The following is a 144,179-nucleotide window of genomic DNA, read 5'->3' as shown; positions in this document are numbered from 1 at the left end:
TCTTATTGCAAAATTGATCACAACTCCCTTATGGAATCTCCTTGAAAGCAGAGAACTCTCCATTGAAAGTATGTCTTACCACTACCTTCGTTTATCAACGTATTTAGCAGATGCTAGTCAAGATTTGCCAGATTTTATAAAGGGAAAATTTCCTGCTTTCGCACCAAACAACTTGAATGGTGACAGAATATTTGAATGTTTGATAAGCGAATCTAAATATGACACAGACGTCGAGATCATATTAAGCATTATGCTACCCTCCATCAAGAATGTCGTTCTTCATGCTTACAAAGACCATTTACCAAATGGAAAGTACGAAACTTTTACCGAGGAGCTGTCATTACTAACAAAAAGTGTGGACAAGCACAATTCCTTTTCAGAAAGACTTTTTGCATATATGGACCAGATTTTAAGAAGTAAACCTAACAAATCTACTCTTGCAATTGAAGCCTACACCCTATTTTTGCTGAATAAAACATCTGACTGGTTACTAAGTAAAGAAGAAAATATAGATGTTCTCATTTCAGAAGCCAGGAAATCTGTACAAACGGAAAGATCTATCTTTGAAACACGGAGAAGAGAAATACAGCAAAAACGAGAAGAGCGACAAGAGCAAGAATTTCAACACAAAGCAGAAGTTCAGAGAAAAAGGTTGCATCGTCTTGAAAAACAGAGCGATGAAATTGTTTTCTATGGGTCATGGAAATCTCCGCAGGAATGCAAATTAAAAATAAAGGAGTCAATTGTGTCAGGGAAAAAATCAAGGCCATTAAAGCACAGATGCGGTACAGGAAAAATGTTTTGAAACAATGTGTTACAGAAAAAGAACTTTATAAATTTACTAAGAAAGGAGACAATGGTAAAATATACACACTCTCCTACAAAGAACTCTTTGCAAAGGATGACTGCACTTAACGCCTGTTTTTGGGTCCTTTTCGATTGCTTCTGTTGCTTTTATATCTAAATCTTATTTCACTTTTGTATGTTTATGAAAGAATCCTGTCAATTTGGAACCAAATTTAAATCTTAAAATGATTTTAGACTGTGATACAATAAAATGATTCAATGTTTTTTTTCCTTGCTGCTTTTCAAATATAGTGAATTTACACTTACCTGCCCTTGATTGAACATTAGATATGCAAGAGAGGTGGGGCTAACATTGTAAGAATGGGTCTAAAATTAGACTTGATAAATAACAATGACATGTTTGGAAAAAAGAACGTGATCACTCTTTCCAATCTCCCTCTCCATTCTGTGTGGCACAAATACACTTCTGACAAAGGTTTCAAAACGAAATTAACAATATGAGCACGTTAATGTGATTAAAGCAGATTTTATATCAATGCCAGATGACTTAACGTGTTCGAACACAATGTCCTAGTTAGCACATAACATGCTACCTTACAAGTCACGTGACGGAATCTAGTATTCACAAAGTTACCTGAGGTAAGAAATCACGTGGTGAATTATAATATTCAACAAGTCACAATCCTTGGTTACAACACAGAAAACGAATGTAAGAAGAAGCAGTTTTTTTCTCTTTTTAACCATGAGCGCATATTTGTCTATTAATCTCCTTTTGGCACATTGTTATTTATGCAAATATACAACTACTGTTAAACGTAGAACAATAGACAAACATGCGCTGACTATGTATAAAGTCAGTAAAAAAGTGGGCGTCCTCATTATCGAACGGAGATTCAAGAAATTGTGATGACCCCTGCCTTTGAAAACAGATTCAAACTTCGTAAATACACACTTTTATTAAACGTAATTACATAAAGTTGTAGATTGGATTTTGACCATTCTTGCAATGAAAAGAAAAATGCTTGTTTTGAAAGTTTATTTTGTCGCAAATTTCGCATGTCCTTAAGTGCAGTCATCCTTTGTTAAAAGTTCTGAAGTCAATATAATTTTCTGTTAGTAAGGATGATTTTTTCTTGGAGAAAATAAGGAAGTCAAAATATTTATGATGATATTATTTCGGTAGTAATGAACTTTTATATGCTACTTAGCAAAGTTGATATTTGGTTTATGTCATATTAAAATACATGTACATTATTTGTTTCTGAAATAGAATTTCTTTAATAATTGTTTTGTATGTTTGTTTATTAATGTTTGTGTTTTAAAACGATACAAAATAAAAAAATAAAAATGCAAATAGTAAAAACGTTGAAAAAATGTGATTTTTTATTATATTAGGCTGTGCTGTCAAAAACTAGTCAACGCAATGGAGAGTGCACCGTCTTTATACTTGTTCTACACATTACATATTTTTTCAACAAGGAATATTAATGGAAAACGTTATTTAAAAAAACATACAATATTAAATTGCAATTGTTGTAATTTTTGTTAATTTTCAATTTGTTTGATATTAACCACCGTTTTCCAGCTCTTTTCAATAAAAAAATATATTAAGTCAACCTTAAAAATTATAAAATATGACAAATATTTAACAAGATATAACCCAGTAAACTATGCTCTATTGTATGTTTTCTTCACCTGCTAAATAAGGTGTAATCCTCAACAATTGATATAATTTAGTGTTTTTACTGATTTTAAATTAATTTGCGATCATCTTCATTAATTTTATTGCTGACATTTTTTTTTTTATAAGCATAACGTTGGCGTAACGTTGCGTTTCTTTGGCGTAACTTTGCGTATCTATCGTGACAACTGATTATACAGGAAGTAGACCGTCAAAATCTAATGAATCAGGCCAATTTAGGTGTTTTATGCAATTAAACTTTAATAATCATGATTCTGGGTAACAGAAAAAAAAAGAAAGAGATTATATTTTTAATATCTTAACTTACATTTTGACATTAATGATACAAAATATTTACTTCAGAAAAGTGGTCACACACAAGAACAATACCCTTACATTTCGCAATCTATTTTTAGTAACAACGCTTGACCAGGAAATCCCAAAATGATATTTTTCTTAAATGATTTTTTATAAGCTTTATAGAGGATATTCAATTGTTTTGTTTTGAACATATTTTATTGCCAAGCAAAAGGATAAGAAACAAGTTCTAACAACTTACGAGTTCTTCTCCTTAATAAAACACATAATATTTGTCATGCAAAATAATAATGAAAACATATACAAATAAATGCAAATAGTATAGTATATCTAGCTAAACCTACAAGATTCATTTATGAATCTGTGAACAGCGGCAAAAATACCAATGTTTAACTCTAATGAAAAGTTTTCGTTGCCCCAGAGTAGTAGGTGTACATCTATGATATCTAAATCAAGTCGAAAAAGAAGGTCAAAAAGATTATTTCGAGCATTAAGATATTTTTTACAAACAAAGAAAAAATGATAGGCATCTTCTTGTTTACCTCAAGAACAATAAGGATTGTCAATAATATTACGTTTATATAAATCTTGGTTCAATACACAGTTGTGCCTTAATTTAGTATGGATTATGTTTGTAGTGCGTTTACCAAATAAAAAATAGGAAGGTGCTTTTGGAGCATTATCACTTATAATCTTACGAAAAGAATTAACTGAGTTGGCTTCTCTTGTATCGGTATCCAATAAATTTCATCTTTTAACAGCATCAGGTACAAATGATTTGTTAAATATTTCTAACCTGCCTCTTGGAATATTTAATTGATCTTTGTTTCGTGTATTGTATCTTGATATTTGTTCTCTTTTCTTTGGGACTATATCACGAATATATTCCGGTACATCACAATTGTTAATTTTAAACATTGTAATCATTTTTGCTTGGTAACGACGGTTTTTCAAAGGTACCCATCCTGTTTCAAAATAAAGTGATTCTCTTGAGGCTAGTATCGGAAGACCAGTAACTATCCTAGCGGCCATTAGTTGTACTTTTTCAAGTTTTTCTACATCAGATAAAGAGCAGCCATCCCAGACAATCGAGGCGTATTCAAATGTTGGTCTTATAAATGTTGTATACAGTAGGGAAAGATTTTTCCTACCTATTGAAAATTTTAATTTCTTTAATAGCCCCAATTTTCTATATGCATTATTTACAATACTATCAATATACTCAGACCAGCTAAGATTTTGTGACAATAAAATACCCAAGTGGCGATGCACCGATACATACTCCAGTGTATTGCCTTGGAAATACAAATTTGGTAAAACTGATCTATTTTTTTAAGGAAAAAAATACAACCTTTGTTTTGATGGATTAAATCTTAAAAGCCATTTACTCGACCATTTATCTAAAACATCAAGATCATGGTTTAACGTGTATTCTATATCTAATAAATTAAATGATGCATGTTGTAGTGAATTGTCATCAGCAAATAATCTACACATTGAAAGCATATTTTCAGCAACATCATTAATATATATCAAAAATAAAAGAGGACCTAGAACTGAACCTTGAGGCACACCTGCATATATATTGAGGTTCGATGATAGAAGATCTTTATACATAACTTTTTGTGATCTATTTCTCAAGTAACTAGTAAACCATTGTAAAAGATCGCCAGATATTCCATACGTTTGCAATTTGAAAAGAAGACCCTTGTGCCATACTCTGTCGAATGCTTTAGAGAGATCACAAAAAACCATACAACACGATTTTCCTTCATCTATGCTTTGTACAATACTATGAAAAGTTTCTAGAAGTTGGTACACAGTAGAGTGACCAGGTTAAAAGCCCGCTTGATATCGATAAAATAAACTGTTACAATGAAAATGATTATACACATGTTTGAAAATAATTCTCTCCATAATTTTGCTAACACAGCTTAACAATGATACAGGTCTATAATTAGACACTAACGAAGGATCATCTTTTTTAAAGAGAGGTAATACATGAGCTACTTTCCACATGGCTGGGAAAACATTCTCTGACAATGATTTATTAAATAACATAGCTAATGGTTTTGAAACAGTAGAAACAGTGTTTTTTAGCATTTTGTGACTGATACAGTCGGGACCTATAGCTTTATTAACAGGAAGTATAGAAATTATATCGACTACCTCTTGTTCATCAATTATGATATTACTTAGTTTGTCACTACATAAAGAGTACATTTCTGGTAGACTTTCTTTTGTATCGTTGATACAGGAGATGGATGAAAAATAACTGTTAAGCGCTTCTATCTTGTCGAGATCAGCAAAAACTAAGCTACTTTCGCCATTGCCGGTAGTAATTTGTAATGGAGGTATATCTTTGGATGATTTCACGTTAAATGCATCCTTCATTAGTTTCCAATATAATTTGTTGTTGTTTTTATTTGCATCTACTAGGTGCGTTTCTATATTGTCATAATAATTAGCTATAGCATACTTTTTCATGTTATTGAACGAGTTCCGAACTTTTTTGAATTCAGCCCAATCCGATTCTTTCTTCGTTCTTAATGCTTTGTTTCGTAGTCTATTTCTAAGTCTGAGAGTTTTACGCAGAATGGAGTCCATCCATGGTTTATCTCGTGTGCGAATAGTAATTGTTTTTTCACAGATGGATTGTCTAACACAAGAGATAAAATTATTTGAAAAATTGTCAGTAGCAACGTCGATATTATCGGCATCACTAATGTATTTACTCCAATCACAATTTTGTATTAAAGAATTTAATTTGTGAAAGTCACCATTTTTATAATCCCATACTTTTCGGTTATAAGCTCGATTGTAATTTATATTCGAGGAAAGTGCAATGTAAATTGCTTTGTGATCACTAAAAGTTGGGTCAATTTCAAGGACACCCGAATCACAGACCTGAATATCAAGGGAAGTGAAAATTGGGTCAAGAAGCGTGCGTGTATTGTTAGAAATTCTCGTCGGTACGTGGATGTTATTGACAAGATTGGAACTTGAAATTATTTCGTATATTATGTGTGTTTGAGGAGTATGTAACAAATCTACATTTATATCACCAACAATTATGATTTTACCTGAAGATTCCCCTACTTTATCAATACTCCATGAAAGTTTAGTCCAAAAACTGGATTCAGCGTTTGGAGGTCGATAAATACAACAGAGATGGTATTTACAGGTAAGATTTTCGATTTCTAACCACACTCCAAATTAACTGGTTCATAGTCTTGGCGTCTTATTGCATGGATTTGATTTGATAAATATATCATAATACCTCCCCCGAAACAATTTCTATCTTTTCTTATTATGTTACTAAAACCATCTAATAATAGATTATCATTAGTTATGGTACGATCAAGATGGGTCTCTGTAAAGCACAATATATCGAAGTCATGGACGAATGAATTCAAATACCCTAATTTGCTTCTTATACTACGAATATTTAAGTGCAAAATGTCAAGGACACTTTCGATAGTGGGCCCTGGATTGACCTCAATATCACGACAGGCTAGTAGGATAAACGTAAACAATTGCAAGTAAAAATTAATGTACACTAAGTCACTCTTAATACGTGTCGTATATCTTAAGAATGATTTGATCATGCTATAAAAAACGTGCAATAAAAATTCACAAACCGAGATATGGAATGAGTAAGACTTGCATACACCTCTACAAGACGAATAAAAAAGACCAATTGCAGCACGATATTGATCAATAGAGTCACCCATTGTCTAAAATTTGGTGAAAGTATATACAATAGGAAATGAAAAAAAGGCTGCAATGGTGTTTCTTGATAAAAGTAACATACAGAATGGGACAAGTGATACAGAGTTTGAGAAATGCAGTGAAATACGTAGAGCATGACAACTGAAATTATAAAGATTATAAAATTTAACACAAAAAAATAATACAACAAAAAAGTGAACAAAAAAATAAACATTGGAAATAATAACAAACCACTGGAACTGAAAATAGGAATATTGTGTGTAGAAAATATATACAAACACTTTGTTGTACACACAATACATTTCACAATTTATTTTAACATCGTAAAAGTTTGAGGTTGATTGGACCTCAGAATCTCGAAATGTACACGAAAGTTGAACTGCACAAAACAAAACAACTAAACAAATGTATGGAATGTCAAACGTTGCAATATTCGATCTTTTCCATTTGTATTGTATAACTTTCCATTTGTATTGTATAATTTTTATTTGTATTATATAATTTTTCATTTGTATTGTATAATTTTTCATTTGTATTGTATAATTTTCAATTTGTATTGTATAATTTTTATTTGTATTCTATAATTTTCCATTTGGATTTTATAATTTTCCATTTGGATTGTATAATGTTTATTTGTATTCTATATTTTCCATTTGTGTTGTAAAAAAATCATTTGTATTGTATAATTTTTCATTTGTATTCTATATTTTCCATTTGCATTGTATAATTTCTTATTTGTATTGTATAATTTCTTATTTGTATGCGATAATTTTTCATTTGTATTGTATCCGAGGATTGTTTATTTATTTCGTTACGAAGGATGTCATTGGTCATAAAATTTAGTCTGTAGAAAGGTCTCAGGTGCCCATCACAAACTTAGTCTGGTACCCTTCCCACAATTCCGATTGCGCACTCTCTACAAACACAAACTCGGCTCATCTATTTGCGGTTGCATGCTAAGGGACGACCATTTGATTCTCGGGGGGTGTCGAATCCGATTATTAATTTTCATTCTCTCGCAGGAGAGAATATTTATTTCCAATATGATCAGAGACAAGGAGAAAAACAAAAAGAAGAAAATCCGCCCAAACCCGAAAACTCAGTTTTTTGGGGGTGGGGGTAGTTACCACCACTCAAGGTCAATTTATTTATTTTCTCAGTCAGTATTCCTAAGGACAGATTATTTATTTGCCATCTACCAGCGCTCCCTTTTTAGAATCCAATGACCGTCTAACATGCACGCAAATACATATGCCGCCGAAATATGGCTGAAATATTGCCGACTCGGCGTTAAACAATAATCAATCAATCAAGCAAGCAAATACATATGAGCCCAGTTTGCTTTGAGCATTCGGAACATCTTCAACCCGATACAGGCTGAAACTTGACCAATGAAATCCCTCGTAACGAAACAAATAAACAGTCCGCGGATACAATACAAATGAAAAATTATCGCATACAAATAAGAAATTTTACAATACAAATAAGAAATTATACAATGCAAATGGAAAATTATACAATACAAATAAAAATTATACAATACAAATGAAAATTATACAATACAAATAGAAAATTATAGAATACAAATAAAAATTATACAATACAAATGAAAAATTATACAATACAAATAGAAAATTATACAATACAAATAACAATTATACAATGCAAATGGAAAATTATACAATGCAAATGCAAAAGATCGAATATTGCAACGTTTGACATGCCATACAAATGCAGTTCATTTTACATTTGAGTGCAAAGAAAAACTGGTGTGGAAGGAAGATTTTACAAAATTACCATATCGTGACCGAAGGGAACTAGATCTGCCTCCTCTCGAATAAAATGAACTCGATTGTTCAGATCGTATATTTTGATCTTGCCATTAGAGGTAGACACTGATTTTATCTTGTGATTTCTACAGAGTTGTCTGCCCAAGAACATTATCTTATCTCGATATTTCGTGAGATCTTCATTGATGGTAATACCAACAGTCTCTTGATTTTCTGTGAACTTTTTTGAATTTTTGACAAGATAGAATTTGAGATCCACAGACTTCAGTCTAGCAATGATTTGTCTAGGGCGTGTTCGATTGACATCACGTTTTCCGACACGATGAGATACAATAATATCCTCTCGTTGGAGAGGAATGCCAACCGCTGAAACGGCACCCATGATTTTGTCTGTAGTATTTTCATTTGTTGTTTCTGGTATTCCTGAAACGCGACCCAAGGGTCTGCGACCAAACTGTTCTAGCTCATCAACTTTTAGAAACAGATCTTTGTTTTGTTGTTCGAGATATTTAATTTTTTCTTGTAGGGGTTCTGTAGCTTTTTGCACTTCACTTTTAACAATGCTTTGGATTTCAGTGGTAAGTGACGCTAAGTCAGTGCTAAGTAAAGCTTTGACACTTTCTGCAATCTTTTGTATATCCTCACTACAGATTGTAATGGGCCCTGATACTACAAGTTGAGGGGTGGGGTAATGAGAAACATGATGTTGCTCACTTGGATCATCTGTTGTAAGTTTGGCACCTCTGATATTTTCAGGAGTAGATGTTTGAGTGGGGTTTAAGCTGGTAATAGGCTCCTGTTCATGAGTTTGCTCAGACAGTGAACCATCACGAGACTTCTTCAATGATTGAATTACGTCACTGAACGATCTTGACATATCTAATGAAACTTCACTAATACATCTTTTGTTTGATGAGTCTTTGCTACTCATTATGATATGATATGATATGATTCCAAAGTTAATAATATGGCAAAAAGCAAAATAATGGCGATATATTTATTCGATATCGGTCTACTAGTCTATTAGTATCTTTTCAATGGTGAGTTCATCTCATAAACAAAGACTTTACTTTTGATGCAAAATTTCAGTCCATTTCACCATGTAACATGCTATAAAGTTCTAATACAGTAATATATTACATCTTTGATAACTTACAACCGATAACTTCCTTCTATCCACACTCGTTTCCTAGTATATTACATTTATCAGCTCTGCTAGTGGAAAACGCTACCCACCATGACAGGGGCAGGTAATATCACATTGCTTACGAGTGGGACAGGATTTTTTGATATTTTCACGAGTGCGAAGCACGAGTGAAAATATAAAAAAAATCCTGTCTCCAGAGTGAAATAAATTCCATATTCATCTACAAAACATTGAATTTTCTGTTTATTACATTTTCTTTGATTTTCCCTTTGCCTCTGTCTTTTCTTAACACAGTGTCATAGGCTTGACGTCATAGTTGAGCGGTTGAGACGTCACAGCTTAGCAGTTCTGAGATTGAAAACATTACATAGCATGGCTTTTAGCAACATATTTGGGAAGAAATTTGCAGTTTTAGCTCTATCAAGATCGTTAGTTACTATCTCTATCTTATGACAGTCCAGAAATTATTTTTTACTTACTTTGATATCCTTTCACACTGTGAGAGAATATCATTTTGATATCCTTTCACACTGAGAGAATATCACTTTTATTCAATAAATAAATCACAGTATTTCACTGTTGAAAATGTAATAAAATTTGATATACAATACAACTGTTAAATATTATATATGAAATTTGACTTGTGGATGCTACAATGAGTCATATCCACGGGATAAAGGGGTAAACAATACTAAACATGGGAAATATATATATATATATATATATATATATATATATATATATATATATATATATATATATATATATATATATATATATATATATATATATATATATATATATATATATATACATACATATATATATATATATATATATATATATATATATATATATATATATATATATATATATATATATATATATATATATATATATATATATATTATTTAAGGAATGAATTTAATAGCTACCCATGTTATACCAGTATAACTTGGGTAGCTATTAAATTCATTCCTTATAATTTAATTTTCCATCAATAAGTGTAAAAGATATGACAATTTCTCCTTCAAAAATGCCTTCAGATTGTATGTATTTTAAATGTAACGTGAAGCGGATTGATACGTTTTTGACGTAAGTCATTGTGACGTAGGCAACCCAGGTTATACGCTATATTCTAATTTTTTTATCCAATCAAATGACGCGTTACAACCAAAATTAAATTATATATATATGAAATATGAAAATAAGATGTTGCGTTTTCTGTTCCACGGACAGCATGTACTAATGTACGAGTTTGGTTTAACAAAATTAGGGGAGGGAAAGAGAGAGAGAGGATAACATGATTCTGGCAATGATCTTTTTAATCTCAAATTATGCATGTCTTACAGGCACGTAGTATCGTTTTTGACAGGCCCGTAGAACGTGGGGAGGTGCATTTTTTCTGAGTATAGTATTTTGCTATAGTAAATATTCATTTAGATGCTGGACCCTCCCCCCCCCCCCACACACACACACACATACTTTTTGTCTGGACAGTTTAGATTTTTTTGGCTTATCAGACTTTTGGGGAGGTTGTCCTCCTACCCCCCCCCTCGACTTTTAAAACCCTTGCTCGTACAGGCCTGTTTGAGAGGGGGATGAACAACTTACCCGAAAAAATCTGACAATCTAAAGAAAAAAATTGTTCATACAACAAAATCCTATTTTATCGGTAGTCGTGGTGGTGGGGGTGGGGGTCCAACTTATTTAAGGAAGTTCCATACTTGGGTTAATTTCTGAGGGATTTTTTTCAAACTCCAAACATAATTAACTCTCTTACACAGAATGTATTTTTGGGATAAAAAGTCATCGTCATCGTATTATTATTTTTTTTTTCAGTAGTGCCACTTAAACTTTGAGGGTACAGGCCGACCCTGGTGCTTCATAATTTATATAAGGATCAGTGGCGGATTCAGGGGGGTTTGGGGGGTCGGGACCCCCCCCCCCCCGGCCCAATCAAATTTTTTTTTACAAGTGTCATTTTAACAATATATTTTATAAATGAGGCTCTGTCCAAGCCCACTGTTTTACACAAAGGAGTGAAATATACAACCACCATGAGAAATCCCTTTCCGCTTGAGCGCACACAATACACAGGTAATCAACAGTACAGAGATCATGATAGTCCGTGCAGCTAGTGATGACACAAGGGTCATAACTGCACATAGTTATTACGGTATTGTTTTTGGTATTCTTTCAAGAATTTTCTTCTTTCTTCGATAGTTGAATGTTACTTTATTGAACTATGTGAAGACGGTGAATAAACTGTGATTATTATTATTTAGAAAAAAAAATTAATACAATCGGCCCTGATACAATATTTTCATGACATAATTAGGCTGCTTTTACTACTGGGAAAATAGACCCTTCAAGTAATAACGGTTTACCAGTTGTTTACGTTGTGACCTGTACCAAAAAGCACATTGAAAGTGTTCATTTTGTAGATGGAAGTTACAATGCAATTGTAAAAAGCAAAAGATCTGCAAATATATTTTTTAAAAAAATTACAGTTCAATTATGTTTGATAAAACCCTACTAACGGTAACAACTTTGTATAATGAATTGTGGTAAAACTGATAAAGTAGAGGTCCTGTCAAAACAAGAATTGGCCACTTTTTTATTGATTGCTTTTCAAAACTTTTTTCCAAACATTGGGCTGGTAAGTTGGTAAAATAAAAAGGAATTAAAGAGTGCGTTTATGTTTGAAACTATAATCCCCCCCCCCCCCCATGCACAAACACACATGAAAGAGCAATAATTCCAACAATTTCCAAAATAATTTATGTTTATTCTTCAATATGAAATATCATTATTTGTTTTTATTGCAAATTATATATGAACAATATAGTCAAGTAGTTGAAAAGAGTAGTTGGGGTTTCTAGACTTTCTACACAGAATACAAATTTTCTAAGGTATTGGGAAACTGCATGCACATTAGTTTATTTTGGTAGTCAGAGCTTCACATGCGACACATTGGACGTGCATTTTAAAATGAAGAATTGGATATTATATATCAATTGGTGATATTTACATGATTTAAGATTTTACATTTAATTTTTTTTTTTTTTTTTTTTTAGAAAAGTCTCATTTTTCATGTTTAAATGGAAGTTAAAATAATCCCAAAATTTTAATTATTTTCAAGATCTTGAAAATTTGGGTAGGTCGGTCTTGAAAAACAACTTTAAAAAAGTGGCCAAAAACTAACTAATTCAATCCAAAATGCTGGAAAATGCACCATTTGGAGCCATTTTTTATGAAAATTTCTCGGGGGAACCCCCACCTATGGGAGTGGACACCCCCTCCCATGCCTTCCCCCTTCGGCCCTACGGGCCTCAACCCCCGGCCCCATAAACTTCTGGATCCGCCAATGAGGATATATATAAAGCAAAGAAAACAAGGATAAGGAATGAACTAGACTTAAATAATACTTAAGTATAAATAGATATTTTTTTTCAGATGACAAAATGTAAACTGAAATTGTATAGAACAGAACAGAACATTTATTTTCTAATTTAGAGCCCATAACAGACAAGTATGAAATTATTACAATAATAAAGAAAAGATATGCCAATGGATAGTATAACAATTTGTATATATACACTATACACTAATGATGCAATACACCCTACACATGTCGCTGTATATTCTTCAGTGAATGTTATTAGTCCCCTACCGGTGAAACCGGAGGGGACTATAGGTTTCCTCTGAGTCTGTCCGTCCGTCTGTCTGTCTGTCTGTCTGTCTGTCCATCTGTCCGTCTGTCCCTCTGTCTGTCTGTCAGTCTGTCCCACTTGGTTTTCCACACTTTTCTTCTAAACGCTTGCAGATATTGAGCTGATTTTTGGTTTGTGAGTGTATCATGATGAGTTACAGATCAAGTTTGCATTTCGTTCCGCTTCAATGATTTTTGACGGAATTACGATCTTTTCAATTTTGCAGGGTTTTCCGCATTTTTTTTTCTAAACGCTTTCAGATATTGAGCTGATTTTTGGTATATGTCTTTACCAGTCTGGTCGAACCCCCGAACGGGGGTAAACGGAAATGGGAAATCCATACCCCCAAACGGGGGTACGAGCATGCGCAGATGCTTAAAAATGTGCGTATTTCACGCAAAAAGTAGGGGTTTACAAAAATCGCCGGTGCAAAGTAACGGATTATTTGGCAAATGTAAAACCAATCGGAAATGATAGATTAAAGGTGTTTTTAGAGTTTGTATTTTACAAAAATACAACTTTATTGTACAAATCGGGATTTATTCACTGGCAAAGTTGGCGATCTTTTGCTCCTTGACATGCAGGTATTTAAGATAAAACATTCGATAAACAGACATAATTAAGCAACTAATACTAAATTGAAATTATATAAAAAAAGGATTATTCTACATTATATCTTTTATTTTCATAATAAAATGCAAGAAAAAATGTTGCTAATATCGAATTTTTTATGATCGTGGGTTTCAGTCCGCGTTTCCTCTGACTAGCAATCAACGGTCTTTATTATCGATAATCATGCCCAGGAAGTGGAACAAAAATACATATAAAAATAAAATTCAAATGAAATCTATCGTATTTATTGTCTTTTATATCTTATAAGAATTAAATAAAATGTTTGGCAACATGTTGTTGTAGGTTTTTTTTTTTTTTTTTTTTTTTTTTTTATATATATATATTAATAAATATGATTGTTTGAGAAAACACGATTGTATTTTATTTTATTTAAATCTAGGTTCTAAATGAATATTTTCCTCATTCTGAGAATATTTTTCCTTGTGTTTTAAATTCCACAATCTTAATTGAGACGTCCTACAAAATAATAAATAATTTCATGAAATGACGGAAAATATTTCGTTATTCCTACAGTATAAATTCAAACTATGGAAAACTTAAACTGTTAATTTTTTTCTGTTGAAATTTTACCAATTTCATAGCAGAAATAACATTATTATCGATCTTTTTCCTTAGATAAATGATATATAGGCAAGTTTGTTTATATTGGATACGGCAAGAGTTACTGTTCTTGCGCATTGCATGACGGGACGGAAAACCCTCGTTTGGGGGTATACCCCCGTTCGGGGGTTCGACTAGACTGTTTACCTTGATGAGTTATAGATCAAGTTTGCATTTCGTTCCACTTCAATGATTTTTGACGAATTTATCGCATTTTCAATTCTTAACGGGAACCAGATTACACTTGCCGGTAGGGGACTAGTATTGCTAATGCAATACTCTCAGAATGCTTGTTTTTTCATACATGTAAGTGTTTAATTTCAAATATTTTCAAAAATCTCTGAGAAAAATTCAAATCGATAGAACTAACAGTAAAACATCGTGTAAACATTTTTTTTACTATATATATACGTGTCTGTCATACTTAACCATGGCATGGGTTAATGAACAAGTTAAATAAATATCGGGATCGAAGTACTACATGTTACAAGGTCAAGTTCAACACGCAGACGTCGATTCAACGAAGATGGAATAATAATATCCAAATATTTACTGAAGAAAGAAAAAACTCTTATTTTGGGAGCTACATGTATGAATTAGTTTGTATTTAAAAACATAAGGTCATATCTTGTAATCATAAGACGCGTTTTCGTTTGTTTACGATTGTGTATGAGTAACACGAATAAGGAAGTAAAATCGGATAATGATCGTGTTTCTTGCACAGGCCTTTAGATCGCTTTTATCCGACTTACGAAAAATAAAAAAAAGATATAGATATGGAACTCCTTACATAGGGTACCCACTTTCGCCAATGAAATACTTTTAATCAAATGTTCTAAAATTTTACTTTCTGTTTATATCTCTTCACATATAAACAATCTTCATTACTACCAAAGTTCATTCCGAAATTCCGTATACTTCACGAGATATGCTGAAATAAATTCCAACATTGACCTATTTTTTTTTACTCAAAATTACCTTGGGCCCCTGGTCATTCATTTGTATACAGACGGTGTTTGAACTGCAGCCAGCAGTTGCATAGTATTTGCACAATCTATTGACATTTTAACAGGTCTGGGCGGCCTCCGTTTTTGGAGGATAGCTAGATTCAATATGGCGGCCAAATTTTTTACCATATATGGAAACCGCATTGCATTGTGGGATATTTTATCCTCCGATTTCAGAGGATAATACAGGTAATTTTCAAAGGCCTCGTGCCTACCTTTAATCAAAAAGTGCAAGCACCAGAGTACATGTAAATAAAAGTTCAAACATTAGACTATCGATTGTATGTGGCGATTTGAGATTCTATGTCTAGATATTTTGCAATTTATTTTCAAAGTTGGCACTTTTTGCGGTCCATTATTACTGAATATTTCTTGTTATTTTGTGTTATTTTATATGATTTTTCCCTATTTAGACAAATAAAAAAGGACTTTGATATTTCTTCCATATTTTCTGTTAATTCAAAAATGGAGGACAAAAGAAAACACTAAAGGAAACGTATTTTAAGCGTATTTAAAATGCAGAATATACTCTGCCTTATGATTAAAGCAAATAAAACTATAAATGGATTGAGTGAATAATTAAAAAAATAAATATATAATTTGAATAGCATAAATAAATAAAATAATAATTTAAGATGTTTACGAAGAAATTAACATATATTCATATAGCCATATGTATAGTATTACATAAACAAATAAAATACTACAAAGTAATGTGCTTAAGAATTATTAAAAGAAAGAAATAATAAATGATTAAACTTAATTTTTCAAAAAAATTGAATATCAAAATTTCTAAACTGCTTATCACATAATTACGGTACTGAAAAATCAGCTTGGTTATATTTAACCTCTGTCACAGGCAAGTAAGTGTAATATTTGTTTTCCAAGCTGTATACGGAATAACTGATTGACGGCAATTACAAAAATATAGTTATATTGAATTAATATCTAGAATTATCCGTCATCATATGAAATTATACCTTTAATTTGTTTTGATTGCGAAATCACAAATGTAAGAGTTGTGGTTATTTGTTGTGTTAAGAGTTAACTGCCCTTGGTTTTGAAAATTCCGGTAGGTGGCAAGACCGCTATCCTCTGTTTTCAGAAGATAAAATCTATCCTCCAAAAACAGAGGCCGCCTAGACCTGTTTAAAGTTGATTTTTTTACGCCAGATCGTAAAGTTAAGGCTGTAATAATTCCTTTCGTGAAAAAACATTGTAAATTGTCAGCTTCAACAGCTGTATAGCCATGTTGTTTACAAATGTAAAAAGAGTTATGATTGAATGAATTTTTCCGGGAGTGTATTATATGCTTTAGATTTTTTAAAAATTGTTGTTAACTGCATGAGTAAGACCATTTGATCAAATCACAAAGTTTTGTAGAGACTGAGTGCTAATAAGCAAATATTCAGAGAGTATATATATATATAGGATAAATTCCCGGAAAAATTTGTCTTGTGGTCCCAGCTTTACAATTAGTGTACATGATTAGAGCTAATTTCGACTGAAAAAAGGGTCAATTTTGAAATTTATATCAGTATATCTCGGGAAGTATGTATACGGAATTTCCAAATGAATTTGTAGAAAAGTAACGTAGATTGTTTATATGTAAATAGATATGAACAGTCAGGGGCATAATGGAAACAAGTTATTGTCAAAAATAACTCAAATGAGTTATTTTTTTGTCACAATGAGTTACCTCTCTTTGCTATGACCTACTTTTTCCCAGCATTAGTAACTCAAACACGTTATGATATCTTTCCAAAATAGTTTCAATAAAATAATAACTTGCCTAAGTTTTTTTGTGCCATTCCTCCCTAACTTCACACCCCGTGCACCAAAGATTTTTGCTCGTGCACCAAGACAAAAACAAATGTTTGATTAAATTTAAACCTTGCTCAATCCGGAAAAATTGTTCAAAGTCTTGGGAAAATTGGGAAAAATTTTTTATTTGATGATAAAAATTTGACATATAAACCATGTAAATAAAACCACAAAATAAGGAGTAAAATGCTGTTTATCTCCACCTGCTCACCAATTCTCCATTGGAGTCAGTGCACTCTGTCTAGTATTTACATAATGGAATCCCAAAATGCAATGCATGTTGGCAGGAAATACAAAACTCCCAAGAAATCAATGTCCAAGTAGGATATAAAAATAGCTTATTTAAGTTATTATTAAAAAACTTTTCATGTGTGTAAAATAACTAATTTAAGTTATTTTTCTGATAACCTGTTTGCATTATACCCCTGACTGATGAATAGAAAGTAAAATTTTAGATCATTTGATTTAAAAATATTTTATTAGCAAATGGGAACCATCTGTAAGGAGTACCATACCTTTATCTTTTTTTAACACCCTAAATTTTTTGTAAGTCAGATTAAAGCTATCTAAAGACCTGTGTTTAACAGTGTTTTCTTGTTAAAACTTAACAAAGTTAATTTTTTCTTGATTGAAAGGTGTTGTCATAGTTTGAGGGAAAAAGAGAGAAAATTTTGAAATTTATTTCAATATATCTTGAAATTTATTCAGTATTACAAGTATACATGTACATCTATCTTGGGAAGTATACAGACTTCGGAATGTACTTTAGTCAGGTCCATCACAATCTCTTGATTAAGCTATATAATTAGCTCACCTGAGCTAAAAGCTCAAGTGAGCTTTTCTGATCACATTTTGTCCGGCGTCCGTCTGTCTGTCCGTCCGTCTGTCTGTCTGTCTGTAAACTTTTCACATTTTCGACTTCTTCTCAAGAACCACTGGGCCAATTTCAACCAAACTTGCCACAAAGTATCCTTGGGTAAGAGGGTTTCAAGTTTGTTCAAATGAAGGGCCACGCCCTCTTTCAAGGGGAGACAATTAGGAATTAGTGAAAAAATAATGGCAACATTTAAAAATCTTCTTCTCAAGAACCATAGGGCCAGGAAAGATGAAAGTCATGTGGCAGCATCCTCAGGTAGTGTACATTCAAGTTTGTTCAAATTATGACCCCCGGGGGTAGGGCGGGGCCACAATGGAGGATCAAAGTTTTACATAGAAATATATAAGAAAAATCTTTGAAAATCTTCTTCTCAAGAACAGCAAAGCCATGATTAGTCATATTTATGTGGAAGCATCCTCAGGTAGTGTAGATTCAAGTTTGTTCAAACCATGACCCCTGGGGGTAGGGCGGGGCCACAATCAAGGATCAAAATTTTACATAGAAATATATAGGAAAAATCTTTAAAAATCTTCTTCTCAAGAACAGCAAAGTCATGATGAGTCATATTTATATGGAAGCATCTTCAGGTAGTGTAGATTCAAATTTGTTAAAATCATGACCCCAGGGGGTAGGGTGGGGCCACAATGGAGGATCAAAGTTTTACATAGAAATATATAGGAAAAATCTTTCAAAATCTTCTTCTCAAGAACAGCAAAGTCATGATGAGTCATATTTATATGGAAGCATCTTCAGGTAGTGTAGATTCAAATTTGTTAAAACCATGACCCCCGGGGGTAGGGCGGGGCCACAATGGAGGATCAAAGTTCTACATAGAAATATATAGGAAGAATCTTTAAAAATCTTCTTCTCAAGAACAGCAAGGTCATGATGAGTCATATTTATATGGAAGCATCTTCAGGTAGTGTAGATTCAAGTTTGTTAAAATCATGACCCCAGGGGGTAGGGCGGGGCCACAATGGAGGATCAAAGTTTTACATAGAAATATATAGGAAAAATCTTTAAAAATCTTCTTCTCAAGAACAGCAAAGTCATGATGAGTCATATTTATATGGAAGCATCCTCAGGTAGTGTAGATTCAAATTTGTTAAAATCATAACCCGAGGGGGTAGGGCGGGGCCACAATGGAGGATCAAAGTTTTACATAGAAATATATAGGAAAAATCTTTCAAAATCTTCTTCTCAAGAACAGCAAAGCCATGATGAGTCATATTTATATGGAAGCATCCTCAGATAGTGTACATTCAAATTTGTTCAAATGACGACCCCCGGGGGTAGGGCAGGGCCACAATGGAGGATCAAAGTTTTACATAGAAATATATAGGAAAAATCTTTAAAAATCTTCTTCTCAAGAACAGCAAAGTCATGATGAGTCATATTTATATGGAAGCATCCTCAGGTAGTGTAGATTCAAATTTGTTAAAATCATAACCCGAGGGGGTAGGGCGGGGCCACAATCGAGGATCAAAGTTTTACATAGAAATATATAGGAAAAATCTTTCAAAATCTTCTTCTCAAGAACAGCAAGGTTATGATGAGTCATATTTATATGGAAGCATCTTCAGGTAGTGTAGATTCAAATTTGTTAAAATTATGACCCCAGGGGGTAGGGTGGGGCCACAATGGAGGATCAAAGTTTTACATAGAAATATATAGGAAAAATCTTTAAAAATCTTCTTCTCAAGAACAGCAAGGTCATGATGAGTCATATTTATATGGAAGCATCTTCAGGTAGTGTAGATTCAAGTTTGTTAAAATTATGACCCCAGGGGGTAGGGCGGGGCCACAATGGAGGATCAAAGTTTTACATAGAAATATATAGGAAAAATCTTTAAAAATCTTCTTCTCAAGAACAGCAAAGTCATGATGAGTCATATTTATATGGAAGCATCCTCAGGTAGTGTAGATTCAAATTTGTTAAAATCATAACCCGAGGGGGTAGGGCGGGGCCACAATCCAGGATCAAAGTTTTACATAGAAATATATAGGAAAAATCTTTCAAAATCTTCTTCTCAAGAACAGCAAAGCCATGATGAGTCATATTTATATGGAAGCATCCTCAGATAGTGTACATTCAAATTTGTTCAAATGACGACCCCCGGGGGTAGGGCAGGGCCACAATGGAGGATCAAAGTTTTACATAGAAATATATATATGAAAATTTTTTAAAAATCTTCTTCTCAAGAACAGCAAAGCCCTGATGAGTCATATTTATATGGAAGCATCTTCAGGTAGTGTAGATTCAAGTTTGTTAAAATCATGACCCCAGGGGGTAGGGCGGGGCCACAATCAAGGATCAAAATTTTACATAGAAATATATAGGAAGAATCTTTCAAAATCTTCTTCTCAAGAACAACAAAGCCATGATGAGTAATATTTATATGGAAGCATTCTCAGATAGTGTAGATTCAAGTTTGTTCAAACCATGACCCCTGGGGGTAGGGCGGGGCCACAATGGAGGATCAAAGTTTTACATAGAAATATATAGGAAAAATCTTTAAAAATCTTCTTCTCAAGAACAGCAAAGCCATGATGAGTCATATTTATATGGGAGCATCCTCAGGTAGTGTAGATTCAAGTTTGTTCAAATCATGACCACCGGGGGTAGGGCAGGGCCGCAATGGACTATCAAAGTTGTACATAGAAATATATAGGAAAAATCTTCTTCTCAGGATTAGCAAAGCCCAGATTGTTCATATTTATATGGAAGCATCCTCAGGTAGTGTAGATTCAAATTTATTCAAATCATGACCCCCGGGGGTAGGGCGGGGCCACAATGGAGGATCAAAGTTTTACATAGAAATGTATAGGAAAAATTTTAAAAATCTTCCTCTCAGGAACAGCAAAGCTCTGATTGATCATTTATATGGGAGCATCCTCAGGTAGTGTAGATTCTATTTTGTTCAAATCATGACCCCCGTGGGTAGGATGGGCCATATGGAGGATCAAAGTCTTAAATAGAAATATATATATATTATTATAACAGTAACTTGATCCGAGGAGCCGTATCACGTCGAGTTGACAGGCGCGGATCATCAGATCAAACGAGACGCGAAGCGTCGAGTTTGATCTGATGATCCGCGCCTGTCAACGAGACCTGATGCGGCTCTTCGGATCAAGTTACTGTTATAATGATAAATTTATTATATACCCCTTTACAACTAGCAAAGTATAATAAAAGGAAAACTTTTTTGGATCAATTACATAACTTTTGTCCATTAAACAAACCATTTTGTCAAGGAACTTTTTGATGCGCCAGAATAAAAACGTCATTTATCTGTGTACTACGTCATCAGTTTCAGAGAGGGGTGATATGGATTCAGAAAACCACAGTGTGGTGATCTGGAAAGTCGGATCACACTCTGTTAAATTAACAGTAACAAAAACAAGGAAATTGATGGGTATATAATAAATAGGAAAATTTCTTCTTCTGAAGAACTGCAAACCATGATTAGTCATCACTAGCCAATGTGCTCAGGTGAGCGATGTGGCGCATGGGCCTCTTGTTTGAATTAGCTTTATTAATTAAAATATTCAGAATAGCTTGCTTAGCTATTTTATCACACTTTTTTTAGGTCACCTGAGTCACTCAGGTGACCTATTGCTATCCATTTTTGTCCATCGGCGTGCGTCGTGCGATGTGCGTTAACATTTGAACATTTTTAGCTTCTTCTCTGAAACCGCTCAACCAATTTCAACCAAATTTGGCATATAGCATCTATGGGTGAAGGGGAACAAAAATTGTGAATTTCATGGTCTCTGCCCCCCCTGGGGCCTCAGGGGTGGAGTTAAAACCACCAAAATTAATGCAATCTTTAAAAATCTTCTTCTTTACTCCTGGACATCAAGCAGTCAAACTGTTGGCATGATTGTAATAAGCACTGAGCCCTCTACCAAAATTGTGAAATTAATGGCCCCAGGGTCAGGGGTTCTGGTGCTAGGGCGGGGCTATATAGATCATATAGTGAAAGTGCATTATTTCTTTGAAAATCTTCTTCTCTGCTCCTGGGTATCAAATAAACTAACTAAGTATAGAGTTATGATGAGTAAGAGCGCCTCTTCCAAAATTGTGAAATTCATGGCCCCAGGGGCAGGGGTTCTGGTGTTAGGGCGGGGCACTATTGATTATATAGTGAAAATGCATTAATTCTTTGAAAATCTTCTTCTCTGCTCCTGGGTATTAAATAAACTAACTAAATACGTACTTAGGATGAGCAAGAGTGCCTTTTCCATAATTGTGAATTTCATGGCCCCTGGGTCAGGGGTTCTGGTGTTAGGGCGGGGCTCTATTGATTATATAGTGAAAATGCATGATTTCTTTGAAAATCTTCTTCTCTGCTCCTGGGTATTAAATACAGTAACTAAGTACATAGTTATGATGAGCAAGAGTGCCTCTTCCAAAATTGTGAATTTCATGGCCTCAGGGTCAGGGGTTCTGGTGCTGGGGGGGGGGGGGGGACTATATAGATCATACAGTGAAAGTGCATTATTTCTTTGAAAATCTTCTTCTCTGCTCCTGGATATTAAATAAACTAACTAAGTACATAGTTAGGATGAGCAAGAGTGCCTCTTCCAAAATTGTGAATTTCATGGCCCCTGGGTCAGGGGTTCTGGTGTTAGGGCGGGGCTCTATTGATTATATAGTGAAAATGCATGAATTCTTTGAAAATCTTCTTCTCTGCTCCTGGGTATTAAATACAGTAACTAAGTACATAGTTATGATGAGCAAGAGTGCCTCTTCCAAAATTATGAATTACATGGTCCCAGGGTCAGGGGTTCTGGTGCTGGGGGGGGGGGGGCTATATAGATCATATAGTGAGAGTGCATTATTTCTTTGAAAATCTTCTTCTCTGCTCCTGTGTATTAAATAAACTAACTAAGTATATAGTTATGATGAGTAAGAGTGCCTCTTCCAAAATTGTGAAATTCATGGCCCCAGGGGCAGGGGTTCTGGTGCTAGGGCGGGGCACTATTGATTATATAGTGAAAATGCATTAATTCATTGAAAATCTTCTTCTCTGCTCTTTGGTATTAAATAAACTAACTAAGTACATAGTTAGGATGAGCAAGAGTGCCTCTTCCAAAATTGTGAATTTCATGGCTCCTGGGTCAGGGGTTCTGGTGTTAGGGCGGGGCTCTATTGATTATATAGTGAAAATGCATGATTTCTTTGAAAATCTTCTTCTCTGCTCCTGGGTATTAAATACAGTAACTAAGTACATAGTTATGATGAGCAAGAGTGCCTCTTCCAAAATTGTGAATTTCATGGCCTCAGGGTCAGGGGTTCTGGTGCTGGGGGGGGGGGGGGGGTGGGGGGACTATATAGATCATATAGTGAAAGTGCATTATTTCTTTGAAAATCTTCTTCTCTGCTCCTGGATATTAAATAAACTAACTAAGTACATAGTTAGGATGAGCAAGAGTGCCTCTTCCAAAATTGTGAATTTCATGGCCCCTGGGTCAGGGGTTCTGGTGTTAGGGCGGGGCTCTATTGATTATATAGTGAAAATGCATGAATTCTTTGAAAATCTTCTTCTCTGCTCCTGGGTATTAAATACAGTAACTAAGTACATAGTTATGATGAGCAAGAGTGCCTCTTCCAAAATTATGAATTACATGGTCCCAGGGTCAGGGGTTCTGGTGCTGGGGGGGGGGGGGCTATATAGATCATATAGTGAAAGTGCATTATTTCTTTGAAAATCTTCTTCTCTGCTCCTGTGTATTAAATAAACTAACTAAGTATATAGTTATGATGAGTAAGAGTGCCTCTTCCAAAATTGTGAAATTCATGGCCCCAGGGGCAGGGGTTCTGGTGCTAGGGCGGGGCACTATTGATTATATAGTGAAAATGCATTAATTCATTGAAAATCTTCTTCTCTGCTCTTTGGTATTAAATAAACTAACTAAGTACATAGTTAGGATGAGCAAGAGTGCCTCTTCCAAAATTGTGAATTTCATGGCTCCTGGGTCAGGGGTTCTGGTGTTAGGGCAGGGCTCTATTGATTATATAGTGAAAATGCATTAATTCTTTGAAAATCTTCTTCTCTACTCCTGGGTATTATTGAAACAAATTAAATACATAAATATGATAAACAAGTATGCCTCATCCAGAATTGTGAATTTCCTGGCCCCTGGATCAGGGGTTCTGGTGCTAGGGCGGGGCTCTATTGATTATAAAGTGAAAATGTTTTAATTCTTTAAAAATCTTTTTCTGTGCACCTGGGAATTATTTAAACAAACTAAGTACATTGTTATGATAAGCAAGGATGCCTCTTCCAAAATTGTGAATTTCGTGGCCCCTGGATCAGGGGTTCTGGTGCTAGGGCGGGGCTCTATTGATTATAAAGTGAAAATGTTTTAATTCTTTAAAAATCTTCTTCTCTGCACCTGGGTATTATTTAAACAAACTAAGTACATTGTTATGATAAGCAAGGATGCCTCTTCCAAAATTCTGAATTTAATGACCCCAGGTTTAAGGGTTCTAGTGGGGAGTGGTGGTGGGTGGTAGGGGGGCTTCTATTGATTATAAAGTGAAAAAGCAAAATTTCTTTAAAAATATTCTTTTCTGCTTCTGGTTAAAAAAGCAAAGAGGCTAAGTGTATAGTTATGATGAGCAAGAGTGCTTCTTCCAGAGTAGTGAATTTCATGACCCCTGGGCTAGATGTGCTGGTGTGAGGGTGGGGCTCTTGATAATATAGTGAAAATGCATTAATTCTATTAAATAATCCTGTTTGCTCCTTAGTGTTAAGCAGATAAACAAAGTAATTAGTTATGATGAGCAAACTTATGGTCCCAGGGTCAGAAGCTCTGGTATGTAAGAGATTTCAACAAGGGATTAAAATAGTAGAAGCATTGATAATTTGTTAATATACTGTATGGTGATAGTGATAAATGGGGAACAGATTAAAACCTAATTTATGAACTGTTAATGTATATTAAGACCAATTATTTTGTTGATCATGATCACCCTATTTTTCTTGCTTTTGGGCAACAAAGCTTCACCTTTCAGTTCATTTTATACTCTGTGCATCCTTTAAATTGTTGTATCATACTCAGGTGACCGTTAAGGCCCTTGGGCCTCTTGTTTAGCTCACCTGAGCTTTTCTGATCAAAATTCGTCTGTTGTCAGTCGTTGTCATAAACTTTCACATTTTCATCTCCTTCTCAAGAAACACTGGGCCAATTTCAGCCAAACTTAAATTGCCACAAAGCATCCTTAGATGAAGGGGTTTCAAGTTCGTTCAAATGAAGGGCTATGCTCACTTTCAAGGGGAGATAATTCAGAAAAAGTGAAAATTTGGAGGCATTTTTAAAAATCATCTTCTCAAGAACCAGTGGGCCAAAAAATTTCAAACTTATAGGAAACCTTCCCTACATAGTATAGATTCAAGTTTGTTCAAATGGTGATCCCCCCGGGGGGTGGGGGTGGGTGGGGTGGGGGGTATGGGGGCCCCAATGGGGGATCAAAGTTTTACAAAGGAATGAATAGGAAAATCTTTAAAAATCTTCTTCTCAAGAACAGCAAAGCCATGATTAGTCATACTGATATGGAAGCATCCTCAGGTAGTGTAGATTCGAATTTGTTCAAATGAAGACCCCTGGGGCAGGGTGGGGCCACAATGGGGGATAAAAGTTTTACATAGGAATATATAGGAAAAATCTTTAAAAATCTTCTTCTCAAGAACAGCAAAGCCATGATTGGTCATATTTACTTGGTAGCATCCTCAGGTAGTGTAGATTCAAATTTTTTCAAATCATGACCCCTGGGGGTTGGGTATGGCCACAATGGACGATCAAAGTTTTACATAGGAATACATAGGAAAAATCTTTTTAAAAAACTGTTTTTTAAGAAGAGCAAAGCCATGATTGGTCACATTTATATGGAAGCATTCTTAGATAGTGTAGATTCAAGTTTTATCAAATCATGGGGCCACAATGGGTGAACAAAGTTTTACATAGGAATATATAGGAAAAATCTTTAAAAATCTTCTACTCAAGAACAGCAAAGCCATGATTGGTCATATTTAAATGGAAGCATCCTCAGGTAATGTAGATTCAAATTTGTTCAATTAATTCATGAAAAATCTTTAAAAATCGTCTTCTGAAGAACAACTGGGCCAGAAAAAATGAAACTTATGTGGAAGCATCCTCAAGTAGTGTAGATTGTAAATTGTTCAAATCATGACCCCCGGGGGTAGGGCGTGACCACAATAGGGATTCCAAGTTTTACATTGAAATATATGAAGAAAATCTTTAAAAATCTTCTCAAGGACCACTGGGCCAGAAAAGCTAAAACTTATGTGGAAGCATCCTGGGGTAGTGTAGACTGTAAACTGTTCAAATCATGACCCCCGGGGGTAGGGTGGGGCCACAATAGGGAATCCAAGTTTTACATTGAAATATATAGGAAAAATCTTTAAAAATCTTATTCTCAAGAACCACTGGACCAGAAAAGCTGAAACTTATGTGGAAGCATCCTGGCGTGGTGTAGATTGTAAATTGTCCAAATCATGACCCCCGGGTGTAGGGCCGGGCCACAATAGGTATTACAAGGGGGGACATCTGGTAAAGAACAGCATGGCCAAAGTTACTCAGGTGAGCGATGTGGCCCATGGGCCTCTTGTTTTGATACAGTTCACCCCAAGAGACTTTTCTTTTGTCAATTCAGAAATCCCTTGTCGAGCCTCTCTATTGAAAGCCACTCATTTATTCCCCAAAAATTATAGCCGGACACATTTTATGACTTTACGCAAGGAAATTGATGTATCTCATGTAAAGTCTTAAAATGTAAGTGTGTTGAGGTAATTTTCGAGGAATAATTTGGTTACAAAAAAAGGCTTGACGAGGGACATCTGAAATGATTTATTTCACAAGGAAAAAGTTTTGAAGCAAACTATGTCATGTTAAAGTACATGTAGGTTAATGACTGATAACTTATGATTGATTAATAAAATAAGGGTGCCTGAAATTGAGTTAGGTACCTATTAGAAAGAAAAAGAAGGGGGTGAACCCATATACAAAACAAATGCCTTTGTGTATAACTTCTTACAAGAGGACTAAATCTTGCCAGTGAAATACTAATAAGACAAATGAAATGGAACAAGTGTACGTGTTCCACACCTTTCCTTTTTTTAGGTCACCTGAGTCACTCAGGTGACCTATTGCTATCTGTTTTCGTCCATCGTCATGCGGGTGTGCGTCGTGCGTAAACTTTTCACATTTTCGACTTCTTCTCAAGAACCACTGGGCCAATTTCCATCAAACTTGCCACAAACTATCCTTGGGTAAAGATGATTCAAGTTTGTTCAAATGAAGGGCCACGCCTTCTTCCAAGGGGAGATAATTAAGCATTAATGAGAAATTAATATCTTTTAAAAATCTTCTTCTCAAGAACCACTGGACCAGGTAAGATGAAACATATGTGGAAACATCATCAGGTAGTGTAGACTCAAGTTTGTTAAAATCATGACCCCCAGGGGTAGGGTGGGGCCACAATGGACGATCAAAGTTTTACATAGAGATATATAGGAAAAATCTTTAAAAATCTTCTTCTCAGGAACAGCAAAGCCCTGATTGGTCTTATTTATATGGAAGCATCCTCAGGTAGTGAAGATTCAAGTTTGTTCAAATCATGACCCCCGGGGGTAGGGTGGGGCCACAATGGACGATCAAAGTTTACATAGAAATATATAGGAAAAGTCTTTAAAAATCTTCTTCTCAAGAACAGCAAAGTCGTGATGAGTCATATTTATATGGAAGCATCCGAAGGTAGTGTACATGTAGATTCAAGTTTGTTCAAATCATGACCCCCCAGGGTAGGGCGGGGCCACAATCTATGATCAAAGTTTTACATAGAGATACATGTATATTAGAAAAATCTTTAAAAATCTTCTTCTCAGGAACAGCTAAGCCTTGATTGATCATATTTATATGGAAGCATCCTCAGGTAGTGTAGATTCAAGTTTGTTCAAATCATGACCCCCCGGGGTAGGGTGGGGCCACAATGAATGATCAAAGTTTTACATAGGAATATATAGGAAAAATCTTTAAAAATCTTCTCAAGAACAGCAAAGTCGTGATGAGTCATATTTATATGGAAGCATCCGAAGGTAGTGTAGATTCAAGTTTGTTCAAATCATGACCCCCCGGGGGTAGGGCAGGGCCACAATGGATGATCAAAGTTTTACATAGAGATATATAGGAAAAATCTTTTAAAATCAGCAAAGCCATGATTGGTCATATTTATATGGAAGCATCCTCAGGTAGTGTAGATTCAAGTTTGTTCAAATCATGACCCCCAGGGGTACGGCTGGACCACAATGGACGATCAAAGTCTTACATAGGAATATACAGGAAAATTTCTTCTCAAGAACTGCAAAGCCATGATTAGTCATTTTGATATGATCAAAGTTTTACATAGAAATACATAGAAAAAATATTTTAAAAATTTCTTCTCCAGAATCACTGGGCCAAGAAAAATGAAACTTATCTGGAAACATCCTAAGGTAGTGTAGATTCAAGTTTGTTCAAATCATGACCCCCAGGGGTAGGGCAGGGCCACAATGGATGATCAAAGTTTTACATGGGAATACATTGGAAAAATCTTCTTCTCCAGAATCACTGGGCCAAGAAAAATGAAACTTATCTGGAAACATCTTCAGGTTGTGTAGATTCAAGTTTGTTCAAATCATGACCCCCAGGGGTAGGGCAGGGCCACAATGGATGATCAAAGTTTTACATGGGAATACATTGGAAAAATCTTCTTCTCCAGAACCACTGGGCCAAGAAGGATGAAATGTGGAAACATCTTCAGGTTGTGTAGATTCAAGTTTGTTAAAACCATGATCCCCAGGGATAGGGTGGGCCACAATGGACAATGAAAGTTTTACATTGGAATATGTAGGGAAAATCTTGAAAAAATTCTTTTCTCAAGAACAGCAAAGCCATGATTGGTTATATTTACATGGAAACATCAGGTAGTATAGATTCAAGTTTGTTCAGATCATGACTCTGGATTTTGGGGATAGGGTGGGGCCACAATGGACGATCAAAGATTTACAAAAGCTCCTTTCAGTTTATTTTATACTTCTATGGATTGTTGTATTATACTCAGGTGACCGTTAAGGCCCTTGGGCCTCTTGTTTTTATATATCTAGGTTAGTGTTTCAATCGGAACAAACTAGTGTCAGATCTGAAGGCCTGCGATATACATGTATATGTGAACAATTCCTCTTTGTTTGCATTCAACCTTTATTTGAATTTTTTACCATACAGGACTAGGGTGGGGCAAAAAGAATCAATTATCTAAAGTGCATGTGTATATTGGACAAGTACTCTTCTCCAAAACAGCAAGGTCAAGTTTGTTATGTTGGTAGTGAAACATCCCTATGTTGTGTGGATTTAAGTTTGGTTAACATGGTAACTTATGCCCTGTTCACATAGAGAGTTAAATTATGCGTAAGTTGCTGCGAATTAAATTTGAACTGCCTTCACATGGAGAATTTAATGCGAATTAGTTTAATTCAAATTAGCTTACTGCGCATTAAATTACTTCGCATTACCTCTATGTGAACGCTAAGCGAAGCTTATTCGAATCAAATTCTGATGCATGCGTAAGGGCAGAATAAAGTCACAGGCCACATGTCAGTGGTCAGATATAGTAACTTGTGCTATTTTTGTGTGAAAAACAAAGGAAAATTATATTAATCACTAAAATGTGTACAGACACTATGAAATTATTAGCTCACCTGAGCCAAAGGCTCAAGTGAGCTTTTCTGATCAAAATTTGTCCGTTGTCTGTTGGCGTCGTCTTTGGCGTCGTCGTAAACTTTTCACATTTTCATCTTCTTCTCCAGAACCACTGGGCCAATTTCAATCAAACTTGGCACAAAGTATTCTTGGGTAAAGGGGATTCAAGTTTGTTCAAATGAAGGGCCACTCCCTCCTCAAAGGGGAGATAATTACAAAATAGCAAAAAATTACTGGCATTATTGAAAAATCTTCTTCTCAAGAACCAATGGGCCAGGAAAGATAAAACTCATATGGAATTATTGTCAGGTAGTGTAGATTCAAGTTTGTTCAAATCATGACCCCTGGGGGTAGGGTGGGGCCACAATGGACGATCAAAGTTTTACATAGGAATATATAGGAAAAATCTTCAAAAATCTTCTTCTAAAGAACAGCAAAGCTATGATTGGTCATATTTATATGGAAGCATCCTCATGTGGTGTAGATTCAAGTTTGTTCAAATCATGACCCCCGGGGGTAGATTGGGGCCACAATGGACGATCAAAGTTTTACATAGGAATATATAGGAAAAATCTTCAAAAATCTTCTTTCAAGAACAGCAAAGCTATGATTGGTCATATTTATATGGAAAAATCCTCATGTGGTGTAGATTCAAGTTTGTTCATATCATGACCCCCGGGGGTAGGGTGGGGCCACAATGGACGATCAAAGTTTTACATATAGGAATATATAGGAAAAATCTTCAAAAATCTTCTTCTCAAGAACAGCAAAGCTATGATTAGTCATATTTATATGGAAGCATCCTCATGTGGTGTAGATTCAAGTTTGTTCAAATCATGACCCCCGGGGGTAGGGTGGGGCCACAATGGACGATCAAAGTTTTACATAGGAATATATAGGAAAAATCTTCAAAAATCTTCTTTCAAGAACAGCAAAGCTATGATTGATCATATTTATATGGAAGCATCCTCGGGTGGTGTAGATTCAAATTTGTTCAAATCATGACCCCCGGGGGTAGGGTGGGGCCTCAATGGACGATCAAATTTTTACATAGGAACATATAGGAAAAATCTTAAAAAGTCTTCTTCTCAAAAATAGCAAAGCTATGATTGGTCATATTTATATGGAAGCATCCTCATGTGGTGTGGGTTCAAGTTTGTTCAAATCATGACCATCAGGGGGTAGGGTTTTGCCACAATGGACAACAATTAAAGTTTAACATAGGTGAATAAAGGAAAAAATCTTCAAAAATCTTCTTCTCAAGAACAGCAAAGCCATGATTGGTCAAATTTATATAGAAGCATCTGCAGGTGGTGTAGATTCAAATTTGTTCCAATTATGACCCCTGGGGGTAGGGTGGGGCCACAATGGATAATCAAAGTTTTTATGGAGTATATAGGAAAAATCTTCAAAAATCTTCTTCTCAAGAACAGCAAAGCTATGATTTGTCATATTTATTTGGAAGCATCCTGAGGTGGTATAGATTCGAATTTATTCAAGTCCTGACCCCCAGGGGTAGGGTGGGGCCACAAAGGACGATCAAAGTTTTACATAGGAAAAATCTTCTTCTCAAGAACAGCAAAGCTATGATTGGTCATATTTATATTGGAAGCATCCTCAGGTGGTGTAGATTCAAGTTTGTTCAAATCATGACCCCCAGGGTAAGGGTGGGGCCACAATCTATGATCAAAGTTTTACATAGAGATACATGTATATTAGAAAAATCTTTAAAAATCTTCTTCTCAGGAACAGCTAAGCCCTGATTGATCATATTTATATGGAAGCATCCTCAGGTAGTGTAGATTCAAGTTTGTTCAAATCATGACCCCCGGGGGTAGGTTGGGGCCACAATGAAGGTTCAAAGTTTTTTATAGGAATATATAAGAAAAACCTTTAAAAATCTCAAGAACAGCAAAGCCATGGTTTGTAATATTTATATGGAAGCATCCTCAGATAGTGTAGATTCAAATTTGTTCAAACATGACCTCCAGAGGTAGGGTGGGGCCACAGTGAAAGTTCAAACTTATAGAGAAAAAAGTCACAGTTAGTCAAAAAATTATGTAAGCAGTGTAGATTTAATTTTGTTCAAGTCATACCCCCCCCCTCCCTTTTAGGGGTAGGTTGGGACCATTTATGCATTTAAGCTTTTCAATACTAAACTGATTTTTCCTTTTTTCCTGGCCACAGTGCTCAGGTGAGCGATGTGGCCCCTCGGCCTCTTGTGTGAAATGCAACTGCTCTGCACATTGTGACGTGATTCACAAATGACATTATAATAGCCTTTATGAATAGCCTTATTGTAGAAACATGATTTTAATTCGTACTAGTTTACTTCACATTAGCTGTTGTGAGAACGCAATTTAATTCGCATTAGTTTAATTCGCATTATTTTACTTCGCATTAATTTACTGCAAATTAAACTCTCAGTGTGAACAGGGCTTTAGTTAAGCCATAACTACTACTCGTGACCTTGGGGAAAACTTTGTTATGAGAAATAACAAAGTGGCAAAAATCTTTCCAAAATCAAAGAGACAGCAGGGCCAATGTTACTCAGGTGAGTATTGTGGTCCATGGGCATCTTGTCAAGATCTGTATTATCAACAACAAACAAAAATAAACAATACTAGGATTCTAAAACTCTTAGTAATTTAAACATTAAAAATACAGTTTTAGAAAATGTGGCGTAGATTTGACATGTTTGATTCATCAATTTTAGCAATGAACTTGAGAACAGTTTCACACTTACAAATTGAGTCTGATAAAGACAACAGTTGAGTGCTCACTAAGATACAGAAAAAAACTTGTAATACTGGGATCAGGGAAGCACATTTACTGGTACCCCCCCCCCCCCCCCCATGAAACTAAAATCTCCATAAAATTGCCATTCTGACGTGATGTGTACCATGAATTGTAACACTGTACTGTTATCTTAATTTGTTTGTTTCATTACTTTTGACAGCATCTACAGGATGTGATGTACAGAGAAGAGAAAAGTTATCATATAACAGGTTTATATAGACTACCTTTTCATAATTTGTGAAAGTTACTAATAATTAAAATATGTGTTAAATAAATCATGTAATTATATACTTGTAAGTTTAGAAGTTCTTAAGAATACTTGGCATTTTTCATGAAACAGTTCATGTCCTTGCATATTTCAAAAAACTTGCCATGCAATAACATTATGAGCTGACCTGAGCTGAAAGCTCAAGTGAGTTTTTCTGATCACATTTTGTCTTTTGTACACCTGTTAACTTTGTTAACTTTCACATTTTAGACTTCTTCTCGAGAACCACTTGGCCAATTTCGACCAAACTTGCCAGAAAGCATCCGTGGGTGAAGGGGATTCAAATTTGTTCAAATAAAGGGCCACACCCTCTTTCAAGGGGAGATAATTAAGAATTAGTGAAAATTTGGTCATCTTTCAAAAATCTTCTTCTCAAGTACCATTGGGCTAGAAAAGTTGAAACTTATCTGAAGCCTTCATTGAAAAGTGTAGATTCAAATTTGTTCAAATCATGACCCCTGGGGGTAGGGTAGGGCCACAATAGGGGATCAAAGCTTTACATAGGCATACATGTATATAGAAAAAAACCATTAATTTGTAAAAAAGATTTCTTCTCAAGAACACCAAAACCATGATTAGTCATATTAATGTGGAAGCATCCTTAGGTAGTGTAGATTCATGTTTGTATAAATGATGACCCCAAGGGCTAGGGTAGGGCCACAATGGGGGATAAAAATTTTATGTAGGAATATATAGGAAATATCTTTTAAAATCTTCTCAAGAACAACAAAGCCACATTTCGTCATATTGATATTGATATGGAAGTATCCTCAGATAGTGTAGATTCAACTTTGTTCAAATCATGACCCCCAGGGTAGGTTGGGTTCCCATTTGTGATCAAACTTTTATCAAGGAATATATAGGAAAAATCTATAAAAAAAGTTCTCAAAAACAAAGAATATGTGATTAGTCATATTGATATGAAAGCATCTTCTGGGAGTGTAGATTCAATTTTTTTTTAAATCATGATCCCTGGGGGTAGGTTGGGGCCACAATGGGGGATTAAAGCTTTACATAGGAATATATAAGAATAAAACCTTTAAAAATCTTCATCTCAAAAACACCAAAGCCATGATTAGTCATATTGATATGGAAGCATCCCCAAGATTGTAGATTCAAGTTTGTACAAGCCATTACCTCCAGTAGTAGGATGGGGCCACAATGGGGGATTAAAGTTTTACAAAGGAACATATATAGAAAAAAATCTTTAAAAATCCTCTTCTCAAGAATAACAAAGCCATGACTAGTCATACTGATATGGAAGCAACCTCAGGTAGTGTAAGATTCAATTTTGTTCAAATCATGAACCCCCCCCCCCCCCCCCCCGGGTAATGTGGCACACATCTTTAAAATATGTTCTCAAGAATAGCAAAGCCATTATTAGTCATATGATTATGGAAACATCCTCAGATAGTTTACATTCAGTTTCATTCAAAACATGACACATGGGGGTAGGGTGGGACTAGAACAGGCGATTATAGTTTTACGTGTGGATATATAGAAGAAGAAATCTGCTGATGAAGAACGACAGGGCCATATTGACTCAGGTGAGCGTTGTGGCCCATGGGCCTCTTGTTTGTACCTTACACCTATAATGTTGCTAGAAGCTCTACAGAACTAGTTACTTAATACAGAGTTTATTTTGACAGATTTCCTGGGATGTGCTGTATAACTGTATAAATGGTGGAAAAAATGAAGAAATAGCTATTTTACAGGTTTCTTAATTTCCTATTGATTAATGAACATACAGTCAAACCTTGTTATCTTGAAGTCAATGGGACCAAAGAAAAATTTCAAGATAGCCAAGGATTCCAGATATTGAAAGTAAAATTCACAGACTTTGACATATCCATGGTATTCAGGATTTCAAAGTTCAACTGTATTGTATTTTACTGTGAAAATGTAATATATGTAAAAAGAGTTTGCATTGTTAAAGAATTTTCAAAACTCAGGTCATGAAAGAAGTTTGTTAGCATCAATACACTTGTACATATATCAAAATATTCCATGGCCTTCAAAAGCATAATTTGTACGTGTACGTGTGTTAGTTATAGTGCACACTTTTTTGTTATTAATTGATCTGAATTTATTTTGACAGATTCATCAGGAGTTAAGTTGTCAACAGAATGAAGAAATCATCTCCAACCAGGTTTTCTTATCTCCCTCACACACAATTGTTTATAAACTATAAGTAAATAGATGCAATTCATTTGTAAATGCACATTTGCAGGAATTAATTTACATGGTTGTAAACAATGGCTAAAAACAACCAACAAAAAAAGTATCATTTGAATTTTGCAATTGCAAAATGAAGATTTTCTCATACTTATAAATAAAATAAGATTAAGAAATATATATGTTTTTGTAAGTATGGTAAATAATTATATTCTTTTCTTCACTCAGGACACAGGATCAAGATGAATCAAAACTGTACAGTTGTTACCAGATACAAGAAATCAGTGCGGTATACATTTCTCCATTGTTTTATATTACTGTGTCACAACACACTGTAGATCATACCTATCTATAAAGTGTGGTACATCATCACAAAAATCTACATTTAATATTGTTAAATTTTGTAACTTATGAATTATATTAAATCTTTCTAACAAAGCAATTTAAGGTTTATCATGACTATTCTTTTGTAAATTGTAAAGTTATCACACTGGACTAGAAATACAATACTATACAATGTAATATTTCAAATGAATTTATTATGATCAATAATAACTTTTAAAGTCTTACAGTATTTTACCATATAAATATGTTTTAATTTGTAAATATTGATTTTTAAACAGACTTCATTGTGAACACTTGGACCCTGCTGCTATTGATAGAAACACTGAAAGGATTTTCAGTACCCAGTGTAGAGGTATTTATGTTTATCCGTGTCTTAATTCTGTACTATTTGCTATGTCCTTAAAAACAAAACATTTGTACATGATAACATTATAAAGAGAGAGATATAGTTAAAGCACAATGTTGTAATTTACAGAGAGATCTCCCTGACTGAGGAAATCAACACGGGATTCTGTTATAAAACCACAGGATAAAGATGAAATAAATGTCTGCTGTCAATGATGTATAGATTAGTGTTACAGAAATCTGTCACAGTGACAGGTGTTAGTCGTGTATGTCACATTACCCGTGTATCATCAGACCGGGTCTGGATCAGTGATGGTGACAATCTCATCTTGACAAACACAGCAGGTGATAAACTACATCATCTGACAGATATAGATAGTTATAGTGGAGTACACACTGTGAACTGTGACGGTGATTTAATTTATATAGACAGACAAGGTAACATCAACAAACTGTCTACAGAGAACACAGTAAAGACTCCATTAATAAAGTACAACACAGCAACATGGGAACCACTGTGTGTCTACAGCTCCCCCTCCACTGGAGACCTGCTGGTCGGGATGTGTTATAGATATACAGCCAAGTTAGTGCGGTATAACTCCACAGGAGAACACATCCAGACCATACAGTACGACAACAACACAGGTCAGGAACTGTATGATTATCCTATCTACATCACAGAGAACCGCAATGGAGATGTTATTGTGTCTGACTGGTACTGTGGTGTAGTGGTGACAGATCGTGGTGGAAGTCATCACTTCTCCTACACAGGACCTCCATCAGGATCAGGACTAGATCCACATGGAATCTGTACTGACGCGCTGTCACACATCCTGGTGTGTGATCTTAACACCAACTCAGTACAGATGTTAGACAGGGACGGTCACTTCCTGTCACAGATACAGACATCATCACACGGGATAGACGAACCACGGAGCCTGAGTTATGATGATACCACACACCTACTGTGGGTAGGGTCAGTCACCAACAACACAGTCAACATATACAGAGTGGTAGATACAGACTCTCTGACTGGTAAGTAACATTGTAGTTTGTTAAGTATGTTTAATTAGTTTAATCGTTTTACAATATTGTGTGTATATAATATGATAAAGACAATTTAATATTTATTGGGGAATTCATTACTGAGTAATTATAGTGATTGTTTTAAGTTTAATAACAAAACATGTTTAGTTTGATTACAACTTGTTGCATTCAGGAACAAGAAATACTTCTAAAATGAAGTTAATTATAAAAGTATTTTAACTATATATTGTTTACATAATATTATTATTAATTAGTGTTCTTATAATGTGTACTTGGTTTAGGAACATGAAGTTTTTAACTTTTTTGTCTTTGACAAACTTCTGATTTGTTGAGGATCAGATTTTACATATTCTATTGTCATGATTGTACATCTCATTTCTCTGACTGGCTAATGATATTTTGAATAACTCTTATTGATTTTCTCTTCTGTTTGGGTTGACATTATAATTGTGGGTTAAACTTTATACATGTAGTATATGCTGCTAAAGTAAGGAAATGGAAGGGGATAGAATGTTGTGGTTTAAAGTTTGTTTAACTGTTTATAGATCAATACAAACATGACAAATGTTCAGAAATGGAGGGGCATACAACTGTTAATTGGGTGTGGTATATGTAAGATTGGGGGGTGTTGGAGATTACGGGTTTGGAGGGGGACATTTTAGTTCTTAACAGTAGTTCTTTTAATACTCAGTTAAAGCAAAATTAATTCAATCTCGACAGTATTTCAATACAGAATATTTTTAAACAGGAGACATATCATTTTGATATCAACACCAATGATATTCAGACAGTGTTGTGTATTTCTGTAGCAGGTGTTCAGTAAATCTACACTGTGTACTGAGCTGACATTGTATGTATATTACATATGATGTTCACCAACTTGAGCCGTTATATCACTTTGCACACAAGTAGACTACACTGAGATACATGATTTTATATTATTTTTTTTACAGTGTACTTTGATGAATGGTCTTGCCATGGTTTCTAAAAATATAAATATATAGTATCATTTTCGCAGAATTTTTTTCGTGTGTTTGAATCAAATACTTAAGGACATACGCAACGTACCTTACCTACTGATAATTTTTCAAGATATTCTTAATTTAAGATTATAGTGCCATCAGATGTTCGTCGACAAAAAATCAGCATACATTACCGGGGGTTTTGAAAAGATATCAATTGATGAAAATTTTTGTATAATTCAAAGAAAAATACACAAAAATTACTAAACACATATTCTAGATGTTTTGATTATCCAAACTTGTTTTAGAAGAAGTGTACAACAGCATATATAGACATACAAATGTAGCACACAATTCCTTTAAGTATTGGAACTCTTCAACTCCAGGGAAAAAGACAATAAAGTTCAAACTACGTTGCGTATGTCCTTAATCAGTACATTGCAGCAGATACCTAAATCTTAATTAAATGGTGAAAAAGGAAGGAATATGACAATGTTCTTGACAAGTGTACAGTAGTCAAATCAAAATGTTAGAATTATCAGTAAGGCCAAAAAAATAATTAATAGTTTCTCAGGCCAAAAATTTCATAATTCAATGTGGCAGGCAGATTTTACCTTTTTTCATGTCAGTCATTCAACAAAATGATGATATCAACTGATTCTTACATTTTTTTGTTCTCTTACATTAATTATAACATGTGTTCAATTTTAAATGTTATTCCAAACATTTTTTTAAAAGTTAATTCATAAAATACTATATTAACAAGAAATATAATATATTGTTTATCTAATAAAAACATCTATCTATTAGCATTATGAAAAGGGGAATAACTCAATTTTCTTTGTCAACTTGGAAAAATAGAAAATTCAGTTATTTCCCTTTTCAATATATATATATATATATATATATATATATATATATATATATATATATATATATATATATATATATATATATATATATATGTCAATAAAATTTATCAATACGGCAGTTTTTGACCTGATGTGGCGGTGCCTGAGAAACTATTGATTAATTTTTTTGGCCTAATGTGGGGAAACATTAAGACACTATGATAATGATGAAATGCTAAAGAGATATCTTTATGTATATTGTGCATTTTGTTTTTCTTGTTAAAAGGTCTCCCTCTGGAGGATTTCAAATGCAAGAAACATCCAAGTTGTCCATTAGCCCAGTTCTGCATACAGTGTGAGGTTACCTTGTGTCAGATATGCATCAAGACCTCTGATGATCATAAAAAACATGATGTTCAAGATGTTGAGAAATTGTTGCATGAAATTCACAAGAGAAAAGGTTTGTAATGATGCAGAATGTGTTTATTTGAACATGACCTTTAACAAGTTCTAAAAAAAAAAAATTATTGTGCCCTTCATTTTTAGCTCACCTGAGCTGAAAGCTCAAGTGAGCTTTTCTAATCACCTATTTTCCGTCTTTCTTACCTCCATCCGTCCGTAAACTTTTCACATTTTCAACTTCTTCTCAAGAACCACTTGGCCAATTTTAACCAAAATTGGTACAAAGCACCCTTGGACCAGATTAGTTGGACTTACTTAACCCAATCTTTGTTAGAACATTTCCTACAACCCCCCGCTTACCACCAAAAAAAATTCAAAGTCCCAATTTCCTAGCTATATAAAACCCAGTTTCCATGCCATTCCCATGCCACCGCCATCCGCCAACATATTTTGAGTACAAATCTGTCTATTACCATTATTATCACCGCCAATTAGAATACTTTTTTTTCAAAAATTGGATTGTTAGGTCTGCGTTATAAAATAAAGTTTAATGAGAAGCATATATTTACCCTCTAGAAAATTATTAAACATGTTCAAAACTCATTTATATTAATCATTAAATGATCATTATATTGTTAAGTTATATTTTTTTTATCTGACTCTACAACAGTCTGCAGTATAAATCAAATATGTAGAAAAATAAAACATGTTTATATAGCTAAGAATAATGCATGCAAAAATAATCAGACAAATTACGTTTTATGTATTAAACTGAAATTAGAAATAAACTACACAATGAAGTATCAATTTAACAGGTGACATAGAACATATCTAATCCCTGTCAGTTTCCTACCTTAGCTAAAAATTAATGAGATAATCAACTGAAGCCATCTTGTGTGTATGTACATGAACCTTGTGATTCCCAAATCATCTGTGCTGTCAGAGAGAAATATTTTCTTGTCTTTCGGTTGTTAGGGCCCCACGCTGTGGGCTCTACAGTAATCACTCTGTCTGGCTGTCTGATTTCATTTGTCTGGAGCATGTTTTCTCTCCCCTTGGCCCAGATGAGTTCAAACTTCACCCATAGAGTGCTTATGGGTAGAGGGTATGGAGTGACCCTCAGCCAATTTTCTTGAAGAAAGGTCAAGGTGGAAAAATCTATTTTTGTTAAATCCTGGAGTTTTCCCATTCCTTGGCCCAGCTGGGCACATATTTTACCCTTAGAGTGTCTATTGAAAGAGGGTGTGAAGTTACCGTAAAGCGGGTTTTTTTAGCGGGTGTAAAATTTGGCGTTTCGCTTGCTCAAAGGTATGCCAATAATTTTGGCAGAACTTTTTTTTGGCAGACACAGTTTCATGACTTTGCAAAAGAAAGGAAATTCACATTTTACATGAATTTCAGTACGTTTAATACAAGTTTGAATACAAACTCTTATACAATTATACTTAATTAAGCAAGAGTTTGAATAAAATTCAAAACCAAATGAAATATAACGTTTAACAACAGGCTGATCAAAGTTATTTTTCTTGTATTCAGTAATTTTAAGCAAGGGTGCAAATTTAGCGATTAAAATTTTAGCTGGCTACTACAAATCTGATAAAATAAGCCAAAGCTAGCACCCCGCTAAAAAATCCCATTATACAGTACCTTGAACCAATTTTCAGATGTAAGGTCAAGGTCCAAAATGTTTTATATCCTTGTCTTCAGCATTTGCCTAGTTGGACTCATACTTCACCCATTTAGCACAGGGCCTGGCCACAACAGGGTATCAAATTTATACATAGGAATATATAGGAGAGATCTTACAAATTTTCTTCCCGAGAACAGCAAGGTCATAATTATACCCCCCCCCCCCCACCCCCCCCACCCCCCGCAAACGAAGTTTGGGGGGTATATAGGAATCACCTTGTCCATCTGTCCGTCCATCTGGCTGTCTGTCTGTGCAAATGTGTCGGGTCCATATCTTTTTATGGAGGAACATTAGAATCTACTACTTCACACACAGATTGTTCATGTCCTGAGGGTGTATGATGACCTTGACCCAAGGTCATTTGGGCAAGATCAAGGTCACAAAAAGAAAAAGTTAATTATTCGTGTCCGGTCCATATCTTTTTTATTGATAAACTTGGTGAGTTCCCATTATACACAAAGTTTGCTGCTGAACTGAGGGTGTGTCATGACCTTGACCCAAAGTCATTTGGGCAAGTTGAAGGTCACTGACAGAAAAAATTCATAATTCGTGTCGGGTCCGCATCTTTCTTATGGAGAATAATGTTGGTATGTTAGGAGTTTCCACTTCACCCAAAGATTGCTTATGACCTGAGGGTCATATGATCTTGACCTATAGTCACTGTAGAAAAATTGATAAATAATGCATCCATACTTTCCAATAGAGAAATACTTGAAAAATTGTTTATTTTTTTTAATGTAATAAAACGCCTGGGCGAAGAGAAAATTTGGACTTACACATTGATCCACACGATTTTTTTTTCACAGCAACTTTTCGACCCACAATGCATCTCTTGTTTAAGCTATGTTCTCATGAGAATAACAACAAAAGTTCAATAAAAAATAAACTCGCCTTGATTTAATGGATATATGGCAGATAAGTAGTAAATAAAACATTCTTCTTTAAAGTCAGCACTGTTAAGGCTTCGGTTTGGTAATGCAACTTAAATACAACATCATGTGACATCAGAGTCTAGACGCACCAAATATCACGTGCAGTTTGACAAACCCGATCTAAATTAAAACTGATGAGTATTATCTGCGCTCGCCCTAATGGTCGCACCGTCAACCTATTAATCATATGGGAGGCGGGGGGTATCGCTTTGTGAGCTCAGTGCTCATAGTACCTCTAGCTAGTTATATTAACAAAGAAGCATCCTTGGGTAGTGTAGATTCAAATTTGTTCAAATCCTGGTAGGGCAGCCCTTACAGATATTTCCGATAAGTGACTTATAAGTGATTTATTCTTTTACTTATCAGGGGTGTGCAATTACAAAAATTAGTTACTAGCCCGTCGGGCTAGTGGCAGTAACAAAGTTACTAGCCCGAGGTTGCCAGTCACTAGCCCATTAACTACCGAAAACAATACATGTATAAGTATAACAAAAAGGTTAAAAAAAAACCATTTAAGTTGAAATAAATAAAACAAATAATGGTTTGCGCTTTGTTATTGTCAGGTACTTCTCCCTATTTTTATCGACTATAATGTCACTGAAATGACTGGCGATAGCAACACACAAAACATATAAGTTAAAACGAATCAAAGATTATGATTTTACAACAAAGTTAATTCGTACATCAATTCAGTCGACGTAAATATAGTTATTCTTTCATTTTAGATTTACTAGCCCGATGGGCTAACGCAGTATAGATTTATGATAGCCCGACCTCTAAAATTGGTGGCCCCGGGCGTCGGGCAATGGTAATTGCACACCCCTGCTTATAAGTTGTTTATTCTGGACTTATATTTCACTGATTCATTTAACTTATAAGTGACTAATAAGTGACTCATTAGGATTTTATATGCAAATGAGGTGCTTGACTTATAATTGACTTATAAGCCAAGTATTAGCCACTTTTGCTTTATGCAAGTATGGTCACTTATAAGTGACTTATAAGTCAAGTATTAGCCCTTCATGCTTTATCAAGTATGAGTCATTTATAAGTCAACTATAAGTGAAGTACAAGTGAAGATCTTAATTTAGAACAGAACTTCCAATCATGCAGGGGTTGCATGATGTTCAGATTTTTTTTTTTTTCCATATACCTATGTATCTGCACTTTAGATGAAATAATCAAGTTAACATTTTATGAACAAAAATTCCTCTCATATGACATTCTGTGATGATGGAAATTTTATATATTATTTCAGTTCACGAACAAAATGTTGGACAAAAAGTCATCAAGATTTAATGACCTTCAGGCTTTTTCAAATTGATGAAATCTGAAAGCAATTGAGTCAGTTGATTCAAAATTTCAGGCAAAGGAAGTGAAAATAAAAAGATGATGTGAATAGAACCTACTTGTTGTACCTGATGTGAAGGCATACTCAAAATAGATTTGAAATCTCCAACAACATCCTTTCACAGACACTAACTTAGTTTCAAATTCTTCCTGTTTATCTCTGCAGAGACAAAGTTTCTGATTTGTTAGCTTTGAATACCCACAATGCAACTCAAGAGAAGTCTAGTATAATGTAAAAATTCTAAGTCCACACTTATTCTGGCTAATACCAGACTAATCTTCATTTATAAGTGAAGTATGTGAAATATTCACTGATATGTGGCTAATCTTCACTTATACATGTAAGTGAAGTATTAATGAAACCTCTTCCTCCCTTATAATTACTTCGACCAATAGTACACTTATAAGTAAATTTCAAAACTTATAAGTGGATTATAAAACACTTATAAGTTTCTATTGTTTTTTTCTGTAAAGGAGGGCAACAATGGAAGATCACATGTTTAATAGAAATATATAGAAAAAGATATTTAAAAGTCTGCTAAAACCCTGATTAGTCAAAGAAATATGGAAACATCCTCAGTTAGTGTAGATGCAAGTCTGTTCAAATTCGCCCTTGGGGGGATAGGTTGGGACCCCTTGTATATTTAAACTTTTCAATACTGAACCGATTTCTGCTTTCTCTCTGGCCATAAAGCAAAAGCCAAGGTGAGCGATGTGGCCCATGGACCTCTTGTTTATTTGTAGATGGAGATGCAGTTTTGATGTGCCTTCTTCTCTGCCCTTCATACAAAATAAATCTGGAAGAAGAACACTGGATGAAGAAGTATAATGCTGTTGCTGAAGTTTTCAAATTCAAGAAGATTAAGAAGCTGTCCAATCTTAGCAACTTAAAGAAGTACAAACCAATACTGAAACAGGATAGTGTGAATGTTGAATTTTCCTGTGAATTCTTTAGAGATACCAGCTTTCTTAGATTTGCAAAGGATCAGAAATTTGTGAATATGTATCTGGATTGGGCAGAAAAAGAAAACATTGCCAAGTACTGCAGATCATCAAATTATCTGAGAAGAGAGATTGAGGAGGAAGTTTGCTGTTGGTTATTGCCAAATCAAACGGAACAATTGATAGAAAAACTTGGAGAAGACATGTTCACACATCCAACGATGATGGACCAATCAATGCATGAATTAGTGTATAGAAAGCGTATGTTTTTTAAAAGTTTTTTTTATTGATAGTTTATCCACTATTTTGGTGTAAATGATTTTGAGCTCTCCTTAGCTGAAAGCTTAGGTGATCTTTTGTCAAGTGTCCATCTGTTCATTAGTTTGCTAACTTTTAACATTTTTAGCTTTTCTGAGCCAAAGGCTCAAAGAGCTAATGCTATGGCCATGTGTGCGGTGTGCGTAAAATATGAGCCATAATCAAGAATCTCTTGGCCAATTATTGTCAAGTTTGTCACAGGGTATCCTTGGCCCAAGGGCTCCCATTTATACTCAAACTAGGTCTGTGACCCTTAAACAAGGGGAGATAATTAGGTAAATAAATTCAAAAGTAGTGGTTGCTAAAAAACCTTCTTCTCAAGAACCATTGGGCAGATTATCACCAAACTTACACAAAAGGATAAGGATATGTTGTAGATTAAAATTTGCACGGGGAATCGCCCTGCGGCAAAGAGCGTGGTCTCAAGGTTACTTCAAAGTTGACCAAAAATTACATTTTATTAAATTGTTGATATTTTGCTTACTATAAGGACTAGGAGCATTAAATCTTGTCAGTTAATGCATCTATGGATCTCATATCATGTTGACTCAAAAGTAGGTCACGGTGACATAAAATTTAAGTTTTGCGGCCATTCTTTTTCAAAATGATTTAGAGGCATATTTTGAACAATTTAGGGCCTATGATCATCAAACTTTGTCAGTTGATGCATTGTGGGTCCTCAAAGTATGTCAACTAAAATGTAGGTCACCTTGACCTACTTTTTGAATTTTATGGCTAATCTTTTTCAAAACATTTAAGGTCATTAATTGGAATACTGAGAGGTTTAGAATCATTAAATCTTGTAAGATGATGCATCTTGTGGGATAAAACATATTTATTAAAAAGTAGTTCACAGTGACCTACTTTTTTAACTTTGCAGGTATTCAATTTCAAAGCGTTTTAGAGGCATATTTTTGACATTTTAAGGCCTATGATCATAAAACTTTGTAACTTGATGCATCTTAGGTCCTAAAAAATCGTCAACTGAAAAGTAAGTCACCGTAACCTACTTTTGAAATTTTACGGCTGAATTTAAATATTTTGGGTACTAACTGGCTTAGAATCATCAAATTTTGTCAGTTGATGCATCTTGGGTCCTCAGAGTAAGTCGACTGAAAAGTACGTCACCGTGACCTACGTTTGAAATTTTATGGCTATAAATAGATATTTCGGGTACTAATTGGCTTAGAATCATGAAACTTTATCAGTTGATGCATCTTAGGTTTTCAGAGTAAGTCAACTGAAAAGTAGGTCACCGTGACCTACTTTTGGAATTGGATGGCTATTTCATTACTTATCAGGGCTCTCGTTTCTCTATATTTTGGGCCGTTCAAAGGCCCCATTCCCAACTCAAAAAAGGCACCTTTTTTCCCAATTGAATGTGTTAATTTTCCCAATCTGTCACTTCCTCAAATATCAAAGAACATTTAGTAAGACATATCATGTATATACTATATACATGTACTTACTAAACTTGTAATTCATATTTCTCTGCATAACAAAACAGAAATTTAGTTGAAAACTACCACCAGAAACTCAATATATCATGAATTTAATGTATAATGTCTAGTTCTGATTTTCCCAAAATTACCCAAAAGGTCGCTAATTTTCCCAATTTCTATGGCCCCGGCCCCAGTCCCAAAATGTGGTTTGAGAGCCCTGCTTATTGGCTTAGAATCATCAAACTTTGTCAGTTGATGCATTTTGGGTCCTCAAAGTGTGTCAGCAAAAAAGTAGGTCACCCTGACCTACTTTGGAAGTTGATGGCTTTTTCAGATACCAATTGGTTTAGAATCATCAGAACTTTGTCAGTTGATGCATCTTGAGTCTTCGGAGTTTATCAACCAAAATTAGGTCACGGTGACCTACTTTTGCAATTTCATGGCTTAATTTGAATATTTCAAGTTCTAATTGGCTTGGAATTATCAAACTTTGTCAGTTGATGCATCTTGGGTACCCGTAGTGTATCAACCAAAAAATAGGTCACCATGACCTACTTTAGGAATTTGATGGCTATTTCAATACTTATTGGCTTAGAATCATCAAACTTTGTCAGTTGATGCATCTTGAATCCTCGGAGTGTATCAACCAAAAAGTAGGTCACTGTGTCCTACATTTTCAACTTCATGGCTAAATTTAAATATTTCAGATACTATTTGGCTTGGAATTATCGAACTTTATCAATTGTTGCCATGCTGACCTACTTTTGGAATTTCAAGGCTTTATCCTTATTATATAGGTTACCAAGAGGCTTAAAACAGATGAGATTATAAGTTGTACAATTTTCAGAAGATCGATTCTAGGCCCTTGGGCGTCTTGTTGACTTCTTTTTACCAATTTCAACAAAACTTGCCACATAGCGTCCTTGGGTTGAGAGCCATACCTTCTTTCAAGGGGAGATAATCATGAGACAGGATTTTTTAAAAATATTTTCATTCGTGTCTCGCACTCGTGAAATATCAGAAAATCCTGTCCCACTCGTGAAATGAATTTCATATCTAACTACAAAACATTGAATATCCTTTTTTTCAAGAAAAACAGGGCTCTGATTAATGAAGTTAATATGTCCAAGAATAATCAGGAAGTGCAGGTTTCAATTTGTGAGAAATTGTGTCCCCATAATTTGGGGTACCGTGGGGCCACAATTAGGGAACAAATTTGTACATTAGGATATACAAGAAAAAATCAAAGAATCAAAAAAAAAAAAAAAAAAAAAAAAAGAAATGCAGGAAAATGAATTATCATATTAATAAGCAAGTACCATTAGTTTAGAAACTGCATGTTGCCCCAGGGGTAGGGGGACATAAAAGAGGATTATACATGTAAGTATAACTAAACTTCGGAATCTCGAACACCTATATTTTAAATACCTTGGATATGCTGAAGTCTCTTGAAAGTCTCAACTACTTTTTAGCTCACTTCGATGGAGTCGAGGTGAGCTTATTCTATACCACTGGTGTCAGTATCTTTGTTCAAATTTTAGGAGCAAGTCAATTTCCAAGTAATTATAAGCCCTACCTCAACCAAAGTTGCATGGATGATACATCTAGGGCTTGATACCTCCAGACTTGCTTCGGATGCTAGATCTGACCTACATTTTCTAGATGAGTGACCAGGTTAAAGTTTTTAGAGCAGGTCCATTCCCAAGGAACTATGAGCCATACCTGGCACAAACTTGTAAGGATGGTGCACCATCCAAGGATGGACACTACCCAACCTGCTTCAGATTCTTGATCTGACCTAATTTTCCAGATGAGTTACCAGGGTTAAAGTTTTTTAGCAGGTCTATTCCCAAGGAACTATAAGCACTACATGGATCAAACTTGCATGGATGATGCATCTACAGATGGACACTGCCCAGTCTGGTTTGGATGCTGGATCTAACCTATTTTATCGAGATGAGTGAATATTAACCCTCCTGAACTAAACTAGCATGGATGATATATCTAGGGATGGACACTACCAGACTTGCTTCGGATGCTGGATCTGACTTTCATTTTCTGGATGAGTGAACAGGTTAAAGTTTTTGGAGCAAATGCATTCCAAAGTAACTGCAACTAAGTCCTACTTAATCCAATCTAATTGATGTAAGCATTATGGCTCATAGGTTTTTTTATTTCTTAACTGTATAAAGATTGGTAAATAATTAGACTACATTAAGGTACATAATACGGTTAAAGCTCAACTCGACTACTAAATAGGCATACGCCTATTAGTTTTCTTATCTTCGATATCGGAACTGGGATATACCCTTCATTGTTACAAGTGTTCATTTGTACTTGTTCTACTTTCACAATTTTAAGTTCAAACAGTATCAGTGCTTCAGTCTTATAAAAGATGTTTTCTTGATTATAGTTGGCATACCAGTACAGGTTATAATGAGAGGAGACGAGTCTGTGAGGAATTTCTTGGATAACCTGAAGAAAGGGGAGACGACTATGTACCACGCCTCTGGGATGATCATTGGGTGTGCTGGTAGTGGGAAATCAACCCTACTAGAAAGACTGAAGGGCACCAACCTGAAAGAAATTCTGGAAAATTCAATGTCAACCAGAGGAATTGATGTCCAGGCTGACATATTTGATGTTACAGACAACACAATCAAATGTACGGTTTCTCATTAGATCAGATAAAGTTTTCCAGTGTATCTAAAAGCCTGATTTTATAACATGTTTATATACATGTAGGAAATGGAAATAACCAAAGATCATTTTTTATTCAGTCTGCCACTATCCAGGCTGTGATTTCGTAAAGAAATTACTAGCTAATAGGGCTGGGTATTGGCTAAAGATTTCGTATTGCGATATTTTTAACTGTATTGCTATATGTACTGCAATATTTTCAACAAAAATTTAAATGGTATTTTCTTATTATATTAACTTCCTTTTACATGTAGAATGTACATAACTATGACAAATAATCAATAAAATATATGTTGTTAATTGAATATTACAGTTATGCAACTAAATACACCCATACAAAAGCTTTTGTCTTACTGTTGGCATGATCGCAAACCTTTCTGGCAACTTTTCTTTATATTTTATTATAGATTCCTGAGTCCAAGCATTTTGCCGGTATATCGGTATTACAAAAACATATTGCAATATGATATTTTTTGTCGACATACCGCAATATACTGGAATAGCCGTATTATTGCCCAGCCTTACTAGCTAACTGCTTTTACTATACGTGGAATATAGAAATTGTAAAATTCATGTCTTATATTGTATTTGAAAAAGAAACACTGGAAGACTTAATAGCTCAAAGCTACTTCTGCTTAAAGGACTTATTGCATGTTTCTAAATTATTTGAAATTAAAAGCATATTAAAACGTTCCTTATGACCACAGTTTAAAATTTTGTGTTTTTACTGCAGATAAATCGCGGTAATTAATCAATTATTAACTCAAATGAAAACCCCTGATTTAAAAATCCAAGTTAATTAGATAGCGATCACGTGACCCTGTGACGTCAAAGGCGACAATGGCTGATCAGCTCCCCGTTAATCTTACGAAAATATACGCGATACAACCTGAATTTTCTGCGTTGTGGATGACCAAATCGCTTATTTTATCGATATGAAATTGAATATCCAACCTTATATGTTAGAATTGCAGCAAGAAAAAATCAGAAAAATCTGTTTACATTGTATTTAAATAGCATCGACGATAGCGAGGGAGACGCGGCGAAGACGAAGAAACTCGCCATCAGAATACGATTTGATTTGTCATCTTATCACACGTATTTACTTATTTGATTCACAAATTTAACACTATATAACTTTGTTGTTCTTTATTTTTAACATAATATTAATTTATGCAAGTCTTCATATGTTTTTTTTAAAGGATGGCGATCTTGAAAAATAATTTCCCGATCACGAAACATTGCCGTAATCAAAGCTACAGTTTCTAAATGTTTGGAATAAAAAACGAAAATTTCTCAGAAGCCTTATACCATAGAACTAGTTAATGTTTCTATAGTAATTGAGAAGCACGTTAGGCATTAATTTTTTCAGTATTTTTCGTAATTAAGCTGCATTTGTTGTTGATAACTCCGTAATTAGTGTGCATATTCTCATCTCTCTATCACTGAATTGTCGCCTATGACGTCAGAGCAGTATTCGCCGAAATCCGACTGAAATATGCATATTGCCATATTTGAATTTCAACTCCTAATATCTCTTAAAATATGCTTTCAACAACGTTTATTCTATTCAGTATTTTAATAAACAAGGTTGTAGATGATATTTTTCATAAAATTACGATTTTTGAAAGATCATGCAATAAGTCCTTTAATGCATGTACATGAAAGTGTGAAAGTATTCTAATGTGGCGGTCAGACGGGTTTGATCACCGGTGGTCAGATAGCTCAGTTGGTAGAGCACCTGACTCGAGATTCCGGGGGCCTGGGTTCGAATCCCGGTCTGGTCCGCTGCAATTTTCTCCTTTCCCATTACATTTGGTGCCGTGCCATGCCCTGGAAGTGACAGGTGAGAGGCCTGCCAGGAATGAGCCTGGGTTGGAGTCTTTGGGGGCCAAAGACCTTCAAGGAGGGAGGAATGTGGCGGTCAGATGGGTTCCATCGCCGGTGGCCAGATAGCTCAGTTGGTAGAGCACCTGACTGGAGATTCAGGGGGCCCGGGTACGAATCCCGGTCTGGTCCGCTGCATTTTTCTCCTTTCCCGTTACATAATAAAGGGTCATAAAGTCATGTTTAACCAAAAAATATACGCGATACAACCTGAATTTTCTGCGTTGTGGATGACCAAATCGCTTATTTTATCGATATGAAATTGAATATCCAACCTTATATGTTAGAATTGCAGCAAGAAAAAATCAGAAAAATCTGTTTACATTGTATTTAAATAGCATCGACGATAGCGAGGGAGACGCGGCGAAGACGAAGAAACTCGCCATCAGAATACGATTTGATTTGTCATCTTATCACACGTATTTACTTATTTGATTCACAAATTTAACACTATATAACTTTGTTGTTCTTTATTTTTAACATAATATTAATTTATGCAAGTCTTCATATGTTTTTTTTAAAGGATGGCGATCTTGAAAAATAATTTCCCGATCACGAAACATTGCCGTAATCAAAGCTACAGTTTCTAAATGTTTGGAATAAAAAACGAAAATTTCTCAGAAGCCTTATACCATAGAACTAGTTAATGTTTCTATAGTAATTGAGAAGCACGTTAGGCATTAATTTTTTCAGTATTTTTCGTAATTAAGCTGCATTTGTTGTTGATAACTCCGTAATTAGTGTGCATATTCTCATCTCTCTATCACTGAATTGTCGCCTATGACGTCAGAGCAGTATTCGCCGAAATCCGACTGAAATATGCATATTGCCATATTTGAATTTCAACTCCTAATATCTCTTAAAATATGCTTTCAACAACGTTTATTCTATTCAGTATTTTAATAAACAAGGTTGTAGATGATATTTTTCATAAAATTACGATTTTTGAAAGATCATGCAATAAGTCCTTTAATGCATGTACATGAAAGTGTGAAAGTATTCCAATGTGGCGGTCAGACGGGTTCCATCGCCGGTGGCCAGATAGCTCAGTTGGTAGAGCACCTGACTCGAGATTCCGGGGGCCTGGGTTCGAATCCCGGTCTGGTCCGCTGCAATTTTCTCCTTTCCCATTACATTTGGTGCCGTGCCATGCCCTGGAAGTGACAGGTGAGAGGCCTGCCAGGAATGAGCCTGGGTTGGAGTCTTTTGGGGCCAAAGACCTTCAAGGAGGGAGGAATGTGGCGGTCAGATGGGTTCCATCGCCGGTGGCCAGATAGCTCAGTTGGTAGAGCACCTGACTGGAGATTCAGGGGGCCTGGGTACGAATCCCGGTCTGGTCCGCTGCATTTTTCTCCTTTCCCGTTACATAATAAAGGGTCATAAAGTCATGTTTAACCAAAAAATATACGCGATACAACCTGAATTTTCTGCGTTGTGGATGACCAAATCGCTTATTTTATCGATATGAAATTGAATATCCAACCTTATATGTTAGAATTGCAGCAAGAAAAAATCAGAAAAATCTGTTTACATTGTATTTAAATAGCATCGACGATAGCGAGGGAGACGCGGCGAAGACGAAGAAACTCGCCATCAGAATACGATTTGATTTGTCATCTTATCACACGTATTTACTTATTTGATTCACAAATTTAACACTATATAACTTTGTTGTTCTTTATTTTTAACATAATATTAATTTATGCAAGTCTTCATATGTTTTTTTTAAAGGATGGCGATCTTGAAAAATAATTTCCCGATCACGAAACATTGCCGTAATCAAAGCTACAGTTTCTAAATGTTTGGAATAAAAAACGAAAATTTCTCAGAAGCCTTATACCATAGAACTAGTTAATGTTTCTATAGTAATTGAGAAGCACGTTAGGCATTAATTTTTTCAGTATTTTTCGTAATTAAGCTGCATTTGTTGTTGATAACTCCATAATTAGTGTGCATATTCTCATCTCTCTATCACTGAATTGTCGCCTATGACGTCAGAGCAGTATTCGCCGAAATCCGACTGAAATATGCATATTGCCATATTTGAATTTCAACTCCTAATATCTCTTAAAATATGCTTTCAACAACGTTTATTCTATTCAGTATTTTAATAAACAAGGTTGTAGATGATATTTTTCATAAAATTACGATTTTTGAAAGATCATGCAATAAGTCCTTTAATGCATGTACATGAAAGTGTGAAAGTATTCTAATGTGGCGGTCAGACGGGTTTGATCACCGGTGGTCAGATAGCTCAGTTGGTAGAGCACCTGACTCGAGATTCCGGGGGCCTGGGTTCGAATCCCGGTCTGGTCCGCTGCAATTTTCTCCTTTCCCATTACATTTGGTGCCGTGCCATGCCCTGGAAGTGACAGGTGAGAGGCCTGCCAGGAATGAGCCTGGGTTGGAGTCTTTGGGGGCCAAAGACCTTCAAGGAGGGAGGAATGTGGCGGTCAGATGGGTTCCATCGCCGGTGGCCAGATAGCTCAGTTGGTAGAGCACCTGACTGGAGATTCAGGGGGCCCGGGTACGAATCCCGGTCTGGTCCGCTGCATTTTTCTCCTTTCCCGTTACATAATAAAGGGTCATAAAGTCATGTTTAACCAAAAGACTCATTGAAGAAAGTGATAGAATCAGGGTTCTTCATCATTTCAAATTTAAATGTGGCGGAAGACTATGGCAAAGTGCTAAATTTCTCGGTCATTTCCAAATTGGCAAAGAAACCATTAAACAAATTGAAAAATACACAGCTCCTCTGAATCACTGATTAAATACACAAATGGTATTAATTATCTTAATTTTAGAGACATGGTTACCTTCTCTAAAGTAAAGCCAAGTAATTTAATACTCTAGTTTTAAACATTTCATCATGTTCACTTGCAATTACATGTACCAGCCAAAGTGTAAGAAAACAACTTGTCTCTTTTCATTCATGTGTAAAGTCCAGCTAGATCTAGAAGATAATTGGTTCTACAAGCCAAATAATGGGCCCTAATTAGAATAAATTTATGATTTACATTAGAAACTGAACAGTACATAATTTGATGGTACGATCATTTTGAGATATAGATTTATACATTTGTCTTCCTGATCGATGACGATCTTACTGTGGCACTAATATTTCATTTAGCAGAACTATGGGACTGATTTTTAACTGTGGCGCTATGGAATTTAACTGTGGCGGGGCTGCCATGTTTAAAGGCCCATGGAGAACCCTGAGAATATCCCACTCCCCCCCCCCGGTTTTGTAATTTTGTGATAAAAAACTTTAGATGCCCATTCTTGTCAAAGATTACAAATGGTCTGAATCATGACCCTTTAAATTAAACCAAGGTCATTGAAGCAAATTCATTGTCACTATTGCTAAATTTTGTATAAACTTTAATAACTTTCTAGTTCAAGTATGGTGGTGTTACATGTCAGAGAGAGAGCATGAGTCACTGAGCATTGTGACCTATGGGCCTGACTTGTTCTCTACTCTATGAAATAAACTGGATCAGCTGAGCTAGTGATGTTCAAAATGTATGTTTGGAGTAAAGGAATAAACATGATGGTTTTATTTGAAAACTTAAATATTGGTATTCTTGTTTTGTAGTAAACTCATCAAACCAAAAACAACGCTTTAAAGTTAAAATTGATGAATCAAGCCAACAAAAGAGTTTTCCAGAACAACCTGCAGAATTATCTGGTGACATGAAAAAGTTGGATATTGAAGAGACAAGGGATCAGAAGGATACAACCAGTAAAGCAAGCAATGAAGAATCGGTGAGTGATGAAGAAATGTCACATGAGAACTTGGATACAGAATCTGACTCACTTAAAGGAAATGAAGCTGCCACGTCTGTGGAAAAAGAAAAGGATATAGTTGACAGAGAAAACATTCCTGATAATTCAGAAATATCAGGCATTTTACGAGTTTCCAAAGATGTTTCGGATAATCCTGAGAAAAAAATTACCATGGTAGACTTTGCAGGACAATGTGCATATTATGCCTCACACCAGATTTTTCTGAGTCCACGAGCATTCTTCATTCTGGTGCTCAATATGGAGAAGAAGTTTGATGATAAGGTTGGAGAAGAAGTCTGTAGTCAGGAAGGCTCCATTTACAAGGGATGGACACACAGAGGTTTGTTATTGTTACATGATATTGTATGTTAGTTGTCTAGTATCTAGATTAAAGACAATGAAATATGTAAAAAATATCTGCTACATTTATATGCTCATTTTGAAGAGTGTGTACATGTACGTATAACTAGAGAATTGCAATGATAGCTTGATTAAAATCATCTCGAAATCAAATATTTGTCACTGAATTTGTCGTTTAGAATTGCTATGCAAAACATAAGGAAATAAAAATGTCATTGTTTATTAAGTTATCAGCTTTTGTAAATTGTTTGTACCATGTGACATTTGTGTGTATGTATATATGTATGACATCATACATTTGTTTTCTGGAACAAGAGTGCAGCTATTTCATTTATTAAATGAACAGAAATTTTGATTCTCTCTGATTGGTCTAGACTCCTTTTCCTGAGGTGTACCTCAGAGTGAGTTCAACTCCAAATGAAGTTCCGGGCTTTCCTCTTGACATTTTTTTTTCAAATAATCAAATTGCGTGTTTTAAAGCATGTGATGTTTGAATGTAAACATGGTATACGCTAGTACCGAAGAGACTTTACTCCTTAATAAGTAAATGGTTGAGTATTTATTGTGTTGTTTTCCACTTTTAAATGGTTGTTAAAGTGTTGGAATATAATTATAATGTTTTGTTACATTACAAAGGGGACAAGAATTAGTGTCAAAATGTTGTAAAATTCCTGATCATTTAATAAAATGGTTATTGACATTTGAGTTCAGACTACTCATGTCTATATGGACCTTGTCAGGAATTGGTTAACCTCGGCCTTGGGCCACTGTCAACCAGTACCTGACTAGGTCTGTATAGTCATGAGTAAACTGAATTCCAAAGTCAATTACAACCAAAATAGATTAAAAAAAACCATACCAATCCAAGCACCCATTTGCAGTATGTGTCAACTTTTTAGAATATAGGCCATAACTCAAGAACCCCTTGGCCAATTTTTGTCAAAATTGTCACAAAGTATCCTTGGCCCAAGGGCTCCCATTTATCCTAAAACTAGGGATGTGACCCTTAAACAAGGGGACATAATTAGGAAAAATAAAATGAAACATACTGGTTGCTAAAGAAATCTTCTTCTCAAGAACCACTGGGCAGATTATCGCCAAACTTACACAAAAGGATGAGGATATGTTGAAGATTAAAAATTGTTCAATGGGGCAAAGGTCATTCTCAAGGTCACTTTGACCAAAAATTAAGTTTTTATTAAAACATTGATATTTTGCTTACTATAAGGACTAGGATCATCAAATCTTGTCAGTTGACGCATCTTAGGATGTTATATCGTGTTGATTCAAAAGTAGGTCACGGTGACCTACTTTTTTAAAATTTTGTGTGCATTCTTTTTCAAATTGATTTAAAGGCATATTTACGGCACTTTAAGGCCTATGATCATCAAACTTTGTCAGTTGATGCATCTTGGGTCCTCAAAGTATGTCAACTGAAAAGTAGGTCACCTTGACCTATTTTTTGAATTTTATGGCTAATCTTTTCTCAAAGTATGTCAACTGAAAAGTAGGTCACCTTGACCTACTTTTTGAATTTTGCAGGCATTCGTTTTCAGATTGTTTTAGAGGCATATTTTGAACAATTTAAAGACTATGATAATTAATCTTTATCAGTTGATGCATCTTGGGTCCTCGGAGAACTTCAACTGAAAAGTAGATCATCGTGACCTACTTTTGAAATTTAATGGCTATATTTAAATATTTCTGGTACTTATTGTCTTACAGTCATCAAACTCTATCAGTTGATCCATCTTCGGTCCTCGGAGAACGTCAACTGAAAACTAGGTAACCTTGACCTACTTCTAATATTTTATGGCTATATTTAAATATTTTCTGGTACTTATTGACTTTAAATCATCAAACTTTGTCAGTTGATCCATCTTCGGTCCTCAGAAAACGTCAGCTGAAAGTAGGTCATTATTTCAGGTACTAATTTTGGCTTAGAATAATCAAACTTTGTCAGTTGATACATCTTGAGTACTTGGAGAGCTTCAACTGAAAAGTAGGTCACAATGACCTACTTCTGAAATTTAATGGCTATATTTAAATATTTCTGGTACTTAATGTCTTAGAATCATCAAACTTTTTCAGTTGATGCATCTTGGATCCTCAGAGAACGTCATCTGAAAAAGAGGTCACCATGACGTACTTTTGATATTTTATGGCTATATTTATATATTTTGGGTACTTATTGTCTTAGAATTATCAAACTTTGTCAGTTGATGCATCTTGGGTCCTCAGAGAATGTCATCTGAAAAGTAGGTCACCACGACCTACTTTTGATATTTTATGGCTATATTTAAATATTTCTGGTACTTATTGTCTTAGAATTATCAAACTTTGTCAGTTGATGCATGTTGGGTCCTCACAGAACGTCAACTGAAAAGTAGGTTAATGTGATCTACTTTTGAAATTTTATGGCTATATTTAAATATTTCAGGTATTTATTGTCTTAGAATTATCAAACTTTGTCAGTTGATGCACCTTGGGTCCTCGGAGAATTTCAACCGAACAGTAGGTCACCGTGACCTACTTTTGAAATTTTTTGGCTTTATATAAAATAATTCAGGTACTAATTGACTTACAATCATCAAACTTTGTCAGCTGATGTATTGGTTCCTCAGAGTATGTCAACTGAGAAGTAGGTCACTGTGACCTACTTTTGGAATTTTGCGAGAATATTTTATTGTTTTGAGATACTAATTGGCTAAGAATCGTCAGTTGATGCATCTGGGGTCCTCAGAGTGTGTCAACTGAAAAGTAGGTCACTATGACCTTGTTTTGAATTTTTACAGCTATATTTAAATATTTGAGGTAGTAATTGGCTTTGAATCATCAAACTTTTTCAGTTGATGTATTCTGAATTCTCAGAATATGTCTACTAGAAAGTAGGTCATAGTGATCTACTTTTGGTATTTCCAGGCAATATCTAAATATTTTAAAATATAAGAAACTTAAAATCATCAAACTTTGTCAGTTGATGGATTTCAGGGTCATGGAGTGTCTTTTTTAAAAAGTAGGTCACTCTGACCTAATTTTGGAATCTCAGGGCTCTATCTGGGGCTTAGAATCATCAAACTTTATTAGTTGATGCATCTTGGGTTCTCAGAGTGTTTTAACCAAAATGTAGGTCATTATGACCTATTTTTGAAATTTTAAGATGTTATCTTAATAAACAGAATACTTGGAGGCTTTAAATAGAAGTGATATGTTGTACAATTTATCAGAAGAGCGATTTAAGGCTCTTGGGCCTCTTGTTTGTTTTTATCATCTGTCCTTGAGAAGGAAAGGAAATAAAGAAATTCAGCAACTGAATGTATTGTAAATATCTTTATTGCAGATGGCACTAAAATGACAATTCTTTATTTATATTAACCATTGTTGTATTGATATGCTAAAAAAGTCATTTTTATACCCACGCAACTTGTCAGTCCATCAGTCTCAGTCCTTTTTTGTCAGCGCAACTCCTCTTAAACCGCTGCACAGAATTTCGTCAAACTGTGCAAATATTTAGGACACAATGTGTAGATGTGCATATTGTCAGGAAATTCCGATTCCGTTATTTTTCTTTTTTAGGAATTAAGGCACTTTCAACTTAGATGTTTGGGTATATCTTGAATATAGAGATGAACAGATTGTCAGTGTAACTCCCCTTAAACCGCTGCACAGAATTTCATCAAACTTTGCAGTTATTTAGGACACAGTATGTAGATGTGCATATTGCCAGGAAATTCCGATACCATTATTTTTGCCCTTAGAGTTTTGGCTATTATTGAAGAAACTTTCCAGCTAGATAATAAGGAAATCCACTGGAATCGGCTTCTGTAATGAAATTTTATGTAAAATATTTTATGACCTTAATAGACCCCTATTGATTCTGAGATCAAAATATTAATGATTCAACACACACCCACACATATACACACACCCACACACACACACCCACACAAAATCTTGAATAGAAGTACACAAAAAGCCCCCCCCCCCCCCCCCCTTCCACCTCAAATTAGTGCTTTGTCTTAAATAGTTTCATAAGTACAATATATAAACAATATAAAATGTTTATATGACTGACTACATCGTAATTTTGTTTCCGTCAATTATTTAAGTGTGTAAATTGTCATACGTTGGACATGGACTTGCACTCATTTACAAATTGAAATCACTGAGGAATTTAAATAACAGTTTGTCAGCATAACTCCTGCACTGAATTTCCTGAAACTTTGTAGGTATTTCAAACATAATGTGTACATTTGTATATTACCAAGAAATTTTAATTCCATTATTTATCTAGAAAATTCAGCCCAATGAAATTTGTAACGCACAAAGATTTGAATGTTCTTATATGCAAGCAGTTTTGATGTGATGATTTTTTGTAAGTAATGCCCCTTTTTGAATTATACTGTGTATTTAAAGTGCACCATGCCATTCATTTTGTGTTGAATCCTCAAGTTTTGGGGGAGCGTGAGGTATGTGAGCTTGCTCACTTTTTATTTCATTTTTTTGAAAATAAAATCACCCTCAATTTAATTGTAGTCACTGTGGTAGAAAAAGGTTCTCTTGGGACAATAGTGATATGAGTGATTGAGTGATATAATACAGTGAAAGTGCATATAATTGGTAAGAAATTCAAAAACGATAACTAGAGTAGCAGGGTGGCACTAAATCATATTGATAAGTAAACAATCCAACAAAGTATTCATTCAAACTTGTTAAAATGCTGTGCTTAGGGTGATGCTCAAATTAAGGATCAAATTTAACATACTTACAAAGACATATATAGGGTAAAAACTTAAAAATGATTGCAAGATGGCTGAGTTCTTGTCAAAGATGTATCGAGATACTCTCTTCCTTTCTGGAGGTTATCACTTCCACAGAGACTAGTTTAATTTGAGCTTCAATGGTTTTGCATATTGTTCACTGATTAAGTCATTTCAGGAATGTTGAATTTTTTATTCAGACTATCTAACATTCTGGGCAAAGTCCATTCATCAATACAGCAGTGAAAAGGCTCCCGTTTTACTGGTCGCCACTCATGCTGAAGAAAAGACAGAACAGGTATTTGATATGATTTTATTCCATATCTTGTTGGAACATGATTGTGATCTTTTTTTATACACTGCCATGAATATGGTTGGGCATATAGTGTTTGTCATATCTGCCTAAAGGTTTATCATTGAATTGATGGCTACTCATTTTAATTATTTAATGTACACATTCTGAACACTATGAATCAATCTGTAAGCAAACCCAAAAGCTGATGCATCTTGGCTTCTACAACAGTTTAGGAATCAAAAATGGCTCAAAATAACCCTCCTTCTAATCGGAACATGTATTCAGGTCAAACTGATCTAGTTTGGATTCCAAGAGTTCTAGGATTATCCCACATTGTTCACTTGGTCAATCTGCCAGGGGATCACCCAATTAATTCAGTGTTTCAAAAGAAGGCCTCAGTGACCTAAATTTTGTATTTAATGGTTATACAAATTTTCAAAAATTTTTTAGCTACTTAATTTATCATTATGAGATGTAGGATGATGAAATTTGAAAAGTTAATCCATCTTTGGATCTAGGGGTGTGACATCCAAAATGTACGTCAAATGGGGTTCTACATTCTAATTTTGTGGCTATTTGCCGGTATTTCAAGGTTACATCCAGATATTCTATTTGCCTATATAATATGACATCATAGTAAGCTATGTGAAATGAACTTTGAAGGTACCATAACAATTACTTAATATCTATATATATTAGATTTATTTCAGGTTCTAGATATGATTTGAAACATGCAAAATATAATATAAAACTAAATCATTCATTTGGGGTTAATGCCAAACCCATGACATCATAATTCTTGATCAAATATTTGCCAAGTGAAAATGATGGGTAACGAGAATTCATGTAAATAAATATATGAAATGGGAGTTAAAAAGCATATACGTGAATATCATGTGTAATAAGAAATTAAAGATAATTCATATGGGCAGTGTTTCGCAATCCCGGTCAGTCTTTCTTCTGTCGTTCTTCATAACAGATGCAAAAGTTCAACACTACGCTGCATTGCTATTTTCACGTTTTGTCCCTGTATTCTAGCTTGATAAATTTACTCTCAATGATATCTTCTTTCAGGAGAAAAGAAGGTTTTTTCATGAGATATGGAAGACTTTGGAAACAAATGACAGGTCCCTGCAAGGACATCTTGACACAAAAAGGATGTTTACAGTAGGATTCCATGAAAGTGAAAGCATTGAAAAAATCAAGCTGTCAGTTGTTGATGTAGTTCAAAAACTTGATCACTGGGGTGAAAAGCTTCCACACTCATGGGCAATGTTTGAAAACTTCTTTCAGGAAAAGAAATCCCTTAAAATAATCAACAAAGGGATACTCATGGCTTTCAATGAAGCTTTGCCACAGGATATAAAATTGGAGAGAGATGAAGATGTTAATACCATGCTGCAGTTTTTCCATGATGTTAAGGAAATTTTGAATTTTAACCAACAATTCCTCAGAGAAATAATTATTCTTGATGTTCAGTGGTTTGCAGATGCATTCAAACATGTTATAACTGATAAAAACCATGCAGAAGAGGATTTCTTGCATCATTCATCATTATTTTATCATGCATCGGAATGGGACAAATTCAATTATACTGGAGAACTGAGTGAAGCTTTACTGTTGGCAATATGGAATATGTACGATAATGGATGCATTGAACACAAAGATGATATCATGCTGTACATGGAGAAGCTAGGACTCCTGGCTAAAATGGAAGACAAAAAGTGGTATGTTCCATGTATGAACAAAATACCATTTCCTGGCGATAGCTTTACAAAATACCCTGCTTCATCTATCCTGTGCTACGCATTTGATATGCTTCCTGCAGGCATTTTCCACCGCCTCGTAGTAAGTTGCATGCAATTTCCTTGGACTCTTGTCAAAGAAAAAAGAGCAGGAAAAGAAGAACCATGCATTTACCAGACAGCAGCTGTGTTTCTTTTGGAGAATCATTATATTCTGCTTGGAATGACACCAACAGAAATTCAATTACAGGTCTTTGTTGTTGATGGAGAAGTTGAAATACAAACATGTTTCAAGATAAGGGAAGAAATTGAAAGTGAATTGCACATTCTTTCCAGTACGTTTCAAAGAAACTTGAAATTTCAAATTGCCTTCAAATGCAGACCTATTGGATTTTGTGACAGTGAAAGAAGTCACGTGATAAAAGAATCGGAATTTACAGAACCGACTCTTCCGTGCCCTTCCTGTCTTGCAGGGAAAAAGCATATTATTAACACGACAGATATCCTCAAATACTGGACACAGGTATTGTATTATATTGTCGTTTATATAAGTCTGCTATTTCTTTTAAATCATTAAAGTTTAAATAATGAAGACTTGATCCTGATCACGATGACGAGATCTTCAAAATAATAGTTTTGAAATATTTAGGAAAGAAATTATTTTGGAATTTAATATAAATACCTTTATGCTCTTTGTTGCCCATGTGGCACAGTGGTTAGAGCGTCTGTTCGACAGTCGCGGTGTAAGGAACTGATCCTTACATCGCAGGTTGGATTCCACTGTGGGATGTGGAGAACGGTCCTTCAGATGAAATCGTATAAATCGTGGTCACGTATTGCAGTAGGTAAATCCCTCACTGCTCAATGGCCACGAATGCCGAGTATAGGTATAAATATGCAGCCCTCAAACAGAAAGTGGTGGCGTCTCCATATGAGTGTAAAATCCTCGACAGGGAGGTTAAACAACAAACAAACAAGCAATTTAAAACTTTATACTCTTCTATTTTATATTTGAATAAGGTCCGATCTTCAGGTCCTGAAAATCAGTAGTAGTTAAGTAACTGGAAATACAAAATGCAACTAAGTTTACAAAGTGATGAGTAATTACCAAATTGAAGTTATTGCTTTAAAGTTCATCAATACAGTCAAAGTGAAAGTTACATAGTGAGTCAATATCGTGTTTCTTTTAAGATAAATGTATCATAAAGCTAAAGATTTATGAGAAATATGAATAAAGCAACGTTTTGGGATCTCAACTGCACGGTGAAAAGAAAAAAAAAAGACTGCAAGGTGTAATTGACGAAAAAAGAAAAGTTGTATGTATGGCGTGGTTGTTATCGACAATGTCAACACTGTCAAGGTCATGTATCTTTTATTTTTAGCGTGAAACTTGTAAACAACATTGAAAGTGAGGAATAAGTTCTGCATGATCATCTTTTTTAAAGATTATATCAAAATCCTTGGTCATCCTACATTTATATATAAGGAATTGACACCATGGTAACTTCAACTTTTCTGCGCATGCGTCCTTGAAGAGGAAGAAGTGAAGCAATATTTTCGTGTTGGGGCAAACTAAAATTATTTTTTCTTATATTTTTTTCCATAAAAGTAGATTTTTTTAGGTTCTGAGACCTGTAATTTTCTGAAACCTAATACTTTCAAGAACTGGATAAAATTTGCATGTGTCTTGCAAAAATTCTACTTTTGTTAATTTTCCGTTTTTCCGTCACGGTTTCTCTTATAACATATTCCAAAGATAAGACATAAAATCTCACATTCATTTTTAGGAAGCGTAAATAAATATATATAAAAAAAAAACGCTGCGTCAAGCTGAAGACATTTAACATACTAATAGGTAGTGATTTCTCCTACATCAAGCACCCAGCACCAAAAGTAAAAGTTGCAGGTCTTTCGAATGATATCTTAACTAGCTGCAGATCTGTAGCTCGCTGGTCTGAAAAAAAAATGGGATGGAGTCAAGACGACCAGAGAGCTACAGTGCCACCCATTGAAAAAAATGTATATTTATTGCGCACAAAAAAGTTGCGCTCAGTTCTGGATTTATTTTTCTAAATTCTTACCCAAACTGTACAAGAGTTTGATTAAAAAATTCCTTAGACGTCTATCAACTACTCTTTTAGTTGACATCTGCAGGAAGTCCGTTGGACCGGATTATATTGCCACCTAAATGGCAGTATAAACATGATAAACAGGCAAAATTTTTGTTGGTCTCAATTTCAGGCACAGGAGGGCTATAAACAACGGTTATAAGGAATGTTTTGTTGTATGAAATAGCTAAAGAATATGTTAGGAACAGCAATATTTTGAGATGGTAGTTTGGAAAACACGGAGAAATAAAAAGAGAAACAGCGCACTTTTTTGTGCGCAATAGATATACACTTTTATCAATGGGTGGTACTGTAGCTCTCCGGTCTGTCAATATATTTTTTTCTCGGGTAGCTACAGTTCTGCAGCTATATCTTACCAAGTTGCTGTCCTTCAAAAAGGACCACAATACGTGGACCATAGGTCTGTGTTTCTAACTGAAATTTATAAGAAAATCTTGAATTAAATAGTACGTGTTATATAAAGGATTCCTTCCATCTTGAAACATGTAAAGTTTAAATTATAATTTAATTTTACTGTCGTATTACTAAAACTGTTATTACGAACAATAGAAACATGCCTTGATCAAGGTATCTATTGTTTACTGTATGTAGCATTGACCTTTGGGATTTTTGGGTGCCTTCTCCTGTAACAAGCTATTTGGGTTGCTGTATATCAAAGGTTGCGATGTCATTGAGTAATTAGTAATACGGATAGATGCATGTAGTATTAAATATATTAAGTACATTTATATGGAGAAATATTTCAATCAATATAGAAACAACGCCACTGCAACGGGGTCAGTGTGCATCTAACTGAGCTACGGTACAATAAAGTTGACCTTTTTGCACTTAAATTGTAACTCTCTGGTTAATCACTTTAACCGTTCTCGTATTTTATAAGATGTAACCATGGCAATAAACATAATCTTATTTTACTTAAAATGGTTTGAATGATATTTATCATTGAAAAAATCATGCAAATTAATGCGCGTAAATTATTGTGTGACCTTTTTGCACTAAAAAAAAAAGTCTCATATTTGGGGTATTAAAAATCTAAATAGGCAATAGAATATTTTTTTTATATATCAAACTTTTTACAACTTAAGTGCTGATCGGTCAAAAGTATCGAGTAGTTTAAAATAGTGAAAAAAAAAGTTGGGGTCAGTGATGTAAATTTTGAAATATTGGTCAAAATATGCGATTTTCAGGCAAAAAACTGTGTAAATTTTATCTCGACTTCCTTAATATATCTTCATTTCTTGGCAATGTTTGTTGAACGAAGGTGTAAATTTTGTTATAAAAATATAAATTGAGACCTATATTTAATATTCCAGGCATATCATAACGGAAAATATTCTCCGAGTAAAAGTATGTGAGGCTAACGTTCTAAGATATTAAATTTAATAAATGTGTAGATTTGCAGAATTTTCTGCTAAATATCCTTCCGCCACAAGAAATAGTCCCTTATAAATCTTGCTTCTTTGTGAATTTTTGAGCAGTTTTTTAATTGAATGTTGAACATTTTACATTGTTTAATCTAAATATGTTATAAAGATTGAATTGTAATAAATAGTTTTTAAGTAAGAGGTTCTGACAGAAATTTTCTAAAAGGCTGACGAGTGACATACCTTAAGAAGTTCTAAATAAGAATTTTAGATTAAGAAGAAATAAAAACTAATTCACGTTGGTGCAACTTCATGATAAGGCCACTACATGCATTTGTTTCCTACTACATGCATTTTAATCAACAGTTCAGTAGAAGATAAAACTCGATCCATAGCCTACATCTTATTTCATTTTAGAATACATGTATTTATGACATTTCTTACTTGACTTTGTACAGCTTGAGTATCTTTGACGTTTTGTCAGTATATGCATAGAAACTCTGAGCTTATTTTAACAATCCATTTAAAAAACAATAGTAAAACATGTTTTATTTTGTTTGGGTTTTTTTTTTTTTTTACATAGAAGGATATATGTATAAAAGAATAGAATCGGATCTTGGATATGCTAATCAATAAAAAAAAAATACAATGTCCAGATTTTAAGCGAGATTTGCCAGTAATTGGTGAGTTCTAATTCGAAGAGGGCGAATTGTCCTAAAGGCAAGTTGTCTTAGGGGCGAGCCGCCTAAAGCATTCTGGCGCACGTGTAATCTGATGTAATCCCATGGCATCTGGTTTAACCCTGGTTATATATTTTCTGCGTGGATCTCAGGGACCAGGGTGCAGAAATTGTTATATGCAGTTTCAACTTTCTTGATTCCGCTTTAGTATCTAAAGGTTCACTTCTATATAAATAGGGAGCTGACCTATAGATCCGGGATTGGCTTTTTCGTTTACAAAAAGCTTGTCGATTTCCGTTCTGGTTAATGACTTGAGGCTAAATGCGTGTAATAATTTGTTTTTCAAAAATCTTTATTTCAGTAGTAGAGGTGGGAAAAACCTTAGACATTGACTATGTAGCATGATATTGCCAGCGCATTCTGAGTTTGTTATCTCGAAATGTTATAATTGATATTTTTCTTCAAGTTCTCATTGAACATAATGGTAATGTCTACAGTCTCAATTCTATTCTTGGTGTGTATTTATCTAACAACACATGTCCATGGATATAATAAAAAAACATGTCATTAATGTATGCAATTTATATAAATGAAATCCAAGGGAGTGCAGTAACTGATATGTAGCCCTACTGTTTCAAAACTATTAAACTCAAGTTCTGAGTTTAGAACATTGACTCTTTACAAAGTACGTGTATGTTCTACTAAATTAATATATAAAGCTCAAACAATTCAAGCAATACTTAACATATTAACCCAGACAAGCACTAGTAGTAAAGACAGAGTAAAAGCAATGTGATTAAATTATTATAAGAAATGTATATAATTGAAATCCATCACAGCTCATTGCAGCCGAGAATACCTGTATCGAGTAGGTCCTATCGAGTAGCACAGAGTGAGTTATTTTTGTCCTCGAAGAAAGTCTGCTATACTGAGGTACAGTTCCGCTTGACTGTGTTTTAGGTACATTGGAATGTTACGATTTGCTCTCTCTAATGGACATGCATAAAGGATAGATAATTGAAGGAAAATACACAAGCCTATTAAAATAGTCTTTGAAAAGACGAGAATTTAAATGTTAAAAAATGTGGCACCAAGTGGATTCGAACCCCCGACTTTAAAAAATTTATCCACGGTGTGAATAGCCAACGCTTATAACAATTGAGCTATTCTGACTTTCATAATACATTGTATAAATGTGAAACAGATTGTCAAAATCAGGTTTCCTTATTTTTTGTAGGTTTTTTGTGAATTTCGACCCTAGGGCAGGGGTGCCCCTAAAACATTCCTATCTTAAATTGTTCCTTACATCCCAACCTATCGAAATATCACAAATTTATTTAGGGGCAGACCTGCCCTGAAGGAGTTCTAGGACAAAATTCATGCAAAAATCGACACTTTAAAGGAAAAAATGCTGTTTTTGCCAACTTTGGAGGTTTATTCTAAAGTTTTAAATAATAAATTTTAGGTGCAAAATGCACATTTGAAAAATTCAGACATATATATGGTAGAAAACAACTAATAAACAAGGATTTTTAAATGTCATTTTTCCGGGAATTTGTTCTCTCCTATAGGTCAATTCTATTGATATTGTGAATACATCCTTTGTATTAAATATCTTTGTCAGATTTTGTCATACATGTATGCTTTTCTTTGTTAAAACTCTTTGTACGATTTTATCATATGAATTTCTTCTTTGTAGTTTCTTATGTTCTTTGTAACGAGTTAATATTGAAATGAGGTAAAATGTTTCAGATGAAGTCAAGCGCTCCCATATCTCCAATTGCCTCTGGACAAGACCTGGGGGACCGAACTAGATTTGCAAAACTTGGAATGGCAACAAACGATGTGTTAAATCAGGCATACAGAGATATTTTAGAGAAAGAGGTGCAGCCTTCTGATATTGAGAACAAAGTTAAAGCATCACCAGTTTATAAAAGATTGCGCCCAGAACAAGAACATCTTTTGCAGGATGCTAAACATTCCGGTTATAAAAAATTGGATATTTCATTAACATACACATTGATAAGAAACATTTGTAAAAAGATTCCGAAACCAACGAAAGGAAAATGGGGAGAAGATCCTGCTGCAGGAGAGGTAACCGTTGGTGATGATATCGAGAGAATTAGGTCAATCCGAAACAGTTTGACTGCACATGTGAGCTCAGCCTCCACCCCTCAGACAGAATTTGATGATACCTGGTCGACGATGTCAGATATCTGCCAAAGATTGGAAACCTTCACGGGAAAGAAGTACTTGGATAACCTTAATGATATTCAAAAACTGGCCTTAAGAAAGGAAGATGAGGATGTTATTATAGAAAAGGTTAAAATGGAAAGTCAACATGAAATGGTGAAGGCAATCATGTCAGATGTGCAAGAAATTAAAGCAGCAGTATTGAGGCCTGAAAGCAAGCATGCCTCAAATGTTTAAATAAAGAATGGTCAATCAAGGATTTCTGGGGGGGGGGGGGGGGGGGATTTAATAATATCAGAAACTCACAATACCTATTCATTGTAAAATATTTTCCAGTGTCGTGTAACGAGATACATGCAATATTCTTGGAGTATTGTAAAAGTAAAAATAAATGGAAAATAACATATTTGTGTTTGCCAGACAGCAGCTGTGTTTCTGTTTGAAAAAAAAAAATTTCCTACTTGGAATGAAACCAACAGCAATGCAGTTACAGATGTTAGTTATTAAGGGAAATATTACAGCACTCCGACGAGAACCCGTTAATGAGTACACTATAAATCCTTTAACGAGAATCCAATGTTAAAAATGTTAAAAAAAAAAAAAAAAGTAAAATATTAGATATCTAGACAGAGATCTATTTGCTTTTACATAATGCTTTGAGATGTGCAAAAATCATATCTAATTTTTCCCCTTTTTAGGTCACCTGAGTCACTCAGGTGACCTATTGCTATCCGTTTTCGTCCGTCGGCGTGCGTCGTGCAATGTGCGTTAACATTTGAACATTTTTAGCTTCTTCTCTGAAACCGCTCAACCAATTTCAACCAAATTTGGCATATAGCATCTATGGGTGAAGGGGAACAAAGATTGTGAATATCATCGTCCCTGCCCCCCTGGGGCCTGAGGGGTGGGGCTAAACCACCAAAATTAATGCAATCTTTAAAAATCTTCTTCTTTACTCCTGGACATCAAGCAGTCAAACTGTTAGTGTGATTGTAATAAGCATTGAGCCCTCTATCAAAATTGTGAAATTCGTGGCCCCAGGGTCAGGGGTTCTGGTGCTAGGGCGGGGCTTAATATAGATCATATAGTGAAAGTGCATTATTTCTTTGAAAATCTTCTCTGCTCCTGGGTATTAAATAAACTAACTAAGTATATAGTTATGATGAGTAAGAGTGCCTCTTCCAAAATTGTGAAATTCATGGCCCCAGGGTCAGGGGTTCTGGTGTTAGGACGGGGCTCTATTGATTATATAGTGAAAATGCATTAATTCTTTGAAAATCATCTTCTCTGCTCCTGGGTATTAAATAAAGTTACTAAGTACATAGTTATGATGAGCAAGAGTGCCTCTTCCAAAATTGTGAAATTCATGGCCCCAGGGTCAGGGGTTCTGGTGTTAGGGCGTGGCTCTATAGATTATATAGTGAAAATGCATTAATTCTTTGAAAATCTTCTCTGCTCCTGGGTATTAAATAAAGGAACTAAGTACATAGTTATGATGAGTAAGAGTGCCTCTTCCAAAATTGTGAAATTCATGGCCCCAGGGTCAGGGGTTCTGGTGTTAGGGCGGGGCTGTATAGATTAGGCCAAACAAAAAAATATGTGTGGTTCCGGTTACACCTCCAAAAATATTAGGGTAGGTAGGGAATTTTTTTTTTTTTTTTTTTTTTTTTTTTTAACAAAATGATTTTCTTAATTTTTCTAAATAATACTTATCACTACTTTGCAATTGACATTGAGATGTGGTGTGATAATATACTAGTCAATATTGGTAGGGGACACCTACATGCTAGCTTGCTTTGGATTTAACACTAACAAACACTTGCACTATGTTGTGCAAGGGGGCTGTCATTGCTGAAACTCAAACTTAAACCGGAGCCATTGATGGAAATTCGGGAAAATTCCGGAAAAAATATGAAAATTGCCAAAAAAAGTTTAAGGTCGGGGGTATAAAATAGGGACGGTCGGGTAACCGGAACCACACATATTTTTTTATTTGGCCTTATATAGTGAAAATGCATTAATTCTTTGAAAATCTTCTTCTTTGCTCCTGGGTATTAAATAAAGTAACTAAGTACATAGGTATGATGAGCAAAAGTGCCTTTTCAAAATTGTGAAATTCATGGTCCCAGGGTCAGGGTCTCTGGTGTTAGGGTGGGGCTCTATTGATTATATAGTGTTCTTCTCTGCTTCTGGATATTTAATAAAGTAACTAAGTACATAGTTATAATGAGCAAGTGTACCTTTTCCAAAATTGTGAAATTCATGGCCCCAGTGTCAGGGGTTCTGGTGTTAGTGTGTTGCTCTATCAACTATGTAATGAAAATGCATTATTTCTTTGAAAATCTTCTCCTCTGCTCCTGGGCATTAAGGTGATAAACTAAGTACATAGTTATGAGGAGGAGGTGGGCCTCTTCCAGAACTGTGAAAGCCATGGCCCCTGGGTCAGGGGTTCTGGTGTTAGGGCGGGGCTCTATTGATTATATAGTGAAAATGCTTTAATTCTTTGAAAATCTTCTTCTCTGCTCCTGGGTATTAAATAAAGTTACTTAGTACATAGTTATGATGAGCAAGAGTGCCTCTTCCAAAATTGTGAAATTCATGGCCCCAGGGTCTGCTACTGGAGACTATTTAAACAAACTAAGTGCATGGTTATGATGCATAAGGATGCCTTTTCAAAAATTGTGAATTTCATGGCCCCAGGGTCAGGGGTTCTGGTGTTAGGGTGAGGCTCTATTGATTATATAGTGAAAATGCATTGATTCTTTGAAAATCTTCTTCTCTGCTACTGGAGATTATTTAAACAAACTAAGTGCATGATTATGATAGACAAGGATGCCTCTTCCAAAATTTTTAAATATATGGCCTCAGTTTTTGGGGTTCTTGAGGAGGGGGGGGGGGCTCTATTGATTATATAGTGAAAAATCATTAATTCTATTAATTAATCATTAATTAATCCTGTCTGCTCCTTAGTGTTGAGCTGATAAATAAATTGCTTAGCTATGATGAAAATGGGAGCTTTGAACAGAATTTTTAAATCTTGTGGTCCTAGGGTCAGGGATTCTGGCATAACGAAGGGGGGGTTGGTAATATAGTGGAAAAGTGTTAATTCTTTGAAGTCCATAGTTATGATGATGAGGGTAACTCTTCCAAATTTGTAAATTTCTTGACCCTTGGTCTTGGGTTCTGGTGTTAGGGTAAGGCTTTGTTGAATCTGTAGTGAAAATGCATTGTACCTCTGAAATTCTACTCTGCTTCTGGGCATATCGGAAGCAAACTGAGTAAAAGTTTAAATGATATGAGTAAGTGTATTTCTACCAGATTTTTAAACATTTGGACCATTCTTCTAAGCATTCTGGTCCTGGGCAGGGCTCTATTAATTTGTATTCTACTGAGAGAAGTTATTCCCCTTTTCCATTCACCTTTGATAATTAATCACTGTAAATAATGTATTTGAAAGGTTAATAGAATAAGATAATTATGCAAGAATGTTTATCGTATAATTAAAAAAGTACTTTCTTAGTTTTAATAATCAGGTAGACCTGTAAGTAATAGATAAATTAAAATGAGACAAAAATAACTTATCTTATTAAAAGTTCTTCAAAGACCATAAGAGAGGTCAATGCTAGTGGTGTTAATATGGGTTTAAAAATAGTACAGAAGCACTAATAGTTTGTCAGTAGTCTGCATGGTGATAGTGTTAAGTGGGGGACAGATTAGAACTTAATTTATAAGTTGATACTGAATACTAGACTGATTATTTTGTTGATCCTGATCTTCCTACTTCTCTTGCTTTATGGCACATTGCTTCATCTATCAGTGTATTTAACTTCTAAATTGTTGTATTATACTCAGGTGACCGTTAAGGCCCTTGGGCCTCTTGTAAAACATATTTGTTCAATACTTTGGTAGACTAAGGTCATAATTGGATTCAGAACGTAGGATGTAATTATTAGAGGAAATGAATTCAAAGGAGTCTCTCAGATAATCAGGTGCCATACCATGAAGTGTAAAACAATATGTATTTGTGAAAATCTATCAATTCATATATAGTCAACCAACCAAGTTTCACAAATAATGGTAGTGATGGAGCACCTGGTGCCACATCTAATATAATTCTGGCTGCTCTTTTTGTAATTTAAAAACTCTTTCTATGCCAGCACCTGGAGCATTGCCCTAAACAGTCAAACAATAATTCAAAGAAGGCAGAATATATGCATTATAGAAAAGTTTTCGTGTGTGTAATGGGAGAAATTTTTTGATTTTACGTAATGTAAATAGTTTATATGTCAAGGACTTGCAAACAGAATCAATATGACTATTATAGCGCAATGAATGATCAATATGTACTCCCAGGAGTTTTTCTGATTCAACATTTTTAAGAACTTTGTCTGATACACACAAATCTATTTTTGAAGATGTTAACTTAGATTTTCTATGTTGAGTTATCAATGTTCAACACCATTTGATTTCTAGAACACCAGTTCTCAATCTCATACAATCATTTAGGGCATTTTCAATAGAATGCACATTGTAGAGTTGGACAGATATTAAAATTTTAGTTGTTTAGCCAGCGTTGTATTTTACCCTGCATATTCGGCAGTCAAATTGTTTTCTTTGGGGTAGGGATAATTGTTTGCATGGAAATAAAGGGGCGATAGACTTTGGTTCCATCCAAAAGTAGTCAATCATCTAGTTAGCGCCACAGATACTGGCTTGTATGAAAGTTGGAAATTGTAAAATTGTAAAATATTTTTCCGACTATATTTGTGATATGAAATCTAGCATATAAATTGTGTACATAGTAGTGCTTAATATTATAACCTCTGTATAACTTTATAAGTTTTAAGGCCGTCTGGTAAATACTGTCAATTACTGATATGAAAAGGAAAACATTTTGTACAAGAATTATAATTTTACGAACTACAAAATGTTTCGAATATGTAATAAAGATAGTATGGAAGTCATCGATATTAACTTAAAAATAAAGATGTCTTCCATAGGTCTTTGGTTACATTAATTTTTTTTAACTGTTATTTGTACATTCTTAGTAAATGATATAAAAAAGATTAAAAAAAAATCGTGTTATTGTCATCGTTCATCACCATATATTATACATTTGTCACCCTATAGCAAATGAGCTTTTGTGATCGAAATTGGTCCATTCTACTGTAAAACACTAATTTTGAAAAGGTTCAACTTCCTCACAAGAAGCAGAGAACCAATTTCAACCCTTACTGACAAAAAGCTTCCTATAGTATAGTAGAGATCGTCTGTTTAAATGACGGACCAAATCAAGCGGGGATAATTATAAAATAGAAAATATTGGGTGGGGACATTTTAAAATATTTTCAAGGACCGCTGGACCAGAGAAAGACAAACCTTTTGCGATAGTGAATATTTCCTTATATCACTAATTTTCAAACATCACTCTTGTGCAGATTCAATTTATTTAAATTATTTCTTTGGGAGGTCAAGTACGCCCACGAAAAAGGGGTTCAAAATTTTGCATAGAAATATATTTGTAGATTATTCTTCTCAAGGGTCACAGAAGATAACATTGATATGCAAAGACTCTCAGCTCAAGAGCAAAAGCTCCATCGAGATTTCCTCATTGAAGTTTGGGCACCGTATGTCCTGTATTTTCTAATTATCTTTTTTTTTCAAAAATATCTTGGCCAATTTTAACCAAATTTGACATAAAGCATCATTTGTTGAAGAGGTAGGATGGGGCCACAATAGGGAATAAAATTTTTACATTGTAATACATGTATACAGGAATAATATTTCAAAATCTCCTCATGAACCACTGAGTCAGAAAAGTTGAAACTTATGTGGAAGCTGTCTTAAGTATATTCTAAATTGTTCAAATTATGGTCCCTGGGGTTAGGGTGGGGCCACAATAGGGAATCAAAGTTTTACATAGGATTATATAGGGTAAAATCTTTAAAACTCCTCTTCTCGAGAACAGCAAAGCCATGATGAATAATATTAATATGGAAGCATCCTCTAGTAGTGCAGATTATTTTTGTTCAGATCACAGCCCCTCTGAATTTGATGATGCCCCAAAAGGAAATCAGTTTTACATACGAATGTATGTATATAAATTGGGAAAAATCTGATGCAGAAAAGCAGGGTCAAAGTGACTCAGGTGAGTGTTGTTGTCCAAGGGCCTCTGTTGTAGTCGAAATTACACTTCAAACTGACAAGGTACCTCTCTGTGGCCACTTGCTCGTACCTCGGTTTATGTGAGAATGGCTGTGCTTCATCTGACCAATTTGTTGCATAAATGCAAGACAAGAGACAAAATTCGTTTTGGCTTAAATATCACAATCCATTATTTATATTTAAAATTAGCAAAGACACACAATACACAATATGATAAACATTATAGTTAATAAACATTATCATAAATATTTTTGAATATATACCTTGCAAATGAAAAACGCCATCTGACGTTATACAAAACAAGAGACCCGTGGGCCACATCGCTCACCTGAGCACTTTGGCTAGGAAAAGGCAGAAGTCAGTTCAGTATTGAAAACACAAGTTTAAATATATAAGTGGTCCCAACAAACCACTAAATGGGAGAGGCATGATTTGAATAAACTTGAATCTACACTACCTTAAGATGCTTCCATATAAATATGACCAATCATGGCTTAAGATTTTTAAAGATGTTTTTCCTATTGGTTTGATCTTCTATTGAACCCCCGCCCTACCCCGGGAATCATGATTTGAACAATCTTGAATCTACACTAACCGAGGATGGTTCCACATATATATGACCAATCATGGCTTTGCTGTTCTTGAGAAGAAGATTATATATTTTTTTCCTATGTATTAATATATTCCTATGTTAAACTTTGATAGCCCATTGAAATTGGTCCAGTAGTTCTTGAGAAAAAGATGAAATTGTGAAAAGTTTACACCGACAACAACGACTACAGACAACGGACAAATTTTAATCGGAAAAGCTCACTTGAACCTTTACCTTAGGTGAGCTAAAAAGGAAAAAAAAACGTGCAGGTATATTAAAGTATCTTACCTGCATGTATCAGTGCAAGAGAAGAGACAAAATTTGTTTCGGCCACTGTCGACGATTGTCTAAACTCCTCCATTTATACGCCGCAAATGCTTCTTTATTTCTTACCATATTTATATATTATGTATTACTTTTAATTTTGAGTTCTACTTCAGCTTTCATTATTCTATCCTCCAACTATCTTTAACTTTGAATGGCACTTTAAAGCTCATGTTTAACTTTTTTCTCTGGCTTTTATTTTTTATTCCCAATAGATGATTTATGCAGACAAGTGATCTCTGATCACTCCGCGATTGTTTACACCTTCGTCCCTGACCAAGTTAATATCTTACAACCAAGTTATAAATATACAAACAAATAGCGCTGAAAAGTTCATTACAATTGTGTCCAGCATCAGTTTCCTTCTATTTTTATCTCACGCGATCAATTAAACATCAATGCAATTATTCTTCCCCTCAATATTATAAATTCTGTAATCTTTCTAAAGTATTTTTATGCAATTTTTCTTATGATATTAATACTCACGCATCCTTAGATAGTGCAGATCCAGATTTGCTCAAATAAGGGCCCCCGTACGGTGGGATACAATAAAGGGTTACTTTCATTTCGAGGGAAGTTGAAGGAACAAATTTTATTGAGAAGAGCAGAGCCTTATAGAGTCTCATTAATTTGCAAATATTCCTTAGTTGTGTGGATTCAACCCCCCTACCCCACCCCACCCCCACCCCCATCCCCCATTATGACCCTTGTAGTTAAGGCGGGATTTTAATTGGAGATTCAAGATAACGCATGCATGTTTACTGGAAAATGAATTAAAATTCTTTGTAAATTGTTTTTTTTTAATTGTTAAAAAGATCAGTAACCTTGAGAAGAAGTATCTCTATGTGTGTGTATACATGTTGAATCCACTGAAGTTCAGGTGAAACATTACTACTTGTCGCTAGTTTGGGGCCACAATTTACATGGAACTGAAGAGGGGAGAAATCTTTTAACACTATTCTTATGAAGAAGTGACTCAGGTGAGTGTTGTGGCCCATGGGTATATTGATACTATACTGAACTTTTATAGGTCTCTGTATTTCGAAATTTTACGTTCTATAGTCATCGACGTAGTCATGTGTTAGTATTGTGCAAGAAAACTGATCAAAGAAATACCCCAGGGCGATTTACTGGAAGTGTAAATCAATAGATTTGCGTAAAATATATATACAACGTGTATATATCTTTAAAGTCATTTTTTTTTAAATATATTACATTTTGAGGAACTCGGATTTGATTCCACAAGAGATAAATCCTACTTTTCCACATACAGGTAGTTCCTTTTCTAAAGAAGAGATTCTTCAAAATCACATGTCAGTTTTAAATATTTTCAATAATCCCAACAATCAAATTGAGATTGATAAAAATCCACTATAGAAAAAGGTGCAGATAACGAACACTGGTAGATCTTAAACTCTTTAAACATTATATACAAATTCAAATTGTGAACGGGGCCACCCAAAACAAAAACAAACAAACAAAAACCGAAACCCCTGGAAACATCAGTTGCCGAATCAGCCAAGAATTCCAATACTTCACATTTATTGTAACAAACTAATTCTTGTAATTTTTTTCATGTATGCCTTATCTATCTTCTGTCAGCTTATACTCCTTTTTGGCACCTGGTTCCACATCTAAGGGGTATCCATTTGATTTGGGGGGGGGGGGGGGCTGTCAAATTTTGTCAAGTCAGATTAAATTGAATTAATTTTTATATTCATGCCTTCAGAGAACAGAATGTTTCTTTCCAAGGTGGCCAGATATAGATTATTTATTTTCTTTCCTGAATAGGTTTGACAAGCAGAAAAAGGAATGAAATCTGCATATCTCGAAGAATCTTTTACGTGGGGGTGGGGTGGGAGACTTCCAAAACTCAAAAACTTTATTTAGTCGGGAGGGGGTCTGTCAAAATCGAAAGCTATTTTACAGTTGTGTAGCATCACTAAAGGTCAGATTATTTTTTTTCTTGTCAGTGGAGGACAATATTCTCAAAATCGATGTAGTCAAATCCACACTTTGCAGAAATTGTGTCCCTTTGGAGTGTCAACAAAAAAGGTCAAAAAAGGAAAGAAAAATTTCTCGAACCTCTTTATTCTACCAGTTATTTGGGCGTGCTCAGATAAATCATATTCCACTGTGTTTAAATTGTTTTCTTTCGATGTATGAGTAGCACAATCCTGGGGCAATCAATATGCAAAATGCAAAGATTTTTTTATTCCAGTCAAATGACAAAGTTACAAACTAGAAAACTACAAAGGCTACTGTGGGGATTCTATGGTTTTTCTCCCAAAGATGGCGGCAAAGGGATATAACTTTTGAAAAAGTGAATTCAACTATTGTCAAGGACAGAACATATCAATTAACCCCACCTTCTGATTCAAATGTTCGCCCTATTATGTTTTTCAGGGGTCTGTGTTTGCCCTGCTCTCAATTTATCTTGTTTCATGGACTTTTGAGCATGGTTACTTTTCGTAATCTTTAAATTTCATTCTAGATTTCTATTAACCCCCCCCCCCCCATTTATATTAATTGGCAAGAATACAATAGAATATTTATTCAAGCAATGCAAAGCAGCATTTTATGATTGGTAAATTTTATATGTGAGAAAGTGATAGACATACTTTATGGAAAGTATGCCTTCATTGTCTTTTTTTCCCCAAAACAAGAGAAATCTTAGCATTGTCGCTCGTACTACATTTAACGAGTCCCTGTAATTCGGAGCTCTTCGTTGTTCGAAGTTAAAAAAGGTTTATCAAATATTGAAATTGCATCCACTGATCGGAGTGATCCACGATTATTTTGCATTTACTTACCTGTAAATAACTTAAGAATGTCGCTTGCTGAAGCAGATATTTCGAAAATGAAGGTTGATGTCAACAATATTCATTCCGTCATTGCAAACTCTCTTATATTTAAACTATATGTGATCATATATAGTTCGAATTTTCTCGTTAAAATAATTTTATTTCATGTATATAGGTTGCTGAACTTAAAGCAGAACTAAAGAAACTTGGGCTGCCAACAACCGGACAAAAAACAGAGCTTGTTACTAGACTGAGAGAAGCTATACAGACAGCTGGTAGGGAAAATTGACAAATTAAGTTGATTCAAAACATTTTATGATTTTATGAGGATGTGTAATATAAACATGATAAACATGTTATTGTTTGCCTATGGAACATTTAATCTAAACAAAGAGATCTTCACTTAAAGGTTTATATTCATCTGTGTATATACTTTCCTTACAACATCTACACTGTGTATATTAAACTTTTCTTACAACATTTAACTGTGTTTAAACTTAATTTTTATTACATTTACATTGTGGATAAACTTTTTTTTGCAATGTTTACACCATGTATAAACTTTTCTTACAATGTTACACTGTGTTCAAAATTTTCCTTCAACGTTTACACTGTATATAAAATTCATACATGTGATTCTTCTTGCAGGAGACAAAATCTCCCAATATTTCAGTCCCTCCTGCCCCTCCCGATTAATTTTTAAATCTTCCATGTTTTAAAAATCTTCACATCAATACTATTTGACTTAATTGTTAGCAAGTTTCATATGAAAAAAAATTGAGATAACAAATCCATGCAGTGCAATTAATTTTCACAGCAGTAGGGTTTGTAGGAATCTACACAAGGTCATATATATAATTAGGTTGTAAACATAAAGGATATAACACACTTGCTAAACGACTACTGTTGTTTACTACTTTATTACTGAATTCAGAACAATAAAATTAGTTGCTAAAAAACCCTTATACCATCTTTTAATTAATGCAGCAATGGTCATTAAAAAATTACAGTGTATGTCACACTCTAGTTAAAAAATAGATCACACTACAGGGTGTTGCTAAAATTCTTAGACAACAAATATATTTGTTGTATATTTAAGAAGTATTTTCATTTTATCTGTGCATATTTGACAATATTATACTTTCATGTAAATTAGTTGAATCTGATTCGTCGAGAAACATTTGTTAAAAAACACTATTACCCGCTGAATGATGAAGCCACGCCCTCCAGCGTAGCAACAGTCTACATTGCTTGACGACGGGTGATATTCCAAAAAATAGCGACTGCGCAGAATTAATGTGCACAAGGTTCACTGTTATATGTATTTGTATAAAACATTCAGTATAATATAAAAAATATTGCATGTAGTTGAGTGTATCATTGAAAATTTTCACCCCTCGAAAACCATTGTCAACCTCGGCTGCGCCTCGGTTAACAATGGTTTTCTTGGGGTGAAAATTTTCAATGTTACACTCAACTACATGCAATATTTATATAATAACATTTCTGTTTAAAAAATAAATTACTGAACATGCTGAATATTATTATTTGTTACAACCTGTTATTTGTTTAAAACCTATATGTTTTATTTTACTTACAAGTTGATATTATCAGGGTCCTATATACTTAGTATATAGGTCCCTGATATTATAATATCAGTATCAGGCACATCCGGACTAAATTTTAACCAATTTTTTATTAGTGCTATTCTTTCTTGATTAAAATGAGCTTAATTTTTTTAAATACAAAATTTCACTTCACTTGATTGTAAACTTTATCATACTTTTTTTTTAACTAGACAATAATTTTATGAAATATATTTTTTTTTAAAGTAATAAACAATTTAACTGTGAAAAGGTGAAGTTCTCCAAATTCTCAACTTTTCTTTGATACTAATGACAGAGAGATTTTTAAAGGTAATTTTTCCTAAATTTAGGGTAGGATAGTCTTGCAAATTGAAAAAAAATGTCGATAAAAGATCTCCAGTTTTAGACCCAAACTCCAGCTGAAAAATTTCTAAACTCCAGTTATGATTTTTCAACTCTGTCACATGTATGAAATATAGTAACTTAGAGATTTTTCTCTCCAATTTGGGAATTGCTAGAATAACGGCTGTAGTGGTAACTGTGTCAAGAGATAAGTTACGGAAAAGAACAAATGACTAACAAAGTAACACAATGTTTTTCTGTTTCAGATGACAATGACATTGAGCCTGAAGAAGAGGTATGTCAACACTGAATGATTCAGATCAAAGTTCATCATCACAAACAATGTGTTCTTGTCTCTTGTGTACTTTTCACAGAAATAGAGTGAGCATGAGAACCCCTTTGCTAGTGAAATGATCTGGGCTGTGGATATCGGCCTGGATAGCTCAGTTGGTAGAGCACCTGACTAGTGATGCAGGGGTTCCTGGGTTCTATTCCCGGTCCAGCCATACATTTTTTTCTTTTCATGTTACACTTGCAACAATGATCATAGTTATCAGTTTCACACATACAACATTTGACAGAGCTTTATGCTTCAGATACTACATCCAGATACATGTAAAAGATAAGAAATAGAAAGTTATGCATCACCATGAATGCCTAAGGACAACCATCAATTGATATGAAGAAATTAATTATTGTACAAAACTTCCTACTGATAAATGGGCCAACAATAAAAAAAAAAAAAAGATCTGTTATATGTACTCCAAACCACCCATCAAAATTGCCCCTTTCCTGAATATTTTTTCAGTACCAGTACATTAAATTTTTTTTCTTGTTTCAGGGAAATACAGATTGTCAATATCATTTTTAAAGTGAAGGTTTTATCATTTCTCTAAGACACATATAGATTGAACCATTTTAGCAATGAATACTAAATACATGTATGTCTACCTGTCCTGTGTATAATGAAAACATAAATAAATTTCTAAGTCATTGATTTTTATTAAAATAATCAATGTGTAAGATAATTTCTCCAAAAAAAAGACACCTACCTACCTACCTTAAACAATGTAGCTCAGACTACAAACAAAAAAAATTTTAATAATGGCCTTGGAGAGTGAATGTGCCAAATCTTTTCACATTTTCATGTCTCGAGGTTGTTACCTTATCTTACTCAATATTTATTTTTAATTATTTGTATTACCATTGCTTTGTAACTGCTATTTTATAGGGAGATGATGTTCTTCAAGACGAGGAGGAAATAATTCTGTCTGGAGACCAGGATCTGTTGTCAGAAAGGTACTCATAAATTATCAGCTAGAATGTTCTCAGATGATATATTACCTGAAAGGTGCTCATTAAATATCAGCTAGAATGTTCTCAGATGATATATGACCTTTGTCAGAAAAGTGCTCCTTAAATATCAGCTAGAATGTTCTCAGGTGATGTATTACCTGTATTGGAAAAGTACTCTTTCAAATATCAGCTACAATGTAGAATGTTCCCATGTGATATCATATATAATAACCTGTATTGGAAAGGTACTCGTCAAATATCAGCTAGAATGTTCCCAGATGATATGTAAACTGTACTGGAAAGATAATATTGTAGTGGGTCAATAATTCTGGTTGAATTATGAAATATAAGATTGAATTTCAGTATTCAAAAACCTGTGTTGTTTTGTTGCTTTTTTTTTTATCAGTTCCGCTACAAGATGTCAGAAGTTTGACTATTTTAAAGGATTTTAAAAACTCAGCTGCCACTAAACACAGATATAATGATATATTATAATCTTACCTACACTTTATTTTTTGTATAGAAAGATTTCAAAGATACATAAACTACATATATACATGTACATGTACATGCACATGTACTTAATGGATTCTACAACCAATCATAATTATACACACTTTTTTTGACATGTATATATCTTCTTTTACAGCCAATTGGAGTGATGTTTATTTTTTCAGCCAATCAGATTGAAATGTTATTTGATGTTATATACAGCTACATCTTTATCATTTACACTCAGAATGATTTCTGTATTTCCCTAGTTTGTGTTTTTCAGCCAGACAAAGGCAAAAGAAGAGGCAAAGGAGGAGGCAGAAAATGTTAAGCCAGCAGCCAAAGTCATCTCCACCAGTCTGTCTGAAGAAGATGTAAGTAACAGTGTTAAATGAGAGAGAGAGAAGTCACTCCCAAGTCATCTCCACCAGTCTGTGTGAAGAAGATGTAAGTAACAGTGTTAAATGAGAGAGAGAGAGAGTAATCACTCCCAAAGTCATCTCCACCAGTCTGTCTGAAGAAGATGTAAGTAACAGTGTTAAATGAGAGAGAGAGAAGTCACTCCCAAGGTCATCTCCACCAGTCTGTGTGAAGAAGATGTAAGTAACAGTGTTAAATGAGAGAGAGAGAAGTCACTCCCAAAGTCATCTCCACCAGTCTGTCTGAAGAAGATGTAAGTAACAGTGTTAAATGAGAGAGAGAGAGAGTAATCACTCCCAAAGTCATCTCCACCAGTCTGTCTGAAGAAGATGTAAGTAACAGTGTTAAATGAGAGAGAGAGGGAGTAATCACTCCCAAAGTCATCTCCACCAGTCTGTGTGAAGAAGATGTAAGTAACAGTGTTAAATGAGAGAGAGAGAGAGTAATCACTCCCAAAGTCATCTCCACCAGTCTGTCTGAAGAAGATGTAAGTAACAGTGTTAAATGAGAGAGAGTAATCACTCCCAAGTCATCTTCACCAGTCTGTGTGAAGAAGATGTAAGTAACAGTGTTAAATGAGAGAGAGAGAGAGTAATCACTCCCAAAGTCATCTCCACCAGTCTGTGTGAAGAAGATGTAAGTAACAGTGTTAAATGAGAGAGAAAGTAATCACTCCCAACCAATGTTATCTCTACAAGTCTAGTCTGTGAATGACTTGAGTAACAGTGTCACATGAGAGAGAGAGAGAGGGAAATCACTCCCAACCAAAGCCATCTCCACCAGTCTGTGTATAAGCAATAAGGGTCATCTACTCCTTAAGGTGAAACCAATGTACTGAGTTTGATGTCTGTCAGGCAAAGGTTCTCAAGATATTGAGTGGTCAATATCTTCTTATATCCAGTTTGACCCTTGACCTTAGGCCTTGTGACCTCAAAATCAATAGAGGTCATTTAGTCGTTTATGAGAATCGGTGTGCCAAGTTTGATGCCTGTCAAGCAAAAAGTTCTTAAGATATTGTCAGTATATTCCTATGTCCAGTTTGACCCTTTCCCTTTGACCTTTAGACAATAAATCTACTTTTCCATGGGAACCAGTGTACCAAGTTTGATGTCTGTCAAGCAAAAAGTTCTTAAGATATTAAGTACTGTGGAATCATTTAAATCCGTGGGGGTCAATGTTCGTGGCCAAGCAAAATTGTATTGGTTCATGGGGATGTAATTTCGTGGGCAGCTCGCTTTTTTTGGTAGATTTAATTAATAAGTACGTTGACAAAAAAATTGTTCATGGGGATGTAAGTTCATGGGTAAGGGTGACCCACGAAATCCACGAACATTGACCCCCCACAAACAATGATGATTCCACAGTAGTCAGTATATTCCTACATACCGATGTCCAGTTTGACCCTTGCCCTTTGACCTTCAGACCATAAATTCTAGCGTTGTAATCTACTTTTCAATGGAAACCAGTGTACCAAGTTTGATGCCTGTCAAACAAAAAGTTCTTAAGATAGTAAGTAGTCAGTAAATTCCAATGTCCAGTTTGACACTTGCCCTTTGACCTTCAGACCATAAAATCTACTGTTGTAATGTACTTTTCAATGGAAACCAGTGTACCAAGTTTGATGTCTGTCAAGCAGAAGATTGTCAAGATATTGAGTGGTCAATATTTTCCTATACTGTAGATTCCTTATTTTTCGCGAGTACTTATTATTGCGAAATGACTCTTTAACGTCGAATCACGAGAACAATAATCAGCGAGTGGATGGTTGATCAAGTGATTTTACATTGATTTCAGCACCATAAAAATAAAAGGGAGTAATTATATTTCGTGAGTGGTGCTTCTTGCTTAATTACAAAATAATTATTTATGAATCTACAGTATCCAGTTTGACCCTTGACCTTAGACTTGTGAATTCAGAATCAATGGGGGTCATCTCCTCTTTAAGAGAAACCAGTTTGTCTTGTTTGATATTGTTAAGCAAATGATTCTTGAGATATTGAATGGACAAGATCTTCCTATGTCTAGAGAACTTTGATCTTTGTCTTTATGTCCTCAAAATCTGTAGGGGTCATCTACTCTTCAGGGAGTACCAGTGTACTAAGTTTGATGTCTGTCAAGCAAAAGGTTCTCAAGATGTTGAGCAGACAACACTTGGTCTACCAATGGATGCAAAGCAATATGCCCCCTTTTGCGGGGGGTGGGGGGGGGGGGTGGGGGTTAAAACCTTTCTTTTGCAGGGGGGGAGGGGATATAAAAGCATACTTTTCCCAAGACAACTTTCAATAGATTATCTTCAATTAGATGTAGTTAAGGGGAAATGTTGTGTATACAATATAATGGAATTTTAAACACTGAACAAGAAGCCAGAGTTTAAATGTTTGTCTTAAACATGTTTATTTATGACATTTTCTTTTTTATTTTGATATCTTGTAGAGGTTGAAGAAAAGGGCAGAGAGATTTGGAGCAATGAGTGAAGATCTGAAAAAGAAAGCACGAGCTGAGAGGTCAGAGGTCGTCCATGAAAAAAAAAGTTTATGTATATGTTAAGTTTTATTTTTTGAGACATGAATATATTATTAGTAAATTTTTTTTACAAAATTTTTTCCTTGGAACAGCAAGACCATAATTAGTCAAATTGATTCATAAATTTTACATGGCTATTACGTTGTAGTGTAAAATCATGCTTTTTCAAAACTTGACACTGAGATGGGGTTCAGAATTTTGCATTTGAATATACATGTATTTTCAAAGATCAATAAAATCTTTCACTTTTTTCAAAAGAAACTCAAGCCATGAATAGTCATATTAAAAAAAATCAAGTTCTTCATGTGGTGAATATTTAGTTCAGTATCTGTCCATATGGACAAGGTTTGAGTGACTACCACAGAAAAAGTCTTATTTATAAATTATATTAGGGTTGGGCAATAATACTGATATTCCTGTGTATTTTGATTCATTGACATAAAATATTGTTTTGCGATACCTTTTGTAGTACCAATATACCGACAGAATGCTTGGACTCATTTCTGTAATAAAGTGTGAAGTTTAATATGACAAAAGCATGTGCGAACATGCCAAACAGTAAGGAAAAGCTGTTGTATGGATGCATTGCAGTGCATAACTGTAATTAAATCAAGGACTGCATGTCTTTTTCTTTTGGTTGTTTATCACAGTTATGCACATTCTGCATATAAATAGAAGTTAATAAAATAAGAAAAGACCATTTTGATTTTTCATTGAAAATATTGCAATACACATATCAATACATTTAAAAATATCGAAATAGCGGGTTTTCTTGGTGGGTGTAAAATTTGGTGTTTTACTCTCTCAAAGGTATGCCAATAATTTTAGCGTAATTTATTTTAATGGACCAAGGGTTCCAACACAATGCAAAAGAACACTAAGAAGAATACAAAATATTTTAACAGTTATAATTTTAGCGGGCTACTACCAAAACGCCAAAATAAGCTAAAATTAGCACCCCACTAAAATAATCCGCTATACGGTATATCACAATATGAAATTTCCAGCTAATACCAAGCCCTAAAATGTATAGACAGTCTCTGAACATTGTGTTCATTAAGCTTTTTGTCTTTTGTGCTCATCAAACCTACAAGTTTTATGCATTGTAAGCCACTAACAAGCTTCACAATTGTCAGACAGATAAAGTTTGCCTTATAACTGATTTCTTATTCTGTAGATTTGGTACCTCAAAGCCCAGTAATGGAAAGATCACATCAAATGTTGTAAGTGTTCAGATTATAATTAGGTCTCAGTGACTGTAATTTTCAGATTTACAGCTAAATAATTAAAAATCGTACAGTGAGTCTTGTCATGTAGGCATATTTCATGAAGTGCACCACCAAAAATATATGCCTATATGTGCAATTCTGTGTGATCTACACAGCAATAACATCCACAAACTAAAAAAAACATGCTTTTCATTTACATTTAACATGTTTAAAACCAACAAAAATACACTCAAAATTAGAATTTTTGTTGCCCTACTTCGTTATATTTAAATTACCGTCTCTGTAGCCACAGTGAGGTCACTTATGCGTGAGTTTCTCCTTGTATATATGGATGACTATACAAGAAACATAGGTAATCAAAGATTACGAAGCTCACCTCGACGAATGTTATCTACATGTAAGGCAAATTTCACATCATATTTTTTTTCTAGTTAGGGTACATCCCAAGATCAATATCCATGCAAGTTTGATTTAATTATAGACCTGCTCAAAAAACTTTTGACCTGTTTAGTAATCAAGAAAATTTTGGTCAGTTCCAACATCCAAAGCAAGTCTGGAAGTTTTCATCCTTAGATGCACCATCTATGCAAGTTTAATCATAACAGGCCATAATTTTATATAGCTACTCCAAAAAAATTACCCTGGTCACTCTTCTGGAAAATGTACATCAGATTCAGAATCCAAGGCAAGTCTGGAAGTGTCCATCCCTAGATACATCATCCATGCTAATTTGGTTAAAATATGGCTAAAATTCACTCATGTGGAAAATCTAGGTCAGATCCAGCATTCGAAGCAGGTTGGTTAGTGTACATCCCTAGATGCATCATCCATGAAAGGTTGGTCCAGGTAGGGCTTATAGTTACTTGGGAATGAGACTACTCCTAAATCTAAACCTGGTCTCACATGTGGAAAATCTAGATCAGATCCAGCATCCGAAGCAAGTGTGGTAGTGTCCATCCCTGGATGCATCATCCATGCAAGTTTGGTCCGGGTAGGGTTTATAGTAACTTGGGAATGGACCTGCTCCTAAAACTTTAACCTGGTCACTCATCTGGAAAATCTAGGTCAGATCCAGCATCCGAAGCAAGTTTGGTAGTGTTCATCCCTAGATGCATCATCCATGCAAGTTTGGTCAAGGTAGGGCTTATAGTTACTTGGGAATGGACCTGCTCCTAAAACTTTAACCTGGTCACTCATCTGGAAAATCTAGGTCAGATCCAGCATCCGAAGTAAGTGTGGCCATGTCCATCCCTAGATGCATCATCCATGCAAGTTTGGTCAAGGTAGGGCTTATAGTTACTTGGGAATGGACCTGCTCCTAAAACTTTAACCTGGTCACTCATCTGGAAAATCTAGGTCAGATCCAGCATCCGAAGCAAGTTTGGTAGTGTCCATCCCTAGATGCATCATCCATGCAAGTTTGGTCAAGGTAGGGCTTATAGATACTTCGGAATCAACCTGCTCCTAAAACTTTCACCTGGTCACTCATCCGGAAAATCTAGGTCAGATCCAGCATCCGAAGTAAGTGTGGCCATGTCCATCCCTAGATGCATCATCCATGCAAGTTTGGTCAAGGTAGGGCTTATAGTTACTTGGGAATGGACCTGCTCCTAAAACTTTAACCTGGTCACTCATCTGGAAAATCTAGGTCAGATCCAGCATCCGAAGTAAGTGTGGTAGTGTCCATCCCTAGATGCATCATCCATGCAAGTTTGGTCAAGGTAGGGCTTATAGTTACTTGGGAATGGACCAGCTCCTAAAACTTTAACCTGGTCACTCATCTGGAAAATCTAGGTCAGATCCAGCATCCGAAGCAAGTGTGGTAGTGTCCATCCCTAGATGCATCATCAATGCAAGTTTGATCCAGGTAGGGCTTATAGTTACTAAGGAATGGACCTGTTCCTAAAACTTTAACCTGGTCACTCATCTGGAAAATCTAGGTCAGATCCAGCATCCGAAGCAAGTTTGGTAGTGTCCATCCCTAGATGCATCATCCATGCAAGTTTGGTCCTGGTAGGGCTTATAGTTACTTGGGAATGGAACTTGCTCCTAAAACTTTAACCTGGGACGCCGACGCTAACGCCGACGCCGACGCCGGGGGTATAGCATAAGCTCATCTCGACTTCGTCGAGGTGAGCTAAAAATGGCATTAAAATCACTGCTTTAGTTGCTTTAGTCAAAAAACAAAAAGCAAATGTAAATTTTAAGGATTTCTTTTTAATGCACGCACTCAGATGTATGATATTACTCATTACGGTACTTTTGAAGTACAACAGATCAGGAATCATATACAAGTCAGTAGCCTTTTTCACAAAAATTCTTACGAGTAAGATTAAAATTTTACAACTCTCTAATTTCTTTGTTTGATAAAGAAAATTAATTTTTTCAGAAGAATAATTCTCAATATACTGTAATGTAATAGAAATATAAGATTTTTTGTAACATACTTCAATTTAGGTACATGCAGAAGAATTGGAAAAATTTAATCTTAGTCGTAAGATTTTTTGTGAAAAGGGCTACAGATCATTACTGAGTTGAAATGGGGAAATACACCCTAGAGAGTTTGTTAATTTTATGAATAATTTTTGTGTATACTGATCTTTAGCAGTTTCACAATTCCATGAGAAAATGTGATTGTGCTGACTATTCTTTTTTATGCATGTATTCACCCAACCACATAGTACATGAAGGAAACGCTCTTCTGTGTGAATAGCATCACTTCATTGCCTTCAGTAAAAATTTAACCAACACTGCACTATAACAGAATTATACTTTTGGTTTTATTTTGTAGGCAACTGATGTTGATAAGTTAAAGCAGAGGGCAGAGAGATTCGGGACTGTGGTGGCACCTGTCCTATCTAAGGTAGACTTCTCTACTTACGCCTTACTTTACACCCTTTCTAAGGTAGAATTCCCTACTTACATCTTACTTCAAGGTCAAATTACATGTCCAAACAAGAACTGGATGACATACATTTTATACAATCTAACCTTGTTTCCTTGAATCTGATCATGCTGATTGCACTGAGAAAAATACATGTAAAAACTTGATTGACAGTCCACTCTTGATTTCAAATTCTCTTGATTTGATGCCTAAGAGTCATTTTGCAATATTATTAATAAGTACTCTTGTAAAATAATGAATCTACTGTACATAGTGTCTCAGGCATGTACACATATTTTATTTGTAGATTACTTGTTTGATTCATCTTTCAGAATTAATTAAATGCACATGCATATTTTAGACATATTCACAGAATCTGAAAATTATCATTTATTTTGTTGTGTATGAAAAGAATTTGTAGAACTATCAATAAAAATAAACACCAACACTTTATAGTGACTGATGATAAGTTTATCAGAGAATCTTTTTACAGGTGACAAACACGGACAAATTAAAGGAAAGGGCCGAGAGATTTGGAACAGTAGTAGCACCAGCCTTATCCAAGGTGTGTATAACTTGTTCTAAATACCGTATATACTCGCCTATAAGTCAGTCCGCCTATAAGTCGGTTGTATTTTTAAAGCTTAAATTGAAGGGATTGACCCACTAAAATACCGTTATTTTTATTACTCACGTATAAATCGGATCATGAGTTTTGGATCAAAGTGTAACTCCCAAAAAAACAACTTATAGGCGAGTAAATACGGTACTATTTTTTATGGCTCGAGACTCAAAAAGTCTTAATATACAGTCAAACTTCGTTATCTTAAACTCGATGGGACCGAGAAAATACTTCGAGATATCTGAGGGTTCAAAATATCGAGGGTAAAATAATTTAGAAATACATGGTTAGGACTTCCCAATCACTTCGACATATCCATGGCATTTGAGATATCCGTGTTCGAGATACCAAAGTTCAACTGTATTTTGGTTCTGGCAAGACATTTTAAGGATTAACACCCCCAGGCAGGTTGTGGAATGTTTTCTTCTCTGTAAAGATTTTACTGTAATTCATAAATTTTTTAAATAGTTACATATTCTGATTGGAATTCAATTCTGTCAATGGTGAATCACACGAGGTGGTAATCTGTCTCACAAACACATCAAGTTTATTTAAAAAAAAACCAAAACACTGAATTTCATCAGAATTGTTTTGGAAAGTTAGAACATGAGGAATCAGACAGTCTCTATGAGATCTCGGAATGTTTATCAAGTTAGTTTTGTAACGGGCATATGAATCAACTTGAAGGCATCTTAATTAATTGGTTAATGAGCAATATATTAATGAGTAACACAGTACAATCCTTATTTGGATAAGAAGTCAGGTATGATAGAATATTCCTAGTAATTATAAATGGACCTTTTTTACAGTCTGTGGAACAAGAGCAGCTACTGAAGAGAAAGGCGAGATTCGAGGCCAGCTCGGGGTCAGCCTTATTAGATAGTGTAGAAGTGAGTAAATGTCCAGTAAAAACTAACCTTAATGTACCAGGGTACATTACCCCATCATAAATGACCCAGATTTCTTGTTATTACAAGATATCCTAGATTTTCATGTCATTCAAAAGTGATTTAGAAATTGCTGTAGGAGATAATCTTTTCATTCACAGCCTACTTACACATTTTTTTTTCATTTTTTATTCTCGCAGATTTTTATATAGATTTATCATATACTTAGTAGTAAATACACCGATTCTGCACTGTACAATAAGAGTGACGTCACTATATGCCATATCGAGGACCGGTCCAAAAATCCATATCACGTATCGGACCTGCGTGCAAAAATCCATATCAAACTGGAAGTAACATTTGTATAGAGTTTAAAAGTTAATTAACTTGATTTTATTTAAATGTACATGTAAAATAATTCTTTCATAACATTTGTGGTCTTAATTTTTTTTCAGTTACCTGAAATTGGCTCGATTAAATTTAAAGAAAGAGGTCATAAACAGGCACGAAACATTCTTCAACGATTTTATGTAAACTCGCACATTAAGTATTTTAAATATATGATAAATAGAATACTAGATACTAAAATCCATATCATATGTCACATCAGCCCTTGGGCCCCATATCAGCCCTCGGGCCTTCTGCCCTTGGGCTGATATGGGGCCACTCGGATTGATATGACATATGATATGGATTTTAGTATGTAATATTCTCTATATGTTGTATAACAGTTTATCTATATTTAGATTTCAAACACAAGAATTTTTTCACTTAATCAGGTGACTAATTGCTAAACTCTATCATTAATTTTAATCTTAATATATCTTTTTGCAGGCCAAGAAACAAAAGCGTGCTGAGAGGTTCGGACTGACGTAGCGGGTTCTATACTCACAGCTGTGTTCATTATAGGCAGTACCATATAAACATCACGAAGCGGATGAGAGGGGCCAGGGGAAATTGAATGAATATTTAGTCGTATCTCCTCCAGTCATTTATAATTAAGGAATATCATAATATCATAATTATCTTTGTTTCATTTTTCATCATTGTGACTTCGTGTAAGTGAGAAAAACCGGGAGATGGACTGATTGTATCTAGATGTATTTTACAGAGAGAAGATTAAGGTTTTATCTGTGTATCCATCCTTTTACTGAAGTTTCACTTGTATATTACTCATATCATTAATAATGCAATGAATTATAGATATTTTAGTTCAGGTTTTAAAATAAATAAAATTTGTTTACTTATAATGTGTAGAATTCTATTTATCTATTCAAATAATGGTGTATACAATAGAAAGATTGTATATTTTTCTTCTGCAAAGATATTGAACTGTCTGAGGATGTGAGCATTGGTCACCCTCAAGCTTTAAGTGTGATATACTTGGTATGCCATACATAAATCATATACCCGGTTTAAACTTTTATCAGGCAGTTATCCTTCCTAATAAATGTTTTAAGTATCTGATTTTTTTTTTGGCCATGTTATTACAGAATAATCTTACAAAATAGACCATCAGCATTGGGAATCCATATGCAAAAAATTTACAAATATCTTATTTTTTTGGTTTTCAGGAATTCCATAACGAGATGTAAGAGTTAATTAATAAATCTGTCATTAATCATTAAATTTAGTACATTAATTTATGTGGACACTTTATTAGATTTCAGTTTATGTTATCATAAGAATAACATGTATGTATTCTTCAGTGGCTGACAAGAAGGAGGAACGAACATTATACATTTATTGACTGGGTTCGAGGGCAGCAAGCGTTTTGTCGGACCCAAGAACCAAACTGTTTGCCTGAGGCCAATAGGCCGAAGACAAGCAGTTTGGTTCGAGGGGTCGACAAAACGCATGCTGCCCTCGAACCCAGTCAATAAATGTTTTGTTATACCTTTTATTTATTTATTTATTATTTTTTGTACATGACTGTATCTTTTGCTGGCTTCATATTAACGAATGCAAATAAGATTTAGCTGAACCGCCCAAAGTGTGACGTAAGCAGTGCAATATCTCGTCCACAGGTCCAATTTCTCACCTTGCGGTCAAACATCGATTTTATGACCGCTCAGTAAAACATTAGAAATGTTAGACTTTTTTAGTATAGATTTACATAGGAAGTAATTTCTATAGGTATATAACAATGATGTTTATTTTTCAAATTTTGACAGGTGGAAAATTAATCGGAAAAGAATTTATGTAAATAGGGAACAAAGGGTGTCAGCAGGGGGCCCTCAAATTTTAATGACAAATATCCTCTCCGGGTCCAGTATTTATCATTTCTTCCTTAGATCTTTTATAAATATTGTAGTCAATGTATGTACATTCTACATTTTCAACAGAGAACTTCAAAGTAAGATGGATGTAGGAGGTAAAATTCTAATTTTAATAATTCTACTTTTTATTTACCCCCAAAAAGAATTGCTCTGGAAGAAATATGCTTATTTATAAAGAAAATATTTTATATCAACAGGTGAATACACACGGGTTTCAATTTGGGCTCTTGACTGGTATAAACTACAGATCTGTAATTATTAATATGAGCACATCCACGTGCTTGATAACTAAGCTGACAGAGAATCTGTCGAGTTCATTGGGGGGGGGGGGGGGGGGGTCCGAATCCTGCTTGATCTGGTCCGTTGCATATTCTACCTTCCTGTTACATTGTTGTCCCGGCCGTTGACCACACCTTGAGTTATAGGCGAAAGTCCTGCCATGGAACAAAAAATTATCTAGGTTGAATTCTTCGGGGAAAACGTTATTCAAGAGGAGGGAATGTGGCGATCAGGCGGGTTCGGTCGCCGGTGGCCAGTTGTGGGGCAGCTGTTCACGTAGAATTCTGGTCTGGTCTGTTGCATTTTCTCCCTTCCTATTTTGAAATAATAAGTGTTTGTCCCCAATAACCCCTATCCCCTGATATTCCACAAAGCAATAACTTCAGAGATGAAAAGAGGAGTTTGGGAGTGACTCTACCTTCTTGTTTTGCTAAATGCTGTTATTTTAAACATAAGATCACGGCAATAAAAGCCCATCATTTTATAGCATTCATTTCCTGTTAAGTTTATTTGACTGCAGGGTCTTTGCTCAATAAAACTGTCGATTCTCTCTAAATGCTCTTTAATGTTTATTTTATTTACTTGGATGTCAGCCATGTTTCTGTCACGTGTCAAGTTTTACAGTGTGTTTGAAAACAATGTGTGTGTGGTTTGTAAATAACGTGTCATTTGGCGAGTACTAATGCTAATACTGATATCATAATTAGCTAATTTTTCTCTCACTTTATATGTTTAAGTTCACATGCAATTCTTTCAGGGTTTATAGAATAAATGTAAATGCATGCATGGCCGTAGGATCGGGGGGGGGGGGGGGGGGCTTGCACCCACCCCACTCCTAATTGCAAATATATTATAGTACCGTATACTAAAGAAAAAAAAGTTGCTTTATTGACCCCCCTTTGAAATTACTTCCTATACAGGCATGAAGTGTAAATGTTATCGACTTTATTGTTTTTAAATTGGCGATTCCTTCAAGGGTGGGAGGAAAAATTTTGTATTCATGCTGTACCTAACGATATTGTCACGCCATATCTACCTTAAGCTTCACAGAAATGCTGAATTAAATTAGATGCCTGCTCTGAATAAGAAAGCAGCTAAAATAATACCACATGGATAATGAATAAAATCGATTATACGGAAGAATAAAATTCCTTCTAATTTAGCAATATACGAGAAACCACAAACTGTCCGTTTCCCCCCCCCCCCTGCTTTCTTCTTATTTTCAGTATAATTCCATAAGATTGGATCAAACAAAGCTCTGTAGTGTATGAAATTGCCTTGAATTGAAGAAGCGACATTTATAAATTTCTTTACAAGAACAAGGAGTTAAGACGATAAGGCCAGGAGCGAGTATTCGAGGTCACAAAGGAGCGACATTGCACCCTCACTCTGTCATCCTCGCGTTTTCACTACCATTTTTGTTTTAAAAAAATCGCCTTTCCTCCTTCGAGTTGACGTTCTCGCTTAGTCGTCCTCTCTCCTCTTTGCCTTCGCATTTTCATTCGACTCATTGATTGCCCATGTTCTCACAGGGAATGGCCCAGCATACCGCGTATATCGACTCTTATAATGTCCGAGTTGAGAAAAAAATATTTATATATATGTATGTGCAAAGTTATAGCAATATACTGGGCTGAGACGTCGGGTGAAGGTCGATTTAAGATTTTTTTTTTTTTTTTGGGGGGGGGGGGGGGAGTGCCGTCAGTCGTATAACTGCACCTGGCCGTACCGACAAATTGAATACCATGCGTTAGCACGGTATGATAATTTGTCGGCACGGACAGGTGCTGTTATACGACCGACGTCGTCCAAAATAAGAATTCCATGCTTATATTTACATTCTCTATAATTTTTCTCTCATCATAAATGTTAATTTCATTCAATTTTATTATAAATTTAGCGCTTTTTAGAACTGGTATGGTTAAAAGAGGTAAGAGACGTTGTGACGTGGAAAGTTAAATAATGCAAATGAATATTTCGAGGGAAAAAATGAATCAATTTTAATGTACGATTGCGATATTTTTACAACTATTTAATAGCGATTCTCTGTAACCACTTGAACTTCTTTGCCACGCATGGTCACCGATTTTGATGAAACTTTGCCCATTATTACAACTTGACACCTGAAACATATATCAAATAAAATTTCGTTGCTATGTGTCTTGGTTGCCATGGTAACAGCCAGAAAAGTTGAAAAAATTGAGATTTTCAGCTACTTTAAATCTTTATTAAGCCTTAATAAAGACTAAGAAAAACAAACAAACCATTCTCCCAAAAACATGACACCTTGTTGTCACTTATGCTATAAAGAAACTATTTAGAATTTATCTCTAAGTAAGTGGTAACCATGGGTACATTTGGAATACATTTTAGATGCTGAAAAATGCTGAAAACGCTCTATAGTCACAAATGATAGATGTTACATGATCAAACTCAATCAACAACGTAAGAAAAACAATGAAAAATATTTGACCTCATGTAATTAGGTATTGGCAATATTATTCTAAAAATAACTTTCATGGTTGCCATGGTAACACAGTGTCACCATGCAAAATCTGTTGCTATGATTGGGTTAATGCTACTATTGTAAGGAAAAACAATAAAATTCATGACTGGCACATATACATCCTTAGGACCTTGCAACATCGACAACGTAAGAAAAATTGAGATTAATTGTTACTTTGCAGTGTAACCATGGAAACAACGTACTAGTTGTTTAAAGTGATATTTTTTTTGCTGCTTTAGGAATTTACTAACCTTTTAATCAAGAAAAATATTATTTGAATCACCTTGAATAGTACTTGTCTCGTAGAACTAAAGTTGAATATCATTTATTGATAAAGGTTGTTGAAAAATACAACACTGTTGCTATGGTTACCAAGAAAAGAAAATGTTCGATTTTGTTAATTTTTTGTCAATATTAGACCCTATGTGCCAGCTTTTTGCATCCAGTTAGAGATTGGGTGATTGTATTACTTTTGAATACTTTGTTTCCATAGTAACGTATGTTATAGATGATTTACCAAACATGTTTATCTTGCATTTAAGACACCAGGCCTTCAACTTTCAGAAACACTCATTGCCACTTGTTTGCTTTGCTGCAAACGTTAACTGTGGGACTCTGAAGATGTTGAAAAATGCCATTTTTCAAACTTTAGGACATGTTGCTATGGTAACCATGACACATAGCAACCAATTTTTGCCTGATTTGAGTTTACGGTATCAAAGACTTTTATCTTAGAGAGTTTGGAGAAATTCTGAGACTATGCGTGCCACAGCTCCTATATAAAAGTTCCAGTCATTACAGAGAATGGCTCTTAATACGGTAATTGTTTTTAATTAAATTGAGCGAAAACAATATGCATTTTGGTGATCCTAGTGCATTGAAATCGTATATAATTCCTATTGTGTATTCTACCGCGACGTGACAAAGTTTCGCGTGTGTTAAAGGGGGTTGAATGTTGTAGATTTCCTAAAGAAAATTACTCTGAATGTAAATATATTGTTTTGGATACAGTAATTGTGCTTCCCTTTGCTCTAGGGTCAAATTTTTTTTCAAAGAAAGCTTCCTAGATACTATAAAGTGGACATCACGCATGGGAGTAATTTACATTAAACATGGGAGTAATCAACACTTGATATGGGAATAATTTATATTTGACATGGGAGTAATCAACACAGGACATGGGAGTAATCAACACTTGACATGGGAGTAATCAACACTTGACATATAAGTAATCAACACTTGACATAGGAGTAATCAACACTTGACATGGGAGTAATCAACACTTGACATAGGAGTTATCAACACTTGACATAGGAGTAATCAACACTTGACGTAGGAGTAATCAACACTTAACATAGGGGTAATCAACACTTGACATGGGAGTAATCAACCCTTGACATAGGAGTAATCAACACATGACATGGGAGTAATCAACACATGACATGGGAGTAATCAACACAAGAAATGGGAGTAATCAACACTTGACATAGGACTAATCAACACTTGAAAAATAAGTAATCAACACTTGACATGGGAGTAATCAACACTTGACATAGGAATAATTAAAATATGACATGGGAGTAAATTACATTTGACATGGGAGTAATCAACACCTGACATATAAGTAATCAACACTTGACATGGGAGTTATCAACACTTGACATAGGAGTTATCAACACTTGACATGGGAGTACTCAACACTTGACATTGGAATAATCAACACAAGACATGGGAGTAATCAACACTTGACGTCGGAGTTATCAACACATGACATGGGACTAATCAACATTTGACATAGGAATAAAAAACATATGACATGGGAGTAATTCACACTTGACATGGGAGTAATCAACACCTGACATATAAGTAATCAACACTTGACATGGGAGTAATCAACACTTGACATAGGAGTTATCAACACTTGGCATGGGAGTAATCAACACTTGACATGGGAATAATCAACACAAGACATGGGAGTAATCAACACTTGACATAGGAGTAATCAACACATGATATGGGAGTAATCAACATTTGACATAGGAGTAATCAACATATGACATGGGAGTAATTTACACTTGACATGGGAGTAATCAACACCTGACATATAAGTAATCAACACTTGACGTGGGAGTTATCAACACATGATATGGGAATAATATACATTTAACATGGGAGTTATCAACACATGACATGGGAGTAATCAACAATTGACGTGGGAAATATCAACACATGATATGGGAATAATATACATTTAACATGGGAGTAATCAACTCTTGACATGGGAGTAATTTACATTTGACGGAGTAATCAACACATGATATGGGAGTAATGAACATATGACTTGAGTTATCAACACTTGACTTGCGGTCAGTCAACACTTGACGTGGGGTCAGTTCACTTAGTCGATATGCTTTCTCTAAGTTTTATATATCTAGGGATTCCACAAACCAAAAGGTTACATTTGTTTTATTACTTTTTTATTGCTAATTAAGGAATTAACTTAATGGCTACACAAGTTAGTTTGTATTACGTGAATTGGGGCAGTTTACGTTTTATAAATTGCAAAGCATGTAACAGAAGAATAACTTGGGGAGCTTTTGAATTTATTCCTTGTAATTTGATTTTTTATCATCAAGTTTAAAAAATAAGACAATTTTCTTTCCAAAATGTGTTCAAATTGTTCAACATTTAAATGTAACCTCAAGCGGATTAATGCGTTTTTGCCGTAAATAATTGTGACGTAGGCAAACAGGTTATACGATATAAACAAATTTTTCTATCCAATCAAATTGCGCATTACAGCTAGAATGAAAATTTTGAAAAATATCTTTAAAATTCATTTTCCTAAAAAGCAGTAGTTTCTCAAACAAGCCTTAGGCATTGTTACGTCACACTCATTACGAAGTCACAATTTCAAAAAAGCATCTGCTGTATCTGTTTTTACAAACATCCAGTTTATAATGACTATATTATCAAGTTACAAAGATTGTTTCAAGTTTTAGAAACACCAGGCTCCAGGGCCATAAAAATTAGAGAGCTCACTTTTGATCCAGTCTCACTTTTACAGGAATTAAAATGGAAAAGTGAGACTGAGATCAAAGTTAGCTTATCTTAAAAGTTTTATAGCACTGGAGCCAGGTCTATAAATCTTTTTTATAAGCTTAAAATAGAAACATCCAGTTTATATTGTGCTTTATACTTAAGCGTGATCTAGTTTTATCCAATCAGATAGCTGGGATCGAAAGTGAAAATTATATTTCAGTTTATTTTTATCACGAAGTCCATAAAATGATATGGAGTCTTGTTCGGGTCATCATAACGATATACTGGAGACATTCGTAACACACTGTAACACAGATATATAATTTCTTTTTTAATTGTTCTTGGAAATCTTTCGTTGTGTCATTTCCTTCGTGTATTATTATATTAAAACTCATTATTATTGTAAATTTGATTTCTTATCAAGAAGAGCTTGAAAGATTAAGCATCTGCTGCTGGTACCATCAACGATCATTGGCGGATCAAGCTTGCTTAGCGTTGAAGATTTACAGGTATTTTCAACTCACTGGCTAAAGAATAACTTTGTGAAACTGAATTTAATTGTGGATGTAAAACGTTACATTAATCAAGACAAAGTCTACGGTTCGAATGGCAAGTCAAATCATAAAAAAGATACACTATAATGATGCCTTTCACTGTAAGAGCTTGGCAAACCCCTTCACATTGCTGGATCCGCCACTGACTGAGAACGCATCGACTTTTAATGCAAGTATTTCATGACCTTGACCTTTACACTATCGTATCCACAGACAAAGAGTAAATCATCTTGATCAATGCAAACACCGGTAGGCATCTCTGACATATACTCACTGACAAAGAAATCAAAACAACGTAAGAAATATCCATTTTCGTCAATAAGATGCAACTTCCGTGTTATCCAATCAGCAATGACAAGATTTGATTGACTGTCAGCAGCAACGCCATGTGGATCGAATCCTTTAGCAATTGACGGATTTCCAGTATAGGAGAACCGGAACAAGCCAGTGTTGTCTACAACGATCACGGAAGCAAGTACAATGTCTGCTGCACACAAGTCGCCATTTGTATTTTCTGTGACGTAATAAGGATTTGTATATAAGGGGTTCCCATTGTTTGATTCGACTTCTTTGAGCACATTTCCTTTAATATCAAATACTGCGAGCTTTCCAACTTTTATTTTGTGTAAACCTAGGAGAATATTTCCAGACCCAGTACATGCTATTCCATGTACATTCCAATCACCAGTACTAAAAAGAATCTGAGTTCCATCCTTGTCCGTAACTTTGTTAACAGCATTATTGTTCCGTTCTGTATATATGATATTATTTCCAAAAATTGCCAGTCGTCGGGGCCACAAATCTGCAAGGATGCTGTCTGTTGCCAGATTTTGTCTGAAATCGTGTTTAGAAATGTGGCGACTGAGTGTGCTACAAACATAAAAATAGCTGTCTCCTTGTCGTGTTATATCCAGCATATTGTTATAGGGGCATGTGATAACGGCAAGAATTTCCGGTTCGTCCATTACTGATTTTTGTCCTCGGAACTTGTGATAATGAATGAATCTATGAGCTTCCGGGGTCTTATTTTGTAGATGACCGCCCACACAATTTTCACAAAGTTTAATATTACAAGGTTTACATAGAAATTGAACGTTATTTGTACAGAGTTGGCACTGTACAAAATGCTGAGCCATTTGGTGTTCTTTACTCATTGTGTTGGTAAATTTGACTCCCTGAAATAATAAAACAAAATGTTCAGCACTATACACATTCTCACCTCTCAATATACACATTCTCACCCTCGCCCTTCGCCTCCCTGCTTAAGGAATCACTGTCTAGTTTGTTGGGTATTCCAGGGCATCAACGATAGTTGGAAACATGGGATAATTTGCATAAAATTATCCCACGTTTCCAGCTGTCGTTGATGTCTCTGGCATACCCAACAAACTAGACAATAATTCTTTATATTTACATTTATTATATTTTGAAATAAAAATGTAAACATAAATAAGAAAAATGCTGTCTAATAGATTAAAAATACACAATGCATTCAATGTTTCCATAGTCCCCGCCAACTGACGTCAGACAGAAAGTCAACCTGACCGCGAGAGACTGACAAGTATAGTTCACTTGGCGAAATTTACATTTACATTTAGTTGTTATTATCGAGAAATCAACACACCTAATTTTAAAAGAGTTTTTGCAGAGACAACAGTTTGAAATGTAAAAAATAATTTTATTTCGCACGATTTCCATTCGGGTTGACAGTCATTTTGGTCATTGGAAGTTCGATTCCTTCACATCGTGTTTTGTTTGTTTCTTTGTTTTTCCACCATAATCATTGTTTAATGTATTTAAGTCAATTCGGTGCCTTTTTTAATTAAGGAATACTACATTTTAAAACAGAAACACCAGCTATATGAACACCTTAAATATACTAATATTATATATACGTAATATAATATACATTTAAAAATATTACTTATATATATATTACTTAATATATAAATATATTTAGTAGATTTATGTATGCGCCGCGTTATACATGTAATTTTCACAAAAAAGTTATATGACCTTTCTACGACTCCATACATGCTTTGTCGTACTCGTACTTCCGTAAGACTATACTGTTGTATTGTTTGTATTTCAGCACGTCTTGTGAATTGACCCTGTTTTTCTTTGCCACACTCTCTGATTCAGCTAGATATTTAAGTGTGATGCGGAATATTTAGTTAATCTAATGATTGAACTTATGAGACAACAAATATCCTTGGAAATCCTTATCCCACTTTTATGAATAGATCTAGTATTAAATATTTTAATCACACAATATGAGAACTGATGGCGGTTTCAAGAAGGGGGCAAATTCTCAAATAAAATCTGACAAGCAAAAAAAAAAAAAAAAACCTAATTAACCGGTGGAGGGGGGGGGGGGAACCACCATCTAAAGGAAAATTTACCATAGCAAAATACTATACTCAGAAAAAGTGGGGACCCCCGCGTTCTACGGGCCTGTAATACGTTCATATAGTACATGTAGAGTGTATGTAATAAAATTGATATTTTTGCCTGGGGTCATTTTGACATTTTCACCGAATGTATTTATAGACCAAATTAATCCGCTCTTTTACATAATATTATCTGAGTGCATTTGTGTCGTTTGAAAAATAAGTCAGCTCTAAGATTTTCGCTCTTGTGGGTGACGAAAAAGGGGAAAAAAGAACAGAATTTTTTTTTTTACATTTGCTAAAGGTTGTTGCCTTCCTCAACATACCTCTGCACCCCCTCCGCACGCCTTAAACATTAATCAAGGTATGTAATTTTTTTTCTGGAACACAAACAGAAGATTAATTGAAAAGGACACTACAGATGATACTTTTGGACATGTCCTCTGCGTTTCGTTGACAAGCGACCTTGTCGACGTTCTTGAAGATATAACCCGGAGTAAAGGTCCAGGTCACAGCGGCCAAGCATTTGATCCAGGATTGCATGTATGGATTCATTCCACTCAAAGCTTTCAATATCATAACCCATGCAGCAATAATCAAAAGATATCCTGATTTAAAAGCACGAGTTTAGTGATAAAATCCAGTACGGATTAATAGTGTTCAGTGATAGATTGAATGTCTATGGTATTTATCGGATGCTAACCTGCCCCCTGCTTAATTAATTAGAAAGCACGTGTCGATCTTGGCATTAATCTGGCGTTTGAAAACGATCGTGTACTCACCTTAGTGTACTGGTCAGGGGGCACCTGTTTCTGGCCATGGCATGTCATTCGTAGAAGGTAAAATGTCGAATTGGTTATTCTGAATTGATCTAAATCATGTTCATTGTAGAAGCTTTATAATTAATGGGTAGCGAATGACTTGACCTATATGTTATTTATAGTAACAGCAAGTTGATAGAATTGTGTCATGTGTCACAATCAGACATTTATTTTGAGGATTTCAGGAAACGTAGAATTAATTGGAGTGATTGAAAAAATCGGTCAATTCTCCCACTCTTTTATTATCTGGCTTGTATATCGGGGCCCATATATAATAATACCTTCTTTATAAAGTTTGCTTTTGAATTTTGAATTACACAGCAGTTGAATTAATATTCAAGGGCAGATCCAGGAATTTGGGTTAAAAGGGCGTGGAATTTTTTTCAGAGGCCGGGGCAGCCTTTTGGCCCCAGTATTTCCAGTGTAAAACCTTTTGGAGGGGACCAGGGAGTGAAGGTTTTAAACAATAACCGATTTATTTACCGACTCCACAAAAATAATAGGGATTTTTATGAGGCGCCGTTTTGGTATTTACTGCCAAAAAGTGATATCACCTATTCGAATAGGTGATATCACCTATTCAGAAGCTGAATAGGTGATATCACTTATTCGAATAGGTGATATCACCAATTGAATAGGTGATATCACCTATTCGAATAGGTGATATCACTTTTTGGCAGTAAATACCAAAACGACGCCTCATAGATTTTAATAATCCGCCTTAATTTGATCTCGTGACACTATATTTAGAAAATCAACAATAATGGCGAACAATGAGAACGAGGGGTAGACCAGCTAACAAGCAGATTTAGAGAGAAAAGCGAGGAAGAGATAGGCAGATATGGAGAGAAGTTAAAAGAGAAAATTATGTTATATTAACAATATTATGTACATTTAAACTTCTTCTTCCATTATGACTTTAATGCTGTATTTTCCCGCAGTGGCGGATCTTATTAATATTCAACACAATTACAGCAAACTTAAAGTCAATTTAACTATAAAAACGTGAGGTTATCCGAGTTCAAAATTGGTGAAAACTTTAATGTTAAAGTACATAACATATAACATGTATATATACACTCAATTTCGAATTATTATTTTTTTTAGTTCAGATAGTATACGCCATCCGCTTTAACCTTAAAATTTACCTTTAATATCTGTTTTTACACTCACTCCTACAAACATATTTTGGTCAATGATCAAATTATGCCAACTTTCTTATCAGAATATTTCCTTCTCGTCAAATTTACGTACTTAGTACTTGCTCGTCATTTATCTGGGATTTGAGCCCATCTATACTGAAATTTCTTTGATTTACAAATGTAAGGTACCCCCTTTTTTATCGTGTGTGATGACGCCTCTTACCTCAATGTATAACTTGTCGTTTTTATAGCAGGTTTGCAAATAACTAGGATTTCTGAGATAGAATGACTTTCCTATGCAAATGACGGAGACAATAAAAAAAAAAAGTATATACATGTAGGCACGAAAATTATTTTGATTGTCTTCAAATTTCTTTTAACAATGTAAAAACTATCGTGCAAAAAAGTTAAAATTTTTATAAGCATCATTTAATTCGGACTTTTTCATAATTATTTTGATCTCAATTATGATATCTTATTAATGTTAAAAAATAAATAAAAATTCAAACTTAATCAAATTAACTTTAATTAAAATCTCTCTCTCTCTCTCTCATGAAAATAATACACGTTCCTCCTTTTTCTTTGGCAGTCATTTTTCCAAGCGTGCTTTTCATGAAACATTTTAGCGTTCACCTTTAGCATATAGTGTCTTTCTGACATATTTTCTATTTATCAATAAAAATCTGCATATATTATGACTACTAGTCACAATGCACATTTTTATTGATAAATAGAAAAATATGTCAGAAAGATAATAGTTTCAAACCTCGCTTTTATTTACACAGGGCACCGGGTCAAATATTGACCTGTGCAGCCATTCGCTGTAGGGAAAAAACATAGACACTAAATAAACTACAGTTATGACGAACAGGATGCTTTTCAATAGGAAAGGAAGAATCTTTAAGTAATTGCAGTTATGTAGAAAAATATTGTTGATTGTAATCAATTATTGCATTGAATACAAGGAAATCAGGCTTTGATGCGAGTTGGCCATCCCCGTTCGATTTCCGATCGCCTCGTATTGAGTGTGTAATCTCCACGATTGGCTGTCTTGATGTTATGAGCGTTTCTTCGTTTCTTCTATTCATCCAGTCTAAGAAAAGTTAATTAATTTGGTTAAGCGGAAATATTTTAAGACCGGGCTTGAGTTGGTTCCTGACATGTTTTCAAATTTCGTTAACGTTAGGCAGAGCGTGTTTAATGATTTGCAAATTTATAAGAATGTTCTCTTTCTATCGTTCCCGTGAAGAGAAAAACTTTTACTTTTATTTTTCACCAAGAAGACTCATTCTGGAATTATATAATTATTATATAGACCTATAAATATGCATAGAAATTAGAAATGACATAAGTAAATGAACTACTATATATATAAGATAACAAAAGAATAAAAAAAAAAAAAAAGCATTCACAAAATTCCAAAAAATTTTCAAAAAGAAAAATATTTAAACGGCGAAAATCAAAGACATATAAACATTTTAACTTGGAGTATAGTTTTGTGATACAATGAATTTTATTCTTTGGCCTGTACGTATAGTCGGCAGAAATAGCCAGAATGGTAGAACATCTTATGTATTGCGCATGCCTAACCAATAAAGAACACCCACATTTCCAGATCTGATGAGTCGGACATGAGTTTCCTCAGAATTATTTGGAGGGTTATGTAAAAGAAGAGAAGACTTTAAAACTCTGTAACGACGCTTTCTACCTCCTTTTCAGGAAAGTTCGCCTAGGAATGAATGTCCGTAGTATGTAAGTAAAAATTTGTATCAGAGTATAAGTAAATTGATATAATATTATGTGTTTATGTATATTTATTGTAATTTAAAGTAGATAGAATGAAGTCACTTGCTTTTTAACAAAAAAAAACAAAAAAAAAAAAAAAAAGAATAATGGCTGGTTCCTTATTCTCTGTGCTAAATACGAAATATAACAATTCAAAACTTAAACAGAAACATACATGTATTTACGATTTGAAATGGGCCAAGAATTTGCTCGTCAACATGTAAATATTCGTGATCTATGCTTGATTGTCACCATTGTTGCAAGAGTTATTGAGAAATAAGTCTTCCTAAGTTAAGACGATGGAGAGAGAGATGGAAGAGGGAGAGAGAGAGAAAAGAAACGTTGTAAAGTTCTAAAATAAAAGAAACAATGTAAAGTACCAAAATAAAAAAGAATAATATTTTCAAACTTTTTTGAAAAAATTCAATTGAAAAAAATTGAAACATAACAATTTAAATGATTCAAATAAAGCAAACATTAAACAAAAAATCACACCATTTGAAGAGACTGGTGATAACGCATTATTTACTTTTACTTAAATTTCATTTCATCGCAATAGATATTAGGGATGTCAATTTCACTCAGGTAGCGTAGTCAAATAAGGTGTTGGGGTGGGGGTTGGGCACATATACTCGAGGGGACCCATACTCGAGTACTATTGAAATAATATTTATGTCATTATTATGCCCGAACGAAGTCGGGCGACATATTGCTATTGTACGCCTAAAATTTTGTCCAGGGATTTTCTCGCAGATGGCTTGAACAATCTTCCTGAAACTTTCCACAAAAGACGACCACTAGTTGTACTTGTGCACTCGGCACACCTCGGCCGATTCGTACCTCATCTAACCTCGGCTGTATCATGCAAACCTCCATTGAACCTTATTTTACTACTTTACAGGCAATATGGCTGCGCCCTATATTTACACACGTCGTGCATAGTGTGCTGAAGTCGATCCGTTAACAAACATGTGATTATATGTAAAGATACTAAGTGCATATTTCTTGGTAAGTGTTATTTTTAGAGTTACCTTACTGCTTTTGAAGATTTCAATCGTATGTCAGATGCTTGTTTATTATCGTTTCCAAAGCGTTACGTTTTCCCTAAGCGGTAAACAGGCAGCCGTAGCACAAATGTTAGGCGGAGACGCATATCAAGTTTCCTCGTACAGCCGAGGTTTGATGAAGGTGACGGAATCAGCCGAGGTTTGCCGAATGGTACTTGTGCAGTTTCAGTTTCAAATGGCTACCATTGCCATGGAAACGTTCGAAAGTGAGGAATTTTGTCCGGGAGTGTTCTCACTGGTCTCTTGAATATTCATCATGAAACTTTACAGAAATAATAAGAATCAGTAATTGAAGTTGTACGATTGACATGATTCCTTGCATTGTGTCAAAGTGAAATTTCTTTTTTAAAAAACCTGGAATTGGCTGCACACAGTTACCATAGAAACAAAACAGAAAAAAGGTGTTATGCTCACATCTGTTCTCAAAGGTGGCTTGGACAATCTTGATGAAACTTGATAGAAATTGTAATTAGAAACTATAAGTGTGCAGTCAACATTCAAATTTTTCAAAATCCCTACCGTTGCCATGGAAACGGACGAAAAGTGAAAATTCTTTAATTTCTATTTTTCTTAGTAACTACGCAAGCAATCTTTTGGAAACTTTAAAGGTTTTTATTCTTTCCACGATATCAGAGTTGTTTCCTCAAAAAAATGGATTCGATTGCAGTAGGTCCATCGCTTCAGCCACCGGAACGAAGTCGTATTTTGGTTCACCTTAGTTTTGTACTCGAGTGTTCTTGTAGATAGCTTTCAAAATCTTCATGAAATTAACTTTACAGAAATAAAAATCACCAAGCCTAGTTGTGCATCCAATATTTTCTTTTTTCAATGTTTGTCGCTGAAGCCAGGCAAGGAACAAATGATTTACGAAAAGTTGCGGTCACGTGACAATTGTATGCTATCAGAAGTTCTGTTAAAAATTGTTTTTCCACTTTTTCCTCCGATATTTTTGTCATTGAATATATTTTTGTGAGATTTAGAAAGCTATAAGTCTATCTACAGATTTAATACACATATTTGAAGGTTCTTAGTAAGAATGTCTAAAAACGTTGTACATAACGTTTATTTCTGATTTTCTTTAAAACTGTAAATTATCAACGTTATGTTTATTACATATGTCGAAGATCAAGTTAAAAAATATCTTATATTGTTAAAATTGTATGTACAATATAAAATATAATGATATCTACAATTATATAATGAATAATAAAGATGAAATTAACATCCAACATTTACAATTTATAATATAATAATATTTCAGTGATTTATAAATTAGTTAAACACACTCGCTAATAGCAAAAATTTTCCTAGATTACGTAATTCTTCCACATTCTGTGTACTAAGTAATTGTACCAATTTGAAGACACTTGGGCTTCGGGAGTAGTAACTTTTTATGTATTTTTGTCTTATGTATTATACATGTAACGTGGACATTTTAACACAAAATGGAATTCATCCCCTATGTCCCCTGATTCGCAAAGATTACATGTTCTATTCTTTCTCACAATTTCATTTTATCTTCCTTGCAGAAATCATTAAATTATGAGCAGATAGCCATAATCTGGTAATTGGTACTCTATATTTTAAATGTATTGGTTTACATATAAGTAAGACTGAAGGGTAAAATTATCAACAAGGTGTTGATAAATGAGGCATTTGGGTGATTTACCTAAATCTGACATAGTGTTTTGGATGTACCTTATTCAAACTGTAAAAAATGCAAACTGTGCAGAAAACAGATGTTCATGTGGTGGTTGTCTTTATACAGCCGAAGTGCACTTACAGAAAATATTTACCACTACAGCGTCTTTATAACATGAACAAAGCACCGATATTTCTTTTCTTGTTTAAAAAAAATGGGTATATATGATTATAGGTGCTTATTAAATTGTGTCGGAACTCTAATTCCCGTGGGTTAACGCGCGGTTAACCAGCCCTTGAGTAATTTATGCTGAAAGAGTTCATCGCAAAATACACAGGGTTTGCTACCAAGGCAGTAGTGCATCATATATATATATATATATATATATATATATATATATATATATATATATATATATATATATATATATATATATATATATATATATATCGCGAGATTTCCGGGGCATGAAGTACTTATGCTAGTGACAATCGAATGATTCGAACAATTAGTATGCCAAAAGTACAATGTATTGCAAAGGGTTGAACTTCAATTAGTATTTTTGTCTTACATGTATTTGAAAGGTTTAGATTTTTTATCAGCTTCCAAAAGTAACGATAATCAGAAAGAAATGGTAGAATTTAATTAGAACAGTCGGCTTACTGAAAAAGTATCAATAAAAATGTAACATTTGAGGACTGGGTTCTCTTAAAATTTATAAACGTGGTTCAGCGAATGTTCCGCAAGATATTTCACCAGGACTTCTTTCATATTTATTTGCCCCTTAAAAATCCACAAGCTCGATCTCGCGTAGTCCGAAGTATCTGACGTTTTCCAGGCTTTTTTCACGATTTTGATATTTTACGTGCCAGGAAAACGTCAGAACCGGCGCCATTACGAGAACTGTAAATTTCACCGTCTCAAACCGGAGCTGATTTTCGATACTTGTGAACTGAATTAAATGCCGAACTTACAATTTATTAGTAGCACAATGCTTCAAGTACTCACCAATATCGATGAAAAGAAAGTATCACTCCACATTTCGATACAGGTTTTGCAAGATTTTAAAATGAAAAGAAAACTCGACCGTCTGATGAAATGTTTTCACCAGACTGTATATTTCATAAACAAACCCATAAAAACAATGTTGGTGAGTACTAAAGGCATTGTACTATTAATAAGTTGTAAATTCAGCAATTAATTTGGTTCGCAAGTATCGAAAATCAACCAAAGAATGCCGCCTCCAGTTGGAGGCGGCGAATTTCCAGTTTTCGTAATGCCGCCGGTTCTGACGTTTTCCTGGCACGTAAAATATCAAAATCGTAAACAAAAAGCCTATACGTCAGATATTTCGGACTAGATCTCGCGTTGTATGCAATATCACATTGCCCCCAGCTAACAGACGTTTCCTACCCTCACCGCGAAAGAGTTCCATAAAGATAAGTAATCGCGATATCAAGTATTGGAATGAATTGGGGTCTTGGTCTTAAATAAAAAATTGAAACTTGGGAAATTCAATTTCCCTCGATATTTATACCTTTAAAGAAATTTGGCAATTCCAATGCATTTTGTAAACATTTTTGCTAGAATGTTGTATGTAAAGCAGTTGTTTTTTTTTTCTTTCAGGATAAAGACGGTGACGAGATTCGCCGCTGTGTTTCTGTTGTTTGTAGGCGTGGCTTACACCGCTCCCCTGGAAACGGACCTCGAATTAATGGCCCTTGTCCCCCCTTCTCGTCCAAATTCCTTTCAAAATTTTCAAGAAATGCAGCGCTATCTGATGGAATTAAATAATTTTTATCACATGATGTCACGTCCGAGGTAAGTTACATCTATCCTAATTGGGCAATGTATTTCTCGAGCACTGTGAATTTCACTAATTTTCGCTGAGGTTTAATATTTGTTGTATCTTATGGTATGGGGAGTCTCTAGAATTATTTTCTCGCGAAAAGTATCATTTCAAATATATAATAATTCAACACTTCTTTAATCACAAAAATTAAATCCCCACGAACCAGTATTTTTTCCTCAAACCACGAAAATTGGACCCCCACGAAAATAATTGACCACCGTATCAAATATTCGTACTATTTACCGATACCCCAAACAATATATGAGTAAAAATGATATTCTGTCACCTGATATTTGAACTGTATCAGGTTTAAACAGGACATACATCTTATCTAATGATATCCGGACCTTTATCAGCTTAAACAGGACATACATCCTATCTAATGATATCCGGACCTTTATCAGCTTAAACATGACATACATCCTATCTAATGATATCCGGACCTTTATCAGCTTTAACATGACATACACTTTTACTGATATCTAGACATATAAATCTTTTACATGACATGAATCTGTTATTATCTGGACCTATATCGCAGTTTAAACATGAAATACATCCTATCTACTGATATCTGGAATATTTCGCTATAGAAATGATATACATCTTATCTACTGACTACAGGACCTACACGTATGTCACTATAAACATGACATACATGTACATTTTGTAATCTGATATCTGGACCTATTTCAGTATAAACATGACATACATCCTGTCAACTGATATCTGGACCTATGTCACTATAAACATTACATACAATCTGTCAACTGTATCTGGATCTATTTCAGTATAAACATTAAATACATTCTGTCAACTGATATCGTAATCTATGTCAGTATTAACAAGACATATTAAATTCTAAATACATTCTGTCAACTGATATCGTAATCTATGTCAGTATTAAAAAGACATATTAAATTCTGTCAACTGATATCTGGACCTTTGTTAGTATAAACAAGACATAAATTCTGTCAACCGATATCTGGACCTTTGCTAGTATAAATATGAAATACTTTCTGTCAACTGATATCTGCACCTTTGTTAGTATAAATATTAAATACTTTCTGTCGCTGATATCTGGACCTTTGTTAGTATAAATATGAAATACTTTCTGTCAACTGATATCTGGACCTTTGTTAGTATAAATATGAAATACTTTCTGTCAACTGATATCTGGACCTTTGTTAGTATAAATATTAAATACTTTCTGTCAACTGATATCTGGACCTTTGTTTGTATAAATATTAAATACTTTCTGTCAACTGATATCTGGACTTTTGTTTGTATAAATATTAAATACTTTCTGTCAACTGATATCCTAACCTATGTCACTACAGTATAAACATGGCATACATAAACATTACATATAAAGAAGTGCAAGTAGAATATGGCATTTTTGTAACGATAACAGTGATCAAAGATGAATAATAATCAAAAATATGAATTTTTGCTTGAATGTCCTGTCTTTGATTCTTTAAGAAGAAAATATGTCAAACCATATCATTTTAGGTCTTCAAATACGTACAAGCGTACTCAGCTGCTCAGCTCTCCTAAAGTCGGTGTTTAGTTTGGTCAGGGAAATTCATTCATTATGCAATTAGACAAAGAAATAATGAATAACTGTTTAAGATTCCAGCGCTTTTCTATTCCATTTTTAGTAAAATGTTTTACATTTTGTATTACTATATAAAGAATAAAGTAAAAGTACTTGAGTAATGACTCTGAAAATTTTATCTAACGTTAAATTATGTAGAATAATCATTTTGTCATGTAATTAATGGAGAATTTAAATACAATGTATATTAATGTCTACTGTAAATGTTGATGTCGGGGGGTCGGACAGATGGACACTAGGGGTTCAACCCCCGCAGATTCTCGCCATGTATTCACAATTATTACATTTCCAACACTGAAATTACTTACTTACTGCCCGTATAGGGCAGTAACGAGGGTTCTCCATCTTTGTTTATCACTGGCTAGCTTTTGGAGTGTGCCCCAGCTTCTCTTTTGTTCTTTAAGTTCAGCTTCCATTGTCCGCCGCCAAGTGACTTTGGGCCTTCCTCTCTTCCGTTTTCCCTCCGGTGTCCAGAAGAGAGTTGTCTTTATGATGCTGCTCGAGTCCCTTCTAAGTACATGGCCAAGCCAGTTCTAGCGTCTTCTGATGATGATTGTGGCCATATCCTCTTGCTGGCACCTGTTGAGAAGGTCCTGATTTGAGATGGTATTAGGCCAAAATATTCTTAAGATCCTTCTCAGTGACTTTGTATGGAATGTCGACAGCTTGTTTAGGTCGCTCTCTGTCATTCTCCAACACTCTGATCCATACAAAAGGATAGGTAGAATGCAGCTTTTGTGTAGTTTCAGCTTTGTTCTTGTTGTGTACTGACTTGATCTTCAAACAGTATGTAGGTTGTTAAATGCTGCTCTTGCCTTGGATAGTCTCTCTTTGATGTCAGTCTCTGCTCCACCATCTTTTGTTACTTTGCTACCCAAGTATGTAAAGGTGTTGGTGCATGGAAGGATGTGATTTTCCACTTTGACCGCTTGTGGGTTGTTTACAGTTAGGGTCATGACCTCAGTTTTTTTGGTGTTTATCTTCAGTCCAATGCTTCCTGCATATTTGTGTAGCCTGCCGGTTTTGTCTTGAATGTGCTGGTGGGAGTGCGAGAATAAGGCTATATCATCAGCAAAGTCCTGGTCTTCTAGAGTTGTAAATGTACCCCATCTGATGCCTCTCGGAATGTCAGATGTTGTATTCTTCATGACCCAGTCAATGGCTATGATGAAGAGTGTTGATGACATTACACAGCTGTCTCTATGAATGCTGTTGAAGGCTTTTCCGAAATCAATAAAATTGATATATAACTGTCGTTGCCATTCTGTACACTGTTCAATGATGTTTCTTAGTGTAAATATTTGATCAATACATCCTCTCCCTGGTCTAAATCCTGCTTGTTCTTTACGCAGTTTGACATCTACAGCTATGGATTTCCTTCTGATGATGATTTTAGCCATGATCTTGCTTGGAATGGAAAGAAGCGTTATTCCTCGCCAATTGTTGCAGTCATTTAGGTTGCCTTTCTTTGGTATTTTAATGATGACTCCATGGTTCCACTCATCTGGTATGGTGTTACTTTCCCAGATGTCATGGAAAATTGGCTGTAAAATTGTGGCTGTAAGAAGTGGATTTGTTTCGAACAATTCTGCATTTAAGTTGTCATATCCAGGGGCTTTTCCATTTTTTAGAGTTTGTATTGCAGAGACAATTTCTGGAATTTGTGGTGGTTCAGTGCTTATTTTTAAGTCAGTTGCTGGATTACTGATGTCAGGTTCATGAGTTGGAGATGGTCTGTTTAAGATTTCCTTTAAATGCTCTGTCCATCGTTCCTCCATCTCTTTTTCTGATGACAGCAACTTTCCTGTTTTGTCCTTGACAGGTAGATTTGGAGATGGTCTATTCCTGCCATTCAGTACCGTTGTTATTTTGTAAAGGTTTCCTTGCTCTCCTCTGTTGGCTGCCTCTTCTGCTTTTGTTGCTAGGTCATCTATGTGTGCTCTCTTATCTGCACGTAGAGCCTTTTTCACTTCCTTCTCTATTTCACTGTATTCCCTTTGATGTCTCTCTTTAAGTCTTAGAGATTTGGCCTCATTTACTTTCTTTTTGGCATCTCTTCTTAAGCCAATCATTGTCCATGTTCTAGGCATTATCCAGTCTTTATTCCTATGTCTTTGCCTATAACCAATACATTTCTCACTAGTTTCAGATGTTGCTGATTTTTTCCCACTTTTTGTCAATTGATGTTTCATGTATGTTGTCCTCTGGTTCCAAATTTTGTAATATATCGAACTTATTCTTGAGCATGATGTTGAATTCATGTCGTACCTTGATGTCTTTAAGTTTCCAACACTGAAATACTGTGATTTATTTATCGAATAAAAGTGATATTCTCTCACAGTGTAAAAGAATACCAAAGTGATATTCTGACACAGTGTGAAAGGATATCAAAGTAAGTAAAAGATAATTTCTGGCCTGTAATAAGAAAGAGATAGTAAATTAAGCATCTTGATAGAGACTAAACCTGCCAATTTCTTCCCAAGTATGTCGCTAAAATCCATGTTACAATGTTTTCAATCTCACAACTGCTAAGCTCTGACGTCTCAACTGCTCAACTATGATGTCGCAGCCTATGACACAGTGTTAAGAAAAGACAGAGGCAAAGAGAAAATCAAAGAAAATTTAATAAACAGAATATTCAATGTTGTGTAATTGGATATGGAAATTATTTCACTTGTGAGACAGTTTTTTTTATATATATTTTCACTCGTGCGTCGCACTCGTGAAAATATAAAAAAAATTCCTGTCAAACTGAAATAAATTCAATCCAAACTACAAAACATTGAATATCCTCTATTTACATAATGTTTAATTTGCTTATATTGATGGGACATTTGACATTTGACAAATGCAGAAGTCGTTATCGGACTAAAATAACCATCTTCTTTATAATATATAAATAGTGCACGTTTTTGAGGGTAACAGTTGAAATTGACACCCCAAGGAAAACCATTGTAAACCGACGCGTCAGCGGAAGTTGACAATGGTTTTCCGAGGGGTGTCAATTTCAACTGTTACCCTCAAAAACGTGCACTACTTATTTTATTATACTGAATGTCCTATAGATAGTTTTCAGTAGGCCCAAATTAGCAAGAGTTATTTCCCGTTGGCCGCCATATTGGAGGTCAACATGCTCATATTCCTTCATTATTCAACCAACTTTGACTTTGTATACTGGCCATTGTGGGGTAAGAAGCATTGTTTTTCTGAAAAATATACATTTGTTAAAGCCTCCTTTATTTCATAATTTTTCTTCTATAAAGATTTTTCCCCAAATATTTCTGCTACACCCTCTTAGATTTGGTAAGACAAAGAGGAAAAATTACCAGGTTGACCACCAAGATGGCGGCCAAGGGAAATAACTCGGAGAAAAAATCTGTCATATGAAAACTATCTATTAATTTCGGATGTCATAAAAAAAATTCGGAGATCGTCGTTAAGTTCACGCTTAGAAAGCTTTCCAACTCCCCGCTTCTATTTTTCTCAGTATGAAAGCTTCGAAAAAGATTTACCAACCTCATTATTGTTTGTTTGCTACTCAAAAAGTCCTTTATCATCAAAAGTTTGCACTCGCAAGGATGTTTCGTCTGTCGTTTGTTGTTTTCAAGTGAGCTACATCGGACGCAAGCTTTTATTGACGTCGTTTATTCGGCTTCTTTCAAACGCACAACCGACGTTTTGAGAATTCTACGGTGAACCGTACGCGCATGATTTGAACGCATGTGACATTTTCGTAATGTTACCCGTTGTCAAGTGTTTTGCTAACGCTGAGGGTAACATTACGGATTGTTAAATGCGTCTAAACCAATCAGATTTTAGTATTTAACATGAAAGTATAATAATGTATGTTGAATTGTACATTTATTAAAAATGATCATACACATTTGATATTAAAATAACATCTATGTAGATGATTTTAAATAAATACAAGAGATGCATGATGCAGAAACAATTTCATAGTGCGAAATATTCGCGATAAAGAGAATCTCGCGAACCTCGCGAAATTTTCTTACAGGCGAAGAAAAGTATGTTTACACTAACCTGCTTAGCGGGCTATGTAATTTGTATCGATTACAACCGTTATATCCCGAATAACAGAACAAAGATAGACATTAACGTTTATATTCATGTTTTGCATGAAATCTCTCATACCAAATGGTTGAAAGTGCGTACAATATCATACTATTTATCCGTACTTTATGTAGATGGAAGGGGCATGAAGCAGTTGACCTTTGACACTTCATCCATATAAGGAGTTACAGTACCCGCATCGTTATTCTTTACAGGATACACGATACGATAGGATACACGCACGATACGATAGGATAAACGCACGATACGATAGGATACACGCACGATAGGACCGGATACACGCACGATAGGATAAACGCAAAACACGATAAACGCAAAACACGATAAACGCAAAATACGATAAACGCAAAACACGATAGACCTGATAAACGATCTTCACGATAGGATAAACGCAAAACCTGATAGGATTGTTTCAAAATGCGAAACGTATTTTGACAAGACGAATTGTTTCCTTTTAGATACACTGAAGTATGATGATTTTAATTATTCACAAAGCCGCAAATTTATGATTAAACATTTGAGGTAACTCTGCTTTGTACAAGAAACATGTTTATTTTTTGTCAATAATGGATCGTCACCAAATTCAAACTGTAATTATTTTAGATAAATCGCAGTCTGTGGTGGAAATTATGCGGTTGTTTGTATAATTATTCACATGTCGAAATTCCCTCGAATCGTTAAACTTGAATTTTAGTCGTTTAATAACACAGATTTTAATGATGGTGGCTTTTAAGTTTTACAACCAGGTGCAATTATTCATGAAACGCTATAAATATACTAGTATTCAGTATTTTAACAAATAAAACCTCATATATGTATAATCAAATATTAAGTATATCCGGAAGAACTCTTTGTAATAAATGAAATATTTGGATTCAATATCTTCTGCTAGAAGTCTGTAATGTATCCAAAATCGCATTGATTTTAATAATCGGTATTTAATAATTCAAATCTTTCGAAAATAATTTACTAGTCAGTTTAGGGGAAAAAATATAATTTAAAAAAATACATTTTAAAGTTAACGCTGTCTCCTCAAAGCTTTTATGAATTTGCTTTAATTTATATTATTTTTTTACGTTTTAAACATGTTACTTGCAGAAATATGCTAGTTGCGTTGACACAGGCTGTGCATTGGACTGTGATTATATAATCTATAATCTCTTCTATATAAATATACATGTATATGTCACAAATATGTATCAAGTAAACATAGAAAATTAATCATTTACATATTCCAAGTACATACATTGTATGATAACGGCCGAAAGAAATCGAATTTAATAAAATTAATAACCGTCATTAGATCATCTAGTATCCGAAAAGAATATCTCATTTCCATTCTTTTGTATTTATTCTCTGGAATTTACAATGTCATAGGCTTGTATAGGACCCAGAAGGGAGAACGCAGTCGTGTACCTAAAAATGTTACAGTGTACCAACATGTGTAGTATAGAATAAAAATATAATGATTATATAATATCGCCCATCAACAATAATTTTTTAGCCTCTTTTGATTGCTTGTCAAAACATTTCTTTTTAGACCCCCCCCCCGCCCCTAAAGAAATGAAAATTCTTTCTACACAAGCCTCCCCAACCTGCTTTTCCGCGAATTTATTTTTGCAACCTGTCTGCTTTTCCGCGACTACCCCATACTGCAATTCCGCGATTGAATTTTACTATAAGTTGTATTTTTTCAATATTTCCTTGAAATTGTACATCAAACTGTTGCAGATATTTACCCGGATTATCATGTATCTCCCTATAAAGTTCTACTCGATAGTAGCACACTGTGATAAAATTTGAATGAACCACTCACTACACTGGTCGGTGATGTTTTAGATGCCATGGAAATTGTTCATAACGAACCAAATCGTGGTAACAAATATATCACAAACGATGGATTTACGTAAAGAAAGATCAATGTTTTAAATAATGGCGATGTGTCTTACCGATAAGCATAAAATAATTATGCAAAGCCACAATTACAACCGATGCAAAAGACTGCCGAGATAGAAACACAAAGAATGCTGACAACAATCTCAGTAAAAACAAAAAAAAAAAAACAAAAACAAAAAAAACGATTGACTGAAGCCGTTGATAGCATGTAGAAAGAGTTTTTACCTGACTAACGGAAGGGGAGTTTTTACCTGACTAACGGATGGGATAAGTGCTAAAATAAATCGCAGAAAAGCAAAAAATATAATTGCGGAAAAACAGTATAATTTGTCGCGGAAAAGCAGGATTCTTTTCGCGGAAAAGCTGGTTATAAATATTCATATTAACAGAATTTATATCTACCATACATACAGCTACGTGTATGCTAAGCTTATTCACACACAAATAAATAATAATGTAAAATAAATTTCCACAATATGACAAGGAGGTTTTCGGACTGAATAATTGTAAATCATTTCTATTAGACTTTGTATTAATTGTTACTAAACTTATATATGACTATATCGGCAAAATAAATCAAAACTTTGTAAATTATGAAAGTCTTAATCCCACCTGAGGCACAGTCACCGGGGGGGGGGGGGGGGGGGTTGCACATACCACTCACATAAAAAAAAGACCCGATTCAAAAAGCAAAAAAAAAAAAAAAGAATATATATATTGACTTCTTGAATATAGTCAAGTATTACATGTAATCGATAAACATTAATAAAATTAAATTCAAGGCATTTACACGTCTTGTGTATCGAAGCAAAACCGGGCGATTTTACACAAATTTTTACATATATCTTTTGAGGGGCCTTTAATAGCGTAAAAAAAATCATGCGAGGCAAAGTTCGTATTTTTCTATTAGAGTTATTTACCGTATTCTTCGATTAATATTTTATTTTCAATTTGATCAGATCAATCATGTTTAAGACTGTAAACAAATAAGAGGTAAATAAAAGTATACAAATGATCTAAATCAATGTAGTGTTGAGAAAATTTCGCCTATATTTCATTTGATTCATTCATTCAGTTTTTAATTAGTAACTGAAGTGTACATTTTCTTAGTACAGTGTATAAAATCTTTAAGTGTTGTTCATACAAATTATGAACATTATCACATTATCCAGAAAATGAGTTGATGCATTATATTGATACCCAGTAGGGTTCAAGGTGAATACTTGACACCAGGTGAGAGAGCAGTTCAGGTATGTTGACGTTGAATACACACGGGCCGAGGTGTCATGTAGGGGTGGGGGGTTGGGTCTTGACCTGACAGGGAGACAGTGTACTGATTCCGTCTGTCAGTTGCAGTATATACTCAGTTCATTTCCACGCCGAAATAGGTAAGATGTATACTTATTTTTTTCCCCCATTTTCTAAAGGCAGTAGTAAGTAAAAATGGTTAACCATCTACATTATAGTATATAATTATCATAATTATGATGAATTGAATAGAGCATGCTCATGCATTATAAACTGTAATTTATTTTTTAGTTAGACACATCAGAGAAACAAATAAATAGAAAAAAAATAAATACTGTAGGAACTACATACTTGCACGTACAGACAAAATGTGTAAATGTTATCAAGATCATGCATTACATTGTTTATGCCTTTATGAATCATTTGGAAACAATCCTTTAAATAATTGATTTTGCATATTACATTTAGACAAGAGGCATAAAAATATAGCTACTGTATGTTACCAGACGATGCTTTTCAAATATTAATTAAAAAAAGTGCTTCTACTAGTGTTTATGTAAAATGAATAACTTGTTATTGATTAATTCCATTATTGATAAAAAAGATAGGCTTGATATAGATGCTGATATTTTTTTTCAATTTATTTATTTTTGCACACATACCTACTGTTTTATGTTTCTATAATTATCAAAAGAAAGTTACTAAAGGTCTACCTTTTTTTGACTCTGACTGTTTACAGAAATTATAATATTTCTATTTTTGACAAAAAAATATTTCTTACAAATCGACAATTTGAATTAAAAAAAAAAATCGAATGACTAATAGACCAATTATTTCATGTGCTAAATAGGATTTAATTAAACTTTCGGCCGGTACTTGACGTTTTCTTTATTATTTATTTATGTATTTATTAAGTAATTTATTTATTTATTTTCTTAAATTTATATACCAGAGAATCAGATAAGTTATTTATTTCTCTCTCTCTGTTCAACAATTAAATGAATCGTAAATAAAATAATAAAACGAAAAATGAACTCGGGATATCTCGGGTGTTTCTTTTCAAGGTAAAGATAAAAAGCGAGGGTTTCCGAATGCACACGATAAACGCAAAACACGATACACGATAGAACCTGATAAACGATCTTCACGATAAACGCAAAACCTGATAAACGGAAAACACGATAGAAAACGCAAAACCTGATAAACGGAAAACACGATACGATAGGATATGATAGGATACACGCACGATACGATAGGATACACGCACGATACGATAGGATAAACGCACGATAGGACACGATAGAATTGTAAAGAATAACGATGCGGGTACTGTACACACGACTTTAACCGAAACTAACTAGTTTAGAAGTCATTTGGTATTATTGCTCTAGGTATTTCCCATAAGAATGAAGGAGAAAATATTCAGTGGATGTAAATATCATAGTTTGACTTGAGGGTATTTATTTTGCAGGTATGGGCGAGACGTTAGTCACGCAAGTCTGAAACCAAAGAAAATGCAGGAATTACTTCATCTGCTGTTGAATCCAGTGGTTTAATGCAACATGTTCGATTTTTTTTTATCTCTGGGATTATCCGTTCTACAGTAAATGGCTATGCCCTGTTAACATTTCTTATATTGCTTTGTAAAATGGCGACTGGAAACACTTTTCGAACACGTGCATAATTGAAGTAGCAAATTTATCCGATGTACAATACAGAAGTATAATTGTTTGAATAAACTGTCTCATCATATAATTTATTTTAATTTGTCAACCTAGAGTTTTGGAACTTAACTATATTTTATGGTAAATGAATGATAATATGGCATAGTTTATATCTAGCCAAATTTCTTGAGTTCATGTTTCAGCTTATCTATTATCTATGGTGAATTGCGTTTATTTCTACAAATCGGGCTCTGATTCTAGGATACTGGGTCAAGTTTACAGAAATCAATTCTTTGGGGAAAAAAATTATATAAAATGGATAAAAAACGTATAATTTGTGGTTTTTTAATGAAATGTTTATTTTCTTTTCACAAAATAATATGGATACCTGATCTCGCAGTCTCAGATAGTGCAATCCATTTTTTTTTACTCTGGGAGCAGACATCGAACTATCTACCTCTCGTGCACTTTCGAGTTAAAACATTTTTTGCTTATTTTCTCAAAGCTAAAACGGTTGACAAACCCTTGTCTATCATAAAAAAATAGAAATGTATCATCACTTCATTGGAGCCATTTTAACCAAGGATATGCGAATTACCACTCAAATGCAGATTTTTGCCCGGAGGTTGGAGGTGGAGTTAAGTTAATTCATTAATAAGTCTTGCTGTTCATTAAATGATAATTTGCGATGTTCCTCTATTTTCAGTGATAAGCTAGATAGAGGATTATGGATGAAACAGAAATTCTAACAAGTTTATGTCCATAAGGACTCCGAGAAGATTAAGCAAAAAAGAGACAAATAGAAGATCGGCAGGCGTTTAGTTTCCAATGTTATACAATTTACACCCTTCTGTGGCTGCTCTATATAGCTCTCTTTGTTGGGGCTTGGTTACGTGCCATATATCAACCTTTAAGGAGGAGAAGGACCTTGAGCTGAAAAAATACTTGTCATTCAATTTTTTTCATATTTTGTATATTTCTAATTAAGTATGTCCCACATATCTTAAAGCAGTTAAATCATTAGGTTTCTTACCTTATTTTGGAGATTTTGATTGACAAATACTATGCCCTACAGTATCTAAGTGGAGTTTTAATTCTCCATGTTTCCGGGTGCATTACTCTGTCCATAATGGGATTTTTTAAGCATACATAAAAAATATCAAAGTTGACTTGTATCTTTTAAAATATTTCAGAGTATAACTAGGATTTAAAATTCGAAAAAGCAAGTTTTGTCTATCACACTGCATCTGGATAGGGAAAATAACGCACTTTTTAAGACAACTTAAACAATAAAAAACGTAATTTACAAAAAATTCTATCATTCAATATTTTTTAATTTACGTTGAAATGCAAATCCTTCAAATATTGATTAACTGTAAAAGTTTAGAATGATAAAGCTGACCTCATTATTTCACAGGACATTGTTAAAGAGGACATAAGCATGACAAAAACGTGTTATGTTACATTTCTCGAGTACGGGAAAAACCAACTATGACGTCACACGTAAGCTAAATAAGCGAAATAAGATATAGTTACCTACATAAGATTTCCGTTATCAGCCATGCAAAAATAATTTTTGTGTTCCCTGTTTCTCAAAATATTTCATCATATACTGATTATGACCTGTTTTTACATAATAATACCGCCCCTCTGTTCACCGAGTATGATCTTGCTGTACTGACATATCGTGTATGACGTCACCGACTTGTTGGACGTTTAGGGAAACAGAGGGGTGGATCAATCTTTTTCATAAATTGTTAATGTTTACAAGAATGTTGAAACTTTTTTATTTTTTTTTTTTATATAAGATGGTAATTAAAGTTCAAGAATTGTCAAAAAATTATACAAGAACTGATGCTTTACACGTTTTGCGCTTATATAAACGGAGACTATGACGTAGTTAAACAGAGTCATGTGACCATGTGTCCTTCGTCCCCTTAAAATGTAGAATGAAGAGTGCAAAGGCACACATCTGGCTCTAAATTCACTCTTCAGTACATCTTGACCTATGATTTTAACAAGAGGAATATAAAATAAATTATTTAAAAAATTGAAATAAGAAATGTTTTATATTGAAAAGTACATTGCAAATATATAAAAAAGATAAAATAAGCAGATTTTTTCATCAACTTACTTTTTTTTCTTGAAATGAATTTGATAATTCCACTAGAATTACGCATGTGTAGGGGGACATTTTCAACCATGTCAAAATAAAAGTCAAATAGACGGCGATAATACCTTGTATACACAGAATATCTTCATTCACTATTGTTTAGGAAGGGTACATTGTTATAAAATGGGCCATTGTTTACGCAAACTATTTTATCTTTCTTGTCTACTGATAGAAAATTTACCTGTTTATCAATTAAGTGATCGCAGATTCAACAGAAAAGCACATGTGCTTAGAAATTTACAAATTTGTGGGATGCTTCCTTTGTCTGTCATTCCATGTGGGCATTACGTTCTATTTTAAGAATGGAGCTCGGAGATGCTTCTTCTTATACATTTGACTTAAAGGTTATGAATATTTAAAATTTCTCCAGTGTTCTATGCAAATGTGTTTACATTTCGATTTGAAGAGCTACAGAGAGAGCCCGAGAAGCCACGAACGTTTGTCTGTCAAGTGTTGCGTTACACAAAGTATGTTACGTTCATGAAAGTATAAGTTGTCTTTATCCTAGATTTTAAACACATATCATCAAATATTGTCAATTAGTAGGTGAATTTTAGAATTTTTTTTTAATATGAACTTGCACGCTCTTCATCACTACATAAACACTTAAAATTTGATATTTCTTACATAACGTACCAATTGACAGACATTGCCTGAATACTATCGTAACGTTGACGGACAAAACGAATGTCTGTTCATGTTACGTGAATCAAACGGGTGCATTCAGATTTATACGTTCAGTGCATTAAACCAAAAAGTATTTCTATTTAAGAATATTAGTGTATCATAAGGCAAAATTTGTCTTCATAACTTGAACAATAGAATTCTGTAGTTGTTTTCTTGCAGTTTTTAAAACGAGTCTGTCAGGGTTATGTGCATCCGTACATGTTACGATATAGGTTTGATCTATATGAAATAATATTTTTCTTTAAATTTCATTAGTATTTTCATAAATAATAATGTCTTGTGTATTATAATTTCCAAGAATAAAAGATAAGCTTTGAATGATAAATTTTATTGGCTCGTTTCAAACAGGTATTGCTCAAGAAATATCGTAAGTTGACAGACATGGTGGAAATTTTGTATGTTACAACGCGTATAGCAGAGGTTTATTTTTTAAAAATTCAAATTTAAAATCTATAAGGAATCAAAATTTGAATAATGTCCATTTCTTACGGCAACATTATCTTTTTGGTAAATTAATGATCGAAAGTTTATGGTTTATTTGGCTGGCTAAATAGAGGAGTCTGTCAGTGTTACGATCATCAGTTTGTGCATCAAAAGAAGCTTAAAAATCTTTTTTCTTCTACATGAGAGTGAAAAAAAATTGCATTGTTTAAGGAATTGTTTAATTTTATTTTTTACAGATTATTTGTATTGCTAAGCATCAGAAAGAAATCTAAGAAAAAAACGTGTCTACAGAATTCTTTATTTGTCCTCCCAGATGTACTCAAGAGCGAATTTAGAGCCATCTCGGCTTTTATCAAACAAAATATCTATGTAATAAATGTATATTTGATTTTAACATTATGATTCAGTTTCATGACTAATTTTATATCGACGGGGTTTTATAAATTAACAATAGTAACTTCCATCCATAATTATGTCGACTCGACATATCTCAGTGAACTTGAAATAAGACATCACGGAGTCTGCCACATCGGTCTCATATTTGGATGTTTTTGCTGACTATAGACGATAAGGGCCAACTTACAACTAAATTGTATGACAAACGAGATGGCTTCAGCTTTAGCATCGTCAACTTTCCTTGTTTATGTAATAATATTCCGCTATCAGCTGCATATGGTGTTTACATCTTCCAACTTATTCCATACTCAAGAACATGCTCCGACTACGATCAATTTTTAAACCGAAGCAGGCGATTGACAGGTGAGTCTTTATTACAGATATCTCAACAACCTCGTCAGCATTTTGTAAACTCTGTGGTCTTTTTGATGATATTGTTAACAAATATAACCTATAATCGGGTGGTATTTAGGCTGACGTGTTCATACCAATTGAAAGCCCTTTGTTTTAAACTAATTTATACTACGGAGCGTTCCGTCTACCTGATCAATACTTAGTGCTCACGTCGAGTGTGATCGGTCAGTAGGGGATGTTTCCTCCACCTAGGCACCTGATCCACCTCTAGAATTTTCGAACGACCGTGATTTATGCCCTGTTCACAGATTTGTATTGTTTGTAGATGTTTTGAGATCGATCACTTTTTGTTATCTTCACCTTTTTTCACTGAAATTCGGAATTTATTGACATGTGATTCAATTTGCTAACTTTCACCTACACATCAACAAAACCTGGGACTAACTTCAATGGACGAAATTGCTTTATGGTTTTCCTTCTTATCTGACATTATCGAATCAACATATTTCTCGTTTTCGGGTAATTAAAAAAATCATGAAATTATATTAGTAGCGATATACGGACTGAAGCTTCTATATTTTAGACTTAAAAACCTGAGGGATATCAATATTTTCATTTTCACCTCTGCACGTATATAATAAACAACTTTCATACCTTTAATAAAAAGAGATAAAGATATTAAACAAAGATTGAAGAGGAGTAAGCATTTCATGTCGACAGGTCACCCCCGCCGTGAGTCCTCTGTATTGATCAGGTAAACGTGGCAATCCGTAGTCAAAATAAGTGTAAAACAATTGTCAAACAATGAAGCGTGTCAGTCAAGAGATGCAATGATAATTCGTATTTGCAAATATATATATCGACAATAGAATTTGCAAAATGCTGACTTCAGATGTGATTGTCGAAACTCTGTAACTTCATTTTAATTGTCAGTAGCCTACTTTGTTTAAAACTGATTGAACCCAGAATATGCTCCAATGTATCGAATCAGTTGGGAGATATATCGTATGTACAATATACAAGTGATATTAGAATATTATTACTTAAACGGGGGAGGGGGGGGCTTTGACGATGGAAAAGCGCGGAACTTTTTATGCTTGGCATATATAGTTTTACTTGTAAGATGGCCATTTATGTTTATAGCATGCTCATTAAAACATCGAAATATGAAACAAATGTATTTTATGGCATCTTATATTTCGAATTCATTGGGATATGATAAGTCCACATCTGGATGAAAATGATGTTAATTGCTATAAAACGTCGTCGATATACATTTGTAAAATATCGAATTGAAGGCCAAAGCAAGAGTTTTCTTCTTCTCATGTAGAATCTACTTTGTTTCTCATGTAGAATCTACTTTGTAAGAAAATAAAAACAGATTGGTTAAAAAGCGAGCACAATAGATCGTTGGAAGACTTGGTTTCTGATCGACAACATAGCGAAACATAATGTAGATCGCATCATGTTAGTACATGTGAATCAGGTCCGTAGCAACGGTTTCAAAGGGGGGGGGGGGGGTTCTAAAAAATCTGACAAGCATAAAAAAAGCAAAACACAAAAATAAATAAAAACAAAGAAAAACCCAAACCTAAACTGACCAAAAGTGGGTGGGGGTGAGAATTCCCAAAATTATCTGACAAGCAAAAAAAAAAAAAAAAAAAAAAAAAAAAAAAAAAAAAAAAAAAGAAAAGGTAATTTACTGTCCGAATCCTGAAATGAAATTTGCCAGTGCTGAACCTTAGAACATAAAAAGTGCAGGGCCAACCTCCATCTAAAGGAAAAAATTACTATAGCAAAATAGTATACTCAGAAAAAAGTGGGGGGACCCCCCCCCCCCCCAGCGTTCTATGGGCCTGTGTATAATCAATTATAGTAACATGTTGCCGTCCTTCAATAAGGACTGCAATAGGTGGACCATAGGCATGTGTTTCTAACATACGGAAAAAAATCTGGATTGTTATTATAACAGTCTTGACATTAAAACTGTTATATCTAAATTGGATATCAATTGTACTTGATCAAGACATCTAATACATGAATAGCCTTGACCTTTAACATTTGTATTAAATGGAGGTCATCCTTGTATGACAATTATGCCCTGTTCACACGGAGAGTTTAATTCGCAGTAAATTAATGCGAAGTAAACTAATGCGAATTAAACTAATGCGAATTAAATTGCGTTCACACGACAGCTAATGCAAAGTAAACTAATGCGAATTAAATTTTTATTTCTACAGTAAGGCTATTCAGTAAGGCTATTATGACGTCATTTTACGAATCACGTCACATTGTGCCGAGCAGATACATTTGACCACTGATTTGACATAATGTCATAGTGTCTGTACACATTTTAGTGATTATCATAATTTTCCTTTGTTTTCCACTCAAAAGTAGCACAAGTACCTATATCTGAACATCGACATGTGGCCTGTGACTTAATTCTGCCCTTACACATGCGTCAAAATTTAATTCGAATTAGCTTCGCTTAGCGTTCACACGGAGCTAATGCGAAGCAATTTAATGCGCAGTAAATCAATTCGAATTAAACTAATTCGCATTAAATTCTCCGTGTGAACGCGGTTCAAATTTAATTCGCAGTAACTTACGTTTAATTCGAATTAAACTCTCCGTGTGAACAGGGCATCAATGTAATGCCCTGTAATTAGCTCCGTGTGAACGCTAAGCGAAGCTAATTCGAATTAAATTTTGACGCATGTGCAATGGCAAAATTAAGTTAAATGCCACATGTCGGTGGCCAGATATAGGTACTTATGCCCTGTTCACACGGAGAGTTTAATTCGAATTAAACGTAAGTTACTGCGAATTAAATTTGAATCGCGCTCACACGGAGAATTTAATGCGAATTAGTTTAATTCGAATTAATTTACTGCGCATTAAATTACTTCGCATTAGCTCCGTGTGAACGCTAAGCGAAGCTAATTCGAATTAAATTTTGACGCATGTGTAAGGGCAGAATTAAGTCACAGGCCACATGTCGATGGTCAGATATAGGTACTTGTGCTATTTTTGAGTGGAAAACAAAGGAAAATAATGATAATCACTAAAATGTGTACAGACACTATGACATTATGTCAAATCAGTGGTCAAATGTATCTGCTCGGCACAATGTGACGTGATTCGCAAAATGACGTCATAATAGCCTTACTGAATAGCCTTATTGTAGAAATAAAAATTTAATTCGCATTAGTTTACTTCGCATTAGTTGTCGTGTGAACGCAATTTAATTCGCATTAGTTTCATTCGCATTAGTTTACTTCGCATTAATTTACTGCGAATTAAACTCTCCGTGTGAACAGGGCATTAGTTATGCTATTTTTTTAATGAAAAACATAGGAAATTTATGTTAATCACGAATATGAGTACACAGACACTATGACATTATGTCTATTTTGCGTAAGGTGCATGACGTGATTTGAAAATGACGTCATAATAGCCTTACTGAATAGCCTTGCTGTAGAAATATAATTTAATTCCTATTATATAGTTTACTTCGCATTAGCTGTCGTGTGACAGCTAATGCGTTTAATTCCCATTAATTTAATTTGCATTATTTTGCTTCGCATTAATTTACTGCGAATTAAACGCTCCGTGTGAACAGGGCATAAATTCGACTGAATCAAGGGCATTATTAGGAAATTTTGAATAAATGACTTTTTACACTGAGTTGAATAATAGTTCTGGAAAGTTATTTCACTCGCACCCACTTGCTGCTGTGAACAGTACGCTAAGGAGAATGTCACGTGACCGCCTTGACCACGTAATTCGTGCATTGGAAGAACGGTTGATATTTGCATCATCGTTGGAGGGAACTATTTTAAAAAAATAATAAATAAACCCAATTTAATTTCTTATATAGAAGATAGACAATTAGTTCGCGAACTTTTGAATACCCCTCGTAATATGATATTCTCCTGCACGTGATCCTGCAGGTGAATATAAGAAAACTGGTTGCTATCATCTATTTTGATTTAATAAAGTCAAATCCCTTCGATGTCCGTGCCCCCCCCCCCCCTCCTAATCCCCTAAGTAAGATTTTGAAGAATTCTCTTTTTTGGCTAGTCAAAGATTTTTTTTTTTTTGAAGAGAGTTGTCAATTTCTTCCTTCTTCCCCCCTTTTCCCCTACTTCAATGCTGCGTGCCTGACATTCATTTTATTTTTTAAAATAGATTTTAAAAATTCCAAATTAATACAACTCGCTATTTATTTATTTTAACCATGCTTTCTCAATGCATTTTTCTAGGACTTCAACAAATGTAAGTATTCTAAAAAGATTTCATGGTTTGTTTAACGAGTATGTATCATTTAATCATAAAATCATTATGATATGATGAATTATTGTTGTTTTATTTATTGAATGCCATGGTATAGCCACCCTCAAAAAACAATATTCACCTCACCCTTCATGCTCAGTGAATATTGTACTCCTCGGGTGACTAAATCAACGTATTGACCTCAAAAAGCAGTAATAATTGTATAATGTTCAGACTTTTATTTCAGTGAAAAGGGAAAAGATAACGAACAATGACCAATCTCATAAATAAGGTAAACAAAATGACTCGTGAACATGACAAAAACACACACCCCTGGAAATATCAGAGGTGGGATCAGGTGCCTAGGTGGAGTAAGCATCCCCTGTTGACTGGTCAAACCAGCCGTGAGTCCTATACATCTACTGATCAGGTATTCAAACTCAAAGTCCATTTAAACAATACAAATTGAGAGCAGGGCAAACACGTACCTCCAAAAACATCAGAGGCGGAATCAGGTCCCATGGAGGAGCAAGCATTCCCTGTCGACCGGTCACACCCGCCGTGTGCTCCTTGTCACGCGCAGTACAGTTAAGGTGCCAAATGGAAATATCGGCGAATTTTTTTAGACAGAAAATACATTCTTTACCAGGATGGGCGATTCTTTTTAGGCCTTTATCATTATCGGACAATGTAATGTGGCTGAAAACTACATGTCGAGGACGTTTATATTTCTTATTTAGATTTGTAACGAAATGTGGCAGTCACCTGATTTTAGCAAATATACCTGCAGTATTGAGGTCATCTATAAATTCCAATATTGCAAGGGCATAACCAAGTTAAAAATCTAAGTTTAGTTTATAATTATTTTTAACACTCTTTGTAGTTTGTGAAAAGTGCTGCGAACCTATATTGATTCTACTATATAACTGCTAAAATTACATTTGTTAGACCGTATGTTGAATATTTTGCTGGTCAACTACATTAAATGTAGACATAATTAATTCATTTGCAAGATTTCATCAGGTTCGCAGCACTTTTCAAATATCTTCATACCTCTTGAGTTTATGTGTAAAAGCTTGTCGTAATTCATCGAGGGTATGCCCTTGCAATATATCGATTTATTACGACCCTTCTATTACCCTTCAATGAATCTACTTACAAATGTACGGCAGTTTCACTTGTCTGGGAATGTACGGGAAGTATATGAATAAAATCATAAAATAGACATCGTATCCAAGTTAATGGCCTCTTATATATCTGCAAATAATATTTTATTTAATTACAAAACACATTTTTATTATATAAAATGTAACTTGATCCGCCTCTCACTGCATCCAAACTGCGTCAAAATTTACGATATGACGTCACATTGACACGTGCATTGCGATCAGTGAATTGTTTACATATTGCTGCGTGGGATTTAACGAACGACAAAAATGCATGCAATAGTTAGTATTGATGTAGTTTAAAGCTCTCCAACAGTTTAAAATAGCAAATCATTTCATTTTGTGGTAATTTGAAGAACATGTATTTTTGTGTGATGTCATAGTAAGTGTAATGGTTTGGGCTGTGGATATCGGCCTGGGTAGCTCAGTCGGTAGAGGACCTGACTAGTGATGCAGGGGTCCCGGGTTCGATTCCCGGTCCAGTCATACATTTTCTTTCCTGTTACAGATTTGGTACCGTTGACCACCCCTGGACTTGCAGGTGAAAGTCCTGCCAGGGGCTAATAAGAACTTGGGTTGTGTCTTCGAGGGCGAAGACAATTTAAGGAGGGAGGAATGTAATGGTTTGGGCCGTGGATATCGGCCTGGGTAGCTCAGTCGGTAGAGCACCTGCCTAGTGATGCAGGGGTCCCCGGTCCAGTCATACATTTTCTCCTTTCCTGTTACATAAGCATTTCCCGTAAAAATTATGCCCCGCCTCCTTATTGCAGCCTTAACTGTGCTGCGTGATCGAGTAAACGGGAAAATCCGTAGACAGTTCAATGTGTAAATAATGGCCTAACAATAAGTATGAAAAACGTCAGTCAGCATTTGACCCATTGATAGATTGTATTTGCTGATAAGGTCAATATATAGACCATAGAACTTGTGAAATGATGACTTCAAACGAGACTGTTGATATTCTTGTTTCATTAACATGATTAACTTGTTGGTTAAAGGCTTGCCTCGTTTTAAATAAAACTTGATCATACGTAGAGCATGTTCTTGCATATCGAATCAACTGGGAGACATAAACCCTATAATTATATATGCATGTGATAAGGGTATATTGCTACATAAGTAAGGGAAGTTGACAATAGAAAAGTTGAAGTCATCACGTTTATAAAGTTTTGCTGTTAGGTTAATTACCATTAACGTCTTTTTCTAGCAAAATATCGAAGTATGAAACAGATGTGTCAGACTCATCCTGTGATGTCTTTTATTTCAAGTTCACTGGGATATATCGAATCGACATATGAGTGGAAGTAACAATTGTTAATTGATAATATATCGTCGATATATCTAAATGTCGAGTTGAAGGCCACAGCAAGCGTTCTCTTCTGCTCATGTAGAATAAATTCTGCTTCATTTAAATACAAAAATATGTCTGCTAATAGCTAGTGAATTTCATAAGCTTAGTAGTCCTTGGACCATTTAATGTTAAGGGAAATTTTAAACCCTGCAGTGACCACTTCTTTAAGTAGTTGCAGAACAATACGTCTGAAGTGTCTCCTTCACAGAAGTTTATATTTTGGTGAAGAGTGAGGATAGGGGGTTAGTTGAACATTTCCTGGACTCTAAAATACATATTTATTTGTAAGGATTTTTATGAAATTTGGAATCCAGTATCGGTATGGATAATCAAACTCACTTCATATCCATAAGACACCAGAAAAAATTCACCAAAGAAGACACACGTGCGCGCCCGACAGAAGCATATGTTCCCTTGTTATAAAATTTACACTGTTCTCTAACTCGTGCCCTGTTTTAGACTAGTTATCTCTGGACGGCGCTTAGTAATGTGATACATATTAACCCTTAATATATAGAACATAAGCGCGTACAGTTTGACTTTAATGTTTAAGAAGTAAATATACATGTATGTATGATTTTGACCGGTCAATTTGTATGGTTACATGTACTTTTATATTAGTGAAATTCGGAATTTATCCAATTGAAAACACTGACCTACATATAAACAAAAACTTACAACAAATTACATATGTATATTAATTGAATTATTTTATTTCTTCTCTGATATATTATTTCAGGGTAGATTTTATTACAGAAGGATTCGTGTCTTTAGCAATATACGGAGACCGTATCACGGTTTTGTTGTGGAAGTAGTAAAAGAATATGCTAGAAACACATGATTAGTAATAGAGTATATTCTGAGATAATTTAAAAAGAAGAATAAATAAATCAGCGCACTTTTTGTGCGCAATAAATAAACACTTTTTTTCAATGGGTGGCACTCTCTTGTCTTCCATCCCAATTTTTTCAGACCAGCGAGCTACAGATCTGCAGCTAGTGCATAATCTGATAACGATCAATTTTTGAACTGAGGCAGACTACTGATAAATAACTAGATATTACACGTATTTCCACAACCTCGTTTAAAGTCAGCATTTCGATCGTAAATTTTACAGTCGTTATAATGATCTTGTTAGCAAATACAACCTACCAATGAGTCGTATTTTGACTGAAATATCATACAAATTTCATACTAATTGTTAGGTCTTTGCAGTGAAACTGCAGGGAATGCTTATTCCTCCTACGTACCTAATCCCACCTCTGGAATGTCCAGATGTCCGTGTTTTATGCCCTTTTCACAAATGGTAATGTATTCAAAAATTGTTTAATACTAAAATGAACTCCCCCAACTTAATCAAATGAGTTTTAAGTATGTTTTTGACAAGACACACTTTTACGTTTCCAAATCTTTTTTTTTCTTTTAAACGAATATTCTCTTACGTTGTTAATCTTTGAAGAATATATTTATTTTTTTATTATTTCTATTTTATTTCATTTTTTATTTTATTTTATTTCATTTATTTATTATTTATTTAATTCTTTATTTATTTATTTATTTATTTATTTATTTATTTATTTATTTATTTATTTATTTATTTTTTGCTTGTCAAGAAATTAATTTCAGGGTTGGAAATTTTTTGATTGGGGTTGACCAGCCTGGAAAAAAGTCCTGGATTCGCGCCTGTAACTGCATGTTAGAGGCCGAGGAAATTCGAGTTGTGTATCAGGAGTTCATTGAACTGAGTCCCTGAAAATGTGGAAGATGTATCACATGCCCAATAATATATGGATCGGTAGGTTAAGTTACTTTCTTTCTAAGTTTGCAAATACTTCAGATTTTTTTTTTCTGGAAATGCTTTATCTCATCAAAAACCGCGAGTTTTCTTTCTGTCAGAACACAGACAAACAAACAAACAACGACAATAACTAAGAAAAATACAATCCAAGAGGGACAAAAAATATACATGAATAATTGATTAACTAATTAAATAAAATTGATTAATATAATAACTTTTGCTCCCTAAATAAGAAAAAAAAAATATGAACAAAAATACATAAAAAATGTTGCTTTAGATTTTAGATACCTCTGCATTATTTTTTTTATGTCTTTTCTCAGGACTTGGTCGATAACAGACATACATAAGTTTGGGAGAACGACCTTTCAACGTCATGACCTATATCCAAATCTTTTATATAAGGAACGCTAGAGGAAATATTATCTATTACTTAATTCTTATCACCGCTAACGCTCAACATGAGATCTTTGATCTGTCTCCTTATATTTGGTAAGACTGATAAAAGTGATAATTATAAGCATTCCATTCAAACATTGAATTATTTAACTTCCATGACATTTTATTTTCTAATTACCTTAAGCATAAAGCAAGATGAAAATAGTCATTGATATCACTGCTAAATGGCTAAAAAAAATTTTTTTTCTTATTTGTTATTGTTCAAATCGTCTGTGTGCTCGTTTTTCTTTTTATTTATTTATTTATTTATTTTGGGAGATTGTTTTGTTTTCGTTTATTGCTTTTTTTGTTTTTGTTTGTTTGTTTGTTTTCTGTTTGTTTCTTTATTTGTTTAACTTTTTAAAAAAAATTTTGTTTGTTTGTTTTTTATTTACTTCTGTAGGTTGATTACATGTACGGTCTCTGAAACGTTTTACTGTCCATTTTGTGTTTGTTCATCTTAAGCTCCTCGTTCCTGCACACACCGCTCACTTGCTTTGCACTATCATCTCGCTAAACGTTCATCCCTCTCCGCTCGCACGTTGCACGCTATTTCTTCATGTATATCTGTTTGCTAAAATGTTATATGTATATTTTTCTAACATTTCAATGAATTTCTTGTAACATACATTTATTTAATTCATCTAATGACTCATTAATACTTCCCTTATTTAATTATTGATAGAAAGCATAATTATCCAGAATATCTTTTTTTTAATAAAATTAATAAAAACAGACAAAAATGTAAAAAAAAAAAAAAAAAAGAAGTTTCCTAAATATGTGGACTAGATTGGCAGCTTTCGCTCTGCATTCACCGTACTCTCATTAGTTTGTCTTCTTGGTTCCCCCTCCGTTTATTGTTCGCTCAACGTTCAATCCGCTCACATATTTTCGCCCTCAGCATTCTTTTGGTTACATTTTTCTTACCCTTTGCTTACCTCACAAATGAGGTAGCAGAGTCTTTCACGTACTTTTAAGGTTGAAAACCATGATAAGAATAATTATATATCCTTTAAAAAATATATATTTAAAACAAAAATGAGGAATAGAATTACATAAACTCAATTTTTTTTGTAAACAGGTCAGTCTATGCATATCTACATGGTTTCCATTGCTTTCAATGTCTCGTTTTGTTTAAAGGAACGGTACTTTTTAAGCATTCTGGTTAAAACCAGTTGTTTGTTAAGATTCATTTCCTTCATATTACCATGATTGCGAGATTACAAAAAAATGATCGAATCAAAGAATACTAAAAAAAAAGAAATTCAGATCTCTCAATCGTCTTTTTCATAGAACATGTTGTATGTATTTGCATACAACACATATCATGAGTTTCCGTATCAATTAGGGGTAGCTTATGTGAGCTGTAACCAGAAATGCCAGGGGTCCCCTAGAATGTATAATGGGAAACGGTGTGCCTCTACTACACGCTACGCCGACTACCACAAAGGCGCGTGTGGGTGCGGCCACGGAGACAGCCAATTCGGTTGGAACCATGATCACTTCGTCACCGCCCCTAACCAGATGTTCTTTGATGAAGGATACGGCGGATGGTGTGGACAGAGGTGTGGAAAATGCGTCAAACTGACAACCACAGGTAAATGCGTCAAACTGACAACCGCAGTAAAGCGTCAAAATGACAATCACAGGTAAATGCGTCAAACTGACAACCACGGACAAATGCGTCCAACTGACAATCACAGGTAAATGCGTTAAACTGACAACCACAGGTAAATGCGTTAAACTGACAACCACAGGTAAATACGTCAAACTGACAACCACAGGTAAATGCGTTAAACTGACAACCACAGGTAAATACGCCAAACTGACAACCACAGGTAAATACGTCAAACTGACAACCAAAGGTAAATGCGTTAAACTGACAACCACAGGTAAATACGTCAAACTGACAACCACAGGTATTAATTACATGTACTGCTTTACTGCAATCATCAAATCACAGGAGGTATTTATGTAGCAGTGGCGAAAAATCTGTTTAAGGCTCAACTGGCGCCTCAGGCATGCCGTACCATCGCTCTAACTACTCCGGCGAACTGCCGACTATTACCGATAATGACTCATATTGACTATCAAAAGTAAAAGCATAAGAGTAACTTCGACAGACTCATTCTTCAAAATGACCACCACAGGTAAATGTGTCAAACAGGCTGCTTCAGAAAAAGGTGTTTAAAATAAATTAAAATAAAATATATATAAATAAAAATAAAATATATCAATTTTAGTAAAAAAAAAAAACCCTAAACATATTTTTTCAACATCAAGATATACATAGTTAGTTCTGTGAAAATGTAAAAGCCACCACTTTTACGTATTTAGTGAGGCTCTGAAGTGGCGGATCTACATCACTATAAGTACGTGTATATTATCTTTACAGGGGGATGGGTTCCCGGCCAAGGAGGACCCAGTCCTACAGGACAGTCCCAGGTTTTCATGGTTACCAACCTGTGTCCAAACGTTTATCCTAACCAGAACTGGTGTAACCAGGGATCCGGTCCCTATGGTAACGGACACAACGACTATGGATACGTTGCACATTTTGACTTGGAAAATGGCGCCCAACAAATTTCACATATAGGTTGGAACAACCCGGAAGTGACGTGGGAGATTGTGTCATGTAATGGGTACAACACCCCCACCGACGGCATGTATAATTCCTGCGAGTGTGCGCACCACGGTAAACGCTCTCTAAATGGCACAGCTAATGGAAGTGAAAACTAATCGACAGTGATCAAATATGTTGTAAATTATTTGCGTAAAGAATTAAATCTGTAAATATGGCATGCACGTTTTACTTGTACTGTATTCCCCAAAAAATATTTATATACAGATATTTAATAAATTCACATATATAAAATAAAGTATTTCCATGTATGCAAACACTGGGAATTTCTGTCAGAGTCCCCGTCAGAAAAGAATCAAACACAGATATGATGTAAATACAATGATTATTTCCCTCATTTGGTCTCCATAATAAATGGTCAGTTTGACACAATTATACGTGTTTCTACAAATCAACGGTCACGGTAGCCTAGTCAGTGGTAGGGCGTTCGCTTCGTGATCGGAGGCCCGGGTTTGATTCTCGTTCGCCGCGCCGCATCAAACCTATTTGCAAACATATATATACATATTTAATTTGTCCAAAGGAAGAACCTATTTGTCCACCAAAAATATTTTGTCAGAACTTTTAGTTTATTTGTCAAAACATATATCTAATTCTTCCGAACAACTATACCTATATATTTACTGGGCTTCAACATGTTCAAGGGCAACGCACTATGGCATTATATTCCGTACTTATAAAAGTTATGGCCTTCATGGATGTTTGTAAATTTGACCCCGGATCATTTTTCTACGGGGGTATTATTTATCTTTACAGTGCATGGTATTAGAAGTGAAAGTCACGGGTCTTTCGGGTGAGAGGAGTGAGGAGAAATTGGGAGAGAGAGAAGAATGAAGGGATATAAAAAGGGGGAGCGAGGGGAAGAAGAAACGGGGGGAGGGGTTAGAAAAGGGAGAAAGGTGCCACCTGTGCATCCCGGCATTACTGGATCTTAATAGTTTTGCTTTTATTACATGTAATAATGTTCTCTTCTATATTTTTGATCCTAAAAAATAATGCCAGGTTATGCTTGATCTGTATAATTTTAGCCTGCTTGTTCACGTCAGACTCATTAAGAAAGGTGATATATACAGTATTTGGGTATTATGGTAATATTTTATGAACATTTACTGAAAATGGACGAGTCTACCAGCAACCTCTAGCTCTAAGTTTGTATTCCTAGTTTTACCAGATGTGAAAAGAAGGTTAAATACGACATGATCTAATTGTTAGAAGAGTGAACAGATAGCACGGAGTCATTATATCTAGAACTATATCTATAAAGTCGGTCAAAAGGTTTCTTGATGGCTATATAGTTTTTTACGTACTAAAGATTTGGCTTTATCAGTGCAATACATACATAATATACATTTATATGTACAGTCATGCTTGTTGCTAGACAAACAAACCATGAAAAAAAATACACAATGTATGTCACTTTTTTCTAAAGACAATAATATTTATAACATGTTGCTCACTTCGATTTTAATTAAAATAACATAAAATAGCTAAAAGATAAAGTTTTTCGTGTATATGCTGTGTTTTTAAAAGGTAAATTTTAAAAATGCTATTATTAAACATTAACTTGTGCGTTTATTAACTAAGGCATCAAAAAGAATGTCAAAATTACACCACCAGAAAGCATGAAAGTAAATTGAAATCTGAAAAAAAAATCTTCAATTAATTAGGTGTTTCATTATACTTGAAAATGTATATTGAATGATAAATTAGCATGCGCAAACACTATAACATGCAATATTGTACCACAAATAAAGTTAGAGTTACATGTATATTAACTAAAATGTATGTATGATATCAGAAAACAAAATACTTCAATTTGATCAATGAATGAAGTCATAAGATTGTATAATGTTTTATATAAATTCCTCAAGAGAATTTTTTTCATTCACTGTGAGGAAAACGGTAAATTATTTAATGAGGTGAGAACTATGACATATACAGTCGTCGTTACCTTTATCTGTAGATGCTCCAGATTAGATGAAAATGGTTCACTCATTCAGAACAGGCAACAAACTCGAACAGATAGGAATTATTTTAGATAAACTAAATGGTACAGGTGTCTTAAACCTGCATGGATATATATTTTGCTCTCGAAACTGTCTCTTTCTGCGTTACAGCGAGAAAAAAGGGACTAAGAGAAATAATTTAACGTTAATTATTCTTCCATGTTCATTTATTCAGGATGAAGCAGGAATGAGTCTGACCATTATTTATCTGATTAATTATTTCTCTTTTAATTTATTTTTTACGCTGTAACGCAGAAAGAGACAGTTGGTTCAGTCATTCAGAACAGGCACAATCAAGCAAAATAATTGAATGTCACGTATGCATTAACAAATAAATGACTTATCATTAATTATGTACTAAATGATGATTAAAAATAACATAATAACATAACATAATAATATAGTTCTGTGGTATGTGCTATTCTTAATAACATCATCAACAATTTAAAACAAGAAAACAACAATAACTTTTACCTTTTAGCCTATTTTTAAATGAGATTCTTATTTAAAAATAGTTTTAAAAGCAAATTTATTCAATCAGGATGTATTTTAAAAATAATCCTTTTAAAATCGGGATCGTTATTCAAAAAATTGCGTAACTGTCATTCAGCAAAATTTCGTCACTGGGAATATTGCGGAAATAACTTCAAACTTGAAATGTAAAGGTATTGTGAAGTTTTTATATAGAGCACATACTCTAGATGCCAAGAAAGAACCTTTTTTAAAATATTCATTACCGCCATGACTCATACTTGATCCATACTGTTACATAAGAGCTTGCTCTCTGCACAGGAGTTCGCAATTTTATCAATAAAGTCAATAAAAATCACTCGATTGACCAAGCCATGAGCTATGCGTTAGCATATGCTAACGCATAGCTCATGGTTTGGTCAATCGAGTGATTTTTATTGACTTTATTTATAAAATTGCGAACTCCTGTGCTCTCTGTTTAAAAAAATTATCCTAATCAATTCATTAGACAGCTGTTAGAAAGTTCATAAACAACTGCACGTGGTTGTATTCATAATTTATACATATCGGTCGCATGAGCGACCGATCTATTTGTGGTTATGTTAGAATGTGCACATGGGGAAATGAGCACAGGCACTTGGGGGTATGGACCCCCCTTTCCATTTTTTTTCATTTTTAAATCTGAGATCGAATCACCTTTTTTCCTATTTTTATATTCTAATATGCACTTTATATTATCAATAATGTAACTCTTTTGTCTCTATATATTGTTTTTAAATATACCGTTTTCGACTGATACATAAAAAGAGAGAAGGCTTGCAACTCTTTTCTCGTTGTCTGCCTCACCTCGCTTAATTAAACTTCGCCTGATTATTTATCTAAAGCATAAGAACACATGGGATATGCATACATCAATAAATTTGTTACACATTCTTCTTCCTTTTCATATTTCCATTTAATTTTTATGTGCCCCCGATTTGTAAATATTTCGATTAAATCAACCGCATCTAAGGTAAATTTTGTTGAGGTGCACTAGCTGGGACGGAAGTGTCTGGTATTTTCGGGCGTCATCATTAAGTGTAATGTCATTCGGAACATTAAATGCAAGAGGGAAAAATCCCGAATTTTCTCTTCATATTACATGTAACGGTAAGTTCTGTGTATAACAAGATAACTCTAACTAGCAGATTCTAATGGATGAAGATTAACATTTAACATACGACCTAGACAACCAAATTTCTCAATATTTTTTTATTACAAAGATTGGAATTTTTATTTAATGCAGAACATTTGTAAAGTTAGAGTTACCGTTACTGCACTTCCGTCCCAGCTAATGCACCTCAGCAAAATTTACCTTAGATGCGGTTGATTTAATCGAAATATTTACAAATCGGGGGCACATAAAAATTAAGTGGAAATATGAAAAGGAAGAAGAATGTGTAACAAATTTATTGATGTATGCATATCCCATGTGTTCTTATGCTTTAGATAAATAATCAGGCGAAGTTTAAGCGAGGTGAGGCAGACGACGAGAAAAGAGTTGCAAGCCTTCTCTCTTTTTTAATTTTATGTATCAGTCGAAAACAGTATATTTAAAAACAGCATATAGAGACAAAGGAGTTACATTATTGATAATATATAGTGCATATTAGAATAAAAAAATAGGAAAAAGGTGACTCGATCCCAGATTTAAAAAGAAAAAAAAATGGAAAGGGGGGGGGGTCCATACCCCAAGTGCCTGTAGAAATGAGACGTTATTTTTTCCATTGCTTCGTTGGAATGATTCCTTATTGATAACATTACATAAATGTTAGGAATAAAAGTTTAAAAAATTGCTTAATACTAAGTCTAAATGGTTGTTATTATGTTTCACTTTTCATTTCTCGATAGATATTTATTAATTTAATGATTTTTACAAGTACTGCTCCCCAACATCATGAACATGGGCATGCGTAAGATATAAAAACAAACATATTGACTTTGGATATGAATTTCAGTGCCTAAAATAATTAGAACTGAATTTTGTTTTGAATACACTGCAGTTGCAAGTGACACAATGAAATATTTTCTGCATTTCACATACATGTCTTTCACAACACTGATCGACGTTACCATTTTAGTGATTTTAGTGACATATCCTTGGTATCAGCACATAAAGTTTGTTAGACAGAATGTTCTATCGTTAAAATGATATTGTCCTACGAACCCGGTTTAACGATAGAATTCGTTCCGTGTATTGGCAATGTTGCAAAATAAACACGGGCGATAACTCGTACCCTGTGCATTTTCTATGAACAATCCAGAGAGTTTCGAATGTCAACATGGCGTTAAATTTGAAGCGAGGAAAAAACGTTGAGAAAATGAGTTGAATTTTCCTATTGATATGGATTATTTTTTAGGTTAAAAGACATATACCATCTCAAAAAGGTTTGTTATGATTAATTTGGTAGTTATTTTCAGTGCAACTCCTTTTGTATTCTTCAAAATCATTTTGGAGTGAAGACCACTCCAATTTGCTACATTGCAAGTATATGGGACGTATTCTAACTGTGGTGAGGGCTTGTCCTGAGACACAGTTAGATTATTCTAACTAAAAGTTTGTCAGTTTTCCTTTTTGTCAGCATTCAGACATTCACAATCAATTATTTTAGATAATTGTTGCGTATACCATTGAATCAACAGGGATTTTCCACTGCCCCATGTAGGGCCAAATATAAGGCCCCATTCCCAATTGCAAAATACCTCCCTTTTTCCCAAAAATGAACCCACAAAGTTAACTTCATCAAAGTTTTGGTTTAAAAAACATGGCAATAGATTTGGAAATCTAAATGAAATGAACAAAATTTTAAGAAACTTGGCTAAAACTTTATTTGATCTGTTCTCTGATTTACAGTTCTGAGTTAAAAAAAAAAGTAAAAGATAAATAAGTGTTTATTTCCTGAAAAACATCTTGCAATAAAATATTCCGATAAGTGATAAATTGTTAAATTTCCAATTTCAAGGGTTCCCAAAGTGGAGTGGAAAATCCCTGATCAAATAATTTGATAATAATACATTTCTATCCTTTATCTCAGTCCAATTTTCATATCAATTAATTTATTTCTTTGGCGAAATATTAATATTTATTAAGTACAATTTATGAACAATTGATCACAGTACACTGAAAATTAAAATGTAAAAAATACGCAGAAAAGTACAGCAAGTGGAAAAATGTTTCATATGCTTTTTCCACTTGGATTTTTTTTTCTCTAGACACTTTCTTGTTGAAAAAACTTACAAATGATGAATATATTCTGGCAGCCAATTTCATGCTTAACCATTTGGTCAGTAATTTTGTCTTTGATATGAGAGATTGCATGACCACCAAACAGGGGATAAACCACCATTTGGTGGTCTGCCCAGCCTGTAAAATGCATTAAACTTTTAAGATTATTGCTTAGACAATAATTATACTATATGTTTCAGTAAATATTGGATTTGTAAGCATGTACTGTATACATGTGTTGCAAGTATTTTTCGCAATTAATAAATCGCTTATTTCATAAAGTATGCTAGTTTAACATGTTTAAATTTACTACTGTGTGAAACAACTGTCTGTGTGATACATATATTTATTACATACTTAGTTGTAATAAATATATGTTTTTATGCCCCCATAATCGAAGATTCGTGGCATATAGATTTTGCCCTGTCCGTCCCTCTGTCTGTCTAGCTGTCTAGATGTCTGTCTGTCCGCAAAAACTTTAACCTTGCCCATAACTTTTGATTGGTTGGACCTATGGCTTTCATATTTCACATGTGTATTCCTTGTGACAAGACCTTTCTTTGGGTACCATCATATTTGACCTTGGAGTTAAATGCACTTTTGCAAAAATTTTTGAGACCTTAACCTTGGCCATAAGTTTTGAACACTTAGAGCCTGGGCTTTCTAACTTCACAAGTGTATTCCTTGTGAGAAGGCTTTCCTTTGGATAACAACATCTTTGACCCTTTGATCTTCACCTTGGAGTTTGACCTACTGTTGAAAAAACTTTAACCTTGGCTAAAACTTTTGAACAGTTTGAGCTAGGTCTTTCATACTTCACATTTGTACTCCTTATGACAAACCTTTCTTTGGGTACCATCATGTTTGACCTTTTGACCTTGACCTTGGAGTTTGACCTACTTCAATTTTAAAAATTTTAAACCTTGGCCATAACTTTTGAACAGTTAGTGCTAGGGTTTTCATACTTTACATATGCATTCCTTGTGAGAAGACCTTCCTTTAGATACCAACAACTTTGACCCTTTGACCTTGACCTTGGAGTTTGACCTACTTTTGAAAAACTTTAACCTTGGCCATAACTTTTGAACAGTTGGTGTTAAGGCTTTCATACTTCACATATGCATTCCTTGTGACAAGACCTTCTTTGGATACTAACAATTTTGGCATTGACCTTGAACTTGGAGTTTGACCTACATTTAAAAATTTTTAGCATTGGCCATAACATTTCAATGTTTGGTTCTAGGGCTTTCACATTTTACGATCATGTGTATCACTTGTGACAAGAACTTTTCTTGGGCACCATTTGACTGTAACCTTGCCAATATTTTACTTACTTTTAAAAAAAACTTTAACCTTCGCCATAACTTTTCAACAGGTTGTACTAGGGCTTTCTTATTTCACAGGTGTATTCCTCAAGACAAGACCTTTCTTTGGGTACCAACATTTTTGATTTCTGAACCTGGAGTTTGACTTGCATTTAAGAAACTTTAACCTTCGCCATAAGCTGCTATACGGGGGCATCAGTGTTTCACAAACACATCTTGTTTGCATTTGTGATATACCTAACATCACATAATCCATATCAGCTTCCAGGGCTGATACAGATTTATATCACACCCCTTTCAGATAATACCTTTAAAAATAAACAGTATTAGTGATCAATTGGTGATAATTAATACACCTTTTTTTTCATTAACATTTTCTTAATTTCTAAATTACTGTTCTTTGATATGATAAGCTAGTCAGTGATTACTGTGGAATCATTTTAATTCGTGGGGGTCAACATTCATGGGCAAGCAAAATTTTACTCGTTCATAGGGACGTAACTTCATGGGTTACTCGTTTGTATATGGTAGATTCAATGAATCAATATGTTTACAAAATAAACGTTCATGGGGATGTAAATTCGTAGGGAAGGGTGACCCACAAAATCCATGAACATTGGTCCCCTACAAACAATGATGATTCCACAGTACTTATTATATTTGCTCAAGTAGAAGTATGTTGTATTTTAATTACTCAGTAATAAACATAATAAAACAAACCCTTTTCCATTTCTTATCCTGTATCAGCCCTCAACCAATATAACCTGTAGGGCCTTTGGCCCTCTGGCTGATATATTTGGTCCTCTGGCTGATATCTTTGGCCCTCTGGCTGATATACTTGGTCCTCTGTCTGATATCTTTGACCCTCTGTCTGATATCTTTGGCCCTCTGGCTGATATCTTTGGCTCTTTGGCTGATATCTTTGGCCCTCTGGCTAATATCTTTGGCTCTTTGGCTGATATCAGTGTCTCTGGTTGATGCAGGATGTGAACAGTGATATCTGGAAAAGGGTATGCATTATTCTCTATACACATGTAATATATATATATATATATATATATATATATATATATATATATATATATATATATATATATATATATATATATATATATATATATATATATATATATATATATATATATTAGGGATGTCAAAATAATTTTTTCCTTAGCCGATCATACGATTGCATTATGCGAACTAGGGGTGGGACGATACACATGTCTTGCGATACGATACATATCTCGATACGTGTATTACGATACGATACGATACATATCTTGATATTATAATAAATAAGAAAATTGTAATAAAATGAGTATTTTATTTGTCTTCTTGACAAAAATCAACAAAATATTTTATAATAATCAATTCACATTTCCTTTGAAAATAATATTATATGAATATTGTAATCTATTAGTATCATTGATTGAAAATTAAACAAAATCAATATAACATATTTCATTTGAAGGATAGTCAAATATTCGGAACATTTTCTGAAAATAAAATTTTATTTCAAACTTTATTGGAACATACTCAAAAACCTTTTTACTTTAATATATTTAAAAAGTAACATCAAAATTAATGCTACGTAACGCATGGATAGCATGATTCTATGAAATAAATTTAGAAACCTAATTCTCCAAAATTTATTATTGCTGTACTTTATATACATTCATGGAAA

The 144,179-nt window shown here is 34.4% G+C and overlaps 5 protein-coding genes and 3 non-coding genes across 9 annotated transcripts; 7 read left to right on the top strand and 1 right to left on the bottom strand.

Annotated features, from left to right (window-relative positions):
- The first annotated feature begins 35,998 nt into the window (after positions 1-35,998).
- On the top strand, positions 35,999-67,985 carry LOC133202278 (uncharacterized). The gene is made up of 8 exons (XM_061338071.1): positions 35,999-36,865; positions 38,977-39,150; positions 43,809-44,267; positions 48,180-48,431; positions 53,949-54,479; positions 59,460-59,557; positions 60,629-61,822; positions 67,225-67,985. The coding sequence occupies exons 1-8, from the start codon at positions 36,043-36,045 to the stop codon at positions 67,900-67,902; spliced, it is 4,209 nt and encodes a 1,402-aa protein (XP_061194055.1). The 5' UTR covers positions 35,999-36,042; the 3' UTR covers positions 67,903-67,985.
- Positions 48,053-135,581, top strand: LOC133202280 (endoglucanase-like). Of its 2 annotated transcripts, XM_061338073.1 has the most exons (4): positions 48,053-48,056; positions 132,810-132,841; positions 134,136-134,384; positions 135,183-135,581. In XM_061338073.1, the coding sequence occupies exons 2-4, from the start codon at positions 132,811-132,813 to the stop codon at positions 135,524-135,526; spliced, it is 624 nt and encodes a 207-aa protein (XP_061194057.1). In that variant the 5' UTR covers positions 48,053-48,056; position 132,810; the 3' UTR covers positions 135,527-135,581. The 2 variants fall into 2 exon arrangements, with proteins under 2 accessions (XP_061194057.1, XP_061194056.1); XM_061338072.1 differs by lacking the exon at positions 48,053-48,056 and having other exon boundaries at positions 132,763-132,841.
- On the top strand, positions 50,181-50,253 carry Trnas-cga (transfer RNA serine (anticodon CGA)). Its single transcript has one exon. It is a non-coding gene; the product is annotated as a tRNA-Ser (tRNA).
- Positions 51,389-51,461, top strand: Trnas-cga (transfer RNA serine (anticodon CGA)). The gene has a single exon. It is a non-coding gene; the product is annotated as a tRNA-Ser (tRNA).
- Positions 52,597-52,669, top strand: Trnas-cga (transfer RNA serine (anticodon CGA)). Its single transcript has one exon. It is a non-coding gene; the product is annotated as a tRNA-Ser (tRNA).
- LOC133202056 (SAP domain-containing ribonucleoprotein-like) lies at positions 77,519-91,073 on the top strand. Its single transcript, XM_061337834.1, has 11 exons — positions 77,519-77,612; positions 77,726-77,825; positions 79,745-79,773; positions 80,710-80,777; positions 81,550-81,640; positions 84,120-84,190; positions 85,387-85,432; positions 88,230-88,301; positions 88,816-88,887; positions 89,754-89,834; positions 90,666-91,073. Exons 1-11 carry the CDS (start codon positions 77,577-77,579, stop codon positions 90,705-90,707), a joined length of 708 nt encoding a protein of 235 aa, XP_061193818.1. The 5' UTR covers positions 77,519-77,576; the 3' UTR covers positions 90,708-91,073.
- Positions 98,208-99,667, bottom strand: LOC133201884 (tripartite motif-containing protein 2-like). The gene has a single exon (XM_061337677.1). The coding sequence runs from the start codon at positions 99,643-99,645 to the stop codon at positions 98,656-98,658; it is 990 nt and encodes a 329-aa protein (XP_061193661.1). The 5' UTR covers positions 99,646-99,667; the 3' UTR covers positions 98,208-98,655.
- Positions 104,515-119,788, top strand: LOC133202206 (pro-neuropeptide Y-like). The gene is made up of 3 exons (XM_061337981.1): positions 104,515-104,596; positions 108,965-109,159; positions 119,516-119,788. The coding sequence occupies exons 1-3, from the start codon at positions 104,580-104,582 to the stop codon at positions 119,598-119,600; spliced, it is 297 nt and encodes a 98-aa protein (XP_061193965.1). The 5' UTR covers positions 104,515-104,579; the 3' UTR covers positions 119,601-119,788.
- Positions 135,582-144,179: the final 8,598 nt, after the last annotated feature.

Source organism: Saccostrea echinata, unplaced genomic scaffold (assembly GCF_033153115.1).
Source record: "Saccostrea echinata isolate AGI-Se365-2 ecotype Australia unplaced genomic scaffold, CSIRO_AGI_Sech_v1 ptg000046l, whole genome shotgun sequence".
Lineage (NCBI taxonomy): Eukaryota > Metazoa > Mollusca > Bivalvia > Ostreida > Ostreidae > Saccostrea > Saccostrea echinata.
The sequence above is the reverse complement of the archived record's forward strand: the minus strand, read 5'-3'. Positions and strand labels throughout refer to the sequence as shown.

Excerpts from the sequence above, each read along its gene's own strand:
- LOC133202280 (XM_061338073.1), top strand. The coding sequence starts at position 132,811 with ATGAGATCTTTGATCTGTCTCCTTATATTTG. Across the intron at positions 132,842-134,135 it reads GATCTGTCTCCTTATATTTG|GGGTAGCTTATGTGAGCTGT; the intron begins GTAAGACTGATA and ends CGTATCAATTAG. Across the intron at positions 134,385-135,182 it reads CGTCAAACTGACAACCACAG|GGGGATGGGTTCCCGGCCAA; the intron begins GTAAATGCGTCA and ends TTATCTTTACAG.
- LOC133202056 (XM_061337834.1), top strand. The coding sequence starts at position 77,577 with ATGTCGCTTGCTGAAGCAGATATTTCGAAAATGAAG. Across the intron at positions 80,778-81,549 it reads CAGGATCTGTTGTCAGAAAG|CCAGACAAAGGCAAAAGAAG; the intron begins GTACTCATAAAT and ends TGTGTTTTTCAG. Across the intron at positions 88,888-89,753 it reads TAGCACCAGCCTTATCCAAG|TCTGTGGAACAAGAGCAGCT; the intron begins GTGTGTATAACT and ends CCTTTTTTACAG.
- LOC133202206 (XM_061337981.1), top strand. Across the intron at positions 109,160-119,515 it reads CACATGATGTCACGTCCGAG|GTATGGGCGAGACGTTAGTC; the intron begins GTAAGTTACATC and ends TTTATTTTGCAG.
- LOC133201884 (XM_061337677.1), bottom strand. The coding sequence starts at position 99,645 with ATGAGTAAAGAACACCAAATGGCTCAGCATTTTGTACAGTGCCAACTC.
- LOC133202278 (XM_061338071.1), top strand. The coding sequence starts at position 36,043 with ATGATGTATAGATTAGTGTTACAGAAATCTGTCACAGTGACAGGTGTT. Across the intron at positions 39,151-43,808 it reads TGAAATTCACAAGAGAAAAG|ATGGAGATGCAGTTTTGATG; the intron begins GTTTGTAATGAT and ends GTTTATTTGTAG. Across the intron at positions 54,480-59,459 it reads CAAGGGATGGACACACAGAG|ACTATCTAACATTCTGGGCA; the intron begins GTTTGTTATTGT and ends TTTTTTATTCAG.